The sequence below is a fragment of the Girardinichthys multiradiatus genome, chromosome 4 (genome assembly GCF_021462225.1).
Source record: "Girardinichthys multiradiatus isolate DD_20200921_A chromosome 4, DD_fGirMul_XY1, whole genome shotgun sequence".
NCBI lineage: Eukaryota > Metazoa > Chordata > Actinopteri > Cyprinodontiformes > Goodeidae > Girardinichthys > Girardinichthys multiradiatus.
Genome location: NC_061797.1, coordinates 19,217,444 through 19,339,339, shown reverse-complemented (window position 1 = coordinate 19,339,339; position 121,896 = coordinate 19,217,444). Strand labels below are relative to the sequence as shown.

General features: G+C 39.6%; 5 protein-coding genes across 12 annotated transcripts in view; 1 reads left to right on the top strand and 4 right to left on the bottom strand.

Moving 5' to 3' along the window:
- The first annotated feature begins 16,458 nt into the window (after nucleotides 1-16,458).
- Nucleotides 16,459-31,092, top strand: marchf7 (membrane-associated ring finger (C3HC4) 7). Of its 2 annotated transcripts, XM_047363770.1 has the most exons (11): nucleotides 16,459-16,609; nucleotides 20,003-20,199; nucleotides 20,988-21,131; nucleotides 21,274-21,442; nucleotides 21,645-21,818; nucleotides 21,913-23,041; nucleotides 23,245-23,414; nucleotides 29,263-29,366; nucleotides 29,903-30,007; nucleotides 30,259-30,307; nucleotides 30,464-31,092. In XM_047363770.1, the coding sequence occupies exons 2-11, from the start codon at nucleotides 20,017-20,019 to the stop codon at nucleotides 30,550-30,552; spliced, it is 2,316 nt and encodes a 771-aa protein (XP_047219726.1). In that variant the 5' UTR covers nucleotides 16,459-16,609; nucleotides 20,003-20,016; the 3' UTR covers nucleotides 30,553-31,092. The 2 variants fall into 2 exon arrangements, with proteins under 2 accessions (XP_047219726.1, XP_047219727.1); XM_047363771.1 differs by lacking the exon at nucleotides 30,259-30,307.
- Nucleotides 31,093-32,007: 915 nt separating this feature from the next.
- Nucleotides 32,008-59,354, bottom strand: ly75 (lymphocyte antigen 75). Its single transcript, XM_047362612.1, has 35 exons — nucleotides 59,080-59,354; nucleotides 54,459-54,830; nucleotides 52,019-52,192; nucleotides 51,747-51,905; nucleotides 50,587-50,706; nucleotides 49,690-49,830; nucleotides 49,164-49,367; nucleotides 48,168-48,328; nucleotides 47,929-48,036; nucleotides 47,550-47,638; nucleotides 46,172-46,341; nucleotides 45,786-45,985; nucleotides 45,417-45,559; nucleotides 44,462-44,540; nucleotides 44,263-44,334; nucleotides 43,788-43,908; nucleotides 43,630-43,665; nucleotides 43,332-43,501; nucleotides 42,290-42,357; nucleotides 42,103-42,179; nucleotides 41,446-41,582; nucleotides 41,060-41,165; nucleotides 40,494-40,654; nucleotides 40,215-40,344; nucleotides 39,646-39,866; nucleotides 39,359-39,521; nucleotides 38,728-38,892; nucleotides 38,520-38,639; nucleotides 36,931-37,116; nucleotides 36,614-36,837; nucleotides 36,331-36,532; nucleotides 36,010-36,171; nucleotides 35,675-35,791; nucleotides 34,088-34,270; nucleotides 32,008-33,956 (listed from the first exon to the last, which is right to left on the bottom strand). Exons 1-35 carry the CDS (start codon nucleotides 59,180-59,182, stop codon nucleotides 33,781-33,783), a joined length of 5,220 nt encoding a protein of 1,739 aa, XP_047218568.1. The 5' UTR covers nucleotides 59,183-59,354; the 3' UTR covers nucleotides 32,008-33,780.
- Nucleotides 59,355-61,224: 1,870 nt separating this feature from the next.
- Nucleotides 61,225-89,538, bottom strand: pla2r1 (phospholipase A2 receptor 1). Of its 3 annotated transcripts, XM_047362615.1 has the most exons (30): nucleotides 88,585-89,500; nucleotides 84,916-85,296; nucleotides 84,675-84,848; nucleotides 83,990-84,154; nucleotides 83,732-83,845; nucleotides 83,474-83,623; nucleotides 83,036-83,230; nucleotides 81,225-81,388; nucleotides 81,037-81,147; nucleotides 78,512-78,624; nucleotides 78,244-78,413; nucleotides 77,945-78,150; nucleotides 77,317-77,462; nucleotides 76,765-76,849; nucleotides 76,518-76,653; nucleotides 76,392-76,427; nucleotides 72,097-72,257; nucleotides 71,359-71,423; nucleotides 70,621-70,724; nucleotides 70,406-70,542; nucleotides 68,920-69,037; nucleotides 68,650-68,789; nucleotides 68,349-68,490; nucleotides 66,302-66,537; nucleotides 65,289-65,472; nucleotides 65,064-65,189; nucleotides 63,051-63,173; nucleotides 62,796-62,972; nucleotides 62,435-62,470; nucleotides 61,225-62,206 (listed from the first exon to the last, which is right to left on the bottom strand). In XM_047362615.1, the coding sequence occupies exons 1-30, from the start codon at nucleotides 88,730-88,732 to the stop codon at nucleotides 61,992-61,994; spliced, it is 4,458 nt and encodes a 1,485-aa protein (XP_047218571.1). In that variant the 5' UTR covers nucleotides 88,733-89,500; the 3' UTR covers nucleotides 61,225-61,991. The 3 variants fall into 3 exon arrangements, with proteins under 3 accessions (XP_047218571.1, XP_047218569.1, XP_047218570.1); XM_047362613.1 differs by lacking the exons at nucleotides 61,225-62,206; nucleotides 62,435-62,470; nucleotides 62,796-62,972; nucleotides 63,051-63,173; nucleotides 65,064-65,189 and having other exon boundaries at nucleotides 65,420-66,537; nucleotides 68,349-68,487; nucleotides 88,585-89,538; XM_047362614.1 differs by lacking the exons at nucleotides 61,225-62,206; nucleotides 62,435-62,470; nucleotides 62,796-62,972; ... (1 more) ...; nucleotides 65,064-65,189; nucleotides 76,392-76,427 and having other exon boundaries at nucleotides 65,420-66,537; nucleotides 88,585-89,534.
- A 1,456-nt stretch (nucleotides 89,539-90,994) lies between these two features.
- itgb6 (integrin, beta 6) lies at nucleotides 90,995-105,613 on the bottom strand. 4 transcript variants are annotated; one of them, XM_047363820.1, is made up of 16 exons: nucleotides 105,492-105,613; nucleotides 103,351-103,420; nucleotides 102,974-103,053; nucleotides 102,664-102,862; nucleotides 102,325-102,571; nucleotides 102,051-102,216; nucleotides 101,796-101,957; nucleotides 99,334-99,429; nucleotides 98,986-99,075; nucleotides 97,795-97,929; nucleotides 97,016-97,433; nucleotides 96,709-96,931; nucleotides 96,117-96,211; nucleotides 93,858-93,974; nucleotides 92,767-92,933; nucleotides 90,995-91,990 (listed from the first exon to the last, which is right to left on the bottom strand). In XM_047363820.1, the coding sequence occupies exons 2-16, from the start codon at nucleotides 103,403-103,405 to the stop codon at nucleotides 91,895-91,897; spliced, it is 2,346 nt and encodes a 781-aa protein (XP_047219776.1). In that variant the 5' UTR covers nucleotides 103,406-103,420; nucleotides 105,492-105,613; the 3' UTR covers nucleotides 90,995-91,894. The 4 variants fall into 4 exon arrangements, 3 of the variants coding, with proteins under 3 accessions (XP_047219776.1, XP_047219775.1, XP_047219777.1); XM_047363819.1 differs by lacking the exon at nucleotides 105,492-105,613 and having other exon boundaries at nucleotides 103,351-103,585; XR_007038038.1 differs by lacking the exons at nucleotides 90,995-91,990; nucleotides 105,492-105,613 and adding an exon at nucleotides 94,336-94,458 and having other exon boundaries at nucleotides 92,911-92,933; nucleotides 103,351-103,585.
- A 3,845-nt stretch (nucleotides 105,614-109,458) lies between these two features.
- The window catches only part of rbms1a (RNA binding motif, single stranded interacting protein 1a), a 23,460-nt gene continuing 11,022 nt past the window's right edge, over nucleotides 109,459-121,896 (bottom strand). Inside the window, exons 5-14 of one of the 2 annotated variants that reach the window (XM_047363180.1) lie at nucleotides 120,302-120,459; nucleotides 119,862-119,941; nucleotides 119,672-119,772; nucleotides 117,483-117,532; nucleotides 116,845-116,935; nucleotides 113,344-113,394; nucleotides 112,426-112,527; nucleotides 111,809-111,877; nucleotides 111,485-111,560; nucleotides 109,459-111,237 (exon numbers count right to left, since the gene is read on the bottom strand). In XM_047363180.1, the coding sequence (XP_047219136.1) occupies nucleotides 111,492-111,560; nucleotides 111,809-111,877; nucleotides 112,426-112,527; nucleotides 113,344-113,394; nucleotides 116,845-116,935; nucleotides 117,483-117,532; nucleotides 119,672-119,772; nucleotides 119,862-119,941; nucleotides 120,302-120,459 (771 nt within the window). In that variant the 3' untranslated portion in view covers nucleotides 109,459-111,237; nucleotides 111,485-111,491. The remainder of the gene's footprint in view (nucleotides 111,238-111,484; nucleotides 111,561-111,808; nucleotides 111,878-112,425; nucleotides 112,528-113,343; nucleotides 113,395-116,844; nucleotides 116,936-117,482; nucleotides 117,533-119,671; nucleotides 119,773-119,861; nucleotides 119,942-120,301; nucleotides 120,460-121,896) is intronic. The other variant, XM_047363181.1, reaches the window with a different exon arrangement.

Genomic DNA, 121,896 nt, shown 5'->3' with positions numbered 1-121,896 from the left:
TTTCTGAATCCAGTCTGAATTTTATCATCTGTTAATTTCTCTCCATTGTATGACATCCAGGAACTGACATGGGGGAAAAAATATACAGCGTGTGCAAGAAATACAAATTCGTGCCTACGAAATACTAATTCGTTCCCACGAAATACTAATTTGTGCCCACAAAATACTAATTCGTTCCCACAAGTACTAGTTTGTCCCCACGAAGTACTGATTCGTTCCCACAAAATACAAATTTGTGCCCACGAAATACTAATGCGTTCCAACGAAAGTACTGATTAATTCCCACGAAGTAGGCATCAAGTGACCTGTGTTGCAGTAGATGTGTAACTCATAAGTGATTAGCTCAGTGTATGGTGGGTGTGTAAATGTGTATGTGTGCATACGTGCGGTGGCGCAGTGCGCTGTCAGACTGGGACCATGAAGAAGAGTGCTGAGAGAGAAGAGTGTGCGTGTGGTCGTGTGTTTTGGCAGTATGCACGACGGTTACCTGGGAGGAAGTTCAGCTGGCCACAGTACATTTAACGTGCAGTGTGCAGTACAGTTTTTTAAAAACTCTGCTTCTTCAGCAATCCGGTCCCTTCATTATTATAGAAGTCTCAACCCCATGACACGCAAGTACAGGGAGGTAATCCCGAAGTGAACAACCATTTCGGCCCTGGAGGAAGCATCTCCCCTGTGTTTCCAGTATTTCGTGCACACATCAATATATTTAGTGGGCACAAATTAGTATTTTGTGGGCACAAATTAGTATTTCATGGGAACAAATTAGTATATAAACTATTTTTTTGCTCCCCGGGCGCCGCACCATTGATTAATAGGAGCACATTTGTTTTTCTGTTGTTGTTTCTTTTAATAACCAATCACAGCTCTGAGAAGACAGTGTCACACCTAGCAACGGGGTCAACCACACCTCCTCCGTAAGATAGGAAGTTCTGTCGTTTCCTAGCTTAGAGTCGCTCTCAGCAGCGATGTGAATCTATTAAGCTATGAGTCCTTGGGAAGAAGTTTTAGGGTAAGACAGGAGCTCTCTGAGAGGACTCTGAGAATCTTTGTAAATATGGGCCCAGGTCATTTATGTGTTGCAACCCTAGAAGTAAAAGAGGGCGTATTTGTTTTCACCATCACCATATCTACACACAACAGCAGGTTTATGAAAACCTCTGAAAACATGGCAGTGTTGGAAAACTACTGTCAGCTGATTTTCATTAGTTGCAGATTTTAGATATTTAAGCTACTTCGGTGCATTTGACTGTTAAAAATGAAAACTATCTGTGATAAGATTAAAGCAACTGAAATAGAAAAGTATGCATGCATAGTATGTAACAACAGCTAAAATACTGAAAACTATGTCGCTCTGCGCATATGTTCAGACTTAACTTTGTTTTACAAAAAAAAAAAAAAATTGGCTAAGCATTAACATTCCTCCAAATGATTATATGAGATGCACAAAGTGTCGGATTGTATAAATAAAAACAGGTTTGCATGTGAAAACCCATGTGCAGAACGTGTTCAGATACTCAAAAAGCTACCTTTGGTCTAATTATAGCTGTCTCATTTAAATGCAGAAGAAATGTTCATGCATACCATATGAGCTGTTTTCAGACATGCCTCACGAACATCCCAAATCCATCCATTTTGAAAAGTCTTCATATTCATTGTAGAGATCTGTCTGAATTGCATGTAAAACCCTCAGAACTATTTTTAAAAAAGAACCCCCTGCAGGCATTAAGTCCACATAAGTATTGCTGAACAGCATCAGTGCTCCATTTTAATTACCAAATGGATGAAACAGGACATAGTGTGTGGGACGTATGCATGTGGTTTTCAGACTAGAAGGTTGTAAATCGCATGGTTCTCAATTTTGACTGCTCTGGCCACTTTGTGATACAATGATGTTCACAGAAAAAAATTACTTTTTCTCTAAAACTATTATTTCTCTGTTAAGAGTGAAGGCATATATGTTTTAATTCCACCAAATATATTATAAATGTGAACACTGTTTTGGATTTTTTCTTTACATCTAAATGTCCTATAGTAAGTAGCTTTCATAAAATATACAGTTGAAACCATACTTTTACAGCTGTGACTTCAAGCCTAAGTAAAAAAAAAACAATAAAAAACCAGATTACAATTTGCAACTGCAACAGCAGAGACCTTAAAGTTGGGAGACATGTCGTGAGGAAACTAATATTTGAGTGTTTGGCCATAATGCTTATCATTACATTTAGAGGAAAAACAATACAATTAAATTCACTTCAAAAATACTTTATTAACCCCAAAGAGAAATTAAACGTTGTTGTAGCTCATATTATGCAGGTTTCTTCAAAGAGCCGTTGAAGATGCTGATGGCTATGGATAGGAAGGATCTCCTATCCCCCAATTAAATATTCAGCTCTTCACTATGAAGTTTTCAAATATTGAGAAAAATGTTAGGATACCCTACCCCCTAATAGCTAGCGTTACCCCCTTTGTTTGAAATAACTATAGTGAGATGCTTTTGTAGCAATCTATCAGTCTTTGACATTTGTCTGAGGAAAGTTTGACTCACTCCTATTTTTCAGATATGAGATGTTTAAGGGGTATCTAGCTCACATAGCCCATTTAAAGTCACCCATCATCTCAATGAGATCAAGATCTGGGCTTTGACTCAGCCAAGGAATTGTCATTGTTGGATTTACCTGTTTGTTTTGGGCCATTGTCATGTTGATGGGTCCAGTTGTGCTTCAACTGTTTTACAGATCATCTCAAATATTCCTCAACCCTGCCAAAGAAGCCCCAAACCATGAGACTTCCACCTCCATGTTTCACAGTTGGGATGGGGCTCTCTTTCCTGAATGTTGTATAAATAAGGTCTAGACTCATTTGGTCCTGGTCTTTCACTTTGTTCTGCCTGGTCAACTTTAGTCTGACCAACTCATATTCTTTTTGTATTGCTTTAATCATTAAGTATTGTTAAAATTGGCATTAAATATCAACGTGTCTAAATAGGTTAAAAAAAAAGGCTGTCATTGTGTGTCATATTTCTTTTCACAAGATTATAGATGAATTCATGTGGAAAGAACATTATGTGGAAATACTGAAGCAACACCTCAAGACATATCAGCCAGGAAGTTAAAGCTGAGGCACAATGTCCAAAGTGACTTAAGGCGAGGCCATCACCAAGCCCTGATCTCAAGTCCAATAGAAAAACTGTGGGCAGAGGTGAAAGGTGTGTGTGAGCGAGACGGCCTACAAGCCTGATTCAGTTACACCAGTTCTGTCAGGAGGAATGGGCCACAGTTACAGCACACTTTTGTGAGAATCTGGTAGCCAAAACATACCCAAAACCTTTGACCCAAGTCATACAATCGACAAATACTAAGTAGATGTATGTAAACTTCTAAATTTAAAATAAGTAATAATTTTGGTAATCTCAAATGACCTAAAAGTAAGAAAGGTTAGTTAGACACTCAGAAAAAAAGGATACAGGGTGTGTAATTTTCTTTTAAACCAAACAGTTTTTTCCTCTAAGCCTTTTCGCTCCGTGTTAGAAATCTCTACTTGCCCCCAGTTCACTTTTCTTATGTTTTGAGCTGTTGAACATGAAAACTGAATGTTATGAACATCTTGGTGTGTTCAGTGAGAGGAACCGCAACCAGAGAGAAGCATGCTACTTCCCTTTTAACCTATAAGAATCAGGGAAAACCTTACAGTACTTCTTTCACAATTAAAATTAGTACTTCAGGTTAAGGCTCAGGCATGACTGCACACACCTCATCAAGTCTGAAGAAGATGGTAACATCTGCCAGTCCAGCTTTTCATATGAAGGTGTCTTCAATATCATAGTTTCAATAGGGTCAATGAACCAGAGAGCCACGGTGCACTCTAATCCACTCCACAGTTAAATGACAACTTCATCTCACACTTCTTTAGGAAGAAGATTGCTCAAAAGGGGTTAGGGCTTGCATGTGTACTCAGATATTTAGATGTGTTTGCGTGGGGGGTGGTCTTAAGACTGTTTTAGGACTGATGTCAATAGGTCCTACGTTAATTAATACTGGCAGGCCTGTGTTCCTCCTGGCGGTGCACAGGCAGACATTCTTGCCTGGCTGCCCTCAGTGACGCCTGGTCAAAAATAGGGCACCACAGTAATGATCACAACGGTGACATCATCTTTGCCTTCAATGTGCTCTCCCCTCGGTGCACGTCTGAACAAAGGGCAGCAGGCGTGCAGGGGAGGGAGGCAGATGTCACTTTGTGTCTGGGGAACATTAAGACCTAAACAAATGTTCTTTGAATCCTTGGAAGAGCCTTTTTTAGCCTTTGTGGGGCTGAAAATGTTGCTAATTGCTTAAAGTTAATTAAGTAGAATTGGCCTTGCTCTTAGTTGTAAGTCTATTGTTTTCAAAGGATGCATAAGATTCTAACAGTTGGAATTAAATGCCTTCAGTTAAGGAACGCATACGGTGGGAGACGAGTGTCCACAAATAGCTTGCAAGCGTGTTGAGATGGTGGCCCTCTAACATGTGATCTAAAGTGTTAACACATGTGGCCTTGTTGTTTTTTTTTTGTTCAGCATTGTTCAGATGGATGCCTCCAAGTCTTGAAGCAGACTTCCCACACAGACACACTGAGCAGTGGCAAAGATCTTATCACTGGAAATGCATAAATAATACAATGTCATTCAGCTAATGTTTTCAGGAGATCAGCAGAGTTTTTACACCCCAATTCTGTACATTTTGTGAATCTCACAGTTCTTGAAGTCAATTAACACAACAGGCAGAATTTGAGACAGTATCTGACAATTCTTGATAAGCTTGAGCTCCTTCTGATGTTTGATACTTTAAATCTATTTTACTTAGCCTAAATAAAGCCCACAGGAATTTATGCTTTTGTGTTGTTCTCCCTGGAAGTCTATCTACTTGAAAACACTGATTTTCTCTTGCAGTTTCTTTAGCCTAAAATTCAGCAAAAGACCAAGAGGGAGGGAGGAAGGGAGAAGGAGAGGAAACTGATTCTCAAGACCTGGACGAGCCGTGGGAAAAGAGGGGTCTTGTAGAGGAAAAGCAGAAATGTTTCAGGACATTCCTTTGTGATTACACAGGGCTGCACAAATCTAGACATTCTTGTACTTATTCTGTGTCCTATGGCTTGAGTTAAAGTCTCATTTGTTAGTGTGTAAACATCCACATCTCTTTACTCTTGCAGATGTTGTTGGACTTTTTTTAAAAACTTCTATTTAGATCTATTTAAAGTTTAATAAACACAGCCTCGAGGAAACCTGAGGGAGAAGACTAAGATCAATTTGCCATAATTATGTATTTCCTTTTCCGAGCTGGGGAACTTTGATGTTGCACCACACCATCCTTTACAGCTGGAATTAAGGAAAAACAGCTCAAAGGAGCAGGCGGGTATCATATCCACAGGACCACCACAAGAAGATTCAAACAAGAGGAGGGCACTGTGTTCAAATCTCAGGTTACATGCCGGAGATCTTTGAAGAGTCAGCTGCCCCCAGTGGGAAGGGGCATGTTCTTCCCTTGTCACACCTACCATGAATGAGAAACGGCTTCAAGGAATGCTCCATTATCGTTCTATCTGAGGCACTGGGGGAGGGAGAAGAGCTTGTGATCTCCCTTCATTTAGCTGTGTGCGGAATCATGTGTTTGCAGGAGGAAAAGGGGTAGGGGAGGTGGGATGAAGAGTGGGCACTGGCCTACAGACCTGCAACTGGGTTGAGCAGTCTCCACCTCAGCTCACCAGACCTTGCACTTCCTCATTTGTCTCGCTCATGCATCCCCCTTTTTTTTTGTCAGCAATTAATCTGCAGCCCCACCCTCCTATATTTACCCCTTTCACTTGCAGTTTCTCCTTCACCTCTTGTTCTCTTAGCCTTGGCTGGATTTATACTTGGTTTGATCACTGTTCGCTGTTGTATTCCAGCTACTAATAATGGATGGCTGGCCACTTTAGCTGCTACGTTTGAGGAGCATGCTGTTGACCTTCACATTATTATGCATCCGCTGTGCGACAATGCTCCCACTCTGCTTCAAACTGACCTGCCAGGCCCCCCTACCACCACATTCACTTAACGTGAATTCACTGTGTGTGATTGTGAATTAATCTTATTTGGGGAGATAAAATTGCAGCTTTAAAACTGAATGTTGGAAAAAAAAACCTATATGTATTATCTCTGATCAGTGCCTCTTGGGGTCTTCTAAATTAGATGTACGACAAACTTAAGTAAATTGTGAAAAAAAATATTCCTAATCCTGGATTTACAGTGATGATGCCTTTCAGAGCAATTACACAAATCAATCTAATTAAACCTGTTAAAACGGGCTTTAATTGCCTCCCTGATTAAACAAACAGCAAGTTATAGCATGCAAATAAGAATGCAGATCAAAGCTGTGCAGTCAGAAAGTAAACTTCAGCGCCCCTCAGTGGTCGTTATTTTCCTGTGACTTTTGTAATGACGTCAGCCCTGGACAGTACCCTCACACTCAGGCACACATTCCCACTGTGACTCTGTGGAAGTGGGTGTGTGTACTTTTACCACTCATGTTGTGTGGACATAAATCAGCTCCCACAGTCAGACTGTGGGAATAAGTAGTGTTTACTGGGTTAAGAAAGGTCTCAAAGATGTGTGTGTTGGTTGATGTGGGCTTTTCTTGTGTGATGGAAACACGACTGCACATATGCATCTGGTAGTTTTCATGTAAAGAGTGATTAACATGAACTACACTAAGAGATACAGCAAATATAAGGTGACTAATTGGTTATGTCCACACATAAAACAGTCTGTTTGCATATGAATCATCCTGCCTTTAACAAACGTTTTTCTATCTTGATATAAGTATATCAGTGTTGCACTGCAGTGATGTTTTGCAAGGCTTCAGGGAGTTTTGTTCTACTTGTCTCTTAGAAAAAAACAAAAACTTGGATTCATCTCAGGCATGGCAGAGCACGGCATCATTTTCACATTTTTCTTCCTTGCAAAGGTATTTATAATGTGAATGCATGAATGCCATCTCTCATGTACAGCTTAAGACCCAAACCTCCATAACATCTGCACTGTTTGTTATTTTCATCTGTTCATCACTATTCATTGCGGTCATCCTGGACAGGCCCATAGCAAACAAGCTTGAGTCCATTAAAACTAGTCTACTTTCATTATTGTCCAGTTTGGTGCAAAAAAACTGATAACTCACCATATGCTGTTGCATTTTGATGTAGTTTTCAACATTGTTTTCTTTCAGTATCTTGAGAGAACACAAAAGGAAGTGATTCAGCTGTGATTTGACACATTGCACTGATAAATAATTGGGTCATTTGACTTGTTTTGAATACCGGCTTTATCTGTCTGAGTAAATAATCATCTTTTTGTTTCATTGTACTCACAGTGGATAAAAAGTAGCATCATTTTCAGATAAGGGGACAGTCTGGGTACTTTAAGAAGAATTACATTTTAAAATAAAATGACAGCAGAGATTATTTACAGAACTGTTGTTCTTACCTCTGAAATAACGTTCTTTTATATATGAACATAACTGTCATAAAAAGGATGTAAGAATTTTGATTATTGATTTTGTGGTAAGCAAATGCTTTAATAATAAATAAAATAGATAAACAAATAAAGTTGTATACAGGATATGCAGAAGCAGAAACCTAAAAAGTAACCAGTTAGTAAAAAAGGCTTTCGTTTAATATAAACACGTAAATTTTAAATTTAAATTAATATTTGTATATAAAGATCTACATTTCAAACATTTGTATTAACATACTAAACCTAAAGCGAAAAAGGCACAAAAGTGTAATTTTGGGTTACTTGGCAATTATGTTTAATTACGTTATCATAGAAAAAACCTGCCACATTTTTAGCCTATCATATATATGTTTACATTTAAAAGGCCATCTCCCAGCTTAATCGTGTGGTTGAATTCCAAAAGAACGAGTGGTGCTTAACTTTAAATGTGGTTTGATTTTTTTCTTTTTAGACAAAATACATCAAAAGTTTAAAAAAAGTAACATATATAATTGTAAAAATAACTGCAGAGAAGAAAAAAGTTGAATATGTCGATGGAAAACATCAGAGACTCTAAGCAGTGCCATAACTCATTCCTACTTAATCTGGAAAAATAGCCTACTGTTGTATAAAAAGACACTTCGCCAAGCTAGAACAGCTTATTTCTCGTCATTAATAGAAGAGAACAAGAATAATCCTAGGTTTCTCTTTAGTACAGTTGCTAAACTTGCACAGAGTCATAGCTCTGTTGAGCCATCCATTCCCTTAGCTCTTAGCAGCCATGACTTTATGGGATTCTTCTTAAATAAAATTGATTCTATTAAAAAGAAAATCTTTGGCATAATCTTGAAGATAATTACTTCATTCTCAGCAAGTGAGACAACCTTGGAAATAACTGCAGAACCTGATTTGTGTTTGGACTGTTTTGATCCTGTGAAGCTTCCTGAGTTATCAGAAATATTAGCTTCATCTAAACCTTCAACTTGTATGTTAGACCAACCAAATTATTTAAGGAAGTGTTCCCTCTGATTACCAGCCCCATTTTACATATGATTAATCTATCATTAGTAAATGGATATGTACCACAGGCTTTTAAGTAAGCTGTAATTAAACCTTTACTTAAGAAACCTTTGCTTGATCGAGATGACTTGAAAAATTACAGACCTATATCCAATCTTCCATTCTTATCTAAAATTCTTGAGAAAATAGTTGCTAATCAAATGTGTGAACATTTACATAGCAATGACCTGTTTGAAGAGTCTCAGTCAGGCTTCAGAGCTCATCATAGCACTGAAACAGCTCTGCTGAAAGTCACTAATGATATTCTTATGGCCTCAGATAATGGACTTGTGTCTGTACTTGTCCTGTTAGATCTCAGTGCTGCATTTGATACAGTCGACCACAATATTCTCTTAGAAAGGCTGGAATATGCTCTAGGGATCAGGGGAACAGCGTTAGGCTGGTTTAAATCTTATCTGTTTGACAGATTCCACTTTGTTCATGTAAATGATAAATCATCTTTAAACTCCAGGGTTAATTGTGGAGTACCACAGGGTTCAGTCCTTGGGCCAATTCTCTTTACTATATACAGGGGTTGGACAATGAAACTGAAACATCTGTCATTTTAGTGTGGGAGGTTTCAAGGCTAAATTGGACCTAGTAGCCAGGCTTAATTGATTGCACATTGCACCAGTAAGAGCAGAGTGTGAAGGTTCAATTAGCAGGGTAAGAGCACAGTTTTGCTCAAAATATTGAAATGCATACAACATTATGGGTGAAATACCAGAGTTCAAAAGAGGATAAATTGTTGGTGCACATCTTGCTGGCACATCTGTGACCAAGACAGCAAGTCTTTGTGATGTATCAAGAGCCACGGTATCCAGGGTAATGTCAGCATACCACCAAGAAGTACGAACCACATCCAACAGGATTAACTTTGGACGCAAGAGGAAGCTGTCTGAAAGGGATGTTGGGGTGCTAACCCGGATTGAATCCAAAAAACATAAAACCATGGCTGCCAAAATCACAGCAGAATTAAATGTGCACCTCAACTCTCCTGTTTCCACCAGAACTGTCCGTCAGGAGCTCCACAGGGTCAATATACACGGCCGGGCTGCTATAGCCAAACCTTTGGTCACTCATGCCAATGCCAAACGTTGGTTTCAACAGTGCAAGGAGCACAAATCTTGGGCTGTGGACAATGTGAAACATGTATTGTTCTCTGATGAGTCCACCTTTACTGTTTTCCCCACATCCGGGAGAGTTACGGTGTGGAGAAGCCCCAAAGAAGCGTACCACCCAGACTGTTGCATGCCCAGAGTGAAGCATGGGAGTGGATCAGTGATGGTTTGGGATGCCATATCATGGCATTCCCTTGGCCCAATACTTGTGCTAGATGGGCGCATCACTGCCAAGGACTACTGAACCATTCTTGAGGACCATGTGCATCCAATGGTTCTAACATTGTATCCTGAAGGCGGTGCCGGGTATCAGGATGACAATGCACCAATGCACACATCATGACTGGTGAAAGATTGGTTTGATGAACATGAAAGTGAAGTTGAACATCTCCCATGGCCTACACAGTCACCAGATCTAAATATTATTGAGCAACTTTGAGGTGTTTTGGAGGAGCAAGTCAGGAAACGTTTTCCTCCACCAGTATCACGTAGTGACCTGGCCACTATCCTGCAAGAAGAATGGCTTAAAATCCCTCTGACCACTGTGCAGGACTTGTATATGTCATTCCCAAGACAAACTGATGCTGTATTGGCCGCAAAAGGAGGCCCTACACCATACTAATAAATTATTGTGGTCTAAAACCAGGTGTTTCAATTTCATGTATATGCTTCCAATTGGTCAAATTATCAGGCAGCATAGGATAAATTGTCACTGTTACGCTGATGATACTCAGCTTTACTTATCCATAAATCCTGATGAGCCCAACAGGTTAGATAGACTACAAGCATGTCTTGAAGATATAAAAACTTGGATGACGTTAAATTTTTTGCTTCTAAATTCAGACAAAACAGAAGTTGTCGTCTTTGGACCGGAGTCTTTAAAAAAAGAAACTCCTTAGTCAATAACTTAACCTGGATGGCATTAAATTGACCTCTGATAATAAAGTAAAAAACCTTGGTGTTATTTTTGACCAGGATATGTCGTTTAAATCCCATATTAAACAGGTTTCTAGGATTTCCTTCTTTCGTCTCCGGAACATTGCCAAAATTAGAAATATCCTATCTAGGAGTGACGCTGAAAAACTAGTCCATGCATTTGTTACTTCAAGGCTGGACTATTGTAATTTGTTACTATCAGGATGTCCACAAACTGCAGTTAAAAGCCTTCAGCTGATTCAAAATGCTGCAGCAAGAGTTCTGATGAAAATTAAAAAGAGAGATCATATTTCTCTTATTTTAGCTTCCCTTCATTGGCTCCCTGTAAAATCCAGAATATAATTTAAAATTCTCCTCCTCACATATAAAGCCCTTAATGATCTAGCTCCATCATACATCAGAGATCTGATTGTTCCATATGTTCCTAACAGAGCACTTTGTTCTCAGACTGCAGGTTTACTGGTGGTTCCTAGAGTCTCTAGAAGTAGAATGGGAGGCAGATCCTTTAGTTATCAGGCTCCTCTCCTGTGGAACCAGTTCCCAGCTTTAGTCCGTGAGGCAGACACCCTGTCTACTTTTAAGGCTAGGCTTAAAACTTTCCTTTTTGATAAAGCTTAAAGTTAGAGTGGCTTAGTTTATCCTGAGCTATCTTCCTTATTTTTTACCTCTGTCTTCATTCCCTCCCTGTTGGATGGAGTAAGGGGGAGTCAGGTTTAGCCTAAACCGGCTCAGTTATGGTGGAGGTGCAAACACACCCTCCATTTCTGCTACCTGTATGACCCCTTCTCTTTTCCAATGGTTACAATCAGTCTTACAGAGGGAGGTATCCCAATCATTGTGGTTTTTAGTATAACAATGACCATCAGTGGGACCCTTTGTGAGGTGCCTTGAGACGGCATTGTTGTAAATAAGTGCTGTTTAACTAAATAATCTGAACTGAAACTATCTGTGTAGTTATGCTGCTATAGGCTTAGGCTGATGGAGGACATAACGACCACTTTCACCCTCTTCGCTACATTCTCACACCACTCTCCAATTTTGCATTATTTACTGTTATTTCAGCTTTTAACTTTGTTCTCTCTTTTCTCTTCCTAGAAGCTACACCTGGCCTGACTCTGTGTCTGCCTGTGACACCTTTCTGGAGAGGGGAATTGTCCGAGCTTCTGCTGGCAACAACTTAATGCTCACCCTCTACCGACGATCCACATAGCCCTGTCTTTTAGTGTTTAACCCTTTCTCTCTCCTAGACATGGAAATTGACTGAGCTTTTACAGTAACTAATTATATGTGCTCTCTTTCAGACTCTAACCTTGAAAACTGGCTCAGAGTTTATCTGTTCTTTCTTTCTAGGTGAAACGACTAAAGGAGCTACATCCATTAACATTTACTTTTCCTTCCCATAGAAAGTACTTCTGGATCAGTGCTTCTGTTCTTTTTGTGTCTCTGCTCTGTTCTCTCAAACCCCCAGTCGGTCGTGGCAGATGGCCGCTCACACTGAGCCTGGTTCTGCTGGAGGTTTCTTCCTGTTAAAAGGGAGTTTTTCCTCTCCGCTGTCGCTACATGCATGCTCAGTATGAGGGATTGCTGCAAAGTCAACGCCAGTGACTGTCCACTGTCTCTACATGCTCATCCAGGAGGAGGAAATGCTGCAAGTCACTGACTGGATGCAATCTGCTGGGTTTCCTTAGATAGAAAAACTTTTTATCCAATTTGAATGAAAGGTTAACTCTGACTGCACTGTTCAATTGTTAGGATTAATTGGAATGTATGAACCTGACTGTTGTGAAGTGCCTTGAGACAACATGTGAATTGAACTTGTGAATTGGCACTATATAAATAAAACTGAATTGAATTTAATTGAATTTAATTGAATAAAGCACAGATGTAGTTTAGATTGAAAGCATTGATCTGAATAATGAATGTCCTAGGATGTGGGGGAAAAAAAACATCTCAGCCAATCTGCAACCTGCTTTTTTTGGGCCAAATTATCATCTTTAATCATTAAATCTCATTTAAAACACCTTCAAACTTTCCAAAATATTCGTACTAAACGCCTTACTGAATAGCTGCCAAATTATTGTATTGTTTTTCAGATTTTAAAATCTAATAATAGTTTTTTTTATAGGCAGCTGAACTCCCTGGCTGATCGTTTTGAAACCATACCTTAAATTTTCACTCAGTGTCACTCAGTACCAGACGTCACTGACAGTTATCAGGGACACCAGATTGACTGCACATTGCTCATATGATTTATACATACATAGTTTCAGGGCATTTACACACAAAAATATATAATTCAGAGTTTTATCTTTTCCCATTTTCTATTTTACTATGTATAGATACGTATGCAAATGTGATTATTTTTTGTAGATATATTTCATCTGTGCTGTTGTTTCTTATTGTTATTGTGTTCCAGCAGGGCATCTGTAAACATGCATCCAATTTTATGTTTCACTGGATTACTCATGGACTAAAAATTTACAGCACTATTGATTAGTAATTTATGGTACATGTAGCCCTTTCCAGAGGGAATACATAAACCTTCACTACTGTTGATGATGTTGTTTCTTATGTTTTGACTTGATTTTTTCTGCAGATGTTGCACATTTACAATCCCTTGCAAAAGTATTCTTACATTTACACATTTTGTCACGTTGCAACTACAAACCTCTATGTATTTTAGTGGGATTTGATGAAACAGAAGAACACAAAGTAGCACATTATTGAAAGAAGAAGAAAATTGATATATGGTTTTCATATTGTTTTTTTTACAGATAAATATCTAAAAACTGTGGCAGAATTCTACACTTTGAAGCTCCAAAATAAAATCCGGTGACGACAACTGTCTTCGAAATTATTGAATTGAAACCAATTTATGTGCAATTTTAACTCTTTACAGCTGTTCTGTGAAGGTTGTAGAGGTTTGTTAGAGCAGATTAGCGAAGGTAACTGGGGGGAGAGTGGCTAACTAACACTGATGAGCAGGGAGTGCAGGCATTGAAATACAGTAAAGCAAATGAAAAACATGGCAGAGCAGAGAACGTGAACAGAACTCAAAACCCCAGACACAGGCAGATTATGACAGATAGAGCAATTTGGACTGTTCAATTCATCTTTAAAAAATGGAACAAGTATGGCACAGCTGCAAACTTACCAATACATGGCCCTCATTTAAATGCCAGACCATGCAAGGAGATCATTTACCGGAGAAGCAGCCAGAAAGCCCATGGTAACACCGGAGGAGCTGCAAAGATCCACAGCTCAGGAGAATCTGTAGACAAGACAGCTAGACATTCTGCGCTCCAAACGTCTGACCTTTATTAAAAAATAGCAAGAAGAGAGCTATAGGAAGTCATATTAGCACCACAAGGCATGTAGAAGACAGAGCAACAATGTGAAAGAAGGTGCTCTGATCAGATGACACCAGAATTACACTTTCTGGACACAATACACTATATGTAGTGGAAACCTAACGACATATCACTCTGTACATATCCTCCCCACAATGAAACCTGGTGGTCGCGACATCTTGCTGTGGAGATGCTTTTCTTCAGCAGGGACAGGAAAACTGGTCAGAGGTGATAGAAAGCTGGACGGAGCTGAATACAGGGCCATTCTGGAGGAAGATCTGCGAGGTGGCTGCAGAAGACTTGAGACTGGGGCAGAGGTTCACCATCCAGCAGAACAAGCCTTAACAGCCACCACTATAATGGGATGGTGTATATTAAAGCGTTTTGTTTGTTAGAAAGGTCTATTTTGTAAAAAATAACTGCCAAATGAAATCTGTTTCTAAAGGTTCAAAGATGGTAAATACATTCTCCAAAAGAGCTGTAGCTGTAAATGCAGCAAAGGGTGATTCTACAAAGTATTGATTCAGAAAAGCTGAATATGAATGCATGCCACACTTTCCTGATTTGTAACAAGAAAATGAAAACCATATATCATTTTCAATTTTCTATGTACTTCTTTGTATAGATCTGTGACATTAAATAACAATACAATTTTGAATTTTGTGGTTTTCACAAGAAATACTTTTGCAAGGCAAAGGTAAGAAAAGAAAAGTGTTTTGTTGTTCTTATGGTTGAAATGCTTGTGATATTTTTTGTTGTTTTATGTTTCTTTTAGGAGCACAGGAATCTTAACTTAAATCCAACAAACATTTCAGATCTGTTAGCAGACCTAAAGCTGGTTCTGTCTTCACTCCGAACTGTTTAACCTGAATAGAATTCAACTGTTATTTTTTATTCCCATAGGGAAATAATATATATTTCCTAAATAAATATATAGATAAACATAGAGATACAGGTAATGGTGCAAGGTTGTGTCGCGGAGGGATTAGAGGGAAGCACAGGTTGAAATCATCATGTCCTGAATGCACTGTGCTTGTGTTTGTAGTTTAGCAAAAGCTGATCAAGTCGCATGTGTTGGTAGGTAATTCAGGCGAAGCTTTTCGACAGACAACACATAAACAAACTAACATCTAACAGTTCAATATCTGGGGTGATGAGACCCTCATTCAGAGTAATATTTTTCAGGATTGCACCATCTGCTGCCTCTGCAATCCCTTCTCTTTTTTCTCTTGTCACTGTATCTATCTGCAGCCTTTGTTTCCCTGCATAGTCTGGCAGCTGCACAGAGAGATCACAGAGAGTGTGGAGAATGTCTCTGTAAAACTAAAAAAGCATTGTAGACATGTTTTGTGTCGTTGTCAGTTGTTAAAGCTTGTTTGGGTTTTGGATGCAATCTCACATTAAATAGAAATATGTGGAGAAAAATGTCTTGAATGTCCTCCTCCTTGCCCCCTGTTTAGACCAACATTTTTCCTCTTCCGCTCATCTGAATCTTGCTGTATTCCAGACGTTTCATGGCAAAAAACCAGCTACACGTGCATCTTTCTTCTTGAAATTGTGGCTCATTTGACCAACTTATCAAAACTTTTAAAACGGATATGAAAACATAAATAACCAGCATCACCTGTGCACAAAGCACACTTTGTTAAAGTACAATGATGTCAAATATGTTTTTAGTCTGGTGTCCATAAATGAATTGGACAGTCAAATTGTGAGCAAACATTCACAAAACATATACATATCAATCCATTTGTTGTCACATAACGCTGGAAACAAACACGCTGGAAACAAACACAGTGTCATATTTGACTTGAACATATTTAATAACCTAGTGAAAAACTTAACTTGAGACAAAGAAAAGGCGAAGCATAAATGTAAGTTTTTTTTAAATTAAAATAAATCCAGCTATGCCGATTCTAAATAGAAACTCTGTTATAGGCTGCAATTTGTCAAATTGCCACGTTGGTGGCATAAATATTTAGTTTTGTTTCTAGAAACTTTATAGAAATTTGATATTTTAATGTATTTAATTTAGATAAAAATATATTTTGGAAAATGTGCAGTTGACCAACTTGTCAATGCTGTGTATGAAATATTTATAATATTTTGGAAATCATTATGGGCTTCGGAGCAAAGCTATAATCTGCGTTTTGTGTGTGTGTAAAATCTAAAATGTTATGTTAGTCCATTCTTGGTGAAGTGTGAAAAGTTGTACAAATTTTTTATTCAATATATAAATTTTTTTTGTCAATAGAAGTGACCCCGTTACTTTAAAAATATGCTATGATTTCTGATTATAGCGTAAAGAGTTAAAAACACAATGAAAAGAAGGGGCCATTTCCAATTACGGCCACCAGGGGGCGATGCCTTGACTCAGCCCAGAACCCAAATGAGAAAGAAAAAGTGAAGGGCGTCATAAAAATATCAATATATCAGTTGAATAAATATGTGATGATTTAGTTTTGTGTCTCTTTTAGATGATTTACACGAAGAAACATCAACATACAGATACCTGAAAGTAAACAGAACATTTAAGCCCCTCCCACTGGGTCAACGCAGATCACTTCATCCTCTGCGTCAGCTGCACCCGGACGCCATAGTTCCTGTTGTGCTAAAACTAGGAAGAGCTTAAAGACGAGGTGAGGACATATGCTAAAAAAGCCGCGTTTCTCTAATGCTTGTGTACTTCTACAGTTCGTGCTAAAAATGATTTAAACAAATTAAGTTCAATGTTGAAGTTAACGTTGAGTGTTACCGTGAAAATGTCCGGAGTGGAAGTAGGGAAGCTAGCCGAGCTGTGACCGTTACCCCGCCTGTTATTTCGACACGAAAACCCAGCTGAACGGAACATTAGTTGATCTGATTTCTGACCACACCGACTTCTACAAAGTAGCTTTTCCTTTACTGTGTCTTCCTGCGGGTTGAGGCTTACTGCTGTCACCGTTTAGTTTCTTCAGTGTGAAGGAATTCAATTTGTCTGAAAACTGCTAACAGTCAAGAGCAACGAGAAACAGGAAGCCCGGTTACGAAATCACTTATCGTAGCTTAAATTCGTCGTGGCGTAGCTTGTCGAGCATGAACAGGAAGGTTTGCAGTGTAGTGTTTCTTAATAATGCTTACAGGGGGATATATGTTAACAAATAAGGCAAGGTAAGGCAAACGAAGGGCGTTATTGAGTTCTGGGTGAAACTGTCTCCTCACATAAACACATTTAGTCAAATAATGTATGAAGGTGATGCATGCAGAGTCTTGGAGAAACTGGCTTAATTGCAGCTGAAGCAGTGCAGCTCATTCGTTTTTTTTTATTACAAATACAACCTTGGGGATTATTAAAATGAATCACAATCTATTTAATGTGAGCTTCTGCAGCTTTCAAAATTATGGCTTTATGTGTTTTGACTAATCAGTGTCAGAACTGTGCTACTTTGTTGGGTTTAGTTGTACTATAATACATTTATTGTTATAATTTATCTGTTTACATGGAGCATTCAAGAATTAAATTCTAAATTCTGTATAAAAATACATTTGCATACAGCTGGAGGTCGACTGAGATGGATTTCTCAATAGCCAATGCCTATATTTAAAAAGTCATTACCGTTGAGGCCTGATATTTATTGTATTATTTTTATTTTTAAATCTAGGATTATCTGTATCTGTTGGTATAAAATATAGCAGAACAGAGAGGCGTCAAATCTTTACAATTTCCAGACTGTGCTACTTCATAACACTGCCTGCTTTTTTGGATATTATCCAAGTTGGGTCAGGTTAGACTGATGGCCCATATTAAAAAGAAAAGGGAAATATTGGCCTGAGTGACCCAATCTACTGCTCAGCTGAGTTATATTTACCACAGGTGGTCGAACTAATATCCATGTATCTGTATCACTTTATGTGAGAAGCTTGTAAGTCTTCCTTTTTAAATGGTACTGATACGGTTCATGGCTCCTTATGTTCATATGAAAAATGTTGGATTGCAATTCCACTTTATTTATATTACTGGTCTGTGAACCTGGTTGATGATTAAGAGAATCTCGCCTGCATAGTCCCTTATGTAGCTGTCGAGTTAGTGTCCTGTTTCCGTGACAGAGTTTGTAGTCCTAAAGATAGGCGCAGTGACTTTGATATGAAGTCTAAGGAAGCAACATGGTGGCGGGTTTTAGTGTTTACTGAAGTTCCGTCATATGTCCAGTCAACAGATCAGAACTCCAGTCACACCGCCCCAGCAAGGCTCGGTCTGAAGCAGACAGAAGTAACAGACCCTTTACAGGTCCTTCTCAAAATTTTAGCATATTGTGATAAAGTTCATTATTTTCCATAATGTCATGATGAAAATTTAACATTCATATATTTTAGATTCATTGCACACTAACTGAAATATTTCAGGTCTTTTATTGTCTTAATACGGATGATTTTGGCATACAGCTCATGAAAACCCAAAATTCCTATCTCACAAAATTAGCATATTTCATCCGACCAATAAAAGAAAAGTGTTTTTAATACAAAAAACGTCAACCTTCAAATAATCATGTACAGTTATGCACTCAATACTTGGTCGGGAATCCTTTGGCAGAAATGACTGCTTCAATGCGGCGTGGCATGGAGGCAATCAGCCTGTGGCACTGCTGAGGTCTTATGGAGGCCCAGGATGCTTCGATAGCAGCCTTTAGCTCATCCAGAGTGTTGGGTCTTTAGTCTCTCAACGTTCTCTTCACAATATCCCACAGATTCTCTATGGGGTTCAGGTCAGGAGAGTTGGCAGGCCAATTGAGCACAGTGATACCATGGTCAGTAAACCATTTACCAGTGGTTTTGGCACTGTGAGCAGGTGCCAGGTCGTGCTGAAAAATGAAATCTTCATCTCCATAAAGCTTTTCAGCAGATGGAAGCATGAAGTGCTCCAAAATCTCCTGATAGCTAGCTGCATTGACCCTGCCCTTGATAAAACACAGTGGACCAACACCAGCAGCTGACACGCCACCCCAGACCATCACTGACTGTGGGTACTTGACACTGGACTTCTGGCATTTTGGCATTTCCTTCTCCCCAGTCTTCCTCCAGACTCTGGCACCTTGATTTCCGAATGACATGCAGAATTTGCTTTCATCCGAAAAAAGTACTTTGGACCACTGAGCAACAGTCCAGTGCTGCTTCTCTGTAGCCCAGGTCAGGCGCTTCTGCTGCTGTTTCTGGTTCAAAAGTGGCTTGACCTGGGGAATGCGGCACCTGTAGCCCATTTCCTGCACACGCCTGTGCACGGTGGCTCTGGATGTTTCTACTCCAGACTCAGTCCACTGCTTCCGCAGGTCCCCCAAGGTCTGGAATCGGCCCTTCTCCACAATCTTCCTCAGGGTCCGGTCACCTCTTCTCGTTGTGCAGCGTTTTCTGCCACACTTTTTCCTTCCCACAGACTTCCCACTGAGGTGCCTTGATACAGCACTCTGGGAACAGCCTATTCGTTCAGAAATTTCTTTCTGTGTCTTACCCTCTTGCTTGAGGGTGTCAATAGTGGCCTTCTGGACAGCAGTCAGGTCGGCAGTCTTACCCATGATTGGGGTTTTGAGTGATGAACCAGGCTGGGAGTTTTAAAGGCCTCAGGAATCTTTTGCAGGTGTTTAGAGTTAACTCGTTGATTCAGATGATTAGGTTCATAGCTCGTTTAGAGACCCTTTTAATGATATGCTAATTTTGTGAGATAGGAATTTTGGGTTTTCATGAGCTGTATGCCAAAATCATCCGTATTAAGACAATAAAAGACCTGAAATATTTCAGTTAGTGTGCAATTAATCTAAAATATATGAATGTTAAATTTTCATCATTACATTATGGAAAATAATGAACTTTATCGCAATATGCTAATATTTTGAGAAGGACCTGTAGATGTCTGTGCAGTTTTTTCTTCTGTTATTTGGATGTATTTACAACAGGGTCATCTTTCTGTCACCATATCTGAACCTTTAACCGTATTACTTGTCTGTTGGATGATGTTTTATATTTCAAGGATGTCCTTTGATTTCTCATCTTGACTTTACAAGGTTCATAGCACTCCATGATGGACTCCAGGTCTCGGAGACTTCCGTTTTGTCTGTCCAGCTCGAGACCCTCCTACAGCTCCACTCCAACAACGTCCACGTCACTGGGCTCCAGTAGGCGGTACGGTAGGGAACCAGCACTGAACAATGACCGCTTCCCAAGAGCGTCGTCGCCCTACAAGGCAGACGCAGATAAACAGGTAGAGTGATTGGGACACACTGGCTTGTTGTACGAGGTTTTAAAGATTAAGATTCCATATACCCTTGCTTGTTTTTAAACGATTAAGATTTAATTAATGAGAATTGTATATACTTTAAACTTAACCTAACTGAATGCATGCAGCACTTTTTACTGTGCCTTTCTCTCTGCAGATTTGCTGCATTTCCTTTCCTTTCTCCAAAGAGTGAGCATTTAAATGAGCTCTTTCCTTACAGGTTCCCTTTGGTGCATGATACAGTAGCTGACTACGTATATCGGTAACAGCCGACACTCCGGGGGTCTTTTTTTAGGACAGCCTAGATTCCTTGTGTGTATTTTAGTCCTGCCTCTAATCAAGGTCCGTTTCAGAAGATAGTGTTACTTTTTGCCAGGCCCTTACTGATATGTTCCTATTCTTTCTAGAGCAGTAACGGTGGGGAGGATGGATGTAGCAAAGCTACTGATTCTTGTTGATTCGGTTGGAAAAAACTGAGGAATCTATAAAACATTTTTTACAGTTCAAATCAGATGGATTTTAAGGAGGAATAAAAAGTCTTTAGGTGTGATTTACTGCTTTATAATAATATTCAGGATTATGTCAAGTTCTGGGTATCAGTGACGTTTTTGCCCTCACAAAGGCTATGTAGTCAGTCTGTAAGAAAGTGTGTTATGAAGTGTCATAATTTTCAGTCAAGCGATTTGGCTGCAAACATAAAGAAGAGGAACAGTTAGAAGAAGCATTGCTCTGATGTGAGCGCTAACTAATGCTTTCCGTTCTCTCCTCTAAAGAGTTCTCGCTTCCTGAGCTCGTCAAGAGATTACAGCAGTTCTGACACCCGCTCCCCCACCTGGAAGCTGCCTTCTTTGACGTCCTCTGGCAGATCTTACGAGCGCCCCTGGGCTGAATCATTTCTCGGCAGCAGGAGCAAACCGGTACTGAAGCTTGCCTTTTATTTGGGGTCCCACAGCAGCATGGTTTCACAGATCTACTTAAAGATTTCAGGTTAGAGGTGAAGGAAGATCTTTAGAGGGAAGACATTTGAACTCTGCTTCCCTTTGTTTTTTCTCTCCTAAGACCGATTCTGAAGGGAGGTCAGGGATTTCCTCGAGTGTGTTGAATGCCAGCGACGATGCAGAATCAAAAAGGGCCAAACTTTCATACAGCAATCGACTGTACTCAAGAACGCCCAGCACCACGGTTACTGGATCCACTTATTCCAGTAATGTGCTCAGCAGTGGCAGAGGTTTGTTATAGCTCAATGTATTGATCTAAAGCAATTATTGGAGGAGTTCTTAGTTTACTTTGGTGGGTTTGTTAAGGAAGAAACACTCCAGTTTTATCCATAAATGGATCAGTGTTTAGTACAGAGCAGAAATTCTGTCTCATCAGTATTTGGCTGATTTGTAGGCAGAAATCTAGTGGAATATTTTCTTTATTTCCAACAGGTGCAAGTGACTCGCTTGATTCATCATGGAGTTCATATCGTTTACTCTCCAGACCATCCTCTTCCTCTTCGAAGCCACTTTTGTCCTCGAGAGAGCAAGAGAAAAAGACTGAGCCCAGCCTCTCAAGCCTGGGAGAAAGAAGAGTTAGGACTCCTGGACTGGCTTCCTCACTCTGTAGGCACTTCCTGTCATGTAAACACATCCGGGCGGTACACAGTCTCTGTAGACTTGTTAAACTTCAGCAGTTTCTTTCTTTTTCTGATTTCAGATCAAACCGACAGGGTGACATCCACATATGCACAAGGAGCTCGACCGAAAGAAACTACCTATTCTCCCACCTCCTTCTCCTCCACCTCCACTGCGAGGGAGAGCTCTCTGAATCGCCATGCCTCGTCCTCTGCCTCTCAGCAGACGTCATCGCGGCTGCATGACTTAAGCAGCAGAAACGCAGCTCGTTTCGCGAATGTTTCATCCTCTCTCCGCTCAGCTCAGGAACAAGCTCGAAACCCCGAATCCTCTGGTGTGTTCTCTTCATACTCCTCCCACAGCCCCCGGCAGTCCACTTCCCCGAGAAGACCAGAGCCCACCGTCCCAAGGCCATCTGCTGAAGGCGGAGAGCCGGAGAGCCGTAGCTCAACGCGCCGCTTGTTGTCTCGTCTTTTTTCACGGCGTTCCAGCCAGGACTCCTCCAGCGGCTCGTCTAGCATTCGGTCGCTTGAGGATGACAGTCCATCAACTAGTGGGGAGTCCGTGGACAGCGATGAGGGTGCTGGGACATCCAGTGTGGACCCTGGCATCGGAGGTGCAGGGACAACCTCGGATAGCCTCAGGAATCATAGAACCGACCTCTCTCCTATCCAAGAGAACAACACGGGTCATAGTGGCCTGACCCGGCCCAGAATGGCTTTATGGAGAGAGCCTTCTGTAAGCAGCAGTGGAGGAGGAGGAAGGAGCTCATCCTGGCTCTCATCCTCCTTCCGTGGCCGCTGCCCTCCCCTCCTGTCTCGCCTCAGAAGGTATGCAAGGGAAGACGGCACACACTCAGCCTCACGCGCAGAAGAAAGCTACAGCCATCCACAGCATTCACTAAGAAGGTGGGATGACCTTGAGCTGAAGGCATCGCAAGATGATGAGGAGGAGGAAGATGATGATGATGATGATGATGAAGAAGAGGAGGCAGGGGCGTTTGCTTTGGATGCTTTCGCTAACTCTTACGTTGACAGAATAGAGGACGAAACATTACCTGACCTGGAAGATGTGTTTTCACCGCGGCGCAGACTTGGAGTACTGGAAAACCTTTCGACCTCTATGGGACGCGTGGAGAGGCAGCCAGAAGACCAGAAGGAGACAACTCTTTCCAGCAAGGACCAGGAGAAGCTGCGCAGGATCAAAGAGAAGTAATCAAACATGATCTCCTACATTTTGGAAATTAATTTTAGTAACGCAGACAATTTATTTCCTTGTTATTTATCCCTATTTTTTTCTGGCTTTAAATTAACTTTTTCAAAAGTAGTTTTTTTTTTTTTTTTTTCTTAAAGTATGAATGTTAGGATAAGGACAAAATGGGAAAGAAGGTTATTATTTCTCTTTGCTGCCACAGACTGTTGATGGAGGATTCCGACGAGGAGGAGGGAGACCTGTGCCGAATCTGCCAGATGCAGGAGGAGTCTTCTTCCAATCCCCTGATCCAGCCTTGCCGGTGCACAGGCAGCCTGCAGTACGTCCACCAGGAATGCATCAAGAGGTGGCTTCGCTCCAAAATCAGCTCAGGTAAACCCCCCTCTCTGACACCTGCACTACATACGAGAACTGTGGTGAGAAGTACAGCAAAAGCCCAATAATTTACATATTTAGAACACACCTTTATTATCTCTTCAATGTGTTAAACTGTTGATTATAAATTCATACAAAGTGGTACGTTGCAAATTAGATCATAGCTTCCGCAGAGTCATAAAAAGCCATTGAAAATTTCGTAGTATTTAAAAAAAAAAAAAAAAATCTTAAATCCATCCAGATTTTTCCAACTAAGTCTAAAATCTCATTTTCTGTTTAATGTGGTTCTTTGTATGCTTTAGCTTGTAAAGTTCCTTGTCACATTGTCCAGTACTTGCTTAGGGACAGTGTTTATTTACCTGGTCTGAAAACAAGGTTTTTACTAGTTTGCTAAAACCGACTTAAGGCACAGAAGTGTTAAAATGAAAGTTACGTATGTAACTACGGTTCTATGAATCCCGGATGACCGCCAGAGGGCAGTGCTGAAAGCACTGAATGTTCTCTTCGCGCATGCGCAGTTCGAGTAATTATACCAACAGAGTCACACCTGTGACACCGGATGACCACATAGGCTATATATACCTACGTCATCCGAGGGTCTGTTCCTACAGAATCTTCTCGTGGAAGCAAGGATTCTTAGTGACAGAGAATCTCTGGCAGTCATCCGGGATTCATAGAACCGTAGTTACATTCATAACTTTTGTTCTATTTCATCCCTACTGAAAGTGCTGAAAGCACTGAATGACTAATACCAACCATGTCACGAGGAATCCTGAGCACATACAGGTCCTTCTCAAAATATTAGCATATTGTGATAAAGTTCATTATTTTCCATAATGTCATGATGAAAATTTAACATTCATATATTTTAGATTCATTGCACACTAACTGAAATATTTCAGGTCTTTTATTGTCTTAATACAGATGATTTTGGCATACAGCTCATGAAAATCCAAAATTCCTATCTCACAAAATTAGCATATTTCATCCGACCAATAAAATAAAAGTGTTTTTAATACAAAAAACATCAACCTTCAAATAATCATGTACAGTTATGCACTCAATACTTGGTCGGGAATCCTTTGGCAGAAATGACTGCTTCAATGCGGCGTGGCATGGAGGCAATCAGCCTGTGGCACTGCTGAGGTCTTATGGAGGCCCAGGATGCTTCGATAGCGGCCTTTAGCTCATCCAGAGTGTTGGGTCTTGAGTCTCTCAACGTTCTCTTCACAATATCCCACAGATTCTCTATGGGGTTCAGGTCAGGAGAGTTGGCAGGCCAATTGAGCACAGTGATACCATGGTCAGTAAACCATTTACCAGTGGTTTTGGCACTGTGAGCAGGTGCCAGGTCGTGCTGAAAAATGAAATCTTCATCTCCATAAAGCTTTTCAGCAGATGGAAGCATGAAGTGCTCCAAAATCTCCTGATAGCTAGCTGCATTGACCCTGCCCTTGATAAAACACAGTGGACCAACACCAGCAGCTGACACGGCACCCCAGACCATCCCTGACTGTGGGTACTTGACACTGGACTTCTGGCATTTTGGCATTTCCTTCTCCCCAGTCTTCCTCCAGACTCTGGCACCTTGATTTCCGAATGACATGCAGAATTTGCTTTCATCCGAAAAAAGTACTTTGGACCACTGAGCAGCAGTCCAGTGCTGCTTCTCTGTAGCCCAGGTCAGGCGCTTCTGCCGCTGTTTCTGGTTCAAAAGTGGCTTGACCTGGGGAATGCGGCACCTGTAGCCCATTTCCTGCACACGCCTGTGCACGGTGGCTCTGGATGTTTCTACTCCACACTCAGTCCACTGCTTCCGCAGGTCCCCCAAGGTCTGGAATCGGCCCTTCTCCACAATCTTCCTCAGGGTCCGGTCACCTCTTCTCGTTGTGCAGCGTTTTCTGCCACACTTTTTCCTTCCCACAGACTTCCCACTGAGGTGCCTTGATACAGCACTCTGGGAACAGCCTATTCGTTCAGAAATTTCTTTCTGTGTCTTACCCTCTTGCTTGAGGGTGTCAATAGTGGCCTTCTGGACAGCAGTCAGGTCAGCAGTCTTACCCATGATTGGGGTTTTGAGTGATGAACCAGGCTGGGAGTTTTAAAGGCCTCAGGAATCTTTTGCAGGTGTTTAGAGTTAACTCGTTGATTCAGATGATTAGGTTCATAGCTCGTTTAGAGACCCTTTTAATGATATGCTAATTTTGTGAGACAGGAATTTTGGGTTTTCATGAGCTGTATGCCACAATCATCCGTATTAAGACAATAAAAGACGTGAAATATTTCAGTTAGTGTGCAATGAATCTAAAATATATGAATGTTAAATTTTCATCATTACATTATGGAAAATAATGAACTTTATCACAATATGCTAATATTTTGAGAAGGACCTGTACCTTACTGAGAGGGCCCAGCGGAGCCTCGCAAAAGAACCTGGCCCAGGGGATGAGGGGCCGCCACATTAACATTGTAGAACCCGGCAAACGTGCTTGGGGAGCCAGCCCATGATGGAGCAGCACATATGGCCTCCAGCGGAACCCCCCTCATAGCAGCCTAGGAAGCAGAGATGCTCCTGGTAGAATGGGCCTTCACACAGACCGGCAGCGGATGGCGTACTGCACTGTAGGCATGGCAGATGACATTCACAATCCAGTGGGAGAGACGTTGTCTAGAAAGTGGACAACTCATCCTGGGACTGCCATAGCACAGGAAAAGCTGGTCTGAGCGTCTAGCCCGTACTGGGCACAATAACTCAGACCCATCCGCCGTTGCACCTGACTGAGGCCGAAACTGAGCTAATCTCAATGGCTGGTTACGGTGCGAACTGGACAACACCTTAGGCACAAACGCAGTGTTAGGCCACAAGGCAACACCAGAATCATCTGAACCCCATCGGAGACATGAGGGACTGACAGAAAGAGCATGCAGCTCTTTCTGTCAACCCTCTTAGCCGAAACAATAGCTAACAAAAAGGCAGTCTTATATGAGAGCCAATTGAGGTCCGCCTGCACTAAAGGCTCAAAATGGGAGCAGCACAAAGCTTCGAGAACCAAGGGCACATCCCAAATGACCACTCTCCAAACCAGTGGTGGGCGCAACCTACGCACACCGCGCAAAAAAAGAGAGACCATATCATGGCTCCCCACCGTTCGGTCGTCAACAGATGCATGAGGACATAACATTGCTGCGACATATACCTTGAGGGTCGAAGGAGAGTGGCCCTTATCAAGCAGAGACTGGAGAAACTCCAGAATAGAGGGCATCGGACAAGAAACCGGATTTTCATTGGGGGCAGAACACCACTGAGAAAAAAGACGCCATCTGTTGAGATACTGCAAACGAGTAGAGGGTGCCCTAGCACTCAATATGGTGCGCCTGACTGGGTTCGAACACCCAGTCAGCCTCCCAGTTGCCATGCCCACAGCTGGAGACGTTGAGGGTCGGGGTGCCATAACCGTCCCCCCAAGTGGGACAGCAGATCCCTCCTGGTTGGAAGACACCATGGGGTGCCGTGACACAGACTCCGAAGCAGTGGGAACCACAGCCGTGCTAGCCATAACGGAGCCACCAGCAACAACCTTTGGCCCTCTCTGAGAACCTTCCGTAGAGTAGGCCAAATCAGCGAGAGGGGCGAAAAGCGTACAGGATAACCTGAGGCCAGGGATAAGCTAGCGCGCCCTGGCCAAGTGCGCCTGATGCCCCTGTTAGGGAATACCACAAGGGGCAATGAGATGACTCCACTGTGGCAAACAGATCCACCTCCAGCTGACCAAAGCGGCCCCGGATCATGCGCACCACATCGCAGTGAAGAAACCACTCTCCCGGAGCAGGGGCGTGGCGAGAGAGAGAGTCCGCGACCTGATTGCGCTCCCCAGGTAAATACATCGCCCGTAGGGTGGAGAGATCAAGAGAGGCCCACTCCAGAAGATCCCTGGACCCCTCTAGAAGGCGCGCCAATCTGGTGCCTCCCTGATGATTGATGTGGTAAACGACAGAGGTGTTGTCTGTTTGAACTAACACATGCCGTCCCTCTAGGTTGGGCAGAAAGCGCCTGAGGGCCATGTGTACAGCCTACAGCTCCTGCACGTTTTATGTGTTCGGAGCACTCCCGCTGACGCCAGAGACCCTGAACTGCTCTCTGTTGCCACACAGCACCCCAGCCCATGGGTCCGGCATCTGTTGTGACCACCTCCCTGCGACACACCTCTAATCCCATAGGGACGCCCTTGGACAAATAATTCTCGTCTCGCCATGGAGCTAGGGCACAAAGGCAAGTCCACGTTACCATGAGCCTGCGATGCCTGTGCAGCTTGACGTCCCGACGAAAGCTGTTGAGCCACCTCTGCAAAGGACGCAGAAGGAGCAAACCCAAGGGCACAACACAAGTGACTGAAGTCAGTTTGCCTAGCAGCTTCAGGAAGGTGATGTAGGGAAACCGCCTGCCCAGCCTGAATTGTTGTATGTTGACAACTGCTCAACCCTTGTGGCCAGGTCCTGGTCAGACCTTTCTCGCTTCCTCCTAGAGGGGGGCACAGATACTGTGGACTCACCACGGCGCTTTGAACGCCTGAGGTGGGCCACCTGCCCAGAGGGCGGGATGTCAGCATCATCCTGAGGGCACAACTGGGCCAACCGAGCCACCCTCGACACACGGGGCATTAAACTACAATTCATGCAGGGGTTTTTAGACAGTGCCTCCACCAGGTGATCACGTCCAAGGCAGGTAGGGCACAGGTCATGGCCATCATCTACCTGAAGCACAGCCCCACAATCCATGCAGCAGTGTTAGCCATGTCCAAGATTGAAAACAAGACTGAGGAAGAAGTAAAATAAATAAGCTAAAATTGGGAGAGGAGCGCTAACGCTGCCGTCACCAATTATAGCAGAGCAGGCAAATGAAAAGAGGCCAGGCACAACTAAGAAAAGCCGACACCGCACGGTTGTTGACACTGGGAGAGGGGACGAACACCGCTGCCGTCACCAGGTATAAAAAGAAACTAACAAAACTAAAAACAGCTTAACACTGTAAGCCGAACAGACCACACGATCGATTACACTGGGAGACGGGGCGAACACCGCTGCCGTCACCAGGTATAGAGCCAAATTAACAGCAGTCAAGCTGCAATAACACCACAGACACAGAAACAAAAAGCTGGGAGAGGGGGCGCGAACGCTGCCAACAAACGGCAAACTTACCTGCAGAAATCCTCCACGAAGATCAACCCGTTGCAGCCCTAGGAGGGCGAAAAAACTGCAACTCCAGCCAGCAAGCGACAGGGCGTCCAGGCAACGGGGAAGCAAAGCTCATACGAACAGCACACGAGAAGACATAAGGAACAGAGCCTCGGATGACGTAGGCATATATAGCCTCTGTGGTCATCCGGTGTCACAGGTGTGACTCTTTGTATAATTACTCGAACTGCGCATGCGCAAAGGGAACATTCAGTGCTTTCAGCACCGCCCTCTGGTGGTCAGTAGGGATGAAATGGAACATTTGTTGTGAATGCCAGTCATAAAACATCAGCTTAAGTTGTCAAAGTTATATTAGATGATAGGTTTTCAAGCAAGTTTATAAAGCTAAGGAGTTAATTTACTCAAGTAAATTTTTATTATTCATGTCGATCCTAAGTTGAAATATTATATCATAAAAAGTGTGAAATTAAACTTGGTGAAACTTGAAGGAAATTGGAAACCCTCAACCTTCTAATAAATAGCAGAAATATGTCTGTAGAAACATGTAATAGCCTCTTTCACCCCCAGTGCCTTTTTTTATCTTGTAAGCTTTTCTACTGCAAATAATATGTTTATATATAATATAATAATTTGTTTTGTTTTTTTCTCCCAGGAACAAACCTTGAAGCAATTACAACATGTGAGCTCTGTAAGGAGAAGCTGCGCTTAAATATTGACAACTTTGACATTCAGGAATTGTACAGGACACATGTCCAGGTGAGTTGTTTCAGCTTCTTTTATGAAAACCGTTATCAGACCATCAGAACTCTGATTAAAAACCAAATATGGAGAAACTCACTTTTGTTTTGAACCAACATGATGGCTGTGTTCTGTTTTCAGTTTCAGCTGTTTGTAGGTGTGATTTTTGTGTTTTCCCCTCCCTGCATAGTTGTTTCTAGATGCATTGATGCATTTCTAAGACTATTGCAGGGATATTCAGTTAAATCAATGTCAAAGGTTGTCCACGGCTGTGATGGACAGTAAAACACGTGGAGGCTGCAAATGAACAACAGATGGAAACTAGTGTTTGCTATTTCTCTAATAATAAACACAAAAGGCCAGTTTGGACATTTCAAGTGAATAGATTTCTATATAATTTATAATTAACAGTTCAGAACTAGGAGTTTAATCTGCATATGTTTTAACAGCTTGCTGCTATAATGTGTGCATGTGGGAAACGCTTCTGTAAACTTGGATTTCAAGCCTTTTTTGGGGTAAAAACAGTACAGTTATGTTTTTTTCTTCCTCCACAGTCAGAATACGATGAGTTCATCAGCAGCGGCCTCTACCTGGTGGTCCTGCTACACTTCTGTGAGCAGCGGTTCTCCGATGTGCTCGGAGCGGTCGACGCAGCGGGGGTGAGAATCACTCATATTCATCCGTGATGTTAAATCCATCCATTTCTTTTAACTCTGGCTTTACAAAAAACAGCCACTTTCATTGTGTTTTCACTGATTAGTCTGCACTACGCAAGATTTATTTGTACTTCTGCTCGCTGTGCATTGGTCTTTCAACAGATGTTCACTAAGAATGTGAAGATGTGTAAATATTGAAATGTGTGTCGGACTTGAAATGTTGGAAAACGGACAAATCTTTCCTTTCTCACCAGTTATTCAACCTGGTGAGAATTCTTCATGAACACATGGACAGTCTTGAAAGTATGTTGGCCACTCCTCGTCTCCTGGTTCTTGCTGAGAATCCTCTAATGTTGCTCAAAGTTGAGCTTTTTTTTTGCGCTTTCATTGAAAAGAAATCTCTGATCCTGTTTTAAATAGAGTGGCTACACAGTTTAACCAGATGTTTCTGAATTCCAGGTCCCAATGGAGAAAGCGACGAGGAAGGGCAGGACAGCCGTCCGTCCGTTGACTTCTCCGACCTGGACGACGATCTCGAAGACTACTGATGATCGTAACGTGACGTAGTGGTTTTAAAAAGTAGGTCACATGATGAGGTTTCAGAGCTACTCCACGCCGTTTCGTAGCTCGCTCGGTTTTTCACCCTTGGCTTTGACGATGTCATGTTCAGGTGCATCTGCATTGAGAAGTGCCACATGCATAGAACATGTCTCGCCATTTGTCTCTGGTGGCTTTTGCACATATGCAAACTTGGGATGAATTAATGCATAACATTTTGAATAAGACCACTTTGTCTGTTTTGTTATTGTGCACTTTATTTTATTTTAAATTAATATAAAGTCTTTCTAATGGTTTATACCATAAGTGCTTTAATGGTTAAATGAGGACAAGTAATTTTTACTTCACCTGTGATGAAAGATGAGATTTCAAGTCTGAATATAAAATGTGGTTATTTCTTTTGCTTTTCTTTCTAATACAAAAAAAAAATAGCTTCACCCCATCAGCATATTGTATTTCTTATAAATGCTCCATGTATTAGAAATAGTTTTTGGTTTTTGAGTTTGGAAATAAAGATTGATTGCAAACTGCTCCTCGTGTGTCTTGTATTTCTATCCATTCAGAATTGTCTTGTGATGTTTTAGGAGTGTAGGTACCATTGAGAAACTTTATGCATTTCCTGAAATGAGGGGAATTTTCTAGAGTTTCGCAAGCAGAAGTGATTCATTACTGTGGGAAGAAATCTGGAGAATAATGGATTCTTGATAGCAGCAGTGGTGAATAGACTGAAACTAGAGTTTACTAGGAGTTGATACTTTACACACACACTCATTAGCATTCATGCTCTAAAGTCATTGATTTGGGCTTTTAAGGATTTCTGTGGATCTTTAAGACTAAAGTGATCATAACATTTTTTGACTTGTTTTCATTTCACACTTCTACCAAAACATGTAGGTTCAATTATAATTTTGTCCTTTTTTCCACCTCATTGAATGGTGTGATGGGCTACACGGTGGTGCAGTTAGTAGCACTGTTGCCTTGTAGGAAGAAGGTCCTGGGTTCAACTCCTGGCTCGCTCTTCATAGTTTGCATGTTCTCACATGCATGTGTGAGTTCTCTCTGGGTACTCTAGCTTCCTCCAACTGTTCGGTTAATTGATCTCTCTAAATTTGTCTTAGGTGTGAATGGGTGTGTGTCTGTGTTGGACAGGCGACCTGTCCAGGGTGTACCCCGCCTCTTGCCCTTTGACTGCTAGAAATAGGCACCAGCTCCCTGGAGAAGGATGGATATGTTGTGATCATTTCAGTTTAAATTAATAATTAAAAAAACCCAGATTAATGTCAGAAATTTACCATCAGAGTTTTATAAAGCATATTGCCAGCAGACGAAAAGGGCTGCCAAAGGCAAGCCGTTTTAATGCCATCTAGTCAGTTCCATCTAATATATTAAAGAGATCAACAAGAAATAACTTCCCCCGAAAACAAAAGTAAAAAAGGACAATCTGGTCAAAATTCAAAAGGAAATTTTATTGATTTATGTATTGGTTACTGTACCTGATTTGTGATATGTTGTCTAAAAACCAAAAGTTTGTGTTTTGATATTATTTGGGTAATGAGCCAAACTGATCAGCAGCTTAATAAGAGCTTTTAAAATTCACATCCCCTCTTTGGTTCATTTCAATAAAAAACAAAAACAAAAGAAAAACACACACACACAAAGCATTTACAGCAAACAGTGCAATCTGAATGTCTGTGGATCATCTCCAAACATCATTGTGCTTTAGCATACAGCAGGAACCGTTCCCCCTCAACATATTAAAGTGCATTCTCGATCAGTAGTTGTGTGCATAGATAAGACAGAGCTGCACAAATTATACAGACGGGTGTCGATTCACTTTAGGCTAAGGCAGTGCTCTTCAGAACAATACATCATCCATATACTGACACAACTACTGCATTAGTAACAATGCATAAAGCGTTTAAGTAGAAGGCACACATTTTCTCCATGTGTCAAAGATTTTAACTAAAGGCTTTAGTTCAACAATACAAATATGAACAAATTGAATTTCTTTTCATTTTAGATCACTTATTTAACCTATAAAAGTAAATCTTAGTCTGAATGGACACAATAAAGTGAAAAGCTCCTTTTTCAAATTGTGTATAAATACATTTTTAAATAAAATCCACAGTTTGCAGCTGTTTATATTCTAACTGGGTATTTGACAGTATTTAGAGGTGAAACTGCTCGTCTAGAAAACACTTGGGGTTAAAAAAACAGTAGTAGTTTAGGATGTCCACAATCTGTGAATGAATCCTTAGATTAGTTTGAGTTAGTCTATATACAAAAAAAAATAAAAATGAAAAAGCAAGTTTGGTTTCTTATAGTTTGAAGTAATGTGTGTCAGTGCATTTCAACCCGTTAGGATGGAATGGGTAGTTGCATATTTCTCCACATCAACTCAAAATTAAGCTTAACGGAGTGACTAATAGTTATCATAGAGGAGCAATAAGTGGAGTTTAAAATAGCTGGGCGTTCTTTTAGAAACTGGCTCAACAAAACCTAAAGCGTCCAAAGGTAACCAAAACTACGGTGATGGGAATTATTTTGCTTTCATTTGTGCTTTCCTGTTTAGGGTCTGTGCACGCATATTTAACGCTTCTTCTTCTCACAGGACATTAATCAAAGAATAAAGGTTGCAGTAATGGAAAGTGAGTGGAAATGCCACCATAGTAAAAGAACTGAGGAATACTGCAGGTGGGTACGCAAGTAAGTCTGCTGTCACTGTAAACTTGAGACGTTAATTATTTCACTCTATCTCACAGTCTGCAAATCACTTCATTGATTAAATTAAAACGTAGATTTTTAATAAATATTATCTAATAAAGCTACTAATGAAATAGATCTAACATGAAGTTTGCGGCTTCTTAGTGGAAGACCCCTAAAAGCATCAGGAAAAATTATTTACTCCTTAGAGAATTTTATCTAAAACGTCAAGCCCATAATAACCTGCTCAGGTAATGAGTTCATAGCTGGGTTCAACTAGAAACCCTTCTGATAGCAGAACCCTCTGGCTTTCAGCTGCCCATGGCTGGATTCAGCTTTCCAAACAATATTTACAGATCTAAACAGAACTATAGGGGTTCTTATGGCAAGAGCGAGAAAAATAAATAATAATAATAAAACAAAAACAAGGAAGGCTGCATCCACTTTTGTTGAGTAGTAGAATGTACAAAATGCAGGCACATGAGTTGTTCCTGAGGCTGATTGCTAAAAAGAGTTCATTCATGGCCTGTCATTATACTGGTGGTGTCTAAATCATCCTGGGTCCTCTGATAGCGGACTGTCGAGGAGAAGTAGGATTGTTTCTTCTTGTAGATGACAAAGCCAGCGGCTAAGAGTATAGTGAGGAGGACTATGATGAACAATCCCAGTGCCACAGGAGAGCCTGCAGACTCTGATGACCAAAACAAGAATAAAAGAATCCGTTTTAAGAGTTTTTTTATTTTTATTTCTACACCAAACTTACAATGAAAGTTTCTGGTTCCACTGAGCTAACAGACACTTCTCAAGCGCTGGGATACTCACTTGCTTCAGTTTTACAGACAACACGGCTTCTGGTAGAGTCACAGCTGACCAGTTTCCAGCCTTCGTTATTTCCTGCCATCATGACAACACAATCTGGCTTTGACTGCCTCCCTGATGTCCAGGTCCCAGACTTCAGGTTTGTGTAAGATAGAGTCGAGCCATCCTGCCAGGACACAGGTTTACCTGGGAGGGTGTAGAAGATACGAGGTCAACCTTAATGTAGAAATCACAAATTGTGCATTACAAGTGCATAGCTAACTTAGATCCACTGTGGATTTACTTACATGTCCACATAAACACTAAGGTTTTCTACTTTCTTTTTAAGGGGTCTTAATCAATAGTTTTTAATTTTTTTAAGAACGTCTTTCATAGGTGTTGTTGGGACATTGGGTTCGGTTTTACTCAACGAAAAGCTTTGAAAGACCTTTAAAGATTACAAGGTCTAGCCTCGGAAGTGAAAATAAAATAAACTTCTTGCACAGTGCTGCAGGCTGCATGTCACAGTACGGAGAAGACCATACCAAACGTGAAGTACAGGGAGCTGTTTTGCTACTGGAATGACTAGACTTGACAGGAAAGAACCATATGTAGAAATACTGAAGCTACATCTCAAGGCCAGGAAGTCAAAACTTGGGCACAAATGGGGGCTTCCAGATGGACATTGGCTTCAAACACACCTTTAAGCTATTTGCAAAGTTGTCTAAGAGCAACCAAGTCCATGTTTTGTAGTGGCCATCACAAAACCCTAATTCCAGTCCCAATGAAAGGTTCTGGGAAGAGATGAAAAAAAGGCAGGCTAGAAACAACAGTTCTATCAGGAGGAATGGACCAAAATGCTGGCGAACTATCGTTAGGAGGTTGCAGGAAGAGACCCAAAACGTCAAGTCAAAATAACGATATTTTTGCTATACAAGGTCAAAATCAGTATAAAATGACTTTAAATGTAAATTTATCTTAGGGTGTATTCTCAATTGCCACTTTTGGTCCGCTTTAAACAGACCAGAGTTTGTTTCCCCTCTTAGTCCGGAGCTTTCGTGCAGGTGTGAATACACTCAAGCGAACCCTGGTCCGGACCAAATAAGCGGACCAAAGGACTTTCCTGGTGTGAATAAACTTGTAATGAAATTAATTTCATTGTGAATAGGCACCATAAAAATGAACATAACTGAACTGAACCTACTCTGTTTGACAGCAGGACTTTGCAGATATGTCCTCATTTTACAGCAGTGGCAAATATTTAGTGGAGTTCAGATCCGTTTGGGTCTGAACCGTTTAGTGAGGGATTTTTATTAGTGATAAGCAACAAAAACGGCATTTATGCTGAGCATCCGGAAAATGAGAAAAATGAGAACTATCCCATACTTTTCTTGAAATCTGGTGTTTAATTTGAAGGTTTTTAGTACTTTTTTTCTGCATTTTTTAATTCTCCCCTTAAGAAGCCCACTTTTCTTTAGATGTAAACAGAGCTAGAATCATTCAGAACTGAAAACTGGGTAAAAAGCATTTTGTACTTGTACACACCTGTCCTACATAATTTAATATTGCTAGGATATTTTCACTACCTTTAATCTAAAAATCTGTGTTTACCTTGAGAATCGAATTTCATGTCGAGCCACACTCGGCTGGTGATGAGAGGGTCATCGGTGAGTTGCTTGCTCAAAAAGTCATTCTCCTGTTTCGTTTTGATTGTCAGTAGGTGAGCATCTGTCGGCAGAGAAAAAAAATGGTTGCTGGACTTCAGTTTGCTCAGATGCAAATCAAGTAAGACTGAAATACATCAAGATTTAAATTGTCTGATTCCTTTAATACAGCGTTTTCTGGAAAAAACCTAAAACAAAGACCATTCTATCAAAACCAGAAGCATATGAGTATTTAGAGATAAATCTATTTGTTGAGTCTGGGGTTAATAACATGCAGCTCACCCAACTCCTGACAGATTGCCTTGGCCTGCTCCATGCTGTAAACACTGTAGTTATAGAAGCTCCCATTGAATAAATAACAGTGATTCTGATGCTGAACCCATTGCGACGTCCCGGCACTCTGAGGACAGCGATTGGTCTCTGAGGCAGTTTGTAGCTTGGCTCCTGTTTTACAGCAATAACAGAAACAAAATGAGTTGTCACTCCAACACAAAACAATGATCACAGGAAGATGTGCCACTTTTACACATTTGTAAATTTCTTTTCCCTATGACAGAGGAGAAATAGACTGGGTTTCCACAGAAACACAGGCTGTTGTCTCACTTTGGGAAGACGTTGTGGTGTTGGTGGTGTAGCAGATGGCGCCATCTTGTAGGGTACCACAGCTGGTTCTCACCCAGTCTCCGCCAGGTTTTATGAGAACGCAGTTGGGCTCATTTGAGCTGGAGTCTGTCAGCGATTCTGTGATTTTGAAAATGTTTTCAAATGTAGTCCCATCAGACCACTCGTACGCTGAGCCACTGACCTGTCCAAAGAAATCAGAAGAGGCTTGCGTTAAGTGGCAGAAACTCAGGTTATTTTGAACTATTCTCCATAAAATTCTTACATCCTGGTTCGACAGGCCAATCCAGAGCGGGAAGCCATCTGTTTTGGCAATGAGCTTCAAGTGGTCGTTCTGGTTTTTGTCGTGAACACTTGCCAAGTGACCGCCACGCTGACTACACTCTTCCAGCGCCTGATACCAAGTTAACTGTTTGGTGACAACCTCATAAGATACGGTGTCGTAGGCTTTCAGGTTCTTGGTTGAGATCATGTACTCCTTTTTGGACTCTTTCAAACACAGAGAATCAAAACAAATCATTAAATACGATCAGCAATATGACAGCATGTTCTAAATGTTGATGTTAGGAGTGACATACTGACCATAATCCAACTTGCAGACAACAATTGACTTTTGCCTGAAACTCTCATACAAGCTTTTGTCTTCAAGGGAAATCCAGGTGCCGTCAGAGGTGAGACCAGCCATAAAGACACCATTTAAATCGCGTCGGCCTTTTGCCCAGTTGGAAAATTGGACATACGTACCGTCGTACCACATGGTCTGGTTATCTGGAGCAAAATTACATTTCTCTTACTCCACACATAAGGACAAATGGCGCTGTAAGAAAGTATTTGCCCCCTTACAGATTTCTTTTGTTTTTTCTTTCTTGTCACACTTAGATTTCATCAGTCTTTTACATCACTGTGGAATAATTTTGACCCAATCTCCTTGGTAGAATTTATTTATATTCAGTCGTTTCGGGAGTTTAAAGCATGAAAAGCCTTTTTAAGGTAGTTGGACAGCATCTTAATTTAGATTTAAGTCCAGACTTCGACCAGTCTGATGTTTTGGAGTCTTGACTAGACTTGCTGTTGAGCTTTGGATCATTCTCCTGCTGTGTTGGTCAGACATTCTCCTTAAGGATTTGTGCTAGAGAGAAGAATTCATGGTTGCACCATGTTTGACTGTTCTTTTATGGAAAGCTGAGTATTTCTCAAGATGTAACAGGGCGCACGTCAATCAAAAGTTCCACTATCATCTCATTAGTTCACAGAATATTTTTGGATGATGTTTTTTAGATAAATGTGTGACGGACCCTTAAGGTTTTTTGGTCATTAGTGATTTTCAACTTTGAACTCTTTCATGGACACCATGTCTGGCCAGTCTCTTTCTTATTGTTAAATCTTGAACAATGACCTTAACTGAAGCAAGTGAGGCCTGCTAAGCTTTACATGTTGTTTTTTGCTTTTTTGTGACCTCCTGGATGAGTCGTTCATGCTCTCTTGGAGCCATTTTGCTAGCCAGGCCACTCCTGCAAAGGTTCACCACTTTTCCATGTTTTCTCCATTTGTGTATAATGACTCTCAATGTGCTCTGCTGGAGTCCCACAGGCTTTGTAACCCTTGCCAGACTGAAACATCTCTATATCTTTGTTTTTTTGCTTATTTCATGGCTTTTTTAAAAATCTTATGAACCTGTACAGCACCTTTGGTCATGTTAGGTGTGTAAAGCACTCTATAAATAAAGTTTGATTGATTTTTAATCTGTTCTTGAGTTTTGTTTTCATAATATAATGTGCTGAGATTTAAACTCTTTCAGCCTACTTCATACTGTTAGACATGTTCCATTTAAATGATTTCCTGATCCTACAGGTCTGGCCATAATCGGGCCTTGGTTTGGGTAATGAAACTGAACAAAGTCTTCCAAAAATGTGGTTAGCTAATTAATAAATTTACTTTACTTTTTCACATACAGCCAGGTTGGTTTGGACAGCTTTTTACCCTCAATAAATGATATCATCATTTGAAAACTGCTTTTTGTATTTACAGAGGTTTTCTTTATTTAATATTAAACTTTGTTGGATGATCTGAAACATTTAAACGTGACAAAACAGCAAAGACAGAGGAAACCGTTTTAAGGGGGGCGAATACTTTTCCGGGACACTGTAAACCCACACAAATAAAATACCTACCTTTGTTTATAAACATTCCCAGCCAAACAAACTGGACCAAGCTTTCATAGGGTTTGAGCTGGTTTGCAATGAATTCGTTTTCCTGCTCATTCCTGATGGTTAGGATGGAAGCATTTACATCTGAAATGCAGATGAAGAAAAACACCGTTACAGAAGGGTTCCCATCTAAAAATCACAAACACGACAACAAGTGAGGTCCAACTCTTACGTTGGTTTTGGCAGGTTTCCTCAACCTTTCCCTTGTTAAAAGAATCCCATCTGGTTTGGCTGAGTTGAAATGTGTAACAGTTTTTCCTCCAGGGAACCCAGTTTGGTCCATTAATGCTATGAGGGCACATTGCAGTAGCGTGCTCCGGCGAGGGAATGACCTCATCTAGGATGAATAAGTGTACATTTATATTTAAAGAGTTCAATAGTAAATTTATATGAGCAAAGAGGTCTTTATGGAAATGTTTTTAGAGCAGATGGAACCTAGAAATCATGTGGCTATTCAGCTTGTGTTTATACTGAGTTCAAGCTATATTCAGGCAGACTATTTACTAATTAGGTATAGACAATTAATTGCGCTAGATTTTATTTAGAGGTCTCGGACTAAAGGGGGTAGAAAACAAATTCAGATTTTTTTAAAGACTATGCCACTTTTCTGTTGACCTTGATCATTCTTTGTTTTGACACGGGTCAAATATAGTGAATACATTAAGTTTTTACAATTTCTCCAACAGTGCAGCATTTCAGTTCTTTTATCCCTTTGATTATGCCTGGAACCACTGTATCCCACAAACAAGCAAAATATTACATCGATGGTGTTTCTGTTGTCTGCACTTCAGTGCTGTACTCACCGTGTGGTTGGTAGCAGATGGCACCTCCAAGCTCCTCCTCACATTCTGTGGCTTTCCAGAAGCCATCTGTGTCCAGGTACACACAGTCTCCGCTGGTGGGATCCGGAGACCATCGACTGAACACAGTGTGACTGTGGTCGTTCCACCGGTAGTGCAGCCCATCCTGAACACAAAGAAAAAGTATCAGAAAAATAAGTACAATCTATGCACCGCTAAATAAAAAGAGCTGTAGGTGTGGTGAAATTAAGTAGATGTGGGTTTTTTTTCACCGGGGGGGGTGAACTTACATCTTCGCTAAAAAGGCCGATCCACATGGGGGTTCCAGCGCGTCTCACGCTCACACTGAGGTGGGACTGTATGATGGCATCGTGAACGCCCGCCAGATACATATTTTTTGTCCTGCAGTAATTCAAAGCTTCAGACCAGGTAAGATTTTTGACGACCAATTGGAAGGTGTAGTTTTTGACCTGGAAAGGCTTTTCAGAGATAAGCGGCTTCTCATCTGTATCTGTAATAAAGGAATGTTAAAAACAAACATCCCATCATCCCATCTGTCCTTTTTCTGGGATATGATAACAAAATAATATGCAAACTTACTTTTTAAGAATGTTTTACATCTTTTGCAGGTTTAAAATAGTGCAAACAGTTTAGAAAATAAAAGATGAGAGAGGAGCAACATTTTCATATCAGTTTTGGTGAATGAGGCAGTTAAAACTGTGGCCTACATGCACAAATGAAAAACAGATCATTTGCTGGCTTCATTGTTTTTCTCTGCCAGGTTTATACAATTTGACATATATATTCCTCTCCAACTTCAACCTGACTTCTCACTTCATTGGAAACAAGAAAACCTTACCTGCATAGTGTTGGCAAATGCCCAGACTTTGACTCTGTGAGCAAGGAGAGTAGTCCCAGGTTCCCAGCATGTCAGAGCTGGGATTATTGATTAGGAAAGCACAAATGACTGAGCTCTCAGGATCAAATCTCTAATGAAAAACAAAACCAACCAGAATGGAAAATGTGACTCTTTGGAAATAAAAATAAAGAGAGGAGAACATAAATGTTGCACAAATCCTAACACCAACACTAAAATCACAATTTCTCAATTGGTATCAAAGAGACATGTGGCGCTTACATTGACTCGCACAGCCTTGTGCATGCCCAGAAGCAGAGGATTTAAATTGAAGTAGGTAACTCGACTCTGATCAACCCATTCTGAGTTGCTCTGCTTGATTTTCAGACCAATCCATATTCTTTCCATGTGTTTCACCCTTGGCAGGAGAGTGTTGATGAAGTCTAGAATGCACATAAAATAAATTATGTAGGCTGGAAACAAACCTAATTATTGACCTCCTTGTTTGGCACATTGGTTTGACTTCGACTGCATCATTTTGCTGTTTGTTTTTTATGCAAAGGTCTAACACTACCTGATGGGAATATTATAGCTATAATAGTTTCTCATAGTGGAAATCCCGTATGGCAGTCACCATAGAAAAAACATTAAAGATATAAAAAAGTGACTTGTTAGGTTAATAAATAGTATTGTAATTGTGATGAAGTGTATATTTAACTGTAAAGTACTAGGGTTAAGGTTAGGCTCGTGCAGTAATTATTATGAAGAGTAAGTCTAGACTAAAATTTAACAATAGTGGAAAACGTAAATGCAACGAAAGTAAAAGGCATATTTAACAAAGTCCTTACCTTGTTCCACCTGATTTGATATAGTGACCAGGGTTCCCCTCACAGAAAGGCATTCTTCATTGGCATGTTTGAATGTTACAGAGCTCATGTTCATCAAGGTGTAGCACTGGGAAAACAACACAACATAACATTTAAGCTCAGAGCTGATCTGTGATCCTCCAGCATTGACCCGAATTATGTGCTGTGTGAAACTGTCTTTTAAAACCCTAAAACCTCCTGAGTAATTTAGGTAGCTATAGATGAAAGCAGTACGCAGAGTATTTCTTCTGGATCAGCGCAGGAACCTAGGATAACTTTTATCTGTGTGCATCATCATCTCATCTCATTTTCATCTCTCCCCAATTTGTGTAACTAAAAAAGGTTTAAATGAAAATGAGATGTCAAACCTTTTTCCCGAAAGAGAATGAGCTGCTTCCACAGGGAAATCCTGCAGGATGGGGTTTCACAGGGTCTTTATCCACCAATGAGACATTGAGCTTTTCACACACAAACGGACTTTTCTGCTGACAACTTTGATCATGGTCTGTGTGGTAAAATGAGGGAAAATAAGAGTGTTCATGAATAAAAATAAAAAGTTATTTGAAAAGGCTAACAATATAATCAGGAGGCTACATTTACTACCGTCAAGCTAATTTTGGACAAACCTTTATAGCAAATATGCTGCCATTTATTCCCACTGTATTAAATACTAAGTTTCAATGTAAAATACACAACAACAATCTTGGCTGTCCCTGCTGCCAGAATTGACAGTGTACAATATGTATCAATACTTTTTTTCCTTTAAATGTGAATGTCTATAGAAATATAATTACTAGCAATTCAAATGACTGTGAAGAGACCAGCAATTTCAGCAATAACTTAAATTTTACTATCCCATATGGTAAAGCCAAGGTTTTATTTTCTTGTTGTTGTTGAAGGTTGATGCAAAAATCATATCATTTCCCACTTCCTTTCTCCTCACATTTTTAGAATAGTTTTATTAGTAAATTTTTATATAGTTGTTTTCCCCCTCAGTGGAACAGTAAACGCATTTTTTTAATTACCTGGAAAAGAACGTTTAGGACTGATGAAAGTGCATCGGCCCAAAAAATATGACTGGTAAAAGTACGTCTGGGTGAACCTGGAACACACATTAGTTCACTCAGTGCTGGCATCACTGTTAGATTTTTCAGTACAGCTATATTTAGTAAAACATAAACATTAGAGGCGTGTACGACTGTTTTCACTTACATATGGGGGAACGGGTGCCAGGGGCGGGTCATGTTGATCCACCAGTTTTGATCCACTGACTCTGACAACTGTTAGTTACCAAACAACATAATAGTGATTATTCTCAGTTTATGTACATCATAATATAATTCTAGATGAATTATTAAAACAGGACATAGGATGTGATACATATCATTGATCCGATTGAGGTTTCTTTAGATAAACTTTTCAGTACGCGGGTTAACTTTATTTGACACTTTCATGTCTCCAACTAAATCGCATTGTATTTGTATGGGTGGTGCTGTTTAACTGCTTCCATCACCTGTCGGGCAATGAGGATTTTCTAAACAGCTAGAAATTCCCCGCAGGAATGAAAACAATGATAAAGGGGGTAAAAGCAAAATAAAAACATGTTTAGCCTTTTTTTCAAATTTAAATTTTTTCTTTTTGTTTGCAACTATCTTCGTATTTTACCTTTATGAACCATGGTTGCAGTACTTTAATACTTCTTAATTAACCCACAGACTGAACCCTGGTGGTTACTATTATGGCTAGGCAAACTCAGGTGTTTACTACACTAAGTATTTCAAGTCAACATTTTAAACCATGCACTGTAAAGTCTGAACATTGCATCTTTTATGCAACGTACATTTGAGGTGAAGTTTTAAAGACGATCATAAACATACGGCTAGTTGCTGTTTTCATGGCCCTCGCCTGTTAAAAAGTCTTCCTGAAGACCTGAGAGAAGTAAAGAATGTTGATTGACTGTAACTGAAAACTTTTTCATCTGATTTTTAGTTGGATTTAAGTCTATGATTGAATTTTAGTCAATTTTAGATGGTAATTTGCTGGTAATTATTTATTATAACACTTTTTTGGTTTAAAATTGTTTTTTACTTACTACGTTAATGTTGGTTCCATGTTTATTACTTTTACACTGATGATTCAACGGAAAAGTATGTGTATTAAATTTGTTTGTTTTTTTTACTATCAAAGGATCAACATATGTTAAAATATATTTTATTACTTAAATCACAGACAAAAGAAGTCTGGTGTGACTTACAGCCTTTAGTTGTTCCTGGATCTTCGCAACTGCATCAATGCTTGTTGGGGCAGCCAGTTTGCTGCCATTTGCATTGCAGTACAGAGCTGCTTCATCAAAGCTTAGTTTGGGCTGTTTTACAAACCAGAACTCAGCCCCATCCATGAAGACAGAGGTGTCATGGTGGCCATCTGGAAAACACAACAACAACAAAGTATCCAAGGGTCATCTACAGATGAAAATGAGAAAATAATGAATCAAAGAAATTCTTGACCTATGCCATGAAGTTAGAGATTTTATTAAACAGCGTGGTAATTACCAGGCTTGTACCACTCAGGTTTCTTTGGTGAAACTCCTGTTAAAGTAAAGACAAACACTGATTTAGAAGCATAATTGAACAGTGTTCTCCCTCTTGGTTAGCAGACTTCTTGAAAGTCAAGAGAAACTTGTGAGCCTATGTTTAATGCCCACACTCACCGCGGGGAATCTGGCAGACCAACTCCAACCGCGCGTCACAGTGGAACGGCGTGGCGAAGAATGGTGTGAGGTTAATTTCATGTAAGAGCAGCAGCAGGTGTGTGAAAGTCCTCTTCATTGACTATTGGGGACACATTCAGCAAGTAGATTATTCAATTTAGATGGATAAATAGGTTATAGGACTGATAAATAAACAAACTGCAGCACATTTACCTTTAATAGTCAAGTAAAACTTAACTCAGAGCTAAAATCCATTTGTTTACATTTAACGTAAGGAAAAGCTGAGGAGTGGCAGACGATAATAAAGAAAAATAATGTGAAGCTACTGCATTTGATTGGGGGCTTTTTTTTTTTTGCAATACTGAATTTCATCTGAAACAGATAAGGTACCACAAGATTTGGTACCTTAAGAAAAATCTAAATTACTCACAAGAATGGAGAACATAAAACCTTAAGCTGCACATATCCGGCTAACCTTGAAAGCAGTGCAGTCTCTGTTATACACGTCGTCCTCATGGAACTCGTGGTGTAAAACATCTAAGGACACCTGTTGCAAAATCACAGATTAAACACTCAAAATAAATACACTCTTCCAACAACAGGATTACATAAAGCTGGCATAATTAAAAGCATGAAGCCCGGCATATTTATTAGTTTTTAATATAGGCACTTACAGGTCGGCCATCACTCCACTGCCAGGATGGATCGGCCGGATTTCTCCTATTCAGGCCTACCCAGAAGTACCGATCATCACTGCAACGAGACAAAGACGTCACCTCCATTCACAGCAATTACTGACCTTGTGACCAAAGACAAAGAAATTAAGAAAATCCTCTTGAGCTGGAAGGATTTTGGAAGGAATGTTTTTTCTCAGACATGAAATGTGAGAAATGTGAGGCAAGTATGAGTTTATTTTAATCTTCAAGCTGTAATAAACATTTAAGCAAATTACCAGAACCACTGTTGATGTACATAAAAGTTAATTAGGTTACAGTTGCATCATGTTTCAGATCAAAACTCATTGTAAGGGTTTGTTGCCTGGTGTGGTCTTCTGCTGCTGTAGCCCACATGTTCCAAGGTTCTAGGTGTAGTGCATTCAAAGATGGTATTCTGGTGTCTTTTTACTATCTCGAACCACTCTGACTATTCTCCTCTGATCTCGGCCTTTTTTGTCCAATTAACTTTCACTCGGTGGATGGTTTCTCGTTTTTGTATAATTTTCTGTAAACCCAAAGAACAGACCGAATGGCTGAGTGTAAAAATCAGAGCATATCAACAGTGTTTTGACACACTGAGAGCAGTCAGTCTGGCAACAGCAACCATGCCACATTCAAGGTCGTTTAATTCTTCTTTCTTCATCATTCTGATGTTAAGGTTGAACTTTAGCATATCATCTTTACTACATGTAGATGTATAGATACATTGAGTTTCTGCCATGTGATTGGCTGATTTGTATTTGTGTTAACAAGCAACTGACAGGAGTACCCAGTAAAGTGCCTGGTGAGAGTATTTCCATGCCAGCCGACCTTTTTTTACTGAACCACAGCTGACTGCGCTAGAAGGCAAAGACCCCCCAACCTCCCAGTATTACTCTCTTGTGCTACCTCTGTGTTATAGAAGAAGATGTACCTGATTGAGTGTCTCAGAATACCGTGCAGGGCTGTCATCTCTTTTAGGTTTGTGAAACTGGGCAGGTTGGCTCCCAAAGCCTGACAGAACCTCCTGGCTTCCTCCCAGGAGCGTTTCCTGCCGAGCCGCTCCTCATGAAACACCTGACAGGAAGAAAAATCAGCTCACAGAAGCTAAGGTGAAAAAGACATTTTAGAATAAAGGGGTATGTGACTGAGATTAACTTAAGATGGTTCATAACGAAGTGTTAAATCAGTGGTTGAACTATTATTTAGTGAACAATTGTCCATCCTTGAATTTGTTAAAACAGGCTGCATTACCAAAAAGGTGTTAAAAGAAGCAGGCACAGCATTCATGAGCTAAACATACCTTGTAGCAATATTTACTGTCTGCTGCAGACATCCATCCATCAGTACAGGTTGCATTAGGATTTGGTTCTGGTTCTGGTGGGGGAGGCGGCCTGAGATCTGTTCTACAGATAGTGCCGGCTTTGAAAAGGGTACAGTTCTTCACCTCCCATTTGCCCAGAGGTTTTGCTGTCGAAATCACAGCACACCCTCTGTCCCGATCTAACATACAGAAATACAGATGAAAAAAAAATAAGGAGATCACTGGTAAAATGTATATGAACAAAAAACCAGCATTTCTGAACAACAAAACTAAAAAAGAAAAAAAAAACTGCATATTCTGACAGTAAACAAGAGTCTAAATTGACGCAAGCTGAGTGGAGCAATAGGCTTGTCTTATTTACCAACCTGGTTCTAACCAGCCCCAGTTTGTATATGTGACCACGCCCGGGGAGTCATTTTGGCTCAACCACTGGTACTCTCCTGTGTTCTTGATGTCCTGCAGGCCTATCCAGAAATATTGAGGGTCTTTGCTGATGTGTTCTGCAAGCAGACGGTTGATGAAGGCCTGCTCAAACCTATAAAAGCACCGGTAAATTTCAGTGACTTGCTCCTGCCACAATACAATAAGACAGGGTAATTTTGAGCTTAACATGCAAATGTAACAAAGAGATTTTAAAATGTTGTGCAGTTGGATGGTAAAAAGTAAGTCCTCTTTCAGTTCTAAGGTTTTGCACAAAGGGTCATGTAAAAAGTCACGTAGTTCTTCTCAGGTCATAAAACAATTTGTTAAAGACAAACTTCAGGAACATTGACATAGCATTTCACACTCTGTTATGTAACCAACTAAAGCTACCCAAACTAAATCTTTGTAACGGCAAGATTTTAGCAGTTTGCTGACATGAAGTTCTGTAAATTTTGTTTTCAAGCACTGATTGTGCAGAATATTATATATTTTTACCACTCGAATATTTCTAAACAGCCACATTTGTCATTTTTGTAAGAAAGGGAATAGGGTAGGAGTCCTCCTGCAGCCAGATGGCCTGCTGTCCACAGCAACAAGTGTGGGAGAGGCTACTCCATACAGGTGCAGAAAATTTCTATGACTCTAAATCTTTCTCTGGCATCCCATTACAAGAACATTAAACTATAAGAATGGCATGACAGAACATTGTATCAGTTGTAACAATGTGACCAAAAACCTTGGTACAAATAGAGACTAATTACCAAAACGACTGCAAGTACTCTCAGGAGAGGATCTCCCAGCCAGCCCACAGCAGTTTTTGGTTGCTGTCCTCAAATAAATGTCCAACAAAAACCCAAGAGCCACGTCTCAGACCCCAAAAGCCACTTTTGTATGGTAAAATGGTAAAGTTCTTAAGAGTACATTTAGAAAACAGAAGTTCTCAACAAGCAAAGTGGTCTTGTGGCTTGAATTTGTAAAATTGTAGCTGAGAAAAAAATAACAGTTCTGGAAGAATGTCCTTTGGACAGATGAGACCATTGGGACAGATTTGTCCATAATGTACAAGTAAAAGTAAACAACAGATCAGCAAAAAACCCTTATACAAACTGTGAAGTATGATTCTTTTCCAGGTACAGAATCTGGTCCGTCATTAAGTTTTCCATAAACCTTTCCTGTGCAGTGTAGTTAGCATTCTTGGTAAGGTCTGACATAAAAACAGACTTTAAGGAGTTCATAATAACATAACTGCCGATCAATGCCTTATGAAGAAGCACCAGATTGTATTTGCGTGGAGTTTCACTGATGTTAACCAGGCCCTACCTGTTTCTTATAGTGACGTTACAGTGGTCTTTGAAGGGTACTTGTTCGGTCTTCACTAGAAAGCAGGAGTTGCCATGCCTCCTCCAACCCTGGATAATTAAAAACAGCAAGACTTAGGTTACAGTAAAATTACATGCAAACAAAGACCGAGACCTGTACCTAGTCCCAAGCAATATCTATGTAATGAAAACCTTCCCATGAGTGTTTTTTTTTAATATTATGTAAATACTAATGTGAGTGGTGGTTATATCCTTAAATTTTTTTATTATTTGCTGGCCAGAATATGAAGGTGGCATATGACATATAAATAAACTAAGTACAAGTCTTGTGCAAAATTCTGCAACTGTATTTTAACTTGAGTCACAAAGACAATACTTACATCTTCATAGCGACATCCAGCTTGTGTTGCAGAATCATTGAAGTGTCCTTTCGTCTGACACATGAAAGGCAGCTTGTTTGAGCAGTCCCCGACCCGCCAACCAAGAGACTGGAAGATTCAGACATGCCTTTTTTAGCATTTATTAAAAAACAACAAACACCATGTTGGCAGTACATTCTTTTTGGTATTTAACACAAACAGTGAAGAAAAAAAGGGTTACTTTCCAAAACCACACAAACCTCTTCAGAGTAGAAGACACATTTGGGATCCTGAGCAAACTGGATAGGTTGGTTTTGGTCCCAGTAGGTGAAGTTGACGGGCTCCTGGTCAGTCCACATGAAGATGGTGGATTTTAACCCATGACCCATGAGACCAATCCAAACACCAGTGAAGTTCCCATCTGCATGAAACCATGAAACTTAGGAAGAACTCCAGGAAACACTTTAAATCAGATTAAAACTGAAAATACTAAAACACACTGAATTATGCAATTGTAGTGTGAAAATTCTGGCCACTGCAAAAACATATGAAATTGATTTATAGAGCAGAATTAAAATCAACCAAAGCAAATTTTTATGACACATTTCAAGTGGATTCCTTGGTGACTGTGTAAAACCTCCCTTGGCAAGTTCCACATGCTGTAAAAATATCTTTTGTTGAATCTAATCATCTCTTTTGGGATTTTCCTCTTTTTCCGTCACTACTTGTGACCTACGTTTCCTACTCAATGCCTGGGCTGGCCAGCAGTGCTGCTTGTTTAGTGACTGCTATTGATGAAGTCAAAGATGGTCATTTTTTGTGTGTGTGTGTTTTAAGAAAGTTTAATAAGCATGTTTGGATTGGTTTGGGATTAATATCTGCTAATTTGCTACCTGAAACTATTCTTTTATAATAGTAAAATGTTGACTATATGCAACACGAGCCCACTTTTTTTTTTTTGTCTAAACATGCTGTGACAAACAGTTCAGTTTTAACAGATATGTTTAATGCCTTGTTAGAAGTAAACCAATGATTTAATTCATCTTTGAGAAGGTAGGAGGTTTGTAGACTTTTGTAGAGTCCAGTACCTACAGATCAAATTTTGGGACTCAAACAAAAAATCTTTAAGCTTATGCTATAGATGATCTTTTGTGCTCCTCCCTGAACGTTTCAAAGCAAAGGATACTTTGACAAGAGTATCCAACCATTTACAAGACACTGAATTACTTTGGGAAAACTGAACATCAGGGGATTACCTGGCAGGAAATATGTGCTGATCATCTCAATGCTGTCAATGGAGTGGAAACTGGCTAGATGTGCGCCTCCTTCTGTGCTGTTACAGTACTCTCGAGCATCTGGAAAGCTTCTCTGTTCGTTGATGTCATTTATTAACTTGTAACACCAGCCATTCCAAGGCACCCAGTCCGTTGCACACTCTGTTTCTTTATTTACAAAAAGGTCTGTAGAGAGAAAGCAGGCCAGACAGGAAAGTAAGAGATGACATCACAAAATATTAGAGTTAAGGAGTTTAAGTAGCTGAACGCACTCTATACAAAGGTACATTTTAGCAATATTTGTTAGCAAAAACATTAAAAACTAGCTGTGTACATATAAATCTTCATGGGGAAGTGAAGCATGGGCTAAGGAAACCAGCATAAACTATAGCATGGCTCCACATCACCAGATTTTTTTAATTACAAGCAAAACATTTTTCCTGGTGCAGTTACAATTTCAGTCATAAGAAAAGCAGGTGCTATGAAGGGCATGCTTCCTTTAACCCACCTGTGGCTGTTGTGTCAGAGGCGTTCACCCTCTTCTTGCAGACGTACGGCAGCCGTTTGTTGCATGATTCTGACTCATAGTTCTTCCCAGAATTCAAGACGCCGCAGTCTGACTCAATAAGGATGGAGGTGTATGGCATTCCTGTCAATAGTAATAATCATTAAAAAAGCAATAAAAATATACATGCTAATGCCCAAAACATGAATAAAAATTATATACCAACTGTGGGGAAATAGACCAGAATCAAATAGCAACATGTACAGTTGAATCCAGATATTTACACACACTGCATTAGGAGGGAGATTCAAATTTTTTTCCCACTGTTTGACATTAAATTAGACTACACTTTTATACAGTGTATCCATTTATCTGGTTTAAATTGTATTTTTCTTTACAGCAATGTAAAACAAGGCACATTTGCTACAGTAATGCTCCAGTACCGGTACTGCTGGTCGCAATCCTGATACATTATTAATTATTTTAACCATTAGGAGTCAACAACAAGAAAAATGACACATCCTTGACATTCCTCCTTTAAAGAGAGAAAAATACAATTGCTGGCAGTCTTGTCAAAGCCACCCATTCAGCGCTATTAATTTGTTATTCAGCAACACTGACAACCCCATTGGCACACTGTGTCCAATAACAAGGCCCACATTGCTTCTTTGCAACACTACCCATATTGTTTCACTGACTGACACTAATGTTTGTAGCAGAACATTGCACAGCAGACCACAACAAGATGGAGGTCTCTGTGTGCAAAGAGTTACAGCCTCTCTGAAATAAAGTGTAAATGTATGCTGCTAAACCTGTTCTTCTGATCTGATTAGCTTTTAAACTCTACACACTTTTACACCAAAACAATTTACATGTAGATGAGTATATATTTGTCCTTACCTTCTTCCCACTGCAAGAAATTTAGAGGGGAGCCGTCTGACCACTGCCATCCCTGAGAAATGTCTAACTGGTGAAGGCCAATCCACATCCTGTCTGGCATTTGGTTAAGACCTTCCAACACTGCACAGTTCAAAGTCACAGCAGTCAGGAGAAGCAAATGTAGAGCAAAAAGCATCATCTCTAAGAAATCTAAATACTTTGATTTGACTCCATCAGAACATGTGCAACATTGAACATTAAAATACCACAACCTCTTTCAAATGGACACACATAATTATCAAGGTCATTCTGACAAGATTAATACAAAAATGTAGAAAACTTTGAGAGATTTAAAAAAAAAAAGTTTGTGTGAGGAGCAAACAACAACAACAAAAAGAAATCAGGCCTTGTGTTACCAGTGGAGCATTATATAACAATCCTGAGTATGATGTTCATGTGAAGTTGATCATCGGGATAAGGAATGTTTTTTTTTTTCATAATTTGATAAGTGTCATGTGTTTCATAACAAACAGCAGTTTCCTAAGATGTTGCCAAAAGGAGAAAAACCAGAAGACATGCAGCCTCTAATTATGACAAAATAAAAAAGATGAAGGAGGCTTCAGCTTTTTAAATATTTCAAACTTAAACCTCAAGAAAGCATCTGGAGCAGAGGCACCTTTTTTTCTTCTTTTTCACAGGTGTGTGGTTCACTTTGAAATCTTTCAGCAGCGACAAAACTCGCTTCAGCTGTTTTTCAGTTGATGGTTTTGTAACGCAGTTGTGAAAATCTCTCAGTGACCACAGCATAAAAAACGAGGTAGGAAGAATAAAAGGATGAGGTAGATGAAAAGGTTTCTGTCTCAAGAGCAACTTACGCAGCAACTTAAATTGTGCCTCAAACAAAATTAAAGCATAATGAAATCACACTGAATATGTAAAGAACTGGACTCTTTTCTTAGCAAGATGAAGACTATTAGGTACTCAGTGGAACAAGTCAAAAGATCTGAGTCATTATATCCTGCTTTATCGTTTTTCTACTATCCCAAAGACAATAACTTTGAGAACCCACTGATTACATCTTCATCAAGTGATCTTTGCTTATTATTTCTATTTTAGAAAGATGAGAAGGGGAGCATGAAAGGAGGCAGGTGGTGGTACTTTTTCAAAAGAGTCAGTCTTACAGGCTGGGGAGTTGAGATCGAAGTCCGACACACTGAGAAGATCGGCTCCCTGACTGCGACATGAATGCAAAGCTTCGTGCCAGGTCACCGTGGCGCTGGAAACAAACTCGTAGCAGGGTCCTTCAGCTGGCCCGGAGAACAGAGTCTGGCAACCCTCCTCTGTAAAGTTGCGGACACAAAGTCGTTTAAAGTGCAGAAACATATTTTAGGCCAGTCATATCTGGACTGTTTCTAAGAAAGAAAAAGAATCTGATCATCTCATGGACACATACCAGGTATTAGACAGTGCCCCCACTTTTGCTCATGGTCATAGTCTGAGGATGTGGCACACCAGGACACTCTGGGGAGCTGTGCATCAGGAATACATCCATGATGCCAGCTGTTCTTGTACTTGAAGGGGAACTCGCATGGAGCTCCTGCAGAGTTCCCTCTGGTGGTGTGAACAACTGCAAAGACAGAAGAAAAAACAAAGTCCCAGATGGATTATAGGCTCCTGCTAATTGTGGCTTGTAGACTATATCACAACAGTGGATTGAAATAAAATCTTGCTGTATAAGTTGAAAGAAAAAAATGCACTTTTTGTGTCAGGATAAACAGCACAGGTTTCCACACAGACCTTTACAGCCTAATACAGAGGCTGAGATTTCTGTGCAAAATTAGAACCCAAAACAGGCATGGTGGATATAATCAGTTCAGAGAAGACGTAACATGAGAGGTTGCAGCGTGGAGAGCAGCAGGAGGCTGCAAGGAAATACAATCTGCTAGAGCAGTGATTTCCAACCTGGGGGACCCTGGAGACCTGTGGGTGGGCTGGTGGTGGTGGGGTTTGGTTCATTGGCTGGAATTTAATGCCAGAAACACCCAATATTTTTGCACAAAATAAAAATGATGAAACCCTAATATAATCAAAATGACCAACTTACCTTCAATTGCGTTGACACGCATGATTGCAAGCGTTTTACAAGTGTACTTATAAATTAGTGCACTGCATCAACTATATTCCACTCATTTTCTTTTAAACTAAAAAAAAACATTTGCTTCTGAAATGAGACCAACAGTCATATGCGGTTTTCTGAACCAAATATTTTAATTAATGTAAAAACGAAAACACCATGCCGAGTTCTCACACATGTGGTCAAGCATGACTGAGAAGATTCAGAGTTATGCAAAAAGCTGACTGTGAAAGCATCTTCATCAAAGCCACTATCAATTTAAAAATCTTCCTAAATATTTGAGCCTCACTGAAAAAAAGGCCACAAGTTTATTTTAGAAGTATTTTTTGAGAATTAAAGACATATTGCTCCTTATTCTACTTCTTGCTTGCAGATTAGCTCCACCAGGGGCTCAGGATGATGAAGCATATTCATGAGTAAGAAGAAAAGGCCTCTCACTTTAAGGGCTTCCTCCTGCAGAGCCATGTTCCCTCTGAATGGCTGTGTCACTCAGAAATATGAGGCACTAGCTCATTATTTAATTGATGTGAGCTATAAACAGAGAAGTCCAAGTTTTACAATGCCCTAACAACTTTCAATAGGATTTAGAAAAGGAAGTAAAACCTGCAGCACAAACATGCAGCTGAAGTGTCCAGACTGCTTTATATAGATCTTTAGGTTTGCACAAAAAGCTATGTATGCACTCGTCAGTCATAACATTTGTAAAAATAAATCAGTGCATTAGAAGGTGTTTCATGTGAACATTTGGCCTCTTCAAGCTGCAAGTGTCACTATACTGAAACATTTCAAAGAGTAAAGGCATTGTTTCTGATCCTATTCATCCTCCGATTACTAAGCTCCAGCTGTTTCCTTTAGGGCGCAGATATTGTCTGCACAGATGCAGCACCAGCACGTAACCAGGAGTATCAGAACCCAAAACATTTCTCAGCATGTTTCACTATATGCCACTGTTGACCCGCTGAATGAAGGTTAATGGTGCATGGCTGCTACTTTTTTTCATGCCTGTAGTATATGTCAGGTGGGGTTAGTTTGGTGGCTAACACCAAATTAAAATTCACCTGAATGTCAGCTTGGAGATTTTTCCCACAGAACATTGTTTCATAACAAAGCACACTTCAGCTATAAGGGGTCATAATATTAAGGCTGATCAGTGTAAATGTCGTCTAGTAGCTATTGATCTAGATGTTATAAGACTTTCTGGTCGGATCACATTACTAAAACGTATCAGATTATTTCTAACTGCATTATAAAACATGCCCTGCTTATTCTTCTGGGTAATTTCAGTTTTATGGCACACCTTCTAGAACCTTTTGTAACCGTCGCAAGAGTCAACCGCTTCCTTGCACAGAGCAAGGGAAGCGGAAGTCCATGTAACACTTTGTATTGCACTTTTGTTTTACATGACTGCACAATCTTAAACGAAAGAAATCCCGACAAATCCTACTCCCATAAGCTGGAGTCTGACACAACATGGATTCACACAAAAAGATCGATACTAATGCAGCCAGTAACAAGTCAGGCTTGGTTTAAAATGTGCCACAACCTGTTTTTCCTCAAAACAACACCTGAAGAGGTTTTTGCAGAGCAACTTCATGTTCACCTCAGGAAGTAAATGCTCTCATAAATCCAATTTGGTGCACACTTTACAAAATGAATTTAACACTTTTTTCCCCTCTACACAGATAACTTCCTGAAGCATTAAGCAGACAGGTGCACCGCAATCTTCTTGTCTTACGCAGAGAAGGGAAGCAGCACTTACTGCGATAAGGTCTCTGGCAGATGTTGTCTTGAGATCCTCCTCTAACCCAAGTGTTGTTAGAGTCCCGATTGACCCCAACTTTGTCTTTGATGACTGTCAGGCCCATCTGATAAACAGTGAACACCAATCCGCCAAGACAGCGCCACGACAAAGGGAAGCTGGAGCCGCAGTCAACCAAGGAAAGCATCTTTGAGGTGACGTTCAGTGCCAAGCATAGAGATGTGGACAAGTGGAAGAGCCGGTCACCCGAACCCCACTTCCAAAGCTGGGAACTGTTGGTGGAGTTGCAGAAGGTCATGCTGAAGTCTCTGGAGAGCCCTATCGCCACGCATTTACCTGTTGTGGAGTGCTGAATGGTGAAAGCATCTTCATCTGTGGATGAGAAAAAAAATGCTTGTTTGGTTATTTAAATATGTTCCCTCCAAAAATGATCTCAGAGATCATAGGTGTGTTTATAGGTACATCTAAAAAAATCTTAATATTGTGTAAGAGCACAATGTTTTTTGCCAGTCATCTCAGAAAGTGAAACTCATATAATATAGAAAATCATTACACATAGAGTGATATATTCCAGTTTCTTGTAATTCTGATGATTATGGCTTACAGGTAATGAAAACCCAAAATTCAGTGTCTCAGAAAATTAGAATACAGTGAAAAGGTTTGTCATCAGTTAATGAACTCAAAGCACCTGCAAAGGTTTCCTGAGCCACTAAAGGGTCTCCCAGTCTGGGTCAGAAGACTACACAATCAGGGAGAAGACTGCTGACTGGACAGATGTCCAGAAGACACTGACACCTTCCACAAGGAGGGTGAGCCACAAAAGATCATTGTTGAAGACGCTGAAAGTTCACAGAGTGCTGTATCCAAGCATATAAACAGAAAACTGAGTGGAAGGAAGAAGTGTGGTAGGAAAAGGTGCAACAGCAACAGGGCGAACCGCAGCCTTGAGCGGATTATCAAGCAAAATCCATTTAAGTATTTGAGGTAGCTTCACATGGAGTGGACTCAGGCTGGAGTCGGTGCGTTAAGAGCTACCACACACAGATAATTATTAGACATGGGCTACAAATGTTGCATTCCTCATGTCAGGCCTCTCCTGAACCAGAGACAACATCAGAAGCGTCTGACGTGGGCTAAAGAGAAAAGGAACTGGACCGTTGCACTCTGGTCCAAAGTCCTGTTTTCAGGTGAAAGTAAATTCTGCATTTCATTTGGAAATCAAGGTCCCAGAGTCTGGAGGAAGAGTGGAGAGGCACGGAATCCACATTGCTTTAAGTCCAGTGTGACGTTTTCACAATCAATGATTGTTTGGGGTGCCATTTCATCTGCTGGTATTGTTCACTGGGTTTTCTGAAGTCCAGAGTCAATCCAGCCATCAACTAGGAAATTTTAGAGCACCTCATGCTTCCCTCTGATGACAAGCTGTATGGAGATGCTGATTTTATTTTTCAGCAGGACTTGGAACCTGCCCACACTGCCAAAGGTATCAAAAGCTGGTTCAATGACCATAATGTGCTTGATTGGCCAGCAAACTCCTCTGACCTGAACTCCACAGAAAATCTATGGGCTGTTGTCAAGAGGAAGACGAGAGACACCAGACCCAACTAGGCAGATGACCTGAAGGCAGCTATAAAAACAAACTGGGCTTCCAATACACCTACACAATGCCACAGGCTGATCGCCTCCATGTCACGGCGCATTGTTCCAGTAATTCATGTAAGAGGAAGCCCGACCAAGAATATAGTGAACAGAAATAAACATACTTTTCAGAAGCCTGACATTTGTACTTTAAACATCCTTGTTTGATTGGTCTAATGTGATATTTTAATTTTCTGAGACACTGAATTCTTTGTTTTTTTTTACCTGAAAGCTATAATCACCAAAATCACAAGAAATAAAAGCTTGAAATTTTTTACTCTATGTGGAATAAATCTCCATAAAATACCCATTTCACGTTCTGAAATGACTAGCAAAGAAAATTGCACTTTTACGCAATATTAACATTTTATGAGATGTACTTTACTCCCCCTGCAGCCTAGGCTTGGTTAGTTAAGTTTAGTTAGTTAATGTATGTGTGCTTCAGTGTTGCCTGCTTTGTCAGTTTAACCTGTTACCAGCTTGACAGATAATTCAGACAAGTAGCAGGAAGTTGAGGGTCTGTTTTCACAACTGAAAAAGCTAGGAACACCAGTGCAACCAGTTAGTCTAGAGCTCTGTTATAGGCTAGCTTTCTATCGCGCTGCAAGTTTACAGCAACAACTACGTTACTATGGTTACAGCAATGGTCTTTAAAATTGTCTCTCATTGGTTTATCTTGGTCTTGGACTTGACAGATTAGGAGGTGCTGACCACAACACTACATAGTAGTAGCTCTTAATAAGTCCATTTTTACTAAGACGTTACCAAAACAGAGAATAAATACAAGATACACAACCCCAGCATCAAAGAGATTACATACGTCCTTTGGGTGAAAATGAAATGCTGCTGTGAAGTTAACCTTATAACTTTAACATGGACATAAAATGACTTGTGAACAATATAACTGACTTATTTTTTACAAGTCAGCTGTGTACAACAATAATCAGCAGATCCAGAATGAGCCATAATGTGATTATCAGAGATGCCATCCTTATAAAAACAGCACGGTCAGTCAGGGAGGTACCTGCATAATCAAGCTCTGTGTAACAGCAAACAAAAAAAGTGATTGCTCTTCAGCCTAAAACATCAAATCAATCTTCAGTCAAATTCAGCTAAAGAACATGAGAGACTAAGGAAATGTGGTAAATGTTGTGAGACAACTCTTTGGTTGATAAAACCAAGACAAGTGTGATCTGCTCAGATTAGTATTTGGTATAAAGTCTGCCCAGATGTCCACTGTGAATGCAAAGAGGAAATTGTGAACCAGGGAGGAGGGATTGCAAAGGTGCTGCTGCAGATCCAAATGTGTTTGAGATAGCACATGCGAATAATGGCAACGAGACCCTCAGGCACCAAAAATGTAGCCTGGTTGGACACTTTCTGCACTGATAAGAGAGCTAAGGCGTACACCAAAATACACAAAGTGTCTGAAAAAAGCCAGAAACACTAAGGCCTGGGTTATTTAAGTGACTCTACACACTGCTGTAAAAATAACTATTATACTATATTTTTAAAACTTGTTTCTATTTGTAATGGGGTTCATTTAATCTAAACAAAAGTAATAAAAAACAAACAAATTAAAAAAGTGCAACAACCTGGTTGCAAATGTGAGCATACAGTTAAACTAATCCTTTGCATAGGCACCATTTAATTTAATTTCAGCATTCAGCCTTCTTCTGCAAGAGTTAGCCAACATCTCACATCTTGACTTGTGGATATTTGCCCTCTTTGCCTTGCAAAGGTTCCCTAGATCTATTAAATTGTGAGGACATCTCTTGTCCACAGCCCTCTTCAGGAGACTCCCACATTTTTAGGGAGTCTAATTTAGGTCTAAAATCTAGCTAAGCCATTCCCAAACTTTAATTTTCTGCTCAATAAGTGTTAATAATGTTGATTTAGATGTATGGTTGGACTTGCTGTGATATTGTAAAAGCTTTTGTTTCAGCTTTTGAGGACATACCTAAAAGCCTTGGAACTGTACATATTTTCATCTATCTTGAGAAAAACTCATCTGAAGAAAAGCAACCCCAGATCATGATGTTCCCACCACTATGTTACACTATGGGTATTGTGTTCTTTTGTTTTTGTGGCAAATGGAATAGTAACCCAAACTGCAAGATTGGTTTCAGTAAGTAAAGTAAGTAACATTTATTTATATAGCACTTCTCACAGAGGAGACTTATAAAGCACTTAAAATACATGTATACATACAATATAAACATAAAACAATAGTAGCAAAAATCTATTTGTGCACTTCTCCTGACTGATACATCTGTATTTTGACATCATTTGGAGCCTTTGTAACCTCTGCATAACATGATTCCAAATGAGCAAATATAAGGAAAACAGACACTGGAACTTTATTGCTAATCAGAGTTACTGGAATTAAGTTGTATCCAATAAGACTGAACGTTGAAACAAAATCTATAGGTGGTTTTCAGTTCAACTGAACAGTTAATAATTCATATAAATGGCGGGGATGGTTTTGAAATAATTCATCATTTTGAAACCTTTAAGCTTTGAAAGCCAGTGTAAATCATCTCACTGGGTTCTGATAGATCAGCTATGGGGTAAAACTAGAACACAAAAGATTGCTCTGGAAATTTGTTCAGAGTTTGTGGGATCCCCCATCTTGAGGAGGAAGAAGTTGATGATTCATAAGTAAACAGAAAAACGAAGAGACATTAAGACGTCAACATGAAAGTGAAAGGTAAAGCGAGGTTACCATTGCACTCAAAGCAAAAACTAGATCACATTTTCCATTAATATATACTGTTTATTAGACTTAATGCAGGATGGGAAGCCTGTAGTCCAAACAGATCAACACAATTTGGTTAGTATTTGCCTATATTGCTGTAGTCATGCGGGTTGGTGCTGATTGCTGGCCTCGTTTTCATGTCGCTCCCTTTCTAAAAGTTATTATTCAACTGAGCCGATTGTGAAACGACCTGATCGGAGTTTGTAGGTGGCGCAGATTACTTACCAAAGCTTTGGACGCTGTCCGATAAACAAGATCCCCGGTGGACAGATGTCTCCAGCATCGTCAACAAACAAAGGAAAAGTGTCGCTGCGGAGAATTTCAGCATTTTTATGACAGTCTGTGGTTTTTAAGGCTTCATAAAGAATCTGTTCTGTTTTAATGTTGTTTTTCATCCAGTAAATCCGGGACGATCGATAGACGAACTCCTAAACAGAAAGTGAACTGATGCCGCCCAGTACTCCCAGCTGTCAGTGGTGCGACTTGCCTGCGCCTCGAAGTCGAGCTGGCGTCATAACTTCCGGACTGAGCGCAGAGGCGACGACAACAAACTCAAGTCGGGAAAAATAAAATAAAATAAAATATAAATCCGGGGCAATTAACTGTATCTAAACATAAGCATAACATAAAACTAAGAAGACAACGTGAGAGAAAGAAAACTGAGTCAGAGAAAGAACTAATATAATTTAAAAAGTCAAGTCAAGTTTATTTATATAGCGCTTTTCAAAAAACACGGAATATAACTTAACATAGCCTGAATGAGAAAAGAAATATGACGTCAAAGTAAAATAAATAAATAAATACAAAATAATATACAGATATATATATATATATATATATATATATATATATATATATATATATATATATATATATAATACCAAATCAATAAATAACTAGAACGTATTTACTATCAAGAAAAAATTAGAAACATTCAAATTTATCACTCACAAAACTCTGCCGTTCAGTGTCTAAGGTAAGAACTGGACTAAAATAAATGAATTTTAAGGCTGTAAAAATGTAAGATACCTTCTTTTCTGTATTATGGTCATTATTGCCACAGCTCTTTGTAATACGCATGGGTTCCCGCAAGACTATAAACTGCATATCCTTTAACACCTTGCAGTTGCACAGCTCAGTTAACTGTACTTACAGGCTACTGGTTTTTTCTATTGAATTTTTACACTCAAAATCTATTTTTGTCAATAGAGCCTAGTTTTTTTTTTTACTTTTGCCCTCACAGTATTTCCTGGAGAACCACATAGACGACTTCATCAATCAATAACTGATAGGGATGGACACATATGTATCTTTTGATCTAGAAATTCTGAACCGCGGAAAATATATTCTGACAATCTGACACAAGCGTTTGTTTTCACGTCTCAAAACATAGATCTCAAAGCAATTTTCTTGTGCCACTTTTATTCTGAAATTCCTCAACTTCCGGTTTTGTTTGGGCATCCTTGCTGTCGGTGTCTTCCCACTAATGTTTCTCAAAAATCACACCCACTGATCTCTTATCCTCCGCTAGCTGCGTAAGAAGTCCAACATTTTGCACCAGATAACCCTCCCTTATGCTTGCACGCAAATTTTTTCTGCTGCCCAGTGAAGCTTTTATGAATTATTAAATAATCTACATTTAGTCAGATATTGCTGAACATTTTAAAGCTGCGCCTCACTGACAGCTTGTATAGACAATCTAATGGCAGAGACTGTGTTTTACTGCGATAAAGGAACCATTGGGTAATTCTTATTTCACAAAGACTGAAAATGAAGCACTAGTTCAACAAGGAGAATGCTTGAGCTCTTGTCTATAATTTGAAATTCCATGTAACATATGATCTGCTACGAAAATATTGTTTATGCAAACATCTAATCCTATTAAAAAATATATGAAACTGTTTGATTAAACGCACATCATTTTGTGGTTATCTTAGCAACTGTTTTTGGTCCCCATCTGACCTTTCTGAGTAGATCAAACAGGATTTGCTTTAGGCTTGTTAGGCTCTCCTTTCATAATTACTTTAATCGTCTTTTAAAACAAATAAACTATCAGTGCATGAATATAATTTGTAGTGAGATCAAAACAAAAACAAATATTATAAGTATTTCTAACGCCTATGTGTGGAAGTTATTTGTTCAGGAGCCAAAATTGCAAGTAAATCTTCAGTGCTACGTGCTATAGATGTAATGCACAATTCATGTCAATACTTGATATTCCAGTTATTATTGTTTCCTAATATCACTTGTCTTGCAGCAATTATGCCCAAAACTAAAGCGATAAACCTGCAGACAATTTCACAGACAGATGTATTTTGTTCCATAGACTTTCTGTTGTCCTGTCTTATATAAAGCAGCACTCCTAGCCGGTTTAATCCAAGCTCAATTTCATTTAATGCAAATAAAACTGTACACAATGCACTTCTTAATTTTGCTTTGGACGACCAAACCTAAATAAAAACAGAGATCAGTTGTTTGGACATTGCTAGGACTGACAAAAACACATTCCAACGTCAATATACAGCATGTATACATACAAAATAACATGTAAATACAAAAGTAATACTGACAACTGTACTGTACCACATGTACGGATCCAGCAATCCATAAGCTCCTGAATGCATCATTTACAGAATCAGGTAAGTAATATTAAGGTATCAGTGTTGTTTTTAATAGAAATATGAAATACCACAAATTTCCTTCAATTTTATAAATCTTCTGAATCTTTAAAATCAATGGTTTTCTTCATTGAACAGTTACCAAATAAACAGAATGGATTTCACGCTTTTTCTCTTTAAAAAATTGTTGTGAACTCATATGTTAGACGATTTCAGCCATCCTTTCCTCAAAATAAAAATAAAAAAATCAGATCTTAGTTTAAAGCATAAATTCAGATACTGGTTCTGTGTGTCAGCAGAAGGGATTGACTCCTACTTTAGTCTCAGTTGAATGCTTTAAATAAATCCAAATCAGAGACCCAACAGGATCCTTCAAACAAAACAAACACTGTCATCATCTCAGCTCTGTAGTGAGAAGTTGGTGTCACAGCTTAAAGACTTCACCTGGCCCTTAAACCAGACAGGAAAATTCTGAGACACACACAAAGACTCACAAAATACAAAAATCCAAGGGTGATATTACCCTAAGTGAGCCTCCAGGTCAGTAATAAGAACATTTCCATCTGATTCTGTTGCTTGAGAGTTGGTTTGTCTGTAATAAGCACTTCCGAGGGAGGGGAAACCACGAAATCGTGCAGGGTTCCTCCTGTATAGAAACCACATTGCCCCTGCCAGCAGGGCAAAGATCAATACGGCCACTACCACCGCAGCAGGGATGACCCCATGATGTAAACCTGCAAAAAACGTCATGTTTTAGACCAAGGTTAGATAACTCTCCTGATGAATAACAGCCAAAACTCATAAATAATTTAATATTTTTGGCAAATAGTCTGTAAACTAATAACTGTGAGTAAGTGTGATTTGCTGACATTGGTTATCATGCGCTGGTGTTTATTGTACCAACTCTAAACAATGAATCTATCTATAGTTTTCAAAGTCAACCAGTTTTTAAAGAAACTTACCATTAAGTGGTTCCACTTCCACCTCAGTAGTTACATCTGCAAAAGATGGAGTAGACTAAGGTTTAGTATAGCTTCTCATAAATTATCTTTGGCATTCAGGACAGCTGACTGCATGCTAAAAAAGAAATTATACATTGAGGTAAGTTTCTGGTGCAATGCGACCTTCAAAACAGTGACACTAACATTCACAAGCATATTTAATTATTCAGGCCTGTGTACACAAAGTAGCATTCATCAAAAGGTTTGTGTCCCTGCAGTTGGCAACTATAAACATTAATTCTCACCCTTCCATTTGCCCTGTCATGTAGTCAAAATGCTTATAGGTCAGTGGCTCTGTACATTTTCTGTTTCACACATCTACCTGAAATGGTTTTGCAGATGAAGCCAAGCTGCTCTCCACATGTTGATAAATGCCACACACCATCAACCAGCCTGGTTGTGACGCAGGTATCTGCGGTGAGCAGTTTGGTGTCCGGGCCTTTACCTGCCCAGTTGGTGTAGTCCGTTGGTGAACCATCAACCCAGGCCATTGAATCGGCTGGATGCAGAGTTTCATTGTTAAATGAAACTCATTTATCATTATTTCATTGGTTGAACAAGTGTTAGAAATTCTTACTGTCTACGTTGAAGTACATCCCCAACCAAATAGTGCGGTGAAGGAACCCAGATGACAACAGCTGCTCTAGAACAAAACGGTTCTCTGTCTCACTTTCAATGGTTAGGACATCTGAGGTGTTGACTGGAGGGTGAGAGAGGCATAACAAAATCCCAACATTTTTTTGTTAAGGTTGAGAGGTTGCACCTACTACAAAAAAACTCAAGCTGGGTCATTCTTTGCAAAATAGTTGGTAATGCACATATTCCAATTACAAATAGCAACTACATTTCACGTTTTGTAAAAGATAAGCTGATAGCACTTTGAACACAGTTGTGCCAAAGTCCTGTAAGGACTAAACACAACCAAGAGCAATAAAATTTTATTTCAATAGACAATAAAACTGCAATGTAAGAAGTCAATACTAAAACACAATAAAACAAAGTAATAGAAATAGAAGTAAAATATATTATATTGACATAAACTACAAAACTGACAAGCTCCACCTAAATCTAAAAAAAAACAGAGTAAAAAGTGAGTCCTTAAAAGTGCCTTAAATATTTCTACGCGTGGAACATCTACAACAAAAGCTTCTGTTTGCATTTGCTCAATGTTGTAAATTAGTGGTTGTCAATCCTGGACCTAAAGCCACTAATCTCTGCAAGTTTTAGGTGTGTCTCTGCTCTAGCACACCCGACTCAAATGGATACATTACTTGCCACCAAGTGCTCCACACTGATTTATTAAATTAGCATTGAGTACTTTATTTTGCCACATCACACCTTGGTTTTACAATTTTACTTGACAGGATTTTAGCTTTTGATTTAGTGACTGAATGCATTTTACTACCTATTTCATGTCTAGACAACTTTAAATTCATGTTGAACTGGACTTGCGGTCCTTAAACTTGGTGTAAAATGTCAAGCAAAATATTAAACTAAAACAAAAAGCAAAAAAAGGTACATTCGTTCACAAACTGTGCTTTAAATAGTCTGCATTTACTGTAGGATACTCCATTATTCATTTGAGTTCAAGATTTAGAGATTTTGAAATAGAGGTGATTTAAATTATCGCATACCAAACATTATGAGGCAATTTAGGTCTCGTGTTATTTTATTACTTATGGAAACTACAAATAGTAAGACCTGACTACTATTTAACTAGGTTCAGACATAATAGTTTGCACACAAATGCCCAGAGTGTTGTAAAAAATGCATGGGAAAAAAATCTAGAAATTCGAGCCTGGAGAAAGACACCATGTAGGAACATGTAGGAAATTGGGTGAATAAATCTGATGTCATCAGCAAAGCAGTGGAAAAGGTAATCATAGCTCCTGAAGATGGAACCCAAATTTAAAGTGTGGGTAAAATTTGCCATTTGTATGACCTATAGAGAATAGCTGTTTTACATAATGTTTCTGACCTAAGAATAAGCTAAGCTAGGGTAAGCTAAGCTAAGCTAAATGGATATTGGTAAAATATTACATATTGTTGCAATTGGACAGAAACCATATATGTACAAAAATGTTTCCAGGAAATTGAAAAAATTTTCACTTCTAAATGTAAATTCATTGTGTTTGGTTAAAGATACATGCTCTTATTGAAGTTTACAGGCTCTTTTTAACTAGAAACAGACAGATGTGAAGAAAGATCATTAGAGTTTATTTTGCCCAAAAAACAAAAATGTCAAAACCAGGTTTTTATCCAACAGAGATATTTTTTCATCAGTCAGAGGGGCTCTAAATCAGAATAATGTTCTATAAAAATAATTTGAGAGTAAACAAAACACAAAAAAATACAATGAGTTATTTTCTGGTTGTGATTGCTGTTTTTAAAATGTGGTGTTCTGTCTATCCATCACTGCAGTTGCTATCGTACAGTGACAAGAGGCTGTATTAAAAATCAAGCAATCCCTTTTTCATGTGTAAAGAGGAGGGCAATTTTAATCTACTTAAACAATGTTTTAAGTTTTTGATGATTAGTTTGCACTCATAAATAGTGACACAAGCAACTAAAGTCACAGCTTTAAACCAACCTTTCTGTTTACAGTGGATTCTTGACTCCTCAAATGTGAGTTTCTCAACCACTGGCTCAAAGTTGTAGCAGCCTCGTCCAGACTTTACCCAGGTGGATGGACAGGATGTCTCACACTTTTTACTGCCTGTGAGAAGAAGTAGGAGTGTGATTTCACACATATGATTAGATCTGATTAGTGTTGAGTATTTAGGTTTTCATGCTTTATCATAGAAATGGCACTAACTGGGCAGAGGAATTTGACACAGCGCTCCTGTTAACGGAGTCTCACAGTCTGCTCTCCGCCAGCCTCCATTCACGTCCATGAACACACACTCTCCAGTCACAAAGTCGTCATCGTCTTCATCAAATGCGTCCCAGTGTGTGTACACTGTGTCACTGCCATCTGACCACTTATAATTGATGCCACTCTGTAAGTATTTATAGTCACCAGAAATTTTGTCAGAAAGCTCCACAGGTGAAACACCAGTTTTTGAGATTTTTAAATCAAGTTTTGTATTTTAATTATTTTTTACAAAGACATTGCAGTAAGGATGATGAGGCAACCAATTAGCTGTCTGAATCTAAGTTTATCCTTATCTTTATTGTTTTATGGTGTAATAAGTAACATGCCAAGAGGCAGTGACATGACCTTGGTATGATCAAAGTGCTACAGTTATTTCATAGTCAATGTATTAACAAGTCTACAACCAATAGAAGGAACAGAGAAGGGGATTTATGTGAAAAACAGTAACTCTCTCACCTCCTTTTTTTATATCTCTCTTTTCTTAGGACAGCCAAGAAGGGCTGAGCAATGATGGAATCCAAATGTTAATTCTATGACTTTTAAATAGCAAAGTACATGCCTGCAGGGTTAGAAGGCCAATGTACAACCCCCAAGTTTCACAAGAGACAAGAGAAACTATGAAAAACAAACTGAACAAAACATTCTGTGGTTAGCTGTGGCTAGATGTCCATTTAAAGAACATGTTGGGATTTTCCACAATGTTCTGTAATTCATATGAGCGGGTAACGTTTTCCTTGCGGAAGATTTAGTTCCAAGTAATTTTTCCATTGAATTAAGCTTTCTTTGCTTACAGATCACTCAAGCACTAGTAAAACCTATTAATTTAAACAGTCTGTGTGGTACAGCAGTATTTCAAAAGCAGAAAGCAGAAAGGCAAGGTTGACACCTACTCACACATCCACATTGTCACACGGTAGACATATACAGCGCAAAGCATATGAGAATATACATACGTCTTGACTATACAGTCCAATCCAGTGCGGGACTGCCAATCTATTGACAAGGACAGTAAGGAAAGCCTGGTGGTAGGCATCTGTAACGCTCACTAGGTCAGAATCATTCTCTATGCACATATGCATGGCGTCGTACCAGCTCATGTTGCCAGACACAACCTTGTAGCTGCGGCTCCTGTACTCAATATTGTCAGGAAGAGGGTGGTGATAGGAATGGGTGGGGGGTTTGGACGTGTCTGCAACCAGAGAAAAATGATAAGTAGTGTGGACACAGTGCAATATACTGACAATATGCATTAGAATGATTATTCTAAGATGTTAATGTTCGGCACAAAGTGTGTTCTAGGATATGTTTGGGACTTCTTGCACAGATTTGGGAAACTAAATACCGATATCCTTGAGTCATTATTGGAAGCCTGCCAGATGAAACGTGGGGCTTCCAAGGTACAGTTTTGCTCATGTCTGGTTTCGTTTCTTATATATTTGTTATGCACCAGTGGCCTTTATTTTTTGTATTTTTTCTGAAAGTGGCCTGACAGGAAACGTGTGGGAAGAGGGGAAGACATGCGGCCAACATCAACATGCATGTATGGTTTCTAAAAGAGCGATTGGCTAATTACTATTATCAGTTATGCAGATTCTGATAATAATAATCATTCTGATGACCTGAGGATTTTTGTGTCATTCTTGTAGTGTGATACTATCCATCTTAATTTCAAATTTTGCAAATAAAAGTTTGAATACAGGTGCATTTAAATAATTAGAATCTCATTGAAAGGGTCATTTATATTTGTAATTAAATTCAAAAATCCCATATTATATTGATTCATAACACAAAACTGTTTATGTCTGATAATGTCGATGGTGATTTTAAGGATGTTCATGTACTGTACAATATAAGCATTCAATACTTGGCAGGACTCTTTTTGTATAAATTACTGCATCAGTGCAGGGTAGCATGGAGGCGATCAGCCTGTGGTTCTGCTGAGGTGTTAAGGAAGCTCAAGTTGCTTTGATGACGGCCTTCAGCTCATCTGCCTTGTTCGCTCTGGCGTCTCTCATTTTCCTTCTCACAACAGCCCATGGTTCTTCTAAGGACTTTAGTTACGGCCATTTTGCTGGCCACATACACTTTTTGAATTGAATAACTGAAATGAATAAACTGCTGGCGGTATTCTGATTTATTAAGATGCATTTGTACTTTCAACAACTTTCACATGATTATATTTATGGTACATTATTCATAGAAAGTCAGGAACAAATAATATTTACAGTGACTTTTAAACATATTGGCAAGCCTGGTAAAATTGTGTAAAAAGCTTCGGGGTTGGATGAGATCCTGCTATGGATAAAGTGTGAAATATGATTTTTTTTCCTCTTCTTACCTAATGTGGTCTCTTTTCTCATCTACCTAAATGTGTGATTCCATTACTTAAGTGACATTACTTCATGGATTTTCAGATTTCTCAGGATTACCAGTGAAAGCCAAATATTATTAGTATTTGAAAATTTGGACTAAAGCTGTTTTTACACCAATGACCAGAGAATTTTAGATTTCTTAAAAGGATTGTATTACAACTATATCATACCAGTGACAGCCAAACATTATTAGTATTAAAAAACTTTGGACTAAAACTGTTTTATACCAGTGACCCAGCTTATTTGAATGATGGGACCACAGCTGCCTCATACCAGCGACCTCAAGGATTAATATTATAATTTTTCTTCTAGCACCGGATGAATTCCTTACCACAGAGGACTTAATGAGCTAATTACCTCTATTAGAAAGATTGGATTAAAACCAACTCTTACCAGTAAACTACCAAGGATTATTAATGTAATTTGATTTTGTTTTTCTCTGTATCATTGTAATGTTTTTCCTCATGTACAGTGCTTTGAGTGCCTTGTTGCTGAAAAACGCTATATAAATAAACTTGACTTCTAAAATCAAGTGGTCAAACAACAAAAGAGAAAAGTGCATAAACTTATAAAAACAATAACAGACTGATAGAGGAACAAAATCAAGAAGATACGCATACAGTTTTACCTTGAGGCTTTTGACAAACGAAGCCATACCCACTCTCGCTGCACTTCTCATCGTACCACTTCCCAGTGAGGTGGAAGTTGTGGTTGTTGGACAAAACCGTGCAAAGCGGTTCATCAGCGACCCCACTGAGCCACTCATCCTGCTGAGAGGTTAACACAAAATGTCACAAATCTATTACCTCTTGGCTTCAACTTCCTAATTAATACGATCCATTTTTATTTTGAGTACACATGCTTGTCTGCATTACATGCTTAATCACTCAGTTTGGAGTAAGGTACTGTGGGTATTCTCTGGGCCTTACAGTGAAATAACTCTTTGGTTCGACTGGAGACCAGTTGGTGTAGCTGACTGGTTTCCCATTGGTCCATTTCATTGTGTCCTCATCCCGCAGACCAATCCACACACCGACAGAGCTGCCCTGGAGCAGCATAGTGATGTAGGCTGTAGAAATCAAGGCATGACAACAGAAAAATAAGTATTACATATATCAGAGGAGTTTTTAGGACAGAAACAAAGCAGTAACCATTTCTTTTGTTGATAGGAGCCATTGTACAATTCACTTTGTCTCTACCTTGTTCAATCTCATCTTCTATGGCAACCAGAGAGCCTTGAAACAGTGAGCAGATGGACTGGGCGTCTTTCCAACTCTTTCCTTCATTTGGATTGCCAGGGAGGTGAAGCAGGAGGCACTGCCAACACAAACATTAATCCTACACAAAACAGTAAGACTACGAGAATTCCCACAGCACCATTAGAACTCGAGTGGTCAGGACCCAGAGTTAAAAAGCGCCAAAATCCAAAACCCCTTTCTCTTCCTGTTTTGAACAAGTAACACTATGTACAATCTGGCTTTCTACTCTAAAATTCCCACTTTAGGCTTCAGAGGAACATTTGACCTGACCAAAGAAAAAACTAGTTGTAATGTAACAAGAACCAGCTGGCCAATCTGAGGCCTGAGCACAATCAGCAGGGGGTAATTCTCAAGTTAACAACATACTTCACACAGAAACGGCAAATGGAAACACAAACATCCTACTTCAACCTCAAAGAGAGCTGAGAATCTGGCAATTGTTTAGATCTGTGGGAGTAGGTAGCGTAGAATGAGACCATTCTCTCAGTTCTGTAATAGGAACAGTAATGTAGGAAATAAAGCACACATCCTATGTGTAGTTTAACTTATCAGGAAATAATAAAAATGGTCAGATCTTTACCAGATTGTAAAGTTATTTAAAACCCATCCCTTGTGCACAAAAACAAACAGTATATTTCACCATGTTATTATTTATCATGCATAGATCAAGCCAAACCTTAATAAATGTGTGCAAAACTAAGCACATTTGATCGTTCAACAGTTGTGCAACGACATTTAGCAAAAACAGTTTCGAAAGTTGTTTTCTGCAACATTTAAGCAGACTCTTATAGCAGAGGAATTTTGGCACATTCCTCTAATGGCATTTATTCAGTTCTTTGTCTTTGGAATTCACATAATCTTAGCAGGACCTTGATTTTCTTTTGTATTTTTTAGCCATTTTAAAGCATATTTGCTGCAGTGTTTGAGAGAATTCTGTCCTGGTTCATGATCAACATTAAACCAAGCTTCACCTCACATGACTCTAAAGGACTTCATGGTTGATATAAACAACTTTATAAACAGCATAATTTTTTTTCTCATGTTGGGATGTCCTGATATGTAAAACTCTACAACTAAAAAACAACTATAAAAGAGGGTGTACTTCCTTGTTACCATGTCTGCATGTATGCAGCAGAAAAGTGTTCGAATATTTACTGTGGGAACAATGGTTTCAAAGTTTGTTACAAACTGGTATTTTTCAAGAGAAATCATAACAGGAAAAATTTGAAACGTGAGGTATTTAAAGGTGCTCTACAAGACTACAGAAAAATATAAAACAATATTAACAGAGTGGAAAGGAAAATCCTGATGTAGCTCCTGCCATTAATTATACAATTTACAGTACAAGGAGCTTAACACAGAGTAATTTAAAAAATGTATTTCTATGAACGTATATACATGTAAGTCCACAAACGCTTGTTTGTACCTTGTGTCCGAAGTACAGCCACTTCTCTGGACATGCACCGATGTAGTGTGGCTCCCGGCGAGTCTCTACCACAGATACCGTTCTTCTCTTGCACACATAGCCGTGAAGTTCACTGCATTTTTTTACTGACCACTTTCCTGCAACATCCAGGTTAAATGTCAGAACTGGTCACTGTGGTTAAATCTGAAACCGCATGTTTGTCTGTCTGTGCTCACCTGTTGAAGAAGACATGGAGACACACATCCCCTTTTTTCTAAGATCACCATTTAAACCGCCATCTGCCCAGTTCTGAAATTCTATCTCCGTTTTGTCGCTCCACCTGGAAAAGAAAGAGAAAAGTATTTATTTAATAAAAATTGTTACATGATTGATTTTATGATCATAATTATTCATGTTATACAAGTAGTTAATGTTTTAGTCAAACCCAAGTTTTACCTCACTGCCTTTTTATCTAATTCTGGCATAAATCTTTTGATCTACTAAATCTAAAAATTAGGCACAAAAAACAATCAGGCAACCCAAGGGATTTGCTTATTGCTGTGGTTAGTAACCAGGCTGACAACTATTAACAAATCAAATTGATAACAGACTTCTCTCCATTTTACATATTCAAACATATTCAAAATACATGGACAGCAGTACTGTACATGATAGCGATTCCTTAATGTGATCATTAGATGGCAAACAAACAGTTTGAGTTTCATTTGGCCAGCTGCCATATTTGGCATGCCAATATTTAATCTATGTAATCAGCTATTAGTATGTATTTCTTTTACCAAGTCTACCAACAAAAAATGTAATCTGCTATATTCTTGGCTTCTCTACCAAAAGCCCAAGCCCAGTTCATCATTAAATAAGTGCAATCTATAGCTATGTCTACATGAAAAAAAAAATCAAATTCCTAGAGAAATGTATAAACAGAAAATATTTAACAGATTTAAACACTCACACACCTGACCTCCTCTCCAGCTGGGCCAAAGGAAAGGCCAATCCACCAGCTGGCCGGTCCCAGGGAGAACTGTGAAAGGATTAGCAGAAACTTTATTTGCACTCTACAGAAGGAAGCCCTTGTCACACGCCTGAAAGATCAAGGGCATCCATTCAGGCACACTCCTTGGTCCTTTCTTTACTCCCTTCACTGCCTTGTTTTGTTTCTACTATCCCCTCCAAAGCCCCAACAACACAAGATACATCTTTAGTCTGATCCAAAAGACTGCTGCCAACAGAAAGCTTTATCCTTACCCCTTCTGTGTCTGGGCACTCGAGCGTTTAAATATCCACATATAACAGGTATTTTAGCCTGCTGATGTGTTTCTGCAAACACCGGAGCTCGTACAAGAAACAAGTGTAATTTTCATGCTTGTTGACTTTCCAATGAGAGCATGAACTAAATAATAGCTTGGTAGAGTTCACCCAGTTAAAAACATCTATGTTTATTCAGATTTATACTGTGATGAAAGACTGAATGAGAGTCAAACCTTGTTTAATTTTAAGTGTTTAGTGTGAGCACCATAATTACTGTATAGCTGTAAAGTCAACTCCTTATTATGTGCTTTTTCTCTTCAAAATAAAACACCGACAACATTGTACTAAACTGTGCCACCACAATGAGCATAAATACCATTTCTCAGATATTTACACACGGCACCATGTCGATGCCAATCAGTCTATGAACAAAGGCAATGACAAACCCGTCTTAACCGCTCCTTGATGAATTGCAACTCTTCCCTGGAGTGAATGGATAGCAGGTGGGCTCCCATCATCTGACAAGCCAAAGAGACTGCGTGCCAATTGTAATGCTGATTAGCCAGCAAGTACTCGGCTCCACGGTAAAACACCCAGGCCTGGCTCTCTGCAGAGAGAACAAACACAGTGAGAAGATTTTTCCAAAGAACAAAATGGAAGGGACAAATTCAGACACTATTATCTTTGCTGATTAATTCAAGATGTTACACATGTAGAAGTTCCTTGTATTTACTTAGATTTGCTCAAAACACACTGTGAAGTGATATGTGAAACTCTCTATTAGAATAAGGTGGAATATTTATGATTATTAATGCAACTACAAAATAAGCTGTGACAAACATGCAAACAACACAATTTGTCCTTTGGTCTTTCATCTGTCACCACTTTCCTCACTGCATTCGCCCTGAGCTTCAGCCCTCTATCAGTCAGCCTCTCACTGGTTACAAATAGTGATATTTTGCATCTTGAAATTGCAACAAGGATGCAACGTGCAACTCTCAAGTTAATATGTTATGTTTGTGATGCATTTTATCCCACTACTCTCCATAAATGCGTTTTTTTCTGGTATTTTTACCATAAACTTTGCCTTCTCACACCTGGCACAGTGATTTTGTGGAAAGATGTGTCTTTTTTCTAGATGATGAGTAATTCATGGCGCAACTGAATCCATTAACTTTGTTTATTCTCTACTTCTCGCTCAGTGTATCTTTGTTTAACTGTGTCTTTTTTCTGGATGGAGCCACTGACAGAATTATTGCTGCCATTAAACTCTACAGGTCCTTCTCAAAATATTAGCATATTGTGATAAAGTTCATTATTTTCCATAATGTAATGATGAAAATGTAACATTCATATATTTTAGATTCATTGCACACTAACTGAAATATTTCAGGTCTTTTATTGTCTTAATACGGATGATTTTGGCATACAGCTCATGAAAACCCAAAATTCCTATCTCACAAAATTAGCATATCATTAAAAGGGTCTCTAAATGAGCTATGAACCTAATCATCTGAATCAACGAGTTAACTCTAAACACCTGCAAAAATTCCTGAGGCCTTTAAAACTCCCAGCCTGGTTCATCACTCAAAACCCCAATAATGGGTATGACTGCCAACCTGACTGCTGTCCAGAAGGCCACTATTGACACCCTCAAGCAAGAGGGTAAGACACAGAAATAAATTTCTGAACGAATAGGCTGTTCCCAGAGTGCTGTATCAAGGCACCTCAGTGGGAAGTCTGTGGGAAGGAAAAAGTGTGGCAGAAAACGCTGCACAACGAGAAGAGGTGACCGGACCCTGAGGAAGATTGTGGAGAAGGGCCGATTCCAGACCTTGGGGGACCTGCGGAAGCAGTGGACTGAGTCTGGAGTAGAAACATCCAGAGCCACCGTGCACAGGCGTGTGCAGGAAATGGGCTACAGGTGCCGCATTCCCCAGACCTGGGCTACAGGGAAGCAGCACTGGACTGTTGCTCAGTGGTCCAAAGTACTTTTTTCGGATGAAAGCAAATTCTGCATGTCATTCGGAAATCAAGGTGCCAGAGTCTGGAGGAAGACTGGGGAGAAGGAAATGCCAAAATGCCAGAAGTCCAGTGTCAAGTACCCACAGTCAGTGATGGTCTGGGGTGCCGTGTCAGCTGCTGGTGTTGGTCCACTGTGTTTTATCAAGGGCAGGGTCAATGCAGCCAGCTATCAGGAGATTTTGGAGCACTTCATGCTTCCATCTGCTGAAAAGCTTTATGGACATGAAGATTTCATTTTTTGACACAACCTGGCACCTGCTCACAGTGCCAAAACCACTGGTAAATGGTTTACTGACCATGGTATCACTGTGCTCAATTGTCCTGCCAACTCTCCTGACCTGAACCCCATAGAGAATCTGTGGGATATTGTGAAGAGAACGTTGAGAGACTCAAGACCCAACACTCTGGATGAGCTAAAGGCCGCTATCGAAGCATCCTGGGCCTCCATAAGACCTCAGCAGTGCCACAGGCTGATTGCCTCCATGCCACGCCGCATTGAAGCAGTCATTTCTGCAAAAGGATTCCCGACCAAGTATTGAGTGCATAACTGTACATGATTATTTGAAGGTTGATGTTTTTTGTATTAAAAACACTTTTATTTTATTGGTCGGATGAAATATGCTAATTTTGTGAGATAGGAATTTTGGGTTTTCATGAGCTGTATGCCACAATCATCCGTATTAAGACAATAAAAGACCTGAAATATTTCAGTTAGTGTGCAATGAATCTAAAATATATGAATGTTAAATTTTCATCATGACATTATGGAAAATAATGAACTTTATCACAATATGCTAATATTTTGAGAAGGACCTGTATGTGCTCTTTCTTTTACTTTGCCATTAAAGTTCTCTTAAAACATTGTCTTTCCTGTTCTTTCAATGACTCCTTCTGGACATCTAAATTAAGCCTTGCTCTACTGAAGGTTTCATCCTGTTAACAGGAAGTTATTCCATTTTTCCTGCTGCCAAGTCCTTTCTGGGATTGCTGCAACGTCAATGAACGACAGCAATCAGCTAGCCTTCCTTAGAGAGATAGCGTTTTACTAATATCAAACAATCAAATTATTTTAATTTTGACTTGACGTGGATGGTATGAAAGTAGGTGTAAATGTGATGATAAGATTGTATTGTTCTAGAATCAAATACATTGATCTGAGCTTAATTTCAACATGGTTTCTATATACTTGGATAACGAATTGGACCTAGTTGCCTTGTATGAGCAATTCTATTCTAGGCTCAAATTTCTAAAGTTCTCCTCCTTATTAACTTCTTTTAAAAATGTAATGGAAAATATTTCTACTCAGGTCAAGCGCCAAAAAATCCAGCCTGGGAAAAAGAAACAAAAAGAATGTAGGAATAAAGGATGGAAGGAAGGTCAGAAGAAGATATATCAGTGAGGCTAACTGGAAAAAAAGGCTTCAATTTGCTAGGGAGCATAAAGATTGGACTCTGGAGGAATGAAAGAAGGTAATATGGTCAGATGAGTCCAGCTTTACCCTATTCCAGAGTGATGGGCGTATCAGGGTAAGAAGAGAGGCAGGTGAAGTGATGCACCCATTATGTCTAGTGCCTACTGTACAAGCCTGTGGGGCAGTGTTGTGATCTGGGGTTGCTGCAGTTGGTCAGGTCTGGGTTCAGCAACAGTATGTGTTCAAAGAATGAGGTCTAGAATGACTACCTGAATATAATGAATGACCATGTTATTCCATCAATGGATTTTGTCTTCCCTGATGGCAGGGGCATATTTCAAGAAGACAATGGCAGGATTCATCGGGCTCGGATTGTGAAAGAGTGGTTCAGGAAGCATGAGACATCATTCTCACACATGGATTGGCCACCACAGAGTCCAGACCTTAACCCCATTGAGAATCTTTGGGATGTGCTGGAGAAGGCTTTGTGCAGCGGTCAGGCTCTACCATCATCAATGCATCATCAATGCAAGAAAAATTAATGCAACACTGGGTGGAAATAAATCTTGTGACATTGCAGAAGCTAATCAATATTATCATCACAATTTTCCGCAATAGTATTCTTTGGAGAAATTTTGCAAGCACATTTTAAAAAGTCATGATGTGGGATGTTGAGACTGTCCTACTAAAAAAGAGTCAATGGTGAAATTCACCCAGATGGTGTTTGAACAAAGCATTAGTTTAATACTAGTAACCTGGCTGCACACTTATGCAGCAAGGTCAGGTTATTGCACCTTTACATTTTTCCTCTAACTGAGTTATTTTGTTTTTCAGTTGACTTGTGCAAAATAAATGTCACATTATATGTTGTTTAATTGGTAAAATGGTCTCACTGTTTACTCACTGAAATATATGGCATTTTAACACAGGGAGTACACCCTTGAGAGCCACTTTATTTTGTTTTCCCATACTTATTTAGAGCTGGACAAGAAAAAAAAATCTAATTTCATAGACTTTTCTATACTGTGTAGGAACCCTGTATATTAATGAAACAAATTTGAATTCAAACAACTTTACAAGCTTGGTATGACTTGACATAATGCATCTTAACAGTAATGGTTGAGGACACACAAGTTGGTTTCCCGCAGAGGAAAACAGAAAAATCTAGAAGCTGCTTCAGAGGGACAGATTTAGGTTTCAGTTACAGATCTGTTTGTTCTAATCTTAGATTCAGATACTCTAGGGTGACATCTAGTGGTAATCTGTTGTGAAATTCAAGTAGATTTACAAACAAAACCTACTTACGCTCAGTGTACCAGTAAGGTTTCCTCAGTTTATCTCCTATAGTGCAAAACAAAGTTTACTAAATCAGCACAGATGTGTGTTTATATATGAGGTGACGGTGTGGAGGGAAGAGGGGTGAATGTTTACCTCTGGACAGCTTGCAGATCCACTCGTGTTTGGTGTCACAAGGCCGTGGCATCAGAGTGTTGGTCAGGTCGCTGTACACAGCGCAGTCCCTCCTGTCATCGTCCTCGTTCTTATCTCCAATGAAAGACGCCACTATCTGCACAAAGATCAGAACGCCTGGTTAAAAGCTTTAAAACTGAAGGTTTTCTTCATGCTACAGCACCCGTTGGCTTTCTGCAAGTTGTGGCAAACATTTCTGTGTGCTTACTGGAGAGCCATCGGACCACTCCCAGACTCCAAGGTAATCGGGATCTCTTTTATTTAAACCCACCCAGAACCAGCGGCCTTCTGTTCTAAAAAGCAACACACAGAGGAGAAAGACAAAACTTACACACAAAACATTAACTCCACATGAGATGGTTTTCCCTGAAAAAAATGCTCACAGCAACATACAGTACTGGTCCCTATCAGGGTCAGCTGTGCTGCACTGAAATGTTTCTGCAGAAGCCCAAAAGGAAAAATGAAACGCATGGTTGGTAATTTTTTATCTTTAGAATCCACAATAACCTCTAGGAAGCAAAGACTCAAACAAGGAGGCTAATCAGCCTGGTTTCAATGTGCAACTTTGTTAAGAAAGTTTACAGACTCTTCCTTTATTTTCTTGTTCTTATTAAATCCCTTAAAATTAAGCTGTTGATATAATTGTGTAACACCCTTCAAGATCAAACTGCATTTAATGTGCACAAAAAGAAGTGAAAGAATGCATTCGTTAGTTGTCATAACGATTCTGCGCCACTGAGCCTTGGGGAGCAATACCAACCCTTCAAACATGGTGCTGAGCAGGTGCTTAACAAACACCTGCTCCTCATAGTGCTGGAAACTGGCCAGCTGAGCCCCGAGGGCCTGGCAGAAGAAGTCCGCTTCCACCCAGGAGCGCTTCATCAAGACTTTCTCATCGTGGAACACCTAGAGGAGCAACACATAAGGTCAGCAGAGGCTAAACTGGAGAAATGCCTTCCATTAAGTTGCAGTGTTTGAGCAGATTTTCCTTGTATCTATTAGAAGATTAATGTCTTTTAAATGTGCAAAATATACATTCAAATAAAGTCCACCAGAACAGAGTACATTAACTAGAAAAATTACATTTATTTATTAAAACAAAAAGAGTCAAATTCATTTTCAACCTAACTTGCAACTCTTCTGTGGAGTAAACATTTCTTTAAAAGACAGTCAACCAAAATCTGAATAACCTAATGACTTGAAAGCAAATTTTCTAAAGTGAAAATGTTAAGTCAACCCCTTTGTGCCTAAATATTTCTAAAATGGATTTAAGGAATTTTCTTATTGAATCAACCAAAAAATGTCTTCAATAATAACTTCACTGTAAATAATGAGAAAATAGTACTTCATGAAAATAAAGCTAGAGGTAAGAAAGTAGAATTTCAGGCCTTAAAACAGTGAAGCAGTCCAGAGTGCGATTCCCAGCCTGGCGGACAGGAGGCGTAAGCATCAATGTGGTGCTCTGGCAGCTCTGCATCACTGTAGCTGCCACTCATCTTACACACTGACAAGGCCTTGTGGGATTTGCAGTCTTTTACCTCCCAGTGGCCCAAAGCGGGACCACCAGACATGGCAACACAGCCACCAGCACTAACTGGTTAACAGGGAAAATAAAGGAAGAGTCACTTCAAAACCGATCACAGCCATCTAAATCAGTCTGTTTCGTTAGCCAGCAGCAAGTGGTCACCTGGCTGATGTTTGTTCCAGTTCGAGAAGGTGAGAGGCAGAGAGGAGCCATTGTGAGAGAGCCATCTGTACTCCCCCTTCCTCTCCTGGTCCCTGAGGCCGATCCAGTAGTGCATGCTGCTGTTGGTTCCATTCGCACTCAGCAAACTGTTGACAAAAGCCTGCTCAAACCTGCCCAATCACGGATGAAAAAAGAGAAAGGATTACAAGAGGGTTGAGACACATTTAGTTTTTTTTTGTTAAAATAAACAACCGGCTTAATGAATCACCTGTTTTCCACAGTGAGGAGAGGAGCCCTGCAGTAATATCCTAACGTTGCATCTTCAAATGTCTGTTCATGACTAGTTACTGTGTAACAGGAATGACCATGTCTCTTCCAACCCTAGATGAATAATTGGGAATAAAAAAATCCAGAAAATAACATCATTTAAGAGATATTTTGCAGAGTATTTTCACTGAACACACCATTGCCTCCCTTAGTGGACTTTTTAACAAATGAATATCTCAGTGATCGCTGAAATCTGAATAAATAGATACAGCTCAAGTACACTGAGATCTTCTATCTCAGGAGGCTAACAGAAGATCTCTGTGAAGGAGGCGCCTTGTGGTTCCTTCTTCTCCCCATGCGTCCTGCTGCTCACAGAGACATTTCCGGTGGTGTCACGAGTCTCACAGAAACTACTGCCACTCTTTAGCTATTTTATAGGAACTCCTCATACTGGAGTATAGAGGTTGTTCTACAATACTAAGGAGCATGCAAATCTATTACAAAGCACAACTAACAAGGTCATAACATGGTAAACCCAGCTCTAGATCTATGTTTTCAGCATCAGGAAGCTGGTCACTGTTTATGGGTCTATCAAAGTAGAAAGGTACCATGCAATACAGTTTCAAGATAGGACACCTAATAACTAGTGACAATCGAGTTAATTCTCTGGGACAAAAAAACGACAATGGTATCTGGGAGGAGCTGCATTTTATGTTAAAAGAGCAAAAGTAAATGATTCTGAAGTTCTTTAAACACACATACTTTAAACTTGCTCCTGTTAAATGTTAATGATTAGAAGCTTATTTTAATTCATTTTGATCAGAAATTGTCAAATTACACGATGTTGTCTTTATATGTCCATATTTTTAGCTACAGCTTAAATACAACATGAATGAACTTAAAAGAATAGGACTTAAACCAAAATACTTGACAGATTCAATGATAAATTCCAAATCTTCTTCATTATGATAAAGCAGCAACATAATAAAAACCCTAATCATAATTATGCATTCCCTGGCTTTTTTGTCCTCTTTTTTTCTGTTTGACATGAGTTGAAAAGCTCAGGGTAACTCACTGTATTGGTACCTCATATTAGCACTAAGTGCAATCTGTTAGGATCAACTTTAGGTAACATCCTCTGGATATGCTAAGCCTGCTTCAAGTACTAGGCACAGCTAGATGACCTCAGTACGAAGAAGAGACAGCTCCAGCTATGATGGTTTTGGATATAAATGAAATGTTTACTATTAAATAAAATACTTGACAATGATCATCTCACTTCATGTTTAAACTTTTCAGCTCTTCTTGCTTTGGTCAGAATAATGAAATAACTGAGATATTTTTAATCAGTAAAATTAAAATAGTTTTTTTTTTTTATGGTAATGTGATCCCATTGATAAAAAATAAAAGATTAAGCACTAACACTAACAGATTTATTATGCGACCTCTTTTCCAAAATATGTTTAAAACAAACATACAAGTTTATTTTAGTCCTGACATGTTAAACCATCTCAGTTTTGATTTAGGCAGAAGGTCTTCCTTAGTTATTTTATGTATTTCCATGCAGTAATACCTGTACTTATTTCAAAGTGAATGCATTTTACAGAGAGGCTGTTTAGACATGTGGAATAAATGTTCACCTTTTACCCCCAGTAAGCCTCAACCCCCCAAGTGCCTTATGAGGTCAAGACCCTCACCCTCACATCTACATGAAGACCCTTTACCAAGCTTTTTAAAACTTGAGCATGAAATACTTATAGCCATTTTAGGAAAAGGTTGCTGCAACACAAATTACACATAGAAAACAGATCTTTGTTTGCAGTATGTCAGGCAAGAATCAACAGAGACTGCTCAAGCACGACGGTTGATATTGTTCCCTTAGGGTAATTTTTTGGCCTTGTGTTCCAGAGTACCAAGTAGCCTGGTGACTCAGGAGGCTGATATTCTTGTAAACAGAATCGCGCATGCCAGACAATACGTCAGCGAGTGGGTGAATCAGCTCTTCGTGCTTCTGAAGGGGTAACTTGTTGGACAATGTGTTGAGCTGCAGTGGGTGTGTGGATCTTTGTGGTGCGTGTCCTGGCTCACAGTACAGCCAATCAAACCTGTACACAAAACCCTTTTTGCTTTATGTAAATGGTCTTTAAAAGCCTAAAATATGAATCTAGACTGTTATATAAGACATTTAACGGGATTTTTCAGAGTACAGAAAACATATAACTTTATCTTGCCTAGGATACACCTGACTGTGGTAAATATAAATTTATAGATTAACTTTCCTCTGAAACTGCTTTAAAGAAAGAAAGAAATCTATAACATATAAATGTGTCACCTTCTGTGAGTTTTAGGAGAGACTCAGCAGTTTACGTGTGAATGTTGTGTAACCATGTAATGTGCCATGTAACCTCCACCACTAAGCTAAGCCCAGCTTACACAGTTCCATCTATGACTGGACTTGTTTTGCTCCCAAACACGCAGTAGGTATCTACATGCTAAAGGGTAAGATTTGTACATTCAGGTTCCTACCACAGGACATCCTTCATCCAGGGTTCCTCTGTGCTGATCGGGACTCTGGCTTTCTCTTTTGCACACAGCAGGGTGTTGCTCAGCGCACGGGGCCAAAAGCCAGTTACCTTTCTGTGACAGAGGGAAGATTTAAATTTGACAAGGATGGCAGAAAACGCAACAGTTTTTGTCTACATACGGTGTCCTACCGTCTTCTCCGCTTTGACGCAAAGCGTTGCATCCGTCAGGTTGTTAACAGGGTAATACTGGTCCCAGAGAGTCAGAGTTACTGGTGAACCATCTGACCACTCTACGCCTGGTAATGACCCCTGCTTCCACAGACCAATCCAGACATCTGTAACTTCCTTGGAATCTGCAGAACATGAGGACACAACACAATTCAAATGCCAACAGCGATTCGACATAAACTGTGAAAATATTAGACATGCAATATGAATGTTTTTGTGAAACACATCATTAGGTGTGTTTAATTTAGAAAAGATTAAAAAGCCGCTTTATACATCATTCAAACCAGATTTTTATATTCTGTTTAAAAAGACATATAACCTTTTTTTCTCAGTCTGACATTAAATCAGAACAGATGTTTTTAGTCAGTTTGTATACACTATGATTGGTGTGCCTTTAAAAAAATGGGAAACCCTACACAATGATGTCATGACTCGATAAGCTTCTGATTGGAGGCATCCCTGCGGAGGTATTTTAAGGAACACCTCAACAAACTGCTTCCTTGTGTGAACTCATGAAATTCAGAAATCAGCCAAGACAACAGTAAGAAAATTGTGGACCTCCACCAGTGAGGTTCATCCTCCTTCTTATATCTTAAGGTGCTATGTTCATCTGTCCAAACAATTATATGCAAGTATAAACAGCATGAAAATGAGAAGCCATCATACCATTCCAGAGATTGGAACTTTGGTGTGAAATGTGTGTAAAACTCCAAAACAAAAGCAAAACCCTTGTGAAGATCCTGACTGAGGCTGGTAAGATAAACTGTACCAACATGGCCTAAAGGGCCACTCAGAGAGGAAGAATCCATAACCACAAAATACACCAAAAGTCACAAAGGACAATGGAAAAAAACATACTGCTAACTTAGTTACAAAGAGGGATGAGGACATCAAAGTCATGGTTTTAAATAAAAAATGTCTCTCTCATTATTCTGGCATTTAGCAAATATAAGTAATTTTGATAATTGTAACTGACCTAAAACAGGAATGTTTAGCCTGATTCGATGTAAGACAGTGAGGAAAAAAATATAACGTGTATTTTATAAGGTGCAGCTAAATATCTGGTAATTGTACAAACAAACCCTAATTTCTTCATGCTTGGCTTGAAGAAACCAATCTCATGTGACACATTTTCTGTTCACTCAATACTGCTGACCATTACAATGAATTATACAGTTTATACTTAAAAATGGTCAAAGTGGACAAGAGGAGAACAAAAGTACCAGACCTAAAAATAAAACTATTCACAGCAAATGAACAACATCTAAGAATCATGTGTTCAAGAATAAAGAAAAATCCAATATTGACCTAACAGGACTTTAGAGAGGAGCATTACGTTTTAGTTCATGTTCATGTTTAATGTATGCAAATAGTTCCTTGGGGATCTCTTCATTGGAGCTAAAATACAATTTTATTTTTGACAAACATGATTATTTTGATACTTTAGGTTTTCCTCTTGAGTTTAGCAGCAATTGAGTGTCTAAATGGTTCTTATCTTACAGTGTATTTCGTTAAATAATCATCAAATTGTGATATTCTGGATTTAAAATTCACAAAAAGCAGCCAAAGTCTGCAGAATGTTTTTCAAAATGCTATTCATAATGTCTAAAATGTTTTGCTCCAAACAACCTTGAAAATAAAAAAATATATAAATAAATCAGAACCCCTTGACTTTTGCACGGTACTATAAATATGAACTTTCAAACAAAATGTTATCTGTTATGTTTGATAAAATACAGCAATTGATTTTTTTGTTGCTTTATACTTCTTACAGTTAGCCAGGAGGTTAAGCAGCATCTCCACCTCTGACAAGGAACAGAGACTGGTGAGGTTTGCACCCAGAGATCCACAGGCTCGGGAAGACTCCTCCCAGCTTCCAGCCTCTTTTTCCGCCAGCACATGGTAGCAAAAACCATTATGAGGCCACCAGCCATCAGCGCACTCGGTATGGATGTACTGCCAGTTCTCTAAAAGGGGAAGAACCAACAAGTGTGGGAAGTGAAGGAAGACAACCAGAACCAGAAAAACAAAAACAGAGGGAAAGGTAAAAAGTCAGCTAAGCCAAGAGCAACAACAGGTATAAAAACATGCCTCATGGGAAATCCCTCCTCTTTAGACTCATACCTGCCACCAGAAGAAGCAAGCAGCCAGACAGCAGCCAGCCCCTTTAATGACTTGTGTTTGTCATTTGTGGCTCACCAGACTCTCACCTAGTGGCTCAGCTATGCTGGTGTCATTTGGTGTCTTCTTACAGATGTAAGGCAGGGCGGACTCACAGGCAAGACTCTGCCACTGGCCACCATGGGCAGAGTTGTATACTCCGCACTGCATGTTGGTCTCGAGCGGAGCTGCATTTAGAGCTGAAGGACAGAGCAAATGATGAACCAAATATTATTTCAACATAAAGTTGGGAAGAAAAGTGATTTTAGCAGCAGATTTTGAGCACAGATTTGATGAATAAGCAGTACCTGTAGTGAAATTCACCAGCGATAAGGGAGCTCCGTCAGACCACTTCCAGCCGTACCCATCCTTAAGGTGGTTTACCCCAATCCACACCATTGCACCAACATTTGCCAGTCGATCTAACCCAAGATAGCCCAAGTAGGAGTCAAAAAAACAACTAAAACTGGTATGTAGTCAACATTAAAAATGCCAGGGCTGAGAAAAACCCAAAAATCAGACAGTAACGCAAGTGCTACAGCATACATTTTCTATGAGATGCCCACCTCGAATGTACCTGTGCTCTGCCAGGCTGGTGATGCTCAACAGATTCCCCCCTTGAGCCTGGCAAGTGGACAACGCCTGACTCCAGGTGAGTAGGGTGTACAAGTTGAACTGGTAGCACGCCCGGAGCTCGTGGTTCGACTCCCAGAATTGCTCACAACTGGAAGCTGGAAGTAGAGGCACAAGTTAAACACTTAGTAACTAACTGATAAACACAGATTTAAATGGACTTTCAAGTTAATGTGACTAGTGAAGATAGGACTGTGGTTCTCAGTTTCGTGTATTTCACTGAAATCTATTCTGATATCCTCAATTTTCTGCTGCTGTTTTCAAAATATTTCTCATGTGTTTGGTTTAGACTTTATCTTGAACTTTACATTTGGTACTGTCAAGCTCAGGGGTGCCCAAGTCCACTCTTCGACAGCTACTACGATGTCTCGTTATCAGGCTTCTGCATAGCTGAATGACATGCTGATGAGAGGGATAGGTGCCCCTGGAGCAGCAAGTTTCTCAGTTCTCCGTGTATTCATTTTGGTTCATTCTAGCTCCTGCCCCCCAGCCCCTGCCCAAATCCCAGCTTGCATGTTTGTTTTAATGTAAACCACCACTTATCATGATTCTGCCCATTTCCTGCTTGCTTTTGGGTTCTACATCACCACATGCAATTATGATAGTGTTTGTATTCACCTTTAACTGGACAGAAACCCCATTGTTCGGACAGATCGTAGCGATCAGTGGTAGAACACCAGTGAAGATGATCCTCACGGCCCTCCGTGGTACACTCAGCATACCATTTGTTGTTGTAATTAAAAGGAAAAACACAAGGATGTCCATGCGAATTTCCCAAAAGAGTGTGGATTTCTGCAAATCAAACATATTTAATTACCAATGACAAATATATTTTTTATATGATCAATATTTCATTTACCTTCATATGGATGTGAGCAAGGGCCTTCTCTGGGAGTGTTGTGCCTTTTCCACTCATGGTAAATGTTCTTTTTTACCACGACCAAACGTCCAGATACCGTAACCTTCCAGTGTGACGCTCCGTACAGCATGTTTCCAAGGCAGCGCCACCACAGCACTAGGTGGTTACTGTCGCACTCAAACATGCCCAACGGATGCGTCGTGTCCAAAATGTTTAGGCCCAGGCACATGCTGGAGCCCAAGTTAAAGAGTCGGTGCCTAGAAACCCACTTCCACAGCATGCGGTGTGTGGGACGCTCACAGTCCTCCAGCACCAGGTTGGATCGGTCCACTGTCACGCAGCGCTTCAGCGTAACACTCTCCAGGATGAAAAGGCCCTTTCCTGAATGGAGAGGGATCGGAGATACTCAGAAGACGAGGAATATTGGGAAGAAATGAGCAGCAGCACATGGTAACTCCATTTAAATGAGCGTGACAGGCAAAAGAGTGATCTTTTTCAAAATGAAAATGATTTGTTCCAACACCAAAACAAAAACATTATGCCTCTGACATAAAGTTGTGAGCAAACAATCTATCCCCAAAACAGCTAAAAATGATTGTGTAACATAATGCTAAAACCAGTAAAAGGGATGTATGCTGAATATTTAAGGATGTTATGAAGGAAGATGGAGAAGTTCTAACTTCCTTCATCTCATGACCGTATACAGAAGACTGAATGATTTTAGATTTAATACATGTTTAACTTGTTTAGGTTGAGTTTAAACTGCTGAAAATGACTGTTTTAAAAAGGAGTGTACGTCAAGAAGAAGAGGTCTGCGTGACCAAAAGTATTTTCAGTGGTCTGATGTCCTTGCTCTGTTTTCACTGAGGGGAAAAACAGCAATGCAGCAAAATACATTATAAAGAAAACATTGGGTTTTGGAGAGGGATTTTTAATTAATGAAAATAAAACTGCCCACCAGAAACTCACATTTTACTGTCAAAACATCCTACAGTTTTCAGAATGCACCTAAATCAGTGCCAAAGCAGAGAGAAATTTGTCCAATAGCTAACTATTTCAAAACATCATTAGATTAGCAAGGAAGTAAATAAACCATGTTTGCAAAAATGGTATGGCTTTGTGTTAAAGACCAACAAAAATGCAAAATATTCAACAACTCAACTAAAGAAGCTGGATTTTTTTTCCACTTTTGCAAAAAAAAAAGAAAAAAATATGACACTTTGCAAGTTAAAACTATGCAATCATGACAACCAATGTGATCTGGACTTGTAGTTCTTAAAGCAAAAATACTTCTCACTTAACTGTTTGAGGCATTTTCTTAAAAAGCAACAGCTTTAGACTGCAGGACACCAATTTGTACATACGATTACCTTAATTACAATGTAACAAGATTTGCTCATGCAGAATGTTTTGTGATGTTTCCCTAAAGCAGAGGTCCTTCTTAGAATAGCAGTGTATGTTTCAACAAAAAACCTGCAGAAATTCCACAGAATTAATGTTGATTTAGCAGACATGCAAGTCACAAAACCCATGTTCGTTTTAAGAAATAAAAATTTTAATAAACAAATGACTGTGTGCTCTTGAGCAGCAAAAATTCGTGAGTAAACAGAATTGAGCCTGTTCTGCCAGGAGGTCCAAAGACAGCTATTTTTGGTACTGCTTTTTGATCTTTCCTTGAATATAGTGATGGCACAGAGTCTCTCACAGCAGTGGCACTCAACTCTGGTCTTCTGAGACCACTGCCCTTTAAGAGTCACAGCCCAGTGGGTGGTAGTGTTTCCCTGCTACAACATCTATAAATTAGTCCTTGGTAAGTCATTTGAATCAGTTGTGTTACAACAAGGAAAATCTAAAATATTACAGGTAAGAGGAAAAGTTTAAGAGAACGATGGTGCCTTCCCCAATTATTTTTTCCCCTTAAGAACTATAACACATAAAAGAGGAGAAATTGTGTGTCAAAAGAGGTAATTTGAATAGGATTTGATTTTTCCCATAGCTGCATCAAAGCATGTGTATTTATCCCTAAAGAAATTGCATAAACTTTCCTTTTGATAAAGCTTATATTTAGAGTGGCTTAGGTTATCCTGAGGTATATGTGTAGTTATGCTGCCATGGGTTTAGGTGCTGCTGGAGGACATAATAACCACTTTCCGTCACTCTGCTACATTCTCCTACTACTCTTCAATTTTGCATTATTTGCTGGTATTTGAACTTTTAACTATATGTTCTCTGTCTGCTTTGTCTCTTCCTAGAAGCTACATGTGGCCTGGCTCTGTGTTCAGCTATGGCACCTTCCTGGAGGGGGTTACTGCGTTACTGCTGCCAACAACTTCATGTTCTCCTTCTACAGATGATACACTTGTCCCTGTCTTTTAGTGTTTAACCTTGTTTCTCTCCTAGACATAGCTACTAGCTGAGCTTTTACTGCCCTCTGTCATATTCTAGACTTGAAAACTGGCTCCGAGCTTATCTGCTAAGCTGTGTTTCTCCCCTAAATAAAGCCACTAAAGCAGCTACTACTGCCTTTAACTTTAATTTTTTCTTTCACATAGAAAGTACTCTTGCATCAGTGCTTCTGTTTTCTTTTTGTGTGTATGCTCTGTTCTCTAATTTCAGAAGGCCGCTCACATTGAACCTGGTTCTGCAGGAGGTTTCTTCCTGTTAAAGGGGGATGTTCATTTCCACTGTCGCTACATGCATGCTTGGTATGAAGGATTGCTCCAAAGTCAACGACACAATGCAAGTGACTGTCCACAGTTGCTACTTGGTCATCCAGGACAAGCGAATGCTGCAAATCAATGACTCGATGCAATCTGTTGGGTTTCCTTAGATAGAAAAGGTTTAAACCAATTTGAATAATAAACTGAATCTGACTGCATTGTTTGATAACTAGGATCAGTCGGAATATATGCTCTTGACTTGGAATCTGTAAGATTTGATTGAATTAACTTTGTAAAAAGCCTTGAGACGACATGTGTTGGGAATTGGTGCTGTATGAATAAACTGTATTGAACTGAATCAAAGTACATGCTGTTGGTTAATGCGTTTACAGACTGAAACCTGAGCAAATGTGAAGTTTTGGTTAATTTTATCAATAGAGAACTATTTCCCAGCCCATCATTTACCGGAGCCAATCAAGGGAAAACAGGGTCCGGTTAATGGTTGAATCACTAGTTGCACCACATTTTAAAAACAATTCACATGAATAAAAATAACCGAACATGTTTTGATTAGTCACGGGTCAGTGATTTCAACTCTGTTTGAGCTGCAAATCATAAAACTTTGTAGAGTGATAACTATGTAGATAACTATGTATCCTTCAATTAATTCATCAAAGCAGAAAAAGCTTAAACATATAACTGTAATAACTATGTTTGTTATTAGTGTTTTTAGGCAGCGTTTTACTGGAAAAAGAAAAGAGCTGTTTGTTTGGACCTTGTGCTACTGCGTTTCATGACTGTAATCAAAGAGCCACCACAGACAGTAGGGAGGTCTTCAGAAAGCCATATTTTAGACACAACATAGCAGTGAGAACACATCCTACCTTAACACAAAGCAGCGCAGTTATACAATACTCTGTCTGTAGTCAATCTGTGCAGCGTGGACGTACAGAACAGGGCTTTGAAAGAAAGACAACGGTCTGCCGCTGGATGGTGCATAATAACTTACTGTAAAACTCAGTGAGCTGGTTTTTCCCCAGGACCTCATCGTTCTCCTCGCTGTTACATAGGCAGATTTTCGACAACAACACAGTTAAGCAAATAAGCGCCACAACAGCAGCGGCCGAGTTCACGCATCTACAGAAGCGCAGAAACATTTCGACAGATGGCTGAAATGTTGGAGAGGCGATCGTCTGCACATTCCGGGGTTCCGGGTATTTTTAGGGTGGTTTCCCCCCCTTCTAGAAAACTTTCCCCGGAGTGCAGTTTTTCTGCTGGGAACCAGCCTCGACGTCACGTCTGACGGAGGAGCTGCTGCTGCCGCCCGGGTCCGAGCGCTGCATTCTTGCCGCTTTCTGCTGTGTTTCCACTGGGACACGGCCAGGAGACTTTTCACCAGAAGACTCCTAACACGCAAAAACGATATATACAGGCGAACGTTCTGGGAACATCCCCAAATGTCCCAATGACTTTTCTTTGATGGTTTCCTAAAGACATGTATCATATGGGGAATGCTTTGTGAGGGGTTTGCAAAATAGCACAGAGGATTTTCCATATTTTGTAAAGGTCCTCATAATTTCTTCACATCTCTTCCTGAAATGATACTTCATTAAACATCTAAAAAATAACGTATAAAAATGATCTTCATGAGTATTTAACATGTCAAAATATCTGGAATTAATTTAAGAGAATATTTCAAGAACATTATTTGAGTTATTTGCTCAGCTGTCTAATAACGTTATTCAACATAATGCAAAATGGAAAGGTGTTGCATTTCTACATAAAAATTATATAAAATATTTAAACTCAAATAACAAGGCATACTGTTACCTTGACTTTTTACTCACTCTTTGTTGTTTGAACTTCATGATACAAACTTGTGATCCAAATGGTTTTCTACTAACAATTTTAAAGATGTACATCTACCTGTGTACCTGCAGGGATATTTGGCATTACAGCCTATACCTACAAGATTTTCATTAAAGACATTAATGCTGCATTTTAATTAGTCAAAATTCTGTAGTTCATCCCTGATTATAGATAATTGTTCATTAAGCAATATATGATTGTTTATCAAATGCATATTCCAAAGGAAAGGTGCTTTACTGTCAAATAATGTATTGCTTTATACGTGATACAGGATTCTTCAGATTTTTGAAGTGTAGTTCCGTGATTTTATCGTCGATAGTCAGTATCTTACCTGTCGTTCAAAACTTTCTTAACCTGAGTTTGGAAAAACAGAGGATTGTCACCAGGGAGACGATCTATGGGCTCACCAGAGTTGCATCAGTTTCAAAGAGGAATTAATCCTTCAACACTTCAAAACAGACTGCATTTGGGCCCTTGCACATTTGGTAGTGGAGTTTGCGCATTCCTTTTTAAACCCATGCATGTGTATGTGCAGCTTCAAACTGAGGGGTCTGTAAAACGCAGTCACTAACAGCTATAGTGCATGGAGCAAAAGAGAAGGGAAAACACCTCCAAATTGCACCCTTGCTGGGTATTGCTGGGATTCAATTCAATTTAATTCAATTCAGTTTTATTTATATAGCGCCAATTCACAACACATGTTGTGAATTGGCGCTATATAGACAAAAAGACAAAAGAAGTAGCACGTTTTTTCAGGCTTTGCTTTAATGCAACCAGTTCAAATGATTTTAATTAGCAAGACAGCATTCTTGGCAGAGCACAGCCCTTCTTTGCATTTGTGGAACACATACATATTTTGAATTTGAATCTTCAAAATTCAATGATCTTTATTTGTCAAGCTGTTGCCCTATTGATCACAAAAAAGCAGCCCAACATTTCCCTGTGCTTTCCTGTGCTGTGTAGCAATAAACAGGCCAGTCCAATCAGAAAGAGCTGTATAAACCTCATACACAGACTGTTGTTCCTCCTTTTTTAGAAATAGAATACCAGGGCTTTGTTTTGACTGTCCCATATCTACATGATGCATTCAAACTGCAGCCCACGACACTCATTACTTCTGTCAGTCTCCCAGCAACCAGCACAGCCAAGCCTGAGCGCAATTTCCACATTTATGCCCTTCTATCTGGTTTAGAGCTCAACTTCGACACCCATTGCACTGCATACTGCATCCTATTTTCAAATGTCGTTCAGACAGTTTGTTACTGCAGGAAATATATTTACTGCTCATCACAACTCCACCAAACCCTAGTGTGATCATTTTAAAGGGTGAATACATGGCACTTTGTTTTTTAAATAAACCTAAAATGATCTTTCAGTGACTCCCATTCTCTCTAACAAACTGTAAAAATGTTGTCTAAGTTTTATGTAAAATTTTATTAAGAGCATATAGAAGTCTGCCAATCCAATAAGCTATTAGAATCAAATCAAACTTTGTCCAGAACAACCACAAGTGTGGATAATTCAAGATATGTAAAAATAGTACCATAAAATAATATTTTACTGCAAAAATGTGTTTTATTGTTATCCAAACGTGCTTAAAAGGAACAAACCATTGATGGGATGCTATGGATGGATCTAGTTCAATAAATGTAGCAATAAGAGTTCTGTCATATTTTGCACATTGAACCACTCGGCTGTCATGAGTTCTGTTCTTACCCAGCTTTTCTGTCTGAAATAATAGGAAGAAACCCAACTTTATTTAGGTAAACACAATGCTGAAAAATATGAACATGTTAAAACAAGATTTTACCAATAATCCCCTGAAAAACAAGTCCAGAAGCAGAGGAAGAAAAAAGTATTGCCAAGACGGTGAAATGCTAAAAAAAAAAGTTACCTTAAATATATCAATATTTCAGCAACAGTGTGACTAGAGAATACCACAATGCTGCTGATTTTACATGACCAAACTTTAACCTTTGTTGCAGTCAAGCACTATCAAGGACATACATTCATTAAAAACTGAATCAAATCAAATTCACAGTAAACTCTTTGATTTGTTTGCCATTTACAACAAAATAACCCAACTCAAAAGTTTCATTATTGAAGGCTCAGCCTTACTTTATAATAAAACAACAAACACAAAAAAACATAAAAACATCAACATATTTACATATATTTGAATTATTTTTCAGTAGTCAGCCACTTGTTGTATAGATCCCTCTTTACCCAGCTGCAAAACATTGACGTTCAGTGTCTTATAGTACGATACCAGCAGTGCACTTTTACAGCAGTTAATTTGTCATGTTTTTCCACTGTCTTACACTATATCTGAATTGACACAAAAATTATTTTCACATATATAACATTTCTTTCTCACACACACCCATTCACACAGACAGTTGCATGCAATCAAGTGCACTCAGGTGACTTTCTCTGCCTCCTGTTTATCATCAGTAGTGATTTATTGTACAGTCCTTTCTTTGTGTGTTCTTATAAGTTACATTTTTGAATGTAGATGTGGAGCTTTTGAAAAGAGGGTTGGTCCCCTGAAAAGACATAGAAAAGACACAACTGTAATGAGATGATTAAAATCCGAACACAGCATTTTCCACTTAAAATACATTGGATCACCCTGCTGTGTTCTGACCTAGACCGTCAACTTAGAAGAAAACAAAGTTTGGTTAGGATGCTCAGCAACAACCTAGAAGCCATTCAATGTTACTGCCTGCCATGAACTGTAAAAAGCAGTAGTGTCATTGTCTACGATGAAGAGCGTTTAACACTGACATGGGCTAAGGGTGTCGACCAAGAAGCCTATTCTCCAAATATTCACACCTTTAAGCTTGACTCAATTTTGCAGCGTTTTACACAGACAAATCAAAGGCTTTCTGGAGAAATGTTTTTATGGTCAGACAATACAAAGAGTGGGCTATCTGGCAACAGCGACAAGAAGTTCGCTTGGAGGAATCACGGGGAGACTTTTAAACATAAAAATATTGTACCAATTGCAAGCAGGTTGGTGGAGGCATCATGACATGGGGCTATTTTGTTGGGATAATAATAAAGAAAGACCATTTCCAGACTCTTTAATTCTAACAGCAGATAAACGTAATCGGGTGTCCAAACATAAAAGTGATCCTGAAATGAGGATATGTAAACTTCTTACAGGAATTGTCAGTCTTTGAATAAGATGGATCTAACATGACTTTGGAGAATGCAAGTCAAATGTAGGATTAATTTATATATAATCAAGTAACAACATGGGAGTTTTAAGAAACTAAGAAATGTCACCCGCTATAGTTGCAAACCATCAAGGTCTTACCGTCTGCCATTTTGCCTTTGCCCGCTCAGCTTCAAACCTTGCCACCTCTTTTCGGTCATGCACCGACACCAGTGCCTTCCACACAGCCAACAGGATCATGCCAATACACACAACAGAAAGGGAGACCCCTAGAATAATCATGGGGATGTTGGGGGGCTCCGGGCATCCTGAGATAAGAAAAAGGAGGATGGGGTTGAAGTGAAAGCATTAAAAAGGAACAGAAATGTTGCTTTTACAGCAGCCTCGACACTTATTTGGATGCCTTTTACAGATATGTAAAAAACATCAAAGTAAATTTATCTGTTATTTGAGTAGCACAGAATTCACATGAAAGTTTGAAAAAATATTATTTATTCTGAGCACATTTAACCGGTGGGAAGGAATAACTGTCTTTCCCACCAATTAGGTTTTTTTCAGAATCACTGGTGCGATACATACTGCCACAAATAAGAGTTCCAAAAATATATAAAGATATTTTTTTCCTAAATTCATACTGATAATTAGACATCCACAATTCATTTTCTCTGGAAAATAAATCCAACACAGAGGCCAATTTCTTTTAATACCTATTAAAATGAAAAAATGAGGATCCATGTTGATCTTGACTTTTCAACTAACCTTTTCCGCAAACAAATACCTCAACTAGATCTAGAATGAAGCAAAGGATGAATATTTGGAAAAGCACCTAATGCTCACTGTTAATTATGGTGGAGGACCTGTGATTGTGTAAACCTGTTTATTTTTTCTGAAACCCCTGGGAACCCTGTGAAAGCACATGACATTTTGCACTGTTTAAAATACTAGGGCAATTTAGAATTTAAATCTAAACGCCTCTTTCAGAAAACTGAAACATGTGTCTTTGGATATTTTATCAGGGTAATGAATTCAAATTCAAAACAGAAATGATGAACATACATAAAATAATGGCCATCAAATTCCTTGGATGCAAATCCATAGAAAACCTGTGGAGTGATCAAAAGACACGATGCATCATAAAAGACCCAGGTCTGTGGATGAGCTAGATTCTTCACCGGAGTTGCCCATTCATTTAAAAGGTTGCCAAATCTGTTTTGTTATGGTGAAAAACTTACTGTACATGTGGAGATTGTAGGCGATAGGTCCAGTCTCACTCTCTGCGACATGAAACGACACCTCGCACTCGTTCTTCATCATGAACGTACATTCCACGGAAGAGCTCTTGTCATAATCTAAAAAGCAATGTGAACATATACATTCATAAGGAGTGACTCTAGAACATACCTCTAGTACACACATTTCATCGGCCCTTTTGTACTTGAGCTGAGAACGTAAAAGGATAGTTCTTTCCTCTGTTGTGCTGTCACTAGGATTTCCATATCAAACGTTATAATCTGGTGTGTGTGAGTCACACAAAGACTGGAAAAAACCTCCAGTGATAATCAGATACACCTCTCAGTTTGCACAGGGACAGCGGTTTTAAAATCAGCTCTTCTATGAAGGACGGCCGGCTCCTTTGGCTATTCACCGGCACTATAATAGCTCTGCCTGTACAACAACGTAAATAATATGTTCCCCATTGTCCTATGGTACCTGAAAGGATGTGGTTGGTTTTGTGTTAGAGATGGGGTTGCAGGCTTCAGAGGGACACATGAGTCGATTGAGGTTGGCATTCCTCCAAATCACTGACCCAAGTTGAAACTTAGCATGTTGACCCTGATATAAAACAAAACCCGAGCTGTAACAACAAATTCTAATGGTATAAACCATTTACAGCAGGCAGGTAGTCTAATTCTAACAAATAATTTTACTAAAGCAAATAATGTCTGTTATCTACATCCCCAGGGCCTTCTTCATTAACTTTTTCAGTTTTCAATTGAACATGCAGTGAAAGTCAACGTGTCTGGACTCAAAACCTGTTTCTGAATTGTTTTGTTGTTGCCCGGAGGGAAAGTGAGCAGTTTGTTGCCGTTAACTGTTGCATAATCATGTCCTGTAAGTTGAGAGTAAACACTGTTTGAGAAATGGTTCCTTGTCAGTCTCATCTGAGACAAACATGAAATTCAAGTTTGGATGCAAAATCGTCTTGCTCCCTTCAACGTACTAGATGATGTGAAAAACAGTTGTTCTCCCCTGACAACTTCCCCTAACCTAGACCTCTTGAAATATGTTACAAGCCTAAGGGCTAAATTAGCTGAATTTTGATAGTTTGAGATTTCTTTTTAAAGTTTTACATCTCAAACCAATTGCTTGCTTTTTTATTGAGAGGGTGGAAAATTGTACGGTAGTTAAATAAAACCCCTAAAGGATTTCACATTGACAAGTCAACGATCAATCTCCCCAGTAATTTATATTCTCCTAAAAAACATTTTTGGTTAGTATCTTTCAGTTCATTCTATCCTGGGAGTTAGTTCCATAAACAAACTACTTTTTAAATTGCATGATTTCTTTTCATAAGAACTATTTATTTCTGATATATAAATAAATGGAATACCTCTTGTGATTAGGAAGAAACCCATAAAACAAGTGAGAAATATTAAAAATAAAGCTTAAAGATTTCAAATGGGTTAATGAATTTATCAGAAGTAAGCAGAAAACATGAAGTGGCTTGACTGCATTATATGACAAGATCCTACGGTGTAACTGAACAAGGTAAATTAACCTTTAATGTGACAGTATAGTATCAATACCCCAGCCAACTCTGGTGAAGATATATAAATAGTCTGAATCATTTTTTACTGCTGTAGTTTAATCAGTCCCAAAACTGACCAGCATTGTAATTTTGCTTTTCCTTTCTTGGTCAATCAGAGTTCCTGGGAACTTTTAGTCATCCATGACTTCCTAATTTCCTTTGTAAAATATATGATGATGCGACCCAGAGGCCCAATTTTCTTAGCAAGTGTCAGAAAATGGGAAAGATGAGACAACATGCCATTCCACAAATGAGGCAGATGTGTGTTGGCAAACTTGATTCAAACAATTGCTGCCAGAAAAGAAATAGCTACTCACATAAACAAATCATCTACAGTTAGAGCAAAAAGTAACATTTTTGAAAGACCTAAAATATGCTGTTAGAGAACTGCACAAAAGAGTTGCATCTAAGGTCATCACTTCTTCATAACAACCATTTATTTAAAGGATTTTATTCAGATCTTTGAAAGAGGTGCCATTAATTGTGGAAGGTGTTGAAAGTTAGGGGCAGGACCATGAAACAACAATAATGGCTTGCTGAAGCTCTGTTTTTATAATGTTTGTATTTAACTGGCTAATCAACAGTGTATGCATACTCCAACTAGCAATAGTGAAGGTCACAAGTTGCTGCCAATTTAAGTGAAAAGCCCACAGGTACAGGTAAAACAGGTGGAGTCCATTACCTGCGGTTGTGTTTATGGATATTTTAGCAGCATTGCAGTTTTGATCACACAACCCAAAGTCATCCTTCCCAAGCAGATGACACTCCACACAGGCCCTGATAATGAAAAATACGCAGAAAAGTTTTTTTAGCCCAGTAGAAAACCTTGAAAACTTAGATTTGATGAGGCTCCATCACTAATAGAGAATATACAAAGAAATCACAGCATTAGTCACTTATCAACATTTTCCCAAGAGTGCACTCCCTCTCCATCACCAGTATCCCCCATAACGGTGGTATCAAATGGCACCAACCCTGACAGCTGCTTTACAGTAGAGAAAGGAAATCTTTTAGTACTGTGTTGGCAACATTAGTGTCTTTTGATGTTACATGGAAGGTGTAGACACATGTGAACAAGAGGAGCAAAACGTGATATCCCTGAACTCAAAAGAACAGCCAGATCGTGTAGCACGAGGAGAAAACATAACACAAACAGATGTAACAATGCTTTATCTTTCTAGTAAGGAAATATTGATCTAAGCCGTGAACCTGACAAATTCTTCCAGGTTAAATTCCTATTCAGCTAGAAGAAGAAGAGATCAATTTGTACTTACTTTGCCGAGCTGCAGGAGTCTCCACATGTTGGGCACCTTTCACACTTTTCTCCAGACGCCCCAGGAACAGAGCAGATGCACTGGCCGCACATGCATTTCCCCCTGCCACTGCAGAGGCTGCCGTCCTCCAACATGCATGCCTTGGAGCTGGTGCTGCAGTTGCAGTATTCCCCCGTCCAGCCCCGTTCACAGTGACACTCCCCGCAGTCACACACTCCATGACCTACAAGTGTAAAGTCCTTCAGGAAACTGGCTCACCACAAAACCAAGAAGAGAGACGTAGCAGCATTCACATGAGAGACCTCACCTCCACAGAGTTCTCCTCGGAAGCGAACACAGGAGTAATTGTCACACTCGCAGTAAGGTCCGTAGATCCGGCCGAAGCTGGATGCATGACACACACACTGTCCGCAGTAACAGTCCCCTTGACTGTTGCATATCTCAGATTCATTGTTCGAGAAGCAGTTACTCAACAAAACAGCCTCCTCATTGCATTCACACTGGGCTCCTAGAAACCCTGGCTGACACATGCACACGCCACAGTGGTAAACCCCCTGGCCTTCTGTGCACTGGCTGTTGTTTGCTGTAGAAGGCTGCTGGCAGTCACAGGAACAAAGAGACTCAAGTTCCACCTCCAAGCTGTCCTGCAAGCCCACTGGTTTGAGGGAGAAGTGCCGAACTCCTGACAGACATCCTGAGAGCCCCACAGACACGTTAAACACAACCTGCAGAGGAAAGAAAAAGTTCCAAAAGATTTAATTCAAAATCTTCATCTCTGTGGAGATGTTCATTAGTCTCTGTGGACTAATTTGCATTAATGTTTTTCATGTGTGGCTACTTAGATAGTAACTGACACCTGGTGTGAATTTCATGTCAATAGAAATATTACAAACATATTACTGAGAAATCCATTCAGCTGTTCAATACTTATTTTATTGTCTGCAGCTGTTCCTCTCATTCTGCTATCTTATCTTTCTCATTAAATAATGAGTGGTGCAGCACTTAGAACTGCCATGCATGAATGACACACTACAGGTAAAAAAGCAACAGCAACAAGAAATGCCATAAAAAGCAGAAGTAACTAACCGTCTCGCCTGGTCTGATGTTGGAGCACAGTTTTAGATCAGGAAAGACCGTACCATTTGGACAAATAGTTGCAAAGGACATTTGAAGCTCCTCTGTGTCTCCGAGAACCTCAAGTTCAATCTCTGAACGCAGCTCCTGGAAAACAGTTCATGACCTTCATATTTCAGTAGAAGGTATGGAAAGGAAATAGATACTGAAGAGGGTGTCCCTTGTTTATCTTGAAAAGGGATCTCTAAGACCATAAATGGAATCACAGTTTCACCCTGCCGTGACCTATGATGTGCTAGCTGTTTGAACCTTCATTTGTGTCTTTCAGGTGAGTCATTGTGCCAGGTGTGTTTAACCAAACAAGATGGCTGAGACAAGAATGACAGTTGACCTTAGGTGGAGAGCAAGCTGCATGACGAATGGACTGACAAACCGTCTGGATGTGAACAGAGGGTTAATTTTAACTGTACTACATTGCGAGTGTTGCTATGTTGGAGAAAACTAGGACATTTATGGGATACACCCAACATAACACGGAATAAGTCCATAAAACAGATCTGAAGGTCTGTGCTGAGGTTCAGTAAATAACTGTCAACGTATTTAAAGTGAAGTGGCCTTAAATATGTAATCTCTGAGAAACCAAACCGTAATTCCAACATTCCCTTTATAAATACACATTATCCACACACTGTCATAGAATATTCCTCTTTGTATTGCATTCCTTTTAGGCCCTGCGCCTACAATCAGAGTGATAACAGGGACCTCAGTTAACGTTGCTGCAAACGGAGTAACTAGGCACAGTAATTAGAGGACTGGGCTCCACTCCTCCACCGGTCACTGCCGCCAGAGGGGATTTGCAAAAACGACACAGCCGAGAGCGGCAGAGGGAAGGAGCGGAGAAGAAAGAGCAAGTTAGAATCAGAGAAGATCAAACGAATGGGACAAGCAGAAACTCGCAGCAAAACATGTCGATGCAAAGTACAGGATGGCAGAGGTAATAAAAAAAAAAAAAAATTCAGCAGAAGAAAGAAGAATGAAAGAGGAAACAAGCGAATGGGGAGGAATCTTGGAAAGACCGACTCACGGCTGTCATAGAGGGTCAAGTCATGGTGAATGTTAAAATAGTTTAACCACAATATTATAGCTTCAAATTTTACAGCTTTCTCTGGGGTATGTCTCAGATCATCAGGACTGTTTATTTACCTTGTAAGCTGTTACAATCAGTTCCAGGATGTTTCCCGAATCTGTTGCCAGGACTCCAACTGTGGCGCCAGGTATGAGATTTGCATAGTTCTGAGAGAAAAACAAAGCAGATAAACGACCATGTTGTTGTCATAATGTGGGCAGCCCTGCTCAGATTTCCAAAATTAGAAGAATAAAAAGGGCAAAGAAAAAAACCCTGGGCTAGTTGTAACAACCTGAATACAGCTCAATAGATAAATATGTTAACCTCAGTAAGCATTACACTCCCTAAAGGCAAGTATTTTTCTAGCATGGATTTACACTATTGGGAAAAAAAAAAAAAAAAACGTAACAAAAAGGAACGGTTACCTTGTAATTATTTATTTGCTTCTCTGTCACAGCAAATATCAGGAGGATGTTGTTCTCGACCACTTTATCAATGAGCTGACCGAGAGTTGGATACTCCTGAAGACAGCGGCACAAGATTAATGCTGAATATTTCATTTGAAACAAACGATTCCTCAAAGCTGAGCTAATAATGGGCTAACTGAAGAAGAAAAAAAAAAAACATTACTTCTAATAGTGGCCCCCTCTAGCCAAGACCTACAGCATGCGCTGGGGCGGTTCGCAGCCGAGTGTGAAGCAGCTGGGATGAAGATCAGCTCCTCCAAGTCCAAGGCCACGGTTCTCGACCGGAAAAGGGTGGCTTTTCCTCTTCAGGTTGGAGGGGAGTTCCTGCCTCAAGTGGAGGAGTTTAAGTATCTCGGGGTCTTGTTCATGAGTGAGGGAAGAATGGAGCAGGAGATCGACAGACGGATCGGTGCGGCTGCTGCAGTAATGGGGGCACTGTGCCGGTCCGTTGTGATGAAGAGAAAGCTGAGCCGAAAAGCGAAGCTCTCAATTTACCGGTCTGTCTACGTTCCTACCCTCACCTATGGCCATGAACTTTGGGTCATGACCGAAAGAACGAGATCCCGGATACAAGCGGCTGAAATGAGCTTCCTCCGTAGGGTGGCCGGGCACTCCCTTAGAGATAGGGTGAGGAGCTCGGCCATCCGGGAGGAGCTCGGAGTAGAGCCGCTGCTCCTCCACATCGATAGGAGCCAGTTGAGGTGGCTCGGGCATCTATACCGGATGCCTCCTGGACGCCTTCCTCGGGAGGTGTTCCAGGTACGTCCCACCGGGAGGAGGCCCAGGGGACGGCCCAGGACACGCTGGAGGGACTATGTCTCTCGGCTGGCCTGGGAACGCCTTGGGCTCCCCCTGGAGGAACTGGAGGAGGTGTCTGGAGAGAGGGACGTCTGGGCGTCTCTGCTGAGTCTGCTGCCCCCGCGACCCGGTCCCGGATAAGCGGAAGACGACGAGTACGAGTACTTCTAAAACCTAACTGTCTACATATACTAAAAGTACATTCACTTGATATTATCAGAACATTCAACTGTGTCCTGAGACATACTCAGAAATGCCACATCTATGTAACAGTAGCAAGACTTGACAAAGGTGTGGGTGCGTAGGCGGGCAGGTTTGCCTAAGAACAGAGAAATGTAACTGAATTTATATCAGTTAAAAATATGAACTGATCTGGTATTGGTCAAGGCTTGGAAGAAATTTAGTGTTTTGAAAAAATATGTTTTCACATTTTGTTATGTTATAACTACAAACTGCAATGTACTTTAACTTTTATCTGATAGACCAGCACAAGATTGCACACAAAATGAAAAATTTTTGGTTTTTACAATTAAAATCTAAAAAGTGTGGTTTTTCTGTGTTTTCACCACCATATATGATTCCGCTAAATAAAATCCACTGCCTGCTAAATGGTAAATAGAGTCCAGCTGTAAGTAACTGTAAAAAATACAGCTGTTCTTTGAAGGACATAAAGTTAAACACCATTTGAAGTTTAAAGCAGGGTCAAGTTATAAAATAATATCCCAAGCTTTGAATAACTCATCCAAAACAGGACAGATTATGGTACGACTACAAACCTGCCAAGACATGGCCATCCACCTAAACTGACAGGCTAACATGCAGAGCATTAATCAGAGAAGCAGCCATGAGGCCCATGGTAACTTTAGAGGAGCTGCAGAGATCCATGGCTCAGGTGGGAGAATCTGTTGACAGGACAGCTATTAGTTGCGAACTCCACAAATCTGGCCTTTAAGAATTAGTGGCAAAAAGAAAGTCCTTGTTGAAAGAAAACCATAATAAGGACAATTTAAAGTTTGCAACGACTTATGTAGGAGACACAGCAAACACGTGGAAGAAGGTGCTCTTGTCCGGAAAATGGAAAACATAACACTACACACCAACATAAACACACCATCTCAATATTAAAACATGGTAGTGGCAGCATTTTGCTGTGGGGATGCTTTTATTTAGCAGGGGCAGGGAAGCAGGTCAGAGTTTATGGGAAAATGGAGGGAGATACATACCAGTGTTTAAAGTTCACCCTTCTGAACACAAACCCTAAACCCTGCAGCTACAGCAACAACTGAATAGGTTTCAAGGCATATTGGGGTGTTAGAATGGACAACCCAAAATTCAGACCTAGGCGGAATTGAAAATCTGCGGCAAGGTGGTTCTACGAAGTACTGACTCAGAAGGACTGAGTCTCACATTTTGGATATTTGTGTTGGTCTATCACATAAACTCCTAACAAAATACACATAGTTATGGTTGTAACGTGCCAAAATTTGAACAAGTTCAATTAATAATTTTGTATACTTTTTAAATTTAGGATTGCTGTTATTACAACTTCAAAGTGAAAGTGCTTGCTTTGACCTCGCATGCTTTCTCTGAGGAACCCTTTGGCTGGTTGTGTGAAGATTTACCTGCTTTGTGGACATGGAATATTCATTATTTGCATCCAAATGACATTGACCGTCATTAGGAATCACAATCCCGGCCAATTTGCTGTCCATCCCGAAGTGAGAGTCCCCATCACTGACAAACACCAACAGACGCATGGAATCATTCCTCCAACCGATCTTGTCCTACAAAAGCAGCAAAACCCCGTTAATTATGAAACATGAACAGAAACCTGAAATTGTAGAGAAAGTCTTACAAAATTCTTAAAAAAATCCTACCCCACAAACTGCTGCTTGCATGATAGCATCAAAACCACATTCCACATTATCTATATTAGCGGACACACGTTGCTTTGCGATTATGTCATTGAAACTGCTGGTTCTACTTGTCAAAGACAAGACGTGTTTGTAGCCAAATGTTGGGAGACAAGATTGTCCCACGTCACTGTAACAAACAGAAACAAACAGGTAAAATTACAATGTAACGATGTGATATTGTTGAAAGCTCCAGTTCATCAAGCCCTTTTCTTGCTTTCATATTTATTCAACACACCTGCAGGGATTGGCCAGACTTTCCTCAGTAATCTTGATGTAGGGAAGGACGGGCTTTTCCACAAAGGAGCCAAAGCCCATTCGAAATTTACTGGTGAGTTTGGACATCTCTCTGGACAGAGAGGAGCCCAAGTCTTTGATCATCTGAAGATCATCAATCATGGAGGCTGACAGGTCCATCAGGTAGTACATGTCTACTGGATAATCCTCTGTGTGTTGAACCCTAACCTGAAAAATCTCCTCACTGCCTGTGGATACAGACAAACAAGATCACCATTTAAAGTACCCTGATAATGAGAATCCACCTCCGGAATAATTTAACATAATCTGATTTGATTACCTGGTCGCAGCTTGAGGGACATTTTTTGTGGGGAGATCTGAGTGGTGTTTGCATCGTCTGTGTTCTTCCCGAGTGGTCGATCTTGGAGGATTTGGCTTTCGGAAACGGGGTAATGGAGATGGTCCCTTGAGCATCCTTTTTCTAGCAAGTTATCCGATGTGTCACATCTCCCTGAGACTGAAACCCAGTCTGTGAAATTCTGACAGATAAAGGAAAACATTGCAACATTTAGAAATATATCAAGGTTCCATCTAAATAACCTATGTTGCATTTTATTTTTTTTTTAATCTCTGAATACAATCCTGTTTACCTCCTGAGTACACCAGGCACAATGAGGACTAAGCTGCAGACACTCATCACAGGTCACAGCGCTCACAATTGAGCATGATCCTGCAACACACATGAACTTAACACTAAGAAGAATGTTCCCATTAGTAAAAATATTTTCAGGGAAGGTAACTCAAATTCTGAAAGTTGATCATTTCTGGACCTCATTCGTATAATAAAGTTTAAACAGACAACCACACTTTATAGGTCTGAGGAGATATGCTTTCATTATATTCTAATAATTATAATCCCAAATTTGTGATTATTTCTGTTTTAATAATAAAGTCAAAAGTCACCAAACACCATGGTCCTTTCTGTGCAGCCTTTAATGTTTAGTGATCGAGCGAGGCTCCCGCTTACCCTCCACGGTGTAGATCCAGTGCCGGAGAATCAGGCTCAGCAGTAGAAGCCACATTAGTCCGTGAGGTTACTGGGTGAGAAGAAACAGAAGAAGAATGATCCAGGTCTTCTCATGGGCTATCTCCAGGCGTGAAACATATCCAGCGCCATGCCTCCTCCAAATGAAATATGTTACAGACAAGCAGAGGGCTGCGAGACCGCAGCACCTGGAGAGGAGGAGGAGGCGAGCAGCAGCGATTACCTGCGCTGTTACTTCCGTCCAGGTGAGACTAGGAGTGAGACTAGGAGGGAGGCGGGGGCGAGAGCAAATCACAGGTTTTTATTCTGACCTCAGCGTTTCCCCTGTTGCTCTTTTTTGTTACGATTTTACTAAATGGCCTAAATTTAAAGGAATTGCACGTTGTTTTACTTAAAATACACAAACGGGAAAAAATGTGGCTTAAGAGTATTTTCATCTCACTATGTGGATCAATTTTGTAAACGAAATACAACGAATTACACGCCGAGTCACACACTTACATGGCACACTGTGCCTTTTACTGCCCTGTGGCTGTTTTAAAGATAAATGGTTCATTTAAATACAATATATTGTGATATACTAAAACTACATGGTACTATTGCTACTTTCTTTCGCACAACAATCTATCTATGCATCAAATATTCCATAAAATGTTCTAGTGCAGTGCATTTGCATCTAAGGCGCAAAATGAAAAAAAAAAAATAATAGCAAATTGGAAATATGCTAGGTCCACCTTGACCAGATGCATGCGGATTTTCTGCACAGTGGAAATAAAAACGTTACACGCCCTTGTTCAAATCCTGGGTTTTTGCTGACGCAGAAAAAAACGAGACGGCGGTAAATCATTTCAGAATGTGGTTTTTCTACATTTAGCTTGTACAATGTATTTGAATATAACATGAACTATTTGAGGCAAAAATAAATAATAATAATAATAAATAATACTAACAAAGTGGCTATATAAGTGTGTACACCCTTCAACTAGCACTCATCAGTAAAGTAGCTATTTTAAAAATTATTGACACTTTGACTCTAAAGTATGGATTGGAATTACAAGTGTAACTTTTCTTGCTATAATAAATCTTCCGATCTTCCCATTTTTTCTAAATTGTGTCAGTTTTGATTGTAGAACAAAAACTGAATAGCACTTATTTGGTCCCTGACATTACCTAAATATGCCTTTATTCCCTGACTACATGAAGGCATCGCAAAGGCCAGACCATGATTTAGCTGTTAATTCACTGCACCTGGCCTGAAAATTGCTTATAAAATAGAGATGAGCATGACTTCAAGCAAACACAGCCAGAACATAGAATAACCCAGAAACAGTAACGAATATGTTAATGTTTAACTCATGAATCATTGTTGTTGTCGCTCAAGAATTTTTTTCATTTTGACGAGTGACAGAAACTACCCCGGAGGCCTGTTGCAGGATATGAAATATGGCTGTGAATGCGTGTGTGTGTGTGTGTGTGTGTGCTATGTGTGTTGTTCACAGGGTCAGAGGGTGTGGTGCTGTAGGTGTTGAATCATTGACAGCTGCAGAGCAAATATCAATGCTAGTCCCAACTAAGAAGAATCTCACAATTTAACACCACTCTGACTGAGGGTGAGTCCCATCTGTCACCCCAAACCCCACCTCTGCCCCTGTTATAGCAGTCCCCTCCTTTAACTCCAATCCCCCTCGGCTCAGCTCCTTGTATTTTGATCTAGCCCGCCCTCCTAAAGTGTGCATCCATGAGGCTTCCCCTTCATTCATTTGGTTTACAACCCCTCATTTCCTGCCTCTCTGTCTACCTGGGAATTCACCTTCCCTCCCTCCGACCTCGTACCTCAACATGATGCAATCAAACCACATTTTGAAACTTTTCACTTGATCAAATATGATGGATGACTTAGACATTATAAGGTGTCACACTTGCTAAAGTTAAATGTTTTTTGCCCACTTAGCTGACTTCTTTGGGTCCATCAGTATTTAGTCATTATCATGACATGATCTTTAAAGAGATTCATACTGATGCACATTCAGAAATCCCTAAATCCCCTGTCAGGTTTCTCTCTACATATGTTTATTACTTGCGGAAATAAAGGCGTGCATTAACCCTCCAATGAACAGACTCACCTCCAGGGATGTCCTCTGATAACATGCTGTCCACTCTCAGTCTGTCTTCCTTCCAATCAAGTGAAAAGTGAAAAGAAATCTGGCCAACACCATTAGTCTTTTTGTGCCCCAGCTCTCGTCAGAGTAACAGTAAACCTATTGTAACGGCGCCCTTTATGAAGCATGGCGCTGGGATGACCCTGCTGCCCATGCTCTTTGGCTCATGTGTGCCTTTGTGTGTGGGTGTGGGGGTATGAGTGTGTGTGTGTGTGCTTATGAAAGTGGGTGAGGTGGTGTGCATGCATGCAGGGGTCTTGTGTGAGTGTTTGTACAAGCTCCAGCTTGCCCATATGTGTGTGGATGGAGACTGCAGTGATAATGAATGACAGTAACAACTGTGGGCTGTGAGATCTCCACGGGAGCCAGCTTCTTTATTAAGAGCCGACCTGCCTGATGTGCTCGTGTTGCACCCAAGAGGCTGCACCACAACACTACTGAACCAAAAACTATGGACTCTCTGATAAATCTGGACCCTGCTTGAGTGTGTTTTCTCAAGTTAAATTATTTTCTGTGGTGGAAAGGAGGAGAAGCTGAAAGGAGTGCCAGCTCTGTGGTACAACCTCCCTCATGCACTGGTATGGCAAGAATGCAGGTACACATGCTCATATGAATGGAACAAATTAAGAAAGGACAAAGCCACAGTATAAAAGAATAGATACACTGAAAGTAAGAGGTTCCTAACAGTTACAACACATCTTGCTTTTATTATACACAGAGCTGATATGAGAACAAGGTTACAAAAATGTGACAATTATTCTTTTTTTAAGGTTATTAGGGCACTAGTAGCCTTTATTCACTAGTAGATGGATGAGAAGAAGGGCAGAGAAAGAGAAAGACATGCAACAAATGGCGTCGACATATGGCTCGCCTATTCTACCACTGAGCCATGGGGCGCCCAGTGGCAACATTTCTTAACTCACTTTCATGAACACATATGGGAAATTTAACAGCAAGCCATAAATTACCTGGGGGGGAGACAGTACTTGTGTAAAGGCCCTGAAACATCAGACTCAGGGTGCTGCAGGGAAAGTTAGAAATGCACCAAAATATTTAAACTTTGTCTTGCATGCTTTAATGCACTGGGGAGAGAAACACGTACAAAACAATTTCTACAACACGAAGAAATTGGTTTCAGCAAAACTAAACCTCAGAAAAAAAAACAACAAAAAAACAAACCTGAACTTTACAAAATAAAAGTCTGCAATAAATAGACAAGGGAAATATTTTTTGTAGTTTTCAACATGTGAACAACTAATCTTAGAAATAATTATTATAATTAGACTTGCAGAAGGATAGTAGGAGATTTTTGCGAGTGTAGAAATAAAAAAAAAAGAACACTGAAATTATAATAGAAAATATATTTAAGGGTCTTACAATGTTTGTCTTTAAAGATTAAATGGTTTGAAGCTGAGAATTTTCAATCCACAAACAAAATTTAATTTAAGATTTATCAAGCCCTCAAACAATCTTTAAAAACACTATTATTTAATAATAGTCAGTCATTTTCTACCGCTTATTCCATAGTGGGTTGTGGGGAAGCTGGTGCATTTCTCCAGCAGTCTATGGGCAAGAGGTGGGGTACACCCTGGACAGGTTGCCAGTCTGTCGCAGGGCAACACACATACAACCATGCACACACACTCATTCATACACCTAAGGGCAATTTAGAGTTACCAATTAACCTAACAGGCATGTTTTTTGGACTGTGGGAGGAAGCCAGAGTACCCGGTGAGAACCCACGCATGCATGGGGAGAACATGCAAACTCCATGCAGAAAGACCCCTGGCTGGGAATTGAACCCAGAACTTTCTTGCTGCAAGGCAACAGTGCTACCAACTGCACCACCGTGCAGCCCCAACAGTAATAGTAAAACTGTAAATATGTGCAAACAGATTCATATTTAATAATGGGTTTCATATCATACTTTTTAATGCCTTTTTGCTGGATGAAACAGCAGCATATATTAAAATATAAATATATATATTTTAGCACAATATACTCTTCCTGCGCTGTAATGTTTCTACTAAAGCATCAAAATACATTAAAATCTGGTAGAAGTTGAAGAATCGATGCACTGAAATCTTTTAATACGTTTTTGGGTTGATCCAGGGTTGTGTGTTTTTATAAAACCAAAGATGCATTTAAATCCTAATTTTACAGTAAAAGGACATCCTTGGTGAATCTAAATAAAAAAGGCTCACCTGATTCCACTAGCATTTATAAAATGTTCATTTTTATTTTGAAAAAAACAAGTAATTTGTTAATCATTTTATATGGAAAACAGTGAGATGTTCTGAAATGATTCCATCCCACAGTGACAGATGTGAGTTTTCTCCAACTAGTTATTTAAATCTTGAAAGTGTTTGTTAAAGTGCCTTCTAATTAATCCCAACAGTTCAGTGTCTTATTTGTCTAATCTGATTTTATTCATTGGCTTGTTGGTTGATCAGGAGAGGAAATCTTAGGATTTTCATCTGGAAAATAGATGCTATAAGACAAACATTGAATGTAAATATTTATATTTTGCCATCCTATTTTAGTTTAATTTTTGATAGACTTTCCTATAGAACTCTATATCCCAGAATATGCTAAAGCCTGCTGGATTTGTATCCATCCCATGTGTTGAATTTCTGAAGTGCATCACACTAAATGAATGATATCGGATCTCGCACTGTGCGCCTTCTAAAGTCTGCACACGGCCTCTGACCTCTGTATTTCCCGGTGGAATCTGTGCCATGTGTCCCCTCAGCTGTGGAGAATTAAGCAGGCCCTTGATTTGTTTGTCTCTGATGTACAACGGCTTGATGCCCTAACAATTGGCATTTGATTGACATGAGTGAGTGCATGCACCGCAGTGGAGTTGCTGTAGCTGGATGGCCTTTTTTTTAGGGAGTGTAATAGCTAATCTTGCGCCCCGGCGGTTTTGATCCCTCTGAGTGGTAAGGGATGGAGGCATGGTGCCTTCATGTCTCTGGGATCAGCTGTGCTAAGTCTGAGCTTAAGAAGGAGATCCGGTGTAAGAGTGAAACTACAAAGGCCGTGGGCCTGAAATAGTGCAGGAAATGGAGAGAGCAAGAGCACACATGGTGCTCATCTGATCCACCATAAGCTGCATACATAGCATCAGTCAGTAATGCCAAAAGATATCAGTCAGTGAATGAATGTCAGTCCTGGCGGCAACATATTGGACCGCTTTGGCTCACACTGCCCCCTGCTGCCAGATACCTAACACAACCCTGATTTATCTTTGCTGTGTTGGTCATGAAATGCAAAAACGCAGATTTAAAAATTATACAGTTTTTGCTCAGTGAATCAGAAAGACTTTATTCCTAGAACATTCATATAATATTTTAAGTAGTGCATGTTTCATTTAGATCACCAACAGAAGCTGTGAGGATCAGGCATGAATCTATAGTTTGTGTTGGAGCTGAAAAAAATAAAAACTTACCATAAAGATGTTTCTCTGGATTGTTAAATTAATTGATCAGCCACATCTCTTGCATCCCACAGTCATTTCTAGTCATTGTTTATACAGAAATGCAAAATATTATGTTCCTTTTTGGAGAGTTTATTTAACTCGTCCCTGCACATGATTAGATTCACAATGAAGAGATTCTGCTTCTTTAAAAGCATCTTTTTATGCAGTTGTTTCACTTACTTCTTGCCAGTCATTTGCTGGTGTCAAAAATTAAAAGAGCCTTTTGTGTTCAATTTTCTAAAAGTTAATCACATCTCTATATTTTCATTTGTATTTTACACCAAAAGCTCCAACATCTTTGAGTGGAATAATGTATTATTTATGTTCTATATCTTACTGATATTAATAACAATTTAAAGTATGTTCTGCATCTGTTAGTTATAACTCTCACATTACATGACAGTACCAGTGCATGAAAGAAATTGGTCAATAATGAAAACAACAGCCATGTCTGAGAAAGAGAAGATTCTTTTATTGTTTTTATTTCAATGTTTCCAAAGGAGAGAGAGCAAAGAGAGGATTGTTTGAGAATCAGTAGAAGGCGACAAGAGGGAAGCAATGAGGAAAACATGTTTTTTTTATGTTGCATTTTTACATTTTTTTTTCAGCAATAAATCTTCAGAAAGGGAAAAAGTACTCTCAGTAAAAAGCCTGGCTGTATTTCGTCTGTGTTCAGAACTCACTGTTTTTACCAAAACAAAAGAGGAAGGAGCACTACGACCGTACGTCTTTGACCTTTTTCATTCTTTGAATATAGTCATTCATCAGGAATAATTTCAAGGGGAAAAAAAACTAAAATAAAAAATAAAACTCCATTATGTAGTTTGCAGGTCTTAGGAAATATGGTTTTGTGATGTTTTTCTTTTCAAAAATCATCAAACTACAAGAAGATATTCCTTATTTTAATTACTTCACACTTGATTGTTTAATTTCAAAGTTATTTTACGCTCATCCAAATTGTTTGGCATGGGCAAAGTTGAATTGTGAAAGATCTGACAACAATAATAACTGCTTTACAGAGAAACTCTGTTTGAGTTTCTAAAATGCAGCACTGCTTGTCACATTGTGTAAAAAGAAACACCAGAAGAAAGCGAAAGACAAATTGGGGTTCAAAACTTAAAAAGTTTTTTTTTTTTTCCCCATTTTGATGATTATGAGTAGGAATGCTGCACATGGGAGACAAACGGCAGAAGTCCTGTTTAGCCAGCTCCTGAGCGTGGCTTCTGGTTAGCAGCGTTCAGTCTGGTGCGAAGGGGCTTTACCTGCAAACCCGACAGCACCAGCCGACTCCAGCAAAACCGTGAGGTAGATAACCGGTCAAACCGACCCAAAGAGAAAAACAAAGCCTCCGAAATAGATGCCCATTGGGTGTAAAACTTGTAAAGTCATAAAAGTACGGCTCCTGCTTCATGTGTAGACCATTAAAAAAAAAAGGAAATAGGAAAAATAAGGAATCGCCGAGCTCTGAGTTGGTCACCTATGTTCTCAGTATTGCCGTGGAACTCTCATTGTCTTTATTGCTACCAAACGACTAGATAGCGAAACACTTCATGGAGATCTCCATGATTTCACACACACAATTGATCAATTGGAATAGAAGAATGACACCTGATTGAGTTAGATGAAAGAATGTTGGACGATGTTCAATGTTACGTGAGGAAGGCACCGTTTCCAATAATAAATTCATAAATTTCCTAATGAAATGGTCATCTGTGTTAGCTTCCGAGTGCAGTTGGGACACACGTGTCGTCAGCTGTTCACTCTCCTGCAGCTTTGAAAACCAAAACAAAGTTATTCTAATAGCTTCAGTGCAAACAAGGCCTACTGACGTCTGTCGTACACCACGAATGAAACAAGCTGTAAAGTCATGGAGAACTCAAAAAGGGGGGAAAATATCTCAGTCACATGCATTGCTATGTCACATCATACTTGGATTGGGCAGGCGGGGGGCATGGTGGGGTGAAGGTGGATGTCATTGAAAAGGAGAATAAGAGAAGGATGTTGTTTCTTATCAAAATAGATCTACTTTTTTTTCTTACTTGATTTCCCCGTAATTAGCCGACTGTTTGAGTCCATTTAGGTTGTGTTCAATTCCCACTAAAAATGTCGGGGCTGTGCAAAAAAAATGTTTGTATATCTGGTCCAATCGGGGCAGGCGGTCGCTTTCATCCCTGTGATATCCTCAGCAACTTCCCAACTGCCCTCCGGCTCACAGAGCTGTAACCTGGCCTGAAATCATAGACAACAAAAACACCCAAAACGCTTCTTTAGATACTATTAGATTACTGTTATAACTTTGTCAAAATAATCCATTTATTTTTACATTTATCACATCATTTATCATTTATCAAACCTCTTAAAGCAACCTTTTAAGCAATTTACCATCAATTATGTCAAATATTACATAACAAATTCCTGAAACAAAATAAAAAAAAATATGTTGGTGTTTGGGATTGTAAACTGAAGCACACTGTACCTGTGCATTACTTGCTGAGTTGACTGTAAGGAGACGAGTTGTTGGAAGAATCCACTTGCTGCAGCGTGCCGTTTTCCTGCAAAGCAACAACAGCATCTCATTTAGAGCCTGATAATAACCGCCCTCTGTGTGAGAAAATTGATGGTTCTGGAGGATGAACGCTTCAAAAAAAACTCAAGGCTTTTATGAATGGAGGACTTCTGGACAAGGCATAAGCTGCTGTCATTTTCTGAAGTAATTGCTGCTTTTAGATGTGTTGCATTTAAATGGATACTGCGTGGAGGGTGAATGCATGGTATAAAAATGATTTCACAGAGAACTTACAGCTGTTGTCTGCAGTGGGGGGTACTGAGGCATGTAGGCTCCCTGGACCCCGGGGTTGGCAGCAATGTACTGTGAGATATAGAGAAAAACTAAATGAAATATTTAATTTTACTTACTGTGTATGCTACAATATGAAATGTGTTAACAGAGGATATATGTGTGTAACTGATTTCAATAGATAAAACCTACAAACGTGCAAATAAAGGATACATTTCTGGAGTTATTTCTATGTTTAATACATGTTGCGCTCATTTTGGGATTCTGGGAAATACTAATTTCTCACATCTGAGTAGAAATAAAGCACAGCATAACTACTCATAACCTATGTACACAACCCCACTATTTGGGTTGTAAGGAAAACGTGAAATGCAGGAACTGCATAGCTAATAAACTACTGTTGTGAGAGTAGAAGACTTAGTTATACCTGGAAATCAGACAAATATTTGCCGCTTGAAAGATGTCAGTTCAGAATTTCCTTAAATTAAAATTCCTCAAGGGGACAACAGTTTAACACAATAAACTTTAACATTTCATAATGTGATATGCTAAATGGATTCATGCAATGACAGTGTTAAATCTAAAACGCTGATGTGTGATGGAGTTTTTTTCCTACGCACCGCTCCAGTGTTTCCCAAGGACAGCTGGCCCATCTGTTGAGTAAGCATGGCTGTGGGGTGCAGTGACATGGAGGGATCCACAGAGGGAGACATCACCGCAGCCTAAGGTACAAGGCAGTTCAGCTTTAACACCATGTCACCTGATGGAGTATTACAATATCTACTCTCTCTTATACCAAAAAAACACACCAACCAACAACAGGAATGACCAAAAATAAACCTACACCCTAAACTCTACAGGTGCAGTTCACCACAAGCCACCAAAACTGACAGATAATGTGATGATTTCTTGCAATACTTGTGAGAGTACACTTATTAACCACTGGGTGTGTTTTAAAGTCAAATTCAGTGCTCAGAACCCACCAAATGTATTCAGTTGGCAGCTTGTCAATTTCCAAATGGAGTGTGCTCCTTTAAACATTAATGCCTTTCGGGAACAGTTCATTCCCAGCAGAAAGTGTGTTTGTGTGTGGAAGGGGGTGGGGGGCAGTAGAGACACTTGTTCCAGTGGAAACCATCTGTTGGAAGAGTCAAAGAGTCACAAGACTGTCTGTGCTTCAGGCATTTCCTGCTGGATCCACAGAGACGGAGCAGGGGAAGGGAGGGCTGAATGTCTCCTTAGTTATTTCCTTTCTCTTTCATTGCACTCTCCATCACCCACTCCATCAGAGAGCGGCTGTATCACACAGCCTGGGTCAGCCTGGTCTTTCCCCACATTATGTTTAGGGAACTTTAAATGTTAGGTTGACTGTGTCAGCAGAACGGGCTGAATAAAGAGCAAACATCAACGAGCTCAGACTATCTAGCTTCAGCTGAACCACACAGACACACACACACACACACACACACACACACACCCATTTCCTGTACACAGAAATGGTGTTGGAGCACAGCTTCTTTTATTTTCTGTTCACTTACCGGGTGTTGCATGATGTATGGTTGATGCGCCACCCAAGAATGACTCTGCACCTAATGGAGGGTGAGAACGTGAGACACAGGAAAGACAAGAAACATTCATGTCACCAACAAGCAGATGGTATCTATGTTTGACATTTTAAATCACTAATCCTGCTACGAGAGCCTTTTCAGCCACAATATCCAAACCCTTCTGCTTTTATGTGGAAGTCTGTTCCACTGAGCAGCTCATGAAGTTTCCTGTGAACTGTGGAGCGGTGGCAGTGTGATCAGTCATTCATATTAACTTTAGTCATCTGCAGTGGCTGCATTACTAACAGCCTGAATAAAAATGCTGTCTTTCTTTCAGGACCTGCCAACAGGCTCTTCTTAGGATCTTCTGTTAAAAGACCAAGGTAATTCTTGAAAACCCTTTTAAATTTGATAAACAAATCAGTTTCATATTTTTAAATAGTTATTCCTACTTTCATAATAATGTAACGTGAATTTGTCATATTCAGGAAAAATATAAAATCCCTTTTATCACCTACAACCACTAGAAAATGGTGTCTCTGCCTTTGATCTTCATAGTAGACATTTTTCATAGTGTAGTTTGAACAACCAGATGCTCTCAGATGTCCCATGATGTATCTAGAGTATCTAGATTATCCAAGTAAATGCCTCCTTGAGCCATTCCTAATTTGTGGAAATATTTATCTTTGTATATTAAAAAGTAGAGACCTGAGAAACTTTCACTTGAATTCTAGTAGAGCTTTTTTAAGTTGTATTTCCAATGTTCATTGAGATTTTGTTGATTCATTCTATGTTGTATTTCTTTTTGATGTTGCTCTTTCTGTCTGCCTTTTTTAAATACAGTTTTACCACCGCTGTTTTAGTTAGTTTTGCTTCTGTATAGTAACATTTTATTTTTTTTTACGCAGTCTATAAATAAAACTGAGTTTCATCTTCAAAAATGAGAGAAAATGATCATTCCGATTCCTGTGTGTGCTTTATTCTGAGCTTTTGTTTGGACATTTTACCATTTTACAGCACAAGCTTGCTTGAGATAGGGTTTTAGAATGCTGGTGTCCACCACAGGGCTCTTGGCTTTCAAACCTTTAAACATCTAAACCTTTAAAAAAGTTAACAGATGTAACAATAACATTAAGTTAGAGTATTAGTGGAAGTTAACTAAATTGGAAATTGGAAATGCCATTAAAGGTGGAAACAAGCTATTCTGTGTCTTACTTAAGGTGTTTTAATGTCTTTATTGATGGCGCTATGAATGTGTGCACCTACAATACTTGTTTGTTAAATAGGAAAGCTGTAATACGTTTTATTTATTTATTGTGTTTTCAGTTAATTTGTTGGCAATTGCAAGAGAATCAGAGATGAATAATCAACTTATTTGAAGGCAATTATTGTTCCAACACATGTTCAGAGCATTTGTATTTGTGCATCTTTTCATTTGTTTTTAATACTTTACAGAACCATATTTCACTTCAGTTACAACAAGTTTTTTGGGTGGTAATTTTCAAGTCTGGTCCCAGATTTTCAGTCAAATTTAGGTCAGACTTTGCCTGGGCCCTTCTAACGCATGAATATTCTTTTATCTAAACAATCCCAGTGTAGCTCTGGCTGCATGGTCAGGCTTGTGGTTCTGCTGGAAGGTGAACGCCCACCCTAGTATCAAGTCTTACAGGACTGACCTACATTTAGCTCAATCCATCCTACAATTAACCCTGACCAGCCTCACTGTGCCTGCTACACAAAAACCTTCAAACAGCATGATGCTGCCACCCCTGTGTCTCACCATGGGGACAGTGTGTTCAAGCTGATATATATATATATATATATATTTTTTTTTTGTCACACATAGTGCTTTGCATGTAGACCAAAAAGTTAATGTTTGGTCTCATATCAAAAGCGCCTTCCTCCACATGTTTTCTGTGCCACTCACATGGCTTGGCACAAACTTTAGGTAGAGCTTATCTCTTTTATTAGGTTTCTTCTTGCAACTCTTAGATAAAGGCCAGATTTGTGGCTGTCGAGTGCACTGCTAATAGCTGTCCTGTCGATGAATTTTCTCACTTGAGCTGTGGAGCTTTGATGCTCATCCAACAGAGTTGTCTAAAGATAATTAGCTGTACTGGATTCTATTTTGGGCAATCAGAGTAAAGGGGGCTGAATACATATCAACACTTTTCAGGTTTTCATTTGAAAAACAAATATTTGCATATTTTTTTCCTTCCACTTTACAATTCAGAACTGCTTTATGTTGCTCAATCACATAAAAACCCAATAAAATACATTGATGTTTCTGTGTGTCGTGCCAAAAAATGGAAAACCCAAAGGGGAAGGAATTTCTTTTCAACACTTTGTATAATAAAAGATCCGACTATTTAAGCACTTTTAGAGCTTGGTCCATGATCTCCTCGATAATTGTGTTCTTTTATTTGAGGACATTTTCATTTGACCAGGGTAATAAAAACTTCAAAGTGAATGTTGTGTTTTGTCAAATTTTATCCAATATGAAAAATAGTCTCACAGGTTAAACCTGGCACATTGACATTGCTGGACAAATAAAATGCACAGTTTGTTCTAGAATTAGGTAATAAACAGTCAGTCATTTTCTACCACTTCTTCCATAGTGGGTCGCAGGGGAGCTGGTGCTTATCTCCAGCAGTCTATGGGCGAGAGGTGGGGTACACCCTGGACAGATCGCCAGTCCATCGCAGGGCAACACACAAACAACCATACACACACTCATTCATACACCTAAGGGCAATTTTAGAGAGACCAATTAACCTAACAGGCATGTCTTTGGACTGTGGGAGGAAGCCAGAGTACCCGGTGAGAACCCACGCATGCACGGGGAGAACATGCAAACTCCATGCAGAAAGACCCCAGGCTGGGAATTGAACCCAGGACCTTCTTGCTGCAAGGCAACAGTGCTATCAACTGCGCCACCGTGCAGCCCGTGGTAATAAACAGATAAACAAAAAAGTCTCAATAAATAAAAAATGGAAATATCAGGTACACAGGTTGATAAATCCATTAACATCTAGTCAGTGGATATGTCAAATTACCTCATTTCAAAGGGTTTCAACATATTTAGTGTTGCAAACCAGGGAAACAAAACCCCACAAATGTATCCTTCTCAGTAGCAAGTCAGAGGTTTGCTAGAATTCATAGAAACGTGTAGACCTTTTGGCAGTAACCTTTAAGAGGCCAGAATAGTTCATTATCTCACTTCAACAAATACACAGATTACTGACGGGTTATTTAACCTCTAGCTGACCATGCTGCTTTGCATAAAAACACAATAAAGTGTGACTCAAAGCTGTAAGAGTTTCAGATATGGTTTAATACATTTAATGAATTTCTAGCACCCGCGCAAACAAACAGGAAATAACTAAACCCTTAACACCCCCTAAATGCACACTGATCTAGATTTTGCTCATTTGTTATTTGTGTCTGTTGGACATATTTAAGTTGATTTATTAAAATGACTCTTTTGAGTACCTGGTAAGCAGAGACGGGAGACATGTATGGAGACATTGCAGGCTGCACAGTCATTATTCTATTGGTCAGTGGATAAGGAGAGGGATAATACCTGCGGAAAACAAACAGCATTTCAAAATATAACACAACAATAAGGTTCTTATAATTGTTCAATGGTGTCATAACTAAAACAGAACGTAAAGTCATTCAAATGTTTATGAATGCCAAATCATGTATTCTATTATAGATCTCTGAAAAACTAAATGTATGTCAAACTATTATTAACAATAATTGTAAAGGTACAACTAAAGTTAGATCAAGAAAAGATATCATTAAATTAAACATGTGTGTATCAAGATCAAGCTTATATGCATAAGTGAACTCTTACATGATAATAACAGTTTTTAAAGGTAATGATCAGGACATCAAGTTATTGACTAATTCATTAGGGCTAATATCTTTGAATACATGGTCAGATTGCTAACTTTATTCAAGGGACACGAAGGACCAATTTCTGTAAGGGCAAACCCACCAGCATTCTAGAGTTAAAGTTGTTTGTTTAAACAAATAACTGTTCCAAAAGCAGATTTACTTCAAGCCATTCATTTACACAAGGAGTTAAAGAATTGACAGGTTTCTGTAATCAGAGGGTAACTTACCCGTTCTGTATGGCTGCTGTGGAAGGGTCATAGGTCAGAGTCATTGGACCCTACGACAACAAACAAACAAAAAAACTATACTGTGGTTTGCATATTTTTCCCCCAACTCCCCCCTCGAATGACATCCATCCTCTCATTTTATAAAAAATGTTTTACATGGTTCTCAGGAAATGACCTTATTAGTTTATTGCTGTGAACATTAATTGCACAGTATACACAAGTATTTTAAAATGAAATTAAGAACAGTGTTCTAAATTGGTTCTTGAAAGTTTCTTATGTTCATGGTTTTTATGAGATCACAGATTATCATTACCATCTTATGAACTGTTTAAATGTCCATGCTATCGATATGCATCTGCACTAGTGAATTTCTTTTAGTTACAGAATAACCAAACTTTAGATTCATATTTAATGACAAAAAAAACATTTCCTGTCAAGATTATTTTTGCACATTTCAGAACTGACCATATATAGTCGCCTCTAGAGCAGACCCCTGGGGGATGCCACATTCAATGTTCAATTATAATATTCAACTAGCTTCACATATTGCTTCTGGTCGATTAGTTTTTTTACCAACTCCAACCCAACCTACTTGATTCCATAGTACTCCAGTTGATTAGCAATATGTTTGGATTGATTATTTCAAATGTTTTTTTAAGAATAAGAAATACTTCAACAATACTTCTGATTATAGAATTTATAATAAGCTCCTCGGTTGATCCTCTTGATGACAGTGATGCTGGGCTGTTTGATCTGCATGTAGACTGTCGGAGAATGATCAGTAGTGTGTATAAGATTGTTTCTCTAATGTTTATTGAACAGATTTTTCTAAGATTTTGAAAAATTGTGAGAATTAGGGAACACCAATCCATCCATTTTCTACACATGCTTAATCCACGCAGGGTCATGGGGGACAGGTATCTATCTTCAGCAGTCACTGAGCAAGAAGGGGGAGGGTACACCCTGGACAGGTCACCAGTTCATCACAAGGCAACCTAAAGACACATGGTTCATACATCCATGCATAATCACACTCACAACTAAGGGCCAATTAAAGTGGCAATTGACCTAATATGTTTTTGGACTGCAGGAGGAATCCAAGAACCTAGAGAGAACCCACTCTTTTCATGTTTGGACAGGGAACCCCATCCAGAAAGGCTCCCAGCTAGGATTCAAACCCAGGAACTTCTTTCTGTAAGCCAACAATACTACCAATTGCACCACCTTGTAGCTCAGAAATATGCCTGTAATGTATGAATCTAGGGCTGCACGGTGGCGCAGTTGGTAGCACTGTTGCCTTGCAGCAAGAAGGTCCTGGGTTCAATTCCCAGCCTGGGGTCTTTCTGCATGGAGTTTGCATGTTCTCCCCGTGCATGCGTGGGTTCTCACTGGGTACTCCGGCTTCCTCCCACATTCCAAAGACATGCCAGTTAGGTTAATTGGTCACTCTAAATTGCCCTTAGGTGTATGAATGAGTGTGTGTGGTTGTTTGTGTGTTGCCCTGCGATGGACTGGCGACCTGTCCAAGGTGTACTCTGCCTCTTGCCCATAGACTGCTGGAGATAGGCACCAGCTCCCCTGCAACCCACTATGGAATAAGCGGTAGAAAATGACTGACTGACTGTATGAATCTAGTTATACTACAGTATAACTTTTTCTAATTAAATTTTGTTTGAGTTTTATCTTTTTTTGAAAGGATATAAAACATTTGTATGTTAGATGCCTTCTTTGCCATTATCATAGCTATGTAATACCAGCTAATGCTTTGTAATAACGCTTGCTTACAATATCACTTATTTTATTTTCTGTCCACTGCTGGTGGGAGCATTAGGTTAAGATTCCTTTGCACCAGTTTTTCAGTCCAAGTTTCAGATAACAGTGACTTGGAAGTTTTTTCTGCAAATTTTGTCCAACACATCTTTTTGACAAAAATGTCAAAAATGCTTGTCCACCAAATCACAATGTTGTTCTGGACATCTATTATTAATTTAAACAACTTATGGTTATGAACACACTATAGTTTAAATGCATTAGAAGATTACAAATCCATTACTAACCAGTTTGCCGATTTCTAAATGCATGGCATTTTAAAAGTACGTTTTTAAGTAGGTTAAAATCCAGTTGTAATAAAGCAGTAATAAAAATGATGTTCAAATACAGTAAATATTAAATGAGAACTTTATACATACTAGTCTGAGGTCGCCTGTCTGTCCATTGGGCACATATCCACTGTGGCCATGTTTCTTTCTTTGACTGTCTGCAAACTTACACAGCAGAGGTTGAGATGGACCTGGAGGTCAAAGCACAGGTGACATTTAATTATTATTGTTATTTTTCCACTTGAAATAAAATGGACCAAAAAGTGGAGCTCTTTCTTACCCAGAGCTCCAGAAGCTAACTTGATGAACTTCCCATTGAATTGGGAGATGACCGCATTGCACTGCTCCGTTGTGTCCATCCTGAGAGACAAGTCACAAATGGTGACACACGTCTGGAAAAGCGTCTTATGAATATAGGTGTTTATGTTCTGTAAAACTACAAAAGGTGTACACCCTAACAATATCTATATCTTGTCTAGCTTTTCTATTTTCAAACAAATTTTATATTAAAAGCAGGGTTTTGAGATACTACAGTTTTTTTATAGATCATTGTGTTTGCCAGTCTTCTTTTTTGTGCATAAACTGCACCTACAAGTAGTCGAAACTGAACACCAGATCACATAGAATACGTTTGCTAAAGGCTGATTCCACAGCTACTTCAAAGGTGATTCATCAGACAAGAAACGGATGTGCTTCCTTTCAGTCTATCCTGCGACAAACCTGGCAAAGCCCACGCCTCTGCTGTTACCGCTGTAGTCCCGGAGGATGCGAGTGGAGACGACCTGGCCGAAGGGCTGCAGCATCTTCTCCAGCTCTCTCTCGTCCACCGAGAGAGGCAAGTTGGAAATGTAAAGGTTTGTGGGGTCCTGCTCCTGCTGCTGCTCAGGGACAAGAAGACAAAAATGTGAGTTTTTCACATCCAAAAAAGGAATGCTAAAACACAGATACCACGCTTTATCTTCACTGACAAATGGCTGACTCAGTTTGGTCAAAGGAACGTTTGGGTTAAACAAACATTTTTAAGTTCTTCGGCACACATGCATAAAACCACACGCTGTGCATCCCACTTCATTTGCTCTGAGCAGCGGCTCAGCGCCTCTACGGTCTCTCCTGGAAACAGCACAAGAGCGGCGTCACCATAGCTACTGCAACACACAACCTGTGTTCTGCCATGTTTGATACAAACTGAGCAGCCACATGAAGGTCTCCCGAGAGCAGCGATTCATCATTGAACTCTCACACAGCAACAAACACATGTAGGAAGAGGATAGAACAAAAAGAAATTTTATGCTGTGGAAATTTAAGAAAAATAATTTAGGATGATAAATATCCTGTTTGTTCTCTCATTTATTTTTAAAGCTCTTTGCATGGTGCTTATGTGCTAAATATCTCTCTGCCTGCTTAGATTATTGGTAAAACCATAGAATCAAGGTTATTAGACCAAGAGAATGTGGAAATGTACAGTACAGACCAAAGGTTTGGACACACCTTCTCATTCAAAGAGTTTTCTTTATTTTCATGACTATGAATATTGTAGCTTCACACTGAAGGCATCAAAACTATGAATTAACACGTGGAATTATATACTGAACAAAAAAGTGTGAAACAACTGAAAATATGTCTTATATTCTAGGTTCTTCAAAGTAGCCACCTTTTGCTTTGATTACTGCTCCGCACACTCTTGGCATTCTGTTGATGAGCTTCAAGAGGTAGTACCCTGAAATGGTTTTCACTTCACAGGTGTGTCCTGTCAGGTTTAATAAATGGGATTTCAAGCCTTATAAATGGGGTTGGGACCATCAATTGTGTTGTGCAGGAGGTGGATACAGTACACAGCTGATAGTCCTACTGAATAGACTGTTAGAATTTGTATTATGGCAAGAAAAAAGCAGCTAAGTAAAGAAAAACGAGTGGCCATCATTACTTTAAGAAATGAAGGTCAGTCAGTCCGATCAACTGGGAAAACTTTGAAAGTGTCTCCAAGTGCAGTCGCAAAAACCATCGAGCGCTACAAAGAAACTGGCTCACATGAGGACCGCCCCAGGAAAGGAAGAGTCACCTCTGCTGCGGACGATAAGTTCATCCGAGTCACCAGCCTCAGAAATAGCAGGTTAACAGCAGCTCAGATTAGATAACAGGTCAATGCCACACAGAGTTCTAGCAGCAGACACATCTCTAGAACGACTGTTAAGAGGAGACTGTGTGAATCAGGCCTTCATGGTAAAATAGCTGCTAGGAAACCATTGCTGAGGACAGGCAACAAGCAGAAGAGACTTGTTTGGGCTAAAGAACACAAGGAATGGACATTAGACCAG

What these genes read in the sequence shown, in the direction of transcription:
- pla2r1 (XM_047362615.1), bottom strand. Translation starts at nt 88,732, where the DNA reads ATGTTTCTGCGCTTCTGTAGATGCGTGAACTCGGCCGCTGCTGTTGTG. An exon ending in AGAAGATGAGATTGAACAAG is followed by an intron (nt 68,790 to 68,919) that starts GTAGAGACAAAG and finishes TGATTTCTACAG; the next exon opens with CCTACATCACTATGCTGCTC. An exon ending in CATCTGCAAAACCATTTCAG is followed by an intron (nt 62,471 to 62,795) that starts GTAGATGTGTGA and finishes CATCTTTTGCAG; the next exon opens with ATGTAACTACTGAGGTGGAA.
- ly75 (XM_047362612.1), bottom strand. Translation starts at nt 59,182, where the DNA reads ATGCTGAAATTCTCCGCAGCGACACTTTTCCTTTGTTTGTTGACGATG. An exon ending in ATTCTGAGACACTCAATCAG is followed by an intron (nt 44,541 to 45,416) that starts GTACATCTTCTT and finishes GTCTCGTTGCAG; the next exon opens with TGATGATCGGTACTTCTGGG. An exon ending in CATTCTCTTTCGGGAAAAAG is followed by an intron (nt 41,166 to 41,445) that starts GTTTGACATCTC and finishes TTGTTTTCCCAG; the next exon opens with TGCTACACCTTGATGAACAT.
- itgb6 (XM_047363820.1), bottom strand. Translation starts at nt 103,405, where the DNA reads ATGTGGCTTCTACTGCTGAGCCTGATTCTCCGGCACTGGATCTACACC. An exon ending in ATTCCATGTCCACAAAGCAG is followed by an intron (nt 99,430 to 101,795) that starts GTAAATCTTCAC and finishes CGCTGTCTTCAG; the next exon opens with GAGTATCCAACTCTCGGTCA. An exon ending in CCGAGGAGAACTCTGTGGAG is followed by an intron (nt 96,932 to 97,015) that starts GTGAGGTCTCTC and finishes TTACACTTGTAG; the next exon opens with GTCATGGAGTGTGTGACTGC.
- marchf7 (XM_047363770.1), top strand. Translation starts at nt 20,017, where the DNA reads ATGATGGACTCCAGGTCTCGGAGACTTCCGTTTTGTCTGTCCAGCTCG. An exon ending in TGGACTGGCTTCCTCACTCT is followed by an intron (nt 21,819 to 21,912) that starts GTAGGCACTTCC and finishes TTCTGATTTCAG; the next exon opens with ATCAAACCGACAGGGTGACA. An exon ending in CTGCGCAGGATCAAAGAGAA is followed by an intron (nt 23,042 to 23,244) that starts GTAATCAAACAT and finishes TTGCTGCCACAG; the next exon opens with ACTGTTGATGGAGGATTCCG.